Source organism: Chrysoperla carnea, chromosome 1 (genome assembly GCF_905475395.1).
Source record: "Chrysoperla carnea chromosome 1, inChrCarn1.1, whole genome shotgun sequence".
NCBI classification, from domain to species: domain Eukaryota; kingdom Metazoa; phylum Arthropoda; class Insecta; order Neuroptera; family Chrysopidae; genus Chrysoperla; species Chrysoperla carnea.
Window position 1 is genome coordinate 1,783,104 of NC_058337.1, and position 121,896 is coordinate 1,904,999.

Below are 121,896 nucleotides of genomic sequence, written 5' to 3' on the forward strand. Positions count from 1 at the left end.
ATGAATCGATTCCTAGTTTTTGAGAAAATTGCCCTTATCGTATTATTTTTGCCGATATTTTTGAAACTAAGCATCCAATCATGAAATGAATACGATTTTTGTATTTTCCAGGTTGAAATTACTCTAGGAAATGATTTTTATCCAAATCGGAGCCAAACATTTTACTCGATTTTTTAAATTTTCTGAGGCCATCCCCCCCCCCCCCCTTGATAAAATTCGAAAAATCGAAAGAACTTTTGGCGCTCCAATTTCGCTCGAACTTAGTATAAGAGGTAATTTGGACCCAAGAAATACAAAAATCGTATTCATTTGATGATTCGACTCTTAGTTTTTGAGAAAATTGCCCTAAGCGTATAATTTTTGCCGATATTTTTGAAACTAAGCATCCAATCATGAAATGAATACAATTTCTGTATTTTCTAGGTTGAAATTAGTCTAGGAAATGATTTTTATCCAAATCGGAGCCAAACATTTTACTCGATTTTTTTAATTTTCTGAGGCCATCCCCCCTTTGAAAAAATTCGAAAAATCGAAAAAACTTTTGACGTTCCAATTTCGCTCGAACTTAGTATAAGAGGTAATTTGGACCCAAGAAATACAAAAATCGTATTCATTTGATGATTCGACTCTTAGTTTTTGAGAAAATTGCCCTAATCGTATAATTTTTGCGGATATTTTTGAAACTAAGCATCCAATCTAGAAATTAATACGATTTTTGTATTTTCCAGGTTGAAATTACTCTAGGAAATGATTTTTATTCAAATCGGAGCCAAACATTTTACTCGATTTTTTTAATTTTCTGAGGCCATCCCCCCCCCTTTGATAAAATTAGTAATTTTGGCGCTCCAATTTCGCTCGAATTTAGTATATTAGGTATTTTTTGAAAATTTCCCAGCAAAGCAGGCGGATATAATGCAAGTTTTTATATAAAAATGCATCTCAGTTCCTAGATTATAATGTTTATTAATATTTCGTTTTGTTTTTATCTGAAAATATTTAAATATACTCTAACTAGAATCATTTCCGATTTATTTTAGTCACAACACTTTAAAAATAAATTAAATCTGATAAATTATAAATATTTTTGGCTACATTTCAAAATGTAACCAAAAACATATGCATTCAATGTTGTCTTGTCTTTTTTTTTTTCATTGATAAAAATCACAAATTAATATCATACAATAATTTAACAATTTTGAATAAATCTCTAAAATCTGTACAGAGTGTCACCGGTTACAGGGTTTTTTTTTTTGTATGCTCTACAACTTTATTCGGTAGGCCTTATTACGAATCGGTGGCTATTTTTGACGAGGATTACGTCTATGTTTTCTTTTATGAAAGAGCTCATTTCATCAACAGTAATACACTAACGCCGTCTATTGATATATTAGTGAACGAAATCAGTAAGTTTGATAACTACTATATCGACAATTTCAGAAATGAACGAAGCTGATGATTTTCAGATGAAAAGACAGCAATTGCTCAATATATTTTCCCTCAAAGTTTCAAAAAATTGCATTTTTAATAATTTCGATATTTTTTGGTTTATTTTTGTTGTTAATAGAACTACCAAAAATATGATGAGATAAAATCCAAGTATTGAGATTAAAAACCTCAAAACAAACCTTGAAAACCTCAACTAATTAAACGTTCATTATGTGCCACCTTGTAAATATATCTACAAATTGTTATTAATCAATTAAAATTTGTTGCTAAATATTTTTTTGGCGTCATTTCAAAATTTAATAACGAAACATATGTGAACAAATTTTACATCTTTAACGGATTTTGTTACCTCTATGCACGTAATAAGTTTGTTTAAAGTAATATTTTTCTTCTGTCGTACCATTACTTCCTCTAACTCTCGTACCATTACTTCCTCTAAACGGGCTTCTTCTCAACGGCAGATATCGAAAATATTCGATATCTCGAAACTTCATTGATCGTAGAGTGTAGAAATCGTTTCGCACTTATTTTTATTGAATGTATGGTTTTCGAGCAATTTTAAATAAAAATTTTAGTTTTTTTTATGTACATCATTTTTCCAATTTAACGTGTCAGAACATGACGTCCTCCATCAAACTCTGCCACTTTTGTTTAAGCTATTTTTTGATTGGTTAGTTACAAAAGGAGGATTTTCACGCTAGAAAGTCGAATAAAAAGGGAAAATATACAGAATTATGTCAATAGACAACATTTAATTTAACTTTGTTTTAGTTAATGCATAAAGCTTTTAAGTTTTTCAAAATTGTTCTTTTTAAATTTTTATGGCCATTTCCTAATTTTTCTAATGTCTTACGTGATTTGTTCTTTCACATTCTTTCAAATACATATAACCAAATTTTCAACGAGTTGCTATAGTTTTTGTGTACCTAAACCTGTATCTCTAGAATTATTATCAATTTACAGAAGTTGAGTGGCGTTCTCATTAAATTTTTTTTTATTTCGAAAATAGGTTGATTTCTTTTGCCACAAAACATTATGGGATGTGTGTAACCATTTAAGTAATAATTTTTCATCTAAAAACCAATTTAAAAAGAATAATATTTCATTTTTCATATATTTTCATTAAATTTTTTTCAATTTGATTATAAAATAAAATAAACACCTATTTAATTAAAAACAAAAAAACAAAAAAAACAAAAAGATTTTATAAATTAATAATTATTTATTTTTTTTTTTTTTTTTTGCTATAAAATAAATTATTAGATATTATAAATAAATATTTTAAATATTCAAGTACTTATATTAAAACATAACAAGATGGATAGTGCCCTTGGGAATCAAACCAATAAAAACTTATTCCTTTAATCCACAATTATTAGTAATCTATTATATCAGGCATCGCAATTTCAACAGACCAGAAAATAATATTACATCAACGGAGGAATTTGGAAAAAAAAGCCCAACTAAAAAGAACTGGGCATCAATACTCATATGAAAGCTAACTTTATGACTCGGTCGAAATTTTCGCACCCCCAAGTAAGCACAACCAAATATGTACTCGGTTGAACTTTAAGTAAGCACATTGCTTACAGAATTTCAATGAAAATAGTTGTGGTAAAAATTGTCTTGAAAATCACTCCTTATTCATTAAAATTGATGAATAGTTCAGAAAGTACAACAAAAAAAGAGTGCGAAGTTTGCTTTTCCTTACTACGACAGTAAATTAGAAATATTATTTAATTTGTAGGTGTTTTCTACATGGTACTTTGACTTACAAAGAGACGTATATGACTCTTCAATTTGATTGGTCAATATTATTGAAGTTATCGAATAGAATTTACTTGCACACACACTCACAGCATATTTCACATTCTTACGTGACGATTTCTACCAATTCGCTCAGCACCGGAAGCCTCGTTAAGGAACTGTCTCCCAAAAAAAAAAATCCCCTGAGAAATAATAATATATCTATACAGATTTTTAAGCGACCTTACAAGGCAAATCATATCCATAAATGAAAAATTTCTTTCCTGTCTTTTGCTACCAAGAAAAGTTACTACGTCAAGTGGAATTTTTTTAATCAGTTGAAATTTCGAATTCTATGTGCTTTAAAAAGTAAAACCAGAAATTTTGAAAAGATCCTCTCTTGACCTCTCCGACCTCTCTTCGTCAATTACAATGGCATACATTTTTTTTAATTTCGTTTTTCGAGGAAAAAACTAGAAGTTTCTACGAGTATTTTAAAAATGAGGTCAAATAACATTAATTTCAAAATTTAATATGTATATTCAAAATATTAAAATAATTATTATTTAACACCAAAATATTTAATTTGAGTATATTCTAGAATTATCCATCAAAAAATATGTTCTGAATGCTACATAAGAAAAGTTTTGAAATCAGAATTAGATAAAAACCATTTATTTGAGTGATTTTGACCGAAAAATTGGATGTATAGTTTAAAAAATCGTTTACTAAAGATGATAGTCCGAGGAGATATACAGTTATTCGTGTGTTCAGTCAAAAAGGAATATTTATTGAGTAAAATACATCACTGTGTTGCAAATGAATTGTCATAGCTATCAGTCATCGAGAATCATTTACGAGATGACGAGTTTGGAAAACACTTGATAATATTTATAAGAAGAATGTGATTGGAATGTTTGGACCTTAAATGTTATGGCTTCTATCCATTTTACCTATCCAGTTAGTCACGGAGCCAATCATAAAACGTTTTCGATTAATTAACAGACCTTTAATTGTGTGCCTTAGTTATGCTTAAAATAACCACATTTTAATTTCAGTGGCGGATTAGCCATGTAACAACAGTAGTAACTGCCATAGGCCCCGGACAAGGACCTTCCTGGTGGCGGCCCCAGGTAGATTTACAAATACTTAAAAAAGAAACAAAATCGAGAAATGGAGGAACAGTGGAAGAAAGTTGATACATTTTTAGTCAAAGAACAACCCCAGGGGCAACAGATAGATTGATGAAGGCTAAAAAGAAACAAGGACACCTGTTAATAGAATTTTCTACAGGCCTCACGCTGGCTCAATCCAACACTGTTTAATCTACGAAAAGTCTTGTAAATCAGGGTGTTCACTTTTACGTGGCTCGAAAATTTATTAATCGCGCTGGGAAGCATCGATTTAACGAATATTCAATTTTTTGTTACAATATTAGGAAGATTTCTTTTGTGATTGGATGAAAGATAACTCGGAATATTTCGAAAATTACGCATGATATCTTAATTTGGTAACCACTTTTTTCGTTGGTCTTGATAAGCTGAACTTCGTAAACACCCCACTTACAAAACTTCTCGCAGATTAAAAAGCTGTAAAGTTAATTGAAATTTATCTCCAGAACAATTTTTGAAGGCGTTTTTATCAACGATAATACTCTTTCTAATTCAGCAGAATAAGCAGTCATGTCCACTGACCATGGCACCAAGACTAAGCTGGAATAGATAGTCAAACGTAACTATTCGATATCATTCTACATGAATCGTTATGTATGATGCAGATACGTTAGTAGGCAGGGAATATTTATAGATATATTCGAGTATCGAATTATACACGAAATTTTCGAATATCATATTTGTTTTATTTACAATTATTGGTATAGTAATGAAATAAATAGGAAGGTTTGACCAACTTTAATAGCACAGTCGCTCACACCACTATCTTTTGAGTGATGAACGAGGCTTTGATGAAGCATTACTGTATAGTTTTATAATTTTTCGTCCTAAAAAACGGTGACTTTTTGCAACTATGTTCCTTATCGCACGATATTAGTTGGGAGGTAAAATCAAAAAAAAAAAAAAAAACTGACACAGTCACCAAAAACCGTCATCTAGGTAACCTGAGAAAATGCAAAAATCTGCCAACTTGTATTTTATGACAAAATATTATGTTTAATCATTTAAAAAGTTTTCAGAAGTTAAAGAAAACAGAGATTATTTAAAGCAAGTACAATGTAATTTTTATGTTATGTCATAATAAATATCCTGATCATCCTGTACTCACATATTGGGTTGACTACCAAATCAGAAGTATGTCTTTTTAAACTAAACTAATACAATTATTTCATGAAATAAAATCAAAAAGCATCTTGTAAATAAAAAAGTATGGACTGCATTTATAATGTAGCAAAGTACGAACGGAATATAGTTCCTACCGGGTCCCTCGACACCTCTCGATCTTTTTTTTAGTTTTATTCATTTAATAATGTAAAACCCCGTTTTTTTTGTCGTTTTTTCTTCTGGTATTAGGGCCCAAGGAAAAGGTTTGAAAAAAGTCACATATTTCAAAAAGTTTTAACTTTTGTAGCCTTTAATTTTCTTTGCACTACAACAAAGTATTCAAACTCTGTTAATTCTAATTGAATGCTTTTTATAGCAACCTTAATTTAGGAGGCTCTTAAATGTCACAGGTATAAATTGATAAATTAATTTTCGAGGAATTTTTGGTATTATTTAACAGATTTTTCTCTGAAAAAAAACAAACAGAAAAATCGTTTGATATTCATAATTGTTATCGAATTACCAATTATTATTTCATGGTTCTCATTGCACACAGTTCACATCCATTATAGCTTCATTAGTGCAAATAAAACGCTATAGTGACATATATGTATACAAGTATATAGGGGTGCCAAAACAGCCGAAAAACTCGAAAAATGATTTCAGAAAAAAAAAACAGTAGTAAAAAAACCTTTAAATCGATCTTGACTTTCATAGTCAAGTGATAGTGGGAAACTTTAAACTAGAAAGTTGTTCCCGATATAACTTTTGTACGAAACATTTATCGTAGCGTGATTTGTTTCGGCTAAAATTGAATTTAAAAATATTATATCAAAATATTAACCACCTACACTTTGACACCATTCTAGCCCTGTTTGGTTTGTAATCTGTGAATAATAAAATTGTTATGCCATAAACAATTAAAAATTAATTGCAATTATATCGTCATATCATAAGTGGTACACAATTACCGTATGGTTCACAAAAATAGAGGAGAGTTGCCCATTGTATACCGGTGCTTAATTGATGCCGAGTGAGGTTCCCCATAACTTATGGTTTTTATGCAAAATCTAAAGGTAAATTCATCAACCAAATCGGTAACATAGGGGAGTCAAAAAGAAGGTTTGTTAAAATACGACACTTAACTCTTCAGAGCGCTATCTTGATATTTTTCGGAACATTGCGACATTTAAATTATAATGAGATAGAAAAAGTCGTTTGGCATAATTACAAGAGACCTGGATTCGACTCCTAGTGCTTGTGTATTTTGTTTTTCTGTTTTTGAAAATTATATTTCACCTACATGTTATTCTGAACCACTCTGGTTTCAGTGGTTTCAATAAACACCAAAAGTGTATATATGTGAATTATTTGTAACATTGAAACAACATCATTTGTTAATCTGTCACAGCTACCCAGAAATTTTTAGGGAAGTGGGGATAGGGAGTAAATACGGATAAACATAAATGTATCCGAGTACAATGAAAGTTCTGAATAAAATGTAGTCGAAAAATATTTTTAACAGTTCTTTTGTACATAATTGAAATCAGTAGCTATTTATCCATCTGTGTTTATGTTCATTTTTCAATGCTCAACAAGCTATTGAGTTTCTTCCAAAAAGTACCTTAAAAAAATCGGGGAATTTTTTGTCTCTTATTAGAATAAAAATCCCTTCCAAAAAATTGTCTAGATACACCCTTTTTGTATGTCCTGGGATCGAATCTCTGCTCTCTTAAATTGAAAGGAGGATGCCATAGTCTCCAAGCCAACAGCATTACAGCATTTATTCCAAGAGGATTTATCGTACCATGTATGAATAAAATATATATCAAGGTATACTGAGTTTAGCACCAAGAGTTCACCAGAAGAGTTCATTTCCAGTTGTCCACCTGCCCATCTGTTGGTAAAATATCTGAGGCCTCTCTGTGGTATTATCAGTTAGTGTTTTTGTTATTATTTTATAAAAATTTTATTTCCTTGTTTGAATAAAAGTAACAAAATGCTTACGTGTGTGATATTTTTACTAATAATGGGAGAGAGATACTCAATAGAGGATTCAATTCAACTGATCTGGGATATGATAATATGATACACTTTGAAATATCATGTTATTTGGGCACTAAAATACCTAAACTAAAAACTAAAAACAAGGGGTGTTATATGTTTGATCGCAATGTGTGTGTGTCTGTCTGTCTGTGGCATCGTAGCGCCTAAATGGACGAATCGATTTTAATTTAACGAGGAGTGTTCTTAGCTATCAAGTACGAGTTTAGGGTTCTGTATCCGAAAAAAATTAAAAAAGTAGCGACAATCTTGAAAATTCTAGGATAATTCAAGGTAAAGGATAGATGATTTATTGCAGAGTGTTCTTATATATGTTTCCAGTGCGAGTTAAGGGTTCCGCAAACAAAAAATTTACGGTGTTTTTTAAATTTTGTAAATGTCACTCGTTCTCTAACAATTTAACAAGTTTTACTGTATCTGTACCTATTTTTGAATATGTTTGATGCATCTCTCCAAAACTATGGGTATGGGGTATGGGTATGGAGGTTAGCGGGCCATGCTCGAGCATCGGGCCTCGAAGCAATGGTTCAGAGCACCTAGCCAAATAGACCCTTGTACTCTATCCCCGCTACGATTTTCAGTGGCTATTATAACCAACTGATGTACTGAAACCCAGGATTTGCCTAGCGCTGAGTTTCCTAATTTCTTCTGGTTCGACTATGGCCGGACCAAACCATTTCCTTCGCTGCTGTATGAGCGCCGGGCAGTAACAGAGAAAGTGGATCGATGTTTCTTCTGAATTTTCTCTGCATCTGTCACACGCGGGAGATTGTCTTTTTCCAATCTGATGTTGGAACTTGTTCAGGTTATCATGCCCTGTGAGTAACTCTACGATGACTCTAATATCAGCTCTGTTTAGTTTCAAGATCTCCTCGGCTCTGTTACCGAGCGAGTTTCCTTCACCCAACAGGCTTTTGGCGATTCGCCCTCCCTCGTAGCTGATCCATGCCTTTAATTGTTGGTTTTTCATATTATCTCTTAATCTGTTAAGACCTTCTTGGTATGGCATCCTCGCAAACTTTTCTTGAGTGGGAGCCATGGTGGTTCCCAGTTTGGCTTGTCTGCTCTCTCATTACCGTTCCAACCAGAGTGTCCGGGGATCCAGGTAATATTGACTTTATTGTGGCTCGCCAGGTTGTTTAGACTGTTTCTAGACTCCTTGACGAGTCGCGATGACACTGTACAGTTATATGGAATAGACTATTAACTATAGTCTATAGATCAACTCCTATTAACCGGTGCCATAGCCCTTTTTAAAAAAAGTTTGTCCTAGCCCATATATTTTTCTCAGGTATGATAATATAATAATGCTCGAACTTTTTCATATGAGAAGCTTGTGTTATAAGCTTTAGTATTGTGTGCTATAAACCCACAAAACCATATTTTATAAACATATACAATATAGGAATGTTGTTTTTTAATAAATAAAAAGCATTTAAAATTTTATTTAAAAACACAACAACAACAACAACACAAAAACGATGAAAAAACAATTTTCTTTATCATACCCAAGAGATTCCACTTTATATATTGTTTATTTATGGATGATTCAGAAAATTGATAAAAACATATCATAATTATATGTCATTGTATTCGTTGTGTGCGTAGTCATGGTAGGGACAATAAAATCGATGCCAGCGCTTCCAGTGAAAAATTTTGGCGTTAAAGAAGGCTGTTATGACTAATTTGCAATTCTTTACATGTTAATGTTATAGAAATGTCAAATTAAAATTATTGAAAAACACGAATTAATTAAACTTAATGCATTAAAAATTGTGAAAATAAGAAATCAAATTGCACAAATATTATTTTTCAAATGTAAATTATCATAATTATTTATTTAAATTTGTGAGACAAGAATATTAAACTTTAAATGTAAGTCATAAATGCAATCCATACAATTATATATGCATCCATACAATTCTATAATTAAAGTAGTGTATCGTTACCATGGAAACAAAACTCACGCACGGAGCGAATACTTATACTTCAAAAATACAAGATTGTTTAATAGGATGTAACCACGTAAATGGGAGACATTTAGAAGGGAAAGAAACAAGACCAAAAGTTTACACTTTAACACTCGAGGCCCATTATAGGGAAGATATCAGTCGATCTAAATTTAAGTGGGCCTCGACTGTTAAAGTTACTGAGTATGTAAACTACTGGACTTGTTTCTTGCTTTTCAGATTTTATTTAACGCAGTCTATAATAAAACCCTTATACCAATTTATTAATCCTAAATTTTCCAAACAAATATTACCATATAAGTGTAGGAGACGTGCATTTTGAGAAAATACTCTTATTTACGTGGTACCATCTTACTGAGCAACCCTGTATTTTATGGGAGACAGTTGATCTTGGTTCAACGTTTGCATACCAAAGTTTTCCAAGTTTTTCAAAGCACCGTCATTCCTCAACACTTTTAATAATTAACAATTATCACTGAAAACGTGTGTTCTATGGTAAAAGATGTGTGATCCAAGGTACAATAACATAATTTGCCATCGAACATATCCGGATGCACTTAAAACTCCTATCTATTGCATATGCTTGAAGGTGTTCTCTTCAATATGTAATTACAGTTGATTCGACAACATCATTGAATGTATGTGTTTGAGACATCGAAAACCTTAGAAGCAAATCTTAGGAACCCTCTTTCTTAGTGTCCAGTTTTATTGACTCGGTTTGAATAAGAATTCTCTTAAAAGAGAAAATAAGTGTGTAAGGTTTAGTGCGTGTCTGCTACCATCCATTAATGGTACATTATGTTGCTTAATCCAAGGTACATGAGTGGGTATATTTTCCTACTGTTACTTCTCATTTGAAAATTGCAAATGAAATCTATGAGATATGAACAAAAAGACGTGAAGTTTTGAATGAAATTCTATTGATTTGCCTTGCCAAACAATCATTGAATATAATTCGATTACCTCGAATAGAATTGAATAGTTTTAAATCTATACACAATAAATATTATATTATGTAATTCTGTTACATTTATATACAGTGTTTAAACAAAATATAAAGATTATGTAACCGACAGTCATACACGGAGAAAGGTTTGTGTGGGTAATAAGAGTACAGAGGAGTACGGCCTATTTGGGACAACATATGCAGAGTTTGTAAATAACATCGATTGGGAAAAATAATGACACAAGGAAAAAGTATAATTAACGACAAGAATCAAGGAGGAAAAGCCAACAAAACAGAAAGTTCCATGCATAAAATGTTCAAGACTATGTAATTCTCAAACTACAAATTTTCAATTTCTTCAAAATAAAAAATATTTTTATATTTTTCATCAGTTTTAAGCAAAATAATACTTTTTTGTTTTGTCTTTAGACGCTTAGTTTTCTAATTAAAAATTCTTGGAAAACTAAAAATGGAATATTCATTCTTTTGAAAAATGTGTTACTTTTAAAATCTCTGAAGAAATTCGCTTAGCTAACGCAGCTCCAGCGTTACGAATTTTATTTATACTATCGACCCTAAAACAGATATTTAAGTTCTATTAGTCAATTCATAAACAGGCTTGTCGGCTAAATTTTTTTTATCCCTACATGTGAAGAATTATCACACGGGCATTGTCCGATATCACCAAAGGGATACATGTGGTTAGGTTAGATTAGAGTGGCTGTCCTGGGGTGGGACACACTTAGACCATAGAATCCGTTGTGATACCGAAAAAGAGCTGGCCCATCCCCAGCCACTACTTCATGAACCATTTGGAGCTGTTTAAGAACAGCAGACTAGCTTTGACGCCGACGGACTTTAGGTCGGAGAGGTCGTCAAAGAGAGGCTGGCTCAAGTAAGTTCATCTCCTCATGACAAGAGCTGGGCAGTGATAGAGAAGATAAGACATTCTCTCCTCCCCGTCTCCACTGTGACAGCTCCTGCAGTAGTCGTGATACACTGCCAGGCCCAGGCACTCAGCATACCTGCCGCCCAACCAATATCCTGTAATTTGTGACACAAATATTCAGATATGTCAATTCCTCTGTTACTTCAAGTCAATCCACATTTACTCTACATAAATCTGAATGAAAACAGTGTGACTGAATCAGAAATGGATAAACATTTCGAAACATTATAAACAAATATATTTATTTATTTGATTCAAGTTATTCAAACACAGCACAGTGTGCATGTGTGTGTATGGGAGCTTTATATAAATATATGAATAATACTGAAAATATGTATAACAATTTTTAAAATAAATTTCGATTTTTGCCCCAATTCCTAGATCAGTTTTTTGTATTTTTAAAATACGTATTTTCGACTACCAAGTAGTCATCATCAGTAAGAATTAGCTAGTAATGTTACTCTTTGCTAATTTGGTGGCGGTCCGTTTGGTGCAGTCCGCCACCAAATTAGCAAAGAGTAACATTACTAGCTAATTCTTACTGATGATGACTACTTGGTAGTCGAAAATACGTATTTTAAAAATACAAAAAACTGATCTAGGAATTGGGGCAAAAATCGAAATTTATTTCGACATATCCTAGAGTTCTCATTTATTATCTTCGATAATATTTATAATAACAATTTTTGTATAAATGTATGTAAATACATATACATGCATGTATGAATGGTTGCATATCAATGGACATTGTAGCCGAGCGCGTTTTGTTTGTATGGATCGATTTAACAAAACATATACGATTTCCTTTTATTTAAACAATACAATAAAACTGGACATTAAACAACAACAATAATATTAGAAAATGTATATATTTATATTCAGGGAAGGTTATAAAACAGTCTGGAGATATCTCCTCGAAAAATAATGATTTTAGATAAATTAGTTTTATCATAAGAATTTAAGGAGGCATATATTTGATTAAGTTACTCTATTTTAACACAGGCCAATCGACTAATCAAAGAAAATGAAAGAATCCGCTCGAATTTTGCTAAAAACTCATGGAATGTGTTTTTTTACTTGACAAATATCATTAGAAAAGAATAAATTTTTCATTCAATGAAACGATCAATGTTAAAGTTCACTTAAAAAATTAGTAGTTAGGCAACTTGTATGACATAAATGTTAAGTGTTTGTCAAATAATCGAAAACTATTATACATGTATAACGTACATGTCATTCAAGTTGCCTATTTATTAGCTTTGTAAGTGTTTCATAGAATTAACAATTTATTGTTTATTAACAAATAGAAACATTTGCCCCACTAATGCATGCGTTACTAATAATATTTAACACCTAAGAAACGCATTCGATGAGGTTTTAGAAAATGCGAGCGGGTCCTATCATTTTCCTTTATTTGTAACATCTTTAACTGTACTAATAATAGGTACCTGTTTCAACGTAAAATTTTCTTTTCCGATATCAAAAAAATGTAATTCCATCAGATAATTTTTAGTATTTCTGATTTCTCCATTATTTTTTATTTCTCCTGACACGAGAATTCTCGACTAGAATTTCTCGAGTATCTACAGAAATATAGAGTAGTTCATAATTTGTATATAATTGGGTTCCTAAATTCTATCAATTGATGTATGTGGCGCCCAGGTCGAAGTTTTTGAACCATTTTTCGGACTAAGGTCGATATAATATTATGATCGTTTATTGTTTAATATTCGTTATAAGTTCGATATATTCATCACAACATCCATATCCGTTTCTTCCTCTATTTGTCCGTCCGTCGGTTCGTCCGTTATTTGCGTCATGTATATGACGTTAGTCATATTTTCTAGTATCATAACTCCAAACACAATAAAAGCAAAAATAAATGCAATAAATGCTTGTATAGAAACACATCAATACAGTTAAACCTATTTAAACGTCATTATGGATGTACGAGCATCAAGGCAATTTTAAATAAAAAGTTTACTCTCGCCAGGAAAGAAATTCTCACAATTTTTGAAAGATTTGAAAAAAATATATAAAAAAAAACTGTATAGATAGGTTGAAAAATCGAGCGTGAGCAAAAAGTTTATAACCCGAGTACTGACGGGTTAGAACACATTTAATCATCAGGCCATTCTTTAACTATGCCCCAAATATTGTGACTTTTCATGAGTCCATGACTAATAAATAGATTTCGTTCATTAATATTTAGCTTATGATCAGGTTTCACTGTATTGCCTACCATCTATGTGAGAGTATTAAGAATTTGTACCTTTTTCTTCACATTTTAAAATGTTTTGAAAAAGCCATTTTATAAATTTTTCATTGACTGCGGGGACTGCTGGGAGGAATCATAAACGAAATATTTATTATAAATAGAAAATTTTTCTGATCAAAAAGAAACGAAAGGTATTTCTGTATCGAATTTTCTTCTTTGTCTATGATGTATCGAAATGAAAAATTTCATGGAATACCTTTTCTGCTTTGTATTTTGTAAAAGTACACTGTTTTAAAAAAGAAAGTACTATTTGCAAGAAATATGTTCTTTGCTCAATAAATATGCTTAACATGATAGCAAGGACAAGTCTTTTAAGAATCTTTTTTTCCAAGTATTAAAAATACTTGTTTCAAGAATTTGTCTTTCTATACCATGTACATGAAATATACCAAGGTATATTCAGTTTAGTCCCAAGTTTGTAGCGCTTAAAAATATTGATACTACCAACAAAATTTTAATATACGTGCTCATAGAATCACCTAATTAGTACATTTCCGGTTGTCTGCCTGTTTTCTGTCGTCTGTCGTCTTTCTGTCCGTCTGTCATCTCGATTACTCAAACGAAAAGATATATCAAGCTGAAAATTTTATAGCGTGCTGAGGACGTAAAAAGTAAGGTCAAGTTCGTAAATGAGCAACTTAGGTCAATTGTGTCTTGGGTCCGTATGATCCATCTTGTAAACCATTAGAGATAGAATAAAAGTTTAAGTGTAAAAAATGTTCTTTATAAAAAAATAAAAAGCTTTTGATTAAAACATTTTTTCGTAAACGTCACTTTTTACCCGTGAGAGCGCAAATTATGCGCAAATTGTATAGTATTATATGGGTATATCAGTTATATGTATATGTGTGACATGTATGTATGTGTAATGTGACAGTGTAATCAACACTGTTTATACATGGTATTTCAACAATTAACTCAGTTAATTGTGTGTTTTCACTTGTTTTGTTTTTCGTATTCAATCTTCATTGAATTTATTAAGTTGAAAATATTCCCAACAAAATTAGAAAGAATTCTTTTATAAAAAATAACGTTCTAATAAAAAATTTCTTCAATCTTTTACCAGTAACAAATTTCAGGTACCTAGTAGACCCGTTCAAGATATAATACCAAAGATTTTTTATAAAATTATATTTTTAAAAGTACGAAACCTTTCGAGTACGAAATTCTAACACTTTACCGGTTTTTTTTTAGTTTATGTAGGCCATCTTTGAATAAGAAATGACACTATCTGCAATTTTAATTAATCTATGGAAAAAATAACTATCATTATTGAAAAGCCCTCTATGATTATATGCAAATACTATTAATGTAGCGCCATCTATTTTTATAAATAAAAACTACTCATACTTATTTTTTATTATTGGTTGTTATAACGGCTACAAATCAACTGTTTAAATATTGCGGTTTATACGATACGAGTCCGCATAATTGGTTACCCTTTGAAAACCGCCTATTATGTTACAAATATCAAATTTTAAAAGTCTGGTAACTTTTCCATTGGCCGTACAATTATGATAAATAGCATATCGTTCTATTTCTCGTTCAAATAACATTAAAAAAATATCGTATAAATTATTTGTTTTAATTGAATGCCATCCTGTATTTTGTTTTACATCACAGTAGATAATCGTTGATGGAAGGAAATGAAAGATTTTTCGCAACACTAACTTTAATATCCTCAATATAATCCGACGGATACCTATAATTCTGTTCGTCTGGATGTATTTTTGTTTTTTCTATGAAACATAATAAAAATGAAATTATAAGAAAAAAATCATCTCGCAGGAGCTGCACAAGCTTAAGAAACCTTTTATGAACAAAAATAGAACCCATGTTCTAATAATCCTTATCATGGTATCAAAAAATGAACAAACTGTGTCAGCAACCTGTTCCTGAAAATCGAATTAGATCACAACGTTTTTGGTTAAAGAACTAGATCGAATATTTTGTTTATCGGATGGGGCTAGACGAAAAAAAACGACCGACACTTTTTTTTATGATATATTATCTTGAAATATAAATAGTATGCTCAAGGAAGATATGGTCTTATCATTATCGTGCCAGCTACTATCGCAGAAAGTCGTCAGGTCAAAACCAATAATAAGATAATTTATTACTTTTTGTTTTTGTTTACTTTTAATCATGTATACGATATTTATTAACATCATGGTCTCTCGATTATAATTGATGATTTTTAATATGATACATACAGTGTAAACTAAAAATTGACAAATATCTTGTCTAGTAATCTTAATTAAAGAGAATTGAAAAAAAAACACTCGAACCCGGACTTCTTGGATTCATATGAATTTGATAAAAACTGCCAAATAAAATTTGTAATAGTTTTTTGGAAATAAGTAAATTTGCACGTCTAGGGAAAGATTGCCATGTCTACTGACTTTTAAATCTCCGGGAATGGCTAGATTTTTAATTTTTCAATCAATAATATATCGGAAATTACGTTTCCGTTTGAAATTCGGTAAAGAGTTTTTTTGGTCGTCTTGATGAGCTTACTGAAGAAAGTCAGGGTATTAAGATCAATTATATTCCTCTCATTTAAAGATGGGAAATTTAATCAAAAAGTTTGCTGGATGTCACACATCGGTACTAGTACAATAACTATATTTTCATTCCAGAGGTAACTCGCCTAAAACATACATTTTTACGGGTTAAAATGTGGGTATAAATTTCGTTGATTAGTTTGTCATTACCAGCTGTGACATTTTATTTTTATATTAAATAAAATTTGTCATAAAGATTATGATTATTTCTTCTATCCATGGCAATTATTTGGAAATAAGTCTCACCTTGAAAATTATGGTTTTTTTTTTTGTGAGTAGACTGATAGGTAATCCATTTGGATGAATGTCAGGCTAAATTAATTTGATTATCTCCCTTAGTTAATTTAGAGCTTGTGGGCGTATTCAAAAATTATAACGAACCCATTAAAGAGAACCCTCCAACTACCGAAAATGCTGGAATACACATTCTCTGTGACTGAACAAGCTTCGCTCTCTCTCTCAAACGACACAATCCCTTGGAATGGATTGATCTCCACTCAAGACTGTACAAGATGGACGCCTCAGGCTTTTACAAATAGTCATGAAGAGGATGAGACTGAATACACATTCTGTGAGATGGCAATAGCGTCTCTCTCTCTTCCAAACGTTACCATTACTTGGGACGGGCCGATCTCCACTCAAGTGAAAGAAATCAAGTGTTGGGATTCTGAAGTATCTTTGAGGCAAAGGAGATATAAAAGATCTGAGTGGCTGCAGTAAAAAAGATCCTCAAAGACTTATTCCTAACTAAAATAAAGTAAAATCTAATCCACCTAACAGAAGATAAAGAACAGATATCAACGGTCATGGAATCAGGTTGATATAATTTTAAAAGGAAAAGCAATGTAATCAATTTAATAGACATACTTGGTTGGTGGTACCCACTATTTGTTTATAAAAAGAAGAAAATTGTTAACGGATTTTCTTTCTTTGGTTTTGTATCGAAGACAAAAATAAGAAGAAAATCAAGATTTACTGAGATGTGTCTTTATAAATATTAACGCATTTGTTATCATGCTTTTTATTTATACTGTTTGTATGGTGACGCCAAATTGTAAAATCTATCTTCTCCTGTTTTGACTAGTACTTTGGATCAATCGATAAAAACATTACATTCTAGCCCTGAAGTCAACTTCAGTAAGGTTAAGTGAGGTTAAAGTAGACGTCCTGAGGTGAGACACACTCAACTCAACCCCGGTCCTTACTCTGTAAATCATTTGGAACTGTTTTAGAAAATCAAGGGAGCTTTGACATGAACGGACTTCATATCGGAGAGGCCATCAAAGAAAGGCTGACTCAATTGAGTCATCTCCTCATGGTAAGAGCTTGTAAGTGGCAGAGAACATGACATATCGTTTGCCTTCTCCATCCCACCGTAACAGCTCCAGCAACAATCGTGATGCACTAGTAAGTCCAGTTGTTCAGCGTGTCTGCCATCTAGAAAGTATCCTGGAACGCCTCCGTTTGTACTCCAAAAATATCTGCTTTGTAGTACCACAAGTGTGTTTCATCTCCATCTAAGATTTGCCTCTTTTAAAATTTCCTTTCTTCTTCATGAGCAGCTTGCAGTTGGCAAAGAAAACTCTCGAATACCTATTGATGCTGTGTCCGGCAGCTTTGTGCCTTTCCTAGCATGCTCGCCGACTGCACAATTTTCTGTAATGTGCCTGTACCGCTGTTGATACGCCAGACTTACATTCGTATTTACCAACGTTTTGAGAATTTAAGACAGCTGAATCTGAAATCATTATTTTTAGGCGCGTTGATAAAAAAAACCTGCTTTCTGTCTGGTATATTAAGGATGTACGAGCGCCAGGACAATTTTGGATAAAATATACAAAATCCAGCCATCATGAAATCAACTTCATCGTAACGTTGCAGTTCTTATACCAACTCTTGTAACGATCGAATTACATTTTTGACTTCAGCATGTAATATTCATGAATTGAATCAGAAATCCTTTCGAAATTGATATATTAATGTCGGTAACGTTACGTCATGTACCTACTACATTCTTATATTTCATTTCAATTGACAATGTTTCAACCTTTCTTCGTGCAATGTAACCATTGCACCACTTACTTATGTGTGACGTCATACAACAAAAAGCTATCACCACATGAAACAAACTAGAAACACATTTCATTAGAGTTATCGACCAAATACAGCCCCCGTAGTGTACTTATCGTGTGTACTTATCGTAGTGTACTTATCGTGTGATTTATTCGACTGTAAATGAAAATAGATTTAGAAAAAATTTAAATAATTACTTTTAAAACAAGAGAAATTTACAAAATTTTAAAAACCCCCGACAAATGCGATGTATTCCTTGTAAACCGATTTTTGGAAACTTAGTTATAAAATGTTCTCAATCAAGGCATTTCGACCGTTTAAGGGCCACTGAGAAACACATCGACGAACAGATAAACACTTTAAACTTATAATACTCCCTCTTGACTCATGGACATCAAATGAGATGAAAGGATACTTAGAGAGCTATCATTTTTTGGGACAATTTTTGGGAGAGTTTTTTTGAATTATTGTTTCAAATTACATAATTATTTTACCATTTCACTTTTCAAAATGAATTGAGCCAGGTTTATTTAACCATTAATTTCCATAGTAATCATTTATATGTTAAATTATACGTCATGCCTTTTCCAAACTGAATCGATTTTGAAGCCAATTTTTTTGATTTTTTCGAGAACGGAACTCTTCAAAAGTCTCCGTTAAATTAACTTTCAAATGAAACCAAAAACCACACACACAGCGGTAAAACATATAACAACCTTTTTTTTTAAGTTCGGGGGTTAAAAATAACATCTTTGGGGGAGTTTTCCTCCGATTGTCTTTTTAACGCAACATTTTCTTAACGCAAACTAGATATTCACAAAATAAGTTAAACCAAAATACCACATAAGATTTGAAATAATGGAATTTCCAAAAAAAGGAAAGAATAGAAAAATAGATACAGAATTAAGCATATTATTATTCCTTCGACCCGCCCATATAATCAAGTTTATTATGGGTTTTTTTTTTTCTTTTTTTATATAATTCATTCCTCGTAAAAATTTATGTGTCAAATATACCTACCGTACAATCTTTAAGTGGATATTGTAAGATGTACGAAGTTAGGACCTTACTCTTAAATGTAAAAATTTTTTACTTTTTCCGTTTTACGCCGGTCAAATTCTACAATAAAATCGCAAAGCCCGATGTAAAGCTGCTTTTTTGGTATGTTATTTGGATCCCTTAGAGAAATGTGAAACTACGTTGCAAGCAAAAAAAAAAGTGCTAACTGCGTAATCCGTGAAAAACTGTAAAATTTTCGAACTTTTTTCAATTTGTGTAGTTTAATTGAAAATTATTTAAAATTTAACAAAATTGAATCCAACTTACATGAAAGGAAGTACTCTTGAAAAAGGCCTAACGAAAATATGAAAAAATCGTCTAGAATTGTGATCAAACTGAACTTATGTACCGAGTTTGAGGACAATCGGTTGAAAATTGAAGGCTCCAGCTTGGTTACAGACATAAAGACATGCCAACATACCGAAGGACGCAACATTTTTTAAAAACCACCCGAACATTCCGTTGAAACCCCGATATCGATATCGATTAAAAAAAAAACACACTTTGTTTGAAACCATTTTATAACGGACCACATAAAACGGACAAAAAGTTTTCTAGAAAATATTTTTCAAAATTTTCTAAAATAAATACAAATAGGCGGAACGCAATGTAAAGAAGCTTTTTTGAAAGAATAATTTTTGGGATCCTCTAAGGGATCCAAATAACATACCAAAAAAGCAGCTTTACATCGGGCTTTGCGATTGTAGAATTTGACTGGCGTAAAATGAAACTAAAAATAAAATTTTTTACATTTAAGAGTAAGGTCCTAACTTTGTACATCTAAGAATCCCTTAGGGGATTGTGAAACTATGGTGAAAACAAATTTTCACGTATTACCCAAAAAAACCCATGTTTAAAAGATTTGGAAGGTGATAGCTTCACATAGCATCATATACGAAATTTTATTTACTTGAATTAAGTGGAATATTGCGTTTTTTTTTTCGATGTAGAAATAAGAATACAATAATTATTGTTATTTATTTTTGTAGAAAATTCTACGATCGGAGAATTATAGAAATATCGTTTACATTTGTTTAACCACAAATCCACTGCTTAACATTTTTTTGGTTACAAAACTTAAGATGTCCAAAGAGCACACCAAAAAAGCAGCTTTACATCCCATTTTGCGATTTAAATGTACAAATTTTAATGTATATAAACTTCGAAAATTTTGAACGTCTTTGCGTAGTTTCGTTAGTTTCATATAAGAAATATGATGAAATAGGGCATTCCACTATTTTTGAAAACATACCTCAAAATACACACGCATTCTTGCCAAAAACTTAAATTAAATTTTAAACCCTTTTTAAACTGTCAAAACCGCGGGCATCGAATTTGATGACGTAATATCGGTATCATTACACGAAATAACACAAATAAGTTTGGCAGATATATTCATAGACATTTGATTATAATAAATATAAATACTTATTATCAATGGATATATATTATACCCAACTGTCTACACTGAACTAATTGATGGTCTATGACTCATACCGATATGACATCACAGCAAGGCTTGCCCACGTTTTAGGTCACGTGATATAAGTTTAAAAATTACGATTTTTAATTTTAATATTTTAAAAGAAAAATGTGCTTTTATAACTCGAAATCAGAATATTTAAGTATATTTTTAAATAAATTTTAACTTTTTTCAAATTCATGATTTATTTTTGACTAACGATAATACCCTATTAGTTAAAATGAATTAATCAAACTATTTTTAATTAGTTCTCAATCACAATCAAAAGATTAAATAGGTGAATGGCCAACCTTAATGGTAACAATCTAACCACCTAAGAATTTAACCAAACAAACTAGAATCATCAAGACTCATTAAACAAAATTAATATTCTATGTTAGAATGAAAATATGGGTATAAAGAAAAAATAAAAAAAATAAGTTGAATACTTTATAATGGTTGCATCCTTCCGTTTTACATACCTACCTTCTTACCCGAAGCTTCTTCCTTCCTAAAACATGTCTGTATAAGGCTGGCCGTGAAATACTTCACGCTCATATTACACTAATAATATTAGTCTCTTATATAACTAATACCTCAGTAATATTAGTTGCACCGAACTAAAGACTCCGTCCGTCTGTGCGTCCGGCCGTCTATCAGCGGACTGAAAACTTACAAAACAAAGTGTGTATTTCTATTGTAGCTATAACAAAAACTAATACAAGTGGTGATTTTCAAAATGACCACAAAGCAAATTTAAAAAAAAATTCCATCAACAATAATTATATACGGTAGCTTACTTATACTGCATACTTGTTATGTGTGTTGCATAAATAAACATGTTTTACATGAGATTATATTTCGATACCAAAAAAATGATCCACAAAAATTATTTATTAATTAATCATCCTTTCATACGTCTTTTGTGAAAGATTTATTTTGATTCTTTGAACGGTTTTGGAGTAATTAATTATCAAAGTTGATGATTTTACCAAAATAAGTTTTCATTTTTATGCACAGTTCTTAATTTTGGTATGATTTTAAAGCTTAAAACTTCAAGAATATTGATAATAATATTCAGTACGACATAAAATTTCAGTTTTTTTGGTAACATTTTCGTACACCATAAAAAGTACATAGTTTTATATCTTTTACAGAGTTACGGAACCTTTTATGTTCAAGTCAGACTCGCAATTGACCGATTTTTTTAATAACCACGCCTGGGCTATTTCTCAGGAAACGTGCTTGAGTTTATTTGTTTTTTTTTTTTTGCGAGAATAAAAGTATTGAACATAATTATGTGTTAAATTTTGTGCGGTGACACAAAAAACGGTGACAAACTGTACATATATACAGAGTATAATAAAAAATAAAGTGTTACATAATATTTTTAAGCTCATTAATAAACTAAAAATCATTATTTTAAATGAATTTAATAACTATGTAACTAAAATGTTATATTATTAAAACGATAAAATGTTTCTCCTTACTGGTATGTATTTAGTTACTACAGTAGAGTTTCGATAATCGAGACTCATTATAAAAACGAAGGTAACTTCATTATAAAGAAAACGAAACATGCCATTTTATTTCATTTAATTGAAATAAATACGCTTAAAGTTTATCGATAATTGTAGGTCAAAGTCATGGACACAGATTACCCTTGACAACTTTTAGCTAAAGGTTTTTTCTGTAGCTAGCGTGTTTTCTTTCAATTAAATACAATAAAGGCATATTTTTTATTTGCATTTCCTTCGAAATATAACGATTTTCGTCTTTTTAAAAACAAAACGACAGTTTTTTTTATGAGGATCAAATTTTTAACTTAAAATGTTATTCTATCTCTTACCTTTCAGGAATTTTCCATCAGTCCCCATCAAAATTTTCAACTTTTTGTTTATCATTTTTTGATTGGAAAATTACAAAACAAAATATTAAACATAAAGTAAAATGCCCTACTCTGTGTACAAAAAAAAAACTTATCACTTCGAAGTTCAGATGGATGAAAAATGTCCCAATTACAGGGACGTTTTTGATTATCAGAGCTCTACTGTACTTAAAACTTGTACCAGAAAGTTTTTATTCCCGTTCGACTATCATATTCTTACATGATGGCGTGTATTTATATTACAATTACATGACAAAAACACTTTTAAAAGGTCTTTTATATAAAACTGAACAAACTCGAACACAGTTTATTAGGTCCAACAACCGTGTCTATCTGTCTGTCTATCCATCCGACCAACCATTCAAGTAATAAAATTCAAGAGAGATATTACGATATCGTTTTATATAAGAAAATATTATAGATATTGCAAATTTTAGTATAGAATTTTTATTAGACACTGAACTTGTATTCCAAGAAAATTAGACATTTGGTTACTTAAATTTTGAAACAATCTTAAATATCGAATACAAGGGTGAAATTATGGAAAGAAAATTATATTATTTTTACCACAAAATGTCAGGAAAACCTTCGAAACAGCTCATAAATTTTTTAAGCACAGAATATCGTTTACGCAAAAGTTTTTAAATATATGCAATTTTTTTACACAAATATTTTACAAGTTGTCTAAAAATGTTCGAAAAATGAGAAATTTTTACAATCGACATAATATGCATTAAGGGGTTTAAAAATTTGTTGAGAGTTTTATACGAACAAAATTTTGGCATAGGTGTTCAAAAAATCATCTAATAAGTCCATTTCTAGCTGTCCACCCGTCATCACAATAACCCAAAAACGAAAAGAGATATCAAGCATAAATTTTTAGAGCGTTCTCAGGACGTAAAAAGCGAATTGGGTTCGTAAATGATCAACATAAACCAATTGGGTCCTTGGGACCCATTTTGTAAACCTTTAGAGATACAACAAAAGTTAAAATGTAAAAAATTGTTCCTTATAAAAATAAACAACTTTTTTGAAACATTTTTTCGTAAAAATTACTGTTTATCCGTGAGGCCACAAATTAGGACAAAATTTTAGTGTCCATAATCTCCAAAACTATACAAAATTTTCCAAAACTATAAAAGAACTTCAATGAAGAATGAATGAAACGCTACCAGCATCAGAATGTTTAATTTGTGCAGTTAGTATTTACTATTTTTCATCAATTAAAAATAAGCTATCTATACTAATAATACATAGTCTATAGTTCATACACATTTTATTATCCTTTTGTTCCCTAATTAAGATGTATGATGTATTTCGCTACAATGCCTGGACTTAGGACTTAAGTATTGTAATAGCACAATCTACAGACACTTTAATTACCTACCAATCAAAAAATGTAAATGACATGTTTTATAAAAACGTTTATTTTAGGCAAGAAAATCACGACTGAATGCCAAGTTTGTTTTAAGCTTCGTAAAAGACAATATTATTAAGCTTTTGATTGATCTTTAATTAAAGAAAAATTAAATTTCGACAATTTTGTTAATTAACAAAAAATATAGTTAAAGATACTTTTTAAACAAGCTTTTCAACAAACGTTTAATTTTGATTTTTGAGGTAGTGTTTCAGATTAACAAAGTGGGGTACCTTGAATCTTACAACATATTGTACCATTGATAGAAGGAAGTAAAAATATTATAAATTAATATTTAATGAGACACTTATTCAACTCAAGACTTTTAAATGTTTTTTTTTTCTTTTAAATTGAAAACATTTTTAGTATTTTATTAATAATAATAATAATTGTATATAATAAATATTAATAATAAAAAAAAGCCATGAAAAGCTTTAAAAACAAATTAAAAAGTTTTTCTTTTCTCTATACTTGAAAATTATTTTTTAATAATAAATATTCGAGAGGTAAAGAAATAAAAGTTAAGAGGAAAGGTAAAAATATAGGGTGTTACATAATTGCGTGGCACTATTTTAGGCGACTCACACAAAACATGTAAATGTTAATTTTAGGCAGTCTGGGAGGCTGTCGACATAAGTGATAAACAGGTATGTGTTATGAATCTATGCTTTTTTGGTACAATTTTAGGCTTACGGACCGATTTAAAAAATTTTTGCGATCCTTGAAGAGCCACCCTTTTTTTCGCGGTCCTCTGAAACCTCCTTTCAGAAGACCGCTAAAATTACGCGTCAGCCTAAAAATTTCCACCATTCTTTGTTATCAGAAAAGTAAACCTCTGGTTTTCTAGAAAAAAAGTTTTACGTAGATTGATAGAATAAACCAATTAAAGTTTAAAACTGAGTTTACTTATGCACAAACAGCTGGCGTAAGTTAATAGATCTCATACTTACCAACATCGTTTACTTATGTACCAACAGATGGCGTTTGAGCATGCTAATAGTTGATATAGTAAAACTCATAGTTATCGACTCCGTTCACTTATGCACCAACCGATGGCGTTTATGTACGCTAATTATCGATAGAGTAGATCCCATTTTTACCGACTTCAAAATGGTCACCTATTAAAACGAAAACATAGACGTATTCACGTAAAAATGATTTTTGCGTCAGTGAAAATTAATCAATTTTAAGCTGTAAATATTTGGTATTATATAAGTTATCTATTCCTTAAAATGGATTAAAAACATGATATTTAGCTTTGTAGCCCCAAAATAATTGCTAAATAAATATTTTTTGGCTGCAATAACTCAGCTTTGCTTACTTTGAGCTAGAAAATACGCTCATAAATTAGCGCTCAGCAATTTTGAAACACATTGTAAGATAATTTCAGTCACAAACTAACTTACATAAAATATATTTATTATTTTAATTATAACAAAAGAAAATCGAGATACGGTAATAAATATAATATTAGAAAGTTTCTAGGAAAATGAAAATTTTAATAATTTATTTTTAGACATACACGCTCACAATAAAAAGGTTTCTATTTATCGTAAACTTACGCTTGCAATTACCTGAACAACTACTTTCATATACAGGTGATTTTTAAGTTGAAACGGATTGAAATATTAAAAAAATTTGTTTGAAAAATTGTTCTTCATAACTTTAATAATAGTGTGATCAAATTAACTTTTTGAATTATTTAATTCTGAGTTCGGAGAAAAAAATTTAAATTAGTAGATCATAATGATACAAATTGAAGAAACTAAAATCTAACATTTTTTGATGGTCGGAAAGGGTCCAAAAAAAATGGTAAATTGGCCTAATCCGGTCTTTCGCGTCAGACACCCTCGGCTTGAGTTAAAAATAAAAAAGCGTTTAATAAGCTTAGGCGCCGTAAAAAGGCGAAAAAAATGAGCTGCGAATGAACCCGATTGGTCCATCGATGTCCCCACAAATTGCAAAAAACCATCGATTTTGCTCGAAATTTCAAAACTTCATAACTCTTGTTGTTTTAAAGATTCAAAGCTGAGATTTAAATGGATTGTAGCTTTTATGCCAACCTCTTATCTTTAGTAAAAGTTACTAAAATATTAATTTTAAATTACTATTATTTGAAATTATAACATTAAAAATAGGATGGGAGTAATGGGAGCAATTGTTAAGAGACAAAAGTTATGTAACATTATAGTATGATGCATATCATTTTATATTGTGATGCACTTACTATATTGAACTTTTGCTGCTATTTAGCTGCCTTGATGGATTATGTTTTGCTCTTTCGTATGGCAAGAGTAAAAATTTTATCGTATAATACCTTATTGTAACTGTATTTAACACATATTCTTTGCATGTGAATTTAATTGTTGCATTTGCCGTTAACAGTTTGAATAATACTAGTACTTCCATAAGTGACTGTTTCAGTAATCTTACTTCAGTAAATCTATCAACACCCAATGAATCTTATCATCACAACAGACACAGTAAATTTAACAACGTTACCGCTTGTACAATTCACTTCTGGATTTAGACTAAATATTTGGCAAAAGGTTATCTTTGTTGATTGCTTTTCCATAAACTAAATAGCCAATTACATTCTAGTATAGCAAGATTAAGCACAAATTTTCTTGCTACCCGGGTAAAAAAATTTAAATATAATTATATATAATTATACATAATTATATATAATTATATATAATTACATATAATTATATATAACTATATATAATTATATATAATAATATATAATTATGTATAATTATATGTAATTATATGTAATTATATATTATTATATATAATTACATATAATTATATATAATTACATATAACTATATATAATTATATATAATTACATATAATTATATATAAATTACATATAATTATATATAATTATATATAATTATATATAATTATATATAATTATATATAATTACATATAATTATATATAGTTATATATAATTATATGTAATTATATATAATTATATATAATTATATATAATTATACATAATTATATATAATTATATATAATTACATATAATTATATAAAATTATATATAACTTTATATAATTATATATAATTACATATAATTACATATAAATTACATATAATTATATATAATAATATATAATTATGTATAATTATACGTAATTATATATAATTATATATAATTACATATAATTATATATAATTATATGTAATTTATATATAATTACATATAACTATATATAATTATATATAATTACATATAATTATATAAAAATTACAAATAATTATATATAATTATATATAATTATATATAATTATATATAATTACATATAATTATACATAATTATATATAATTATATATAATTATATGTAATTTATATATAATTATATGTAATTATATATAATTATATATAGTTATATATAATTATATGTAATTATATATAATTATACATAATTATATATAATTATATATAATTACATATAATTATATATAATTATATAAAATTATATATAACTTTATATAATTATATATAATTACATATAATTACATATAATTACATATAATTACATATAAATTACATATAATTATATATAATAATATATAATTATGTATAATTATACGTAATTATATATAATTATATATAATTTCATATAATTATATATAATTATATGTAATTTATATATAATTATATGTAATTATATATAATTATATATAGTTATATGTAATTATATATAATTATATATAATTATATATAATTACATATAATTATATATAAATTACATATAATTATATATAATAATATATAATTATGTATAATTATATGTAATTAATCTTAATATATATATTTCTTGTGTTCGTGTGTATGTGACTGAACTCCTCCTAGACGGCTGGACCGATTTTGATGAAATTTTTTGTGTGAGTTCAAGGGGATTCGAGGATGGTTTAAATTTACAATTTGGTCCAGTACAACTGTTTTTCAGGGCTCCGTACCAAAAAAATGAAATTTCATTAAATGGTGGGAGCGCATATAAATCATATCACATTATGTATACTATGTGTACTATGTATTTTTAATAGTATTCAGGTATTGTCAATAGGCATTTATTAGAGCCATATGCGAGCGCAGCGAGCTCTACTATCAAAGGTCAGGCCAAAGGTCGAAGGTCAGGCCACTCCAATAAATAGGAGTTAAATTGGGGTTTAGCGGGATGGGTTTAGCGGACAGGCTAAACGTAGTATAGGTATTCATGAATTGGAGTTACGTTTTTACGGGAAAACGTCCGTCGGGGCCGCTAGTAATATATAATTATGTATAATTATATGTAATTATATATAATTATATATAATAACATATAATTATATATAATTATATGTAATTATATATAATTACATATAATTATATATAACATAATAATAATATATAATATAATAATATATAATTATGTATAATTATATATAATAATATATAATTATATATAATTATATGTAATTTATATATAATTATATGTAATTATATATAATTATATATATTTATATGTAATTATATATAATTATATATAATTACATATAATTATATATAAATTACATATAATTATATATAATTATATATAATTTATATATAATTATATGTAATTATATATATATGTATATATAATTATATATAATTATATATAAATTACATATAATTATATATAATTACATATAACTATATATAATTATATATAATTACATATAATTATATATAAATTATATATAATTATATATAATTAAATGTAATTATATATAATTACATATAATTATACATAATTATATATTATTATATATAATTATATGTAATTTATATATAATTATATGTAATTATATATAATTATATATAGTTATATATAATTATATATAACTATATATAATTATATAGTTATATATAATTATATATAACTATATATAATTATATGTAATTTATATATAATTATATGTAATTTATATATAATTATATGTAATTATATATAATTATATATAATAACATATAACTATATATAATTATATATAATTATATATAAATTACATATAATTATATATAATTATATGCAATTATATATAATTATATATAATTACGTATAATTATACATAATTATATATTTTTATATATAATTATATGTAATTTATATGTAATTATATGTAATTATATATAATTATATATAGTTATATATAATTATATATAATTATATGTAATTATATATAATTATATATAATTATGTATAATTATATATAATTATATGTAATTATATATAATTATGTATAATTATATATAATTATATATAATTACATATAATTATATATAATTATATATAATTATGTATAATTATATGTAATTATATATAATTATTTATAATTACATGCAACAATTTAATTCACATGCAAAGAATATGTGTTAAATACAGTTACAATAAGGTATTATACGATAAAATTTTTACTCTTGCCATACGAAAGAGCAAAACATAATCCATCAAGGCAGCTAAATAGCAGCAAAAGTTCAATATAGTAAGTGCATCACAATATAAAATGATATGCATCATACTATAATGTTACATAACTTTTGTCTCTTAACAATTGCTCCCATTACTCCCATCCTATTTTTAATGTTATAATTTAAAATAATAGTAATTTAAAATTAATATTTTAGTAACTTTTACTAAAGATAAGAGGTTGGCATAAAAGCTACAATCCATTTAAATCTCAGCTTTGAATCTTTAAAACAACAAGAGTTATGAAGTTTTGAAATTTCGAGCAAAATCGATGGTTTTTTGCAATTTGTGGGGACATCGATGGACCAATCGGGTTCATTCGCAGCTCAGTTTTTTCGCCTTTTTACGGCGCCTAAGCTTATTAAACGCTTTTTTATTTTTAACTCAAGCCGAGGGTGTCTGACGCGAAAGACCGGATTAGGCCACTTTACCATTTTTTTTGGACCCTTTCCGACCATCAAAAAATGTTAGATTTTAGTTTCTTCAATTTGTATCATAATGATCTACTAAATTCAATTTTTTTCTCCGAACTCAGAATTATCTAACAATTGACGCCATTTTTTTTTTATTTGATCACACTATAATTAGCACCTGATTTCAGGTATTTTCAGTTTAAAAAGTTTCCATCAGAAAATTATTATACATGTTATAGGTATTCGTATTCTACCTGTCCTGGGTATTTATTTTTCGAAAATCCTGTTAATTTTCCATATTAGCAAGGCAAAAATACCCTCTCATTAAAATTGTAAAAGAAATAGAAAAATTTTCAATAAACAGACGGAAATGAATCCTTGAACATTATTAGACAACTTTTAATATATTTGTGTAAGAAAATTGCCTATATTTAAAAACTGTTGTAATAAAAACTCTTTAGATACAAATATATTGCCTCTGTTGAGGGTTTATTTGACATTTTATGAGAATATGGACTCTGGAAATATTTTTTCTAAATCAAAAACTACAAAATGACGTTGAGGAATTGTTTTTTCCAGAATTTAAGTAACATAATGTCTAATTTTCTTGGAATAATTCATTCTTCTTGTATAATGAAAAAGTCTTGATTATTTTACAGTAAAAATAAAGTATATAGCATTTTCTTTTTCTCGATTTTTTTAACGGTCAATGAGCATGAACATTCATGACAACAATGTGTCATTTTTATTATGATTGTTGTGTTTAGTGATCTGTAAAAATTACTATTAAACTATTTTCAATCAATATACTATATTATACTAGCTTGATACCCGCCTGCTTCACTGGTATATATAAACTGGTATATATTAAATATATATAAACTTCAAAGTATAAACCACTGCTTTATAGTCTCCACCATTCATGATCTCACGTACTCCCTTCTATAACAATCGAAAGGATTGTTTTACACAGTTGTAATATATGCACAGTTTTCAATTTTTTTGGTGTAAAATAACCATATACCATTGAGCATATCAGAAAAGATGGCCATGATTTGTTTTACATTTACTATTTTAAATTACAGAAATCTTTAATTTATGGTTAAAAATGATGATCATAGATGGATCAGTAAAATATTAGATTAAATTAAATTTTTTTTAAAAATATATCTTTATTAATTATAACTCATGTGTTATTCTGATGTATGAGTTGTATTGTTGTATAGTTTCATTCAAATCGGGAGTTTTTGCATCAAAGCGTAACAAACAGACAAACAAACATCCTTACTTTCTCATTTATAATAAATAGGGATAGGGATATGAGTAGGAGGTGTCTGCTATTATACGACTATAGTATAGGAGACGGTATAAGGTCGAACTTCACCCACCTGACAACCAGATGAGAAATATTTTTTAACGAAATTTTATTGTTTGACAAACAGGTATATGATAGCTTGTCTCTATGCAAGCCTATATCATTATTATCATTATAGTTACCTGTATTGTCTCACCTGTTCATTCAAATTGCTAGCAAAAAACCGTTCATGGAAAAAATTTATTAACAATAATTTAATTAAAAACAGTCATGGACACTTTTCGACATAGAAAAACTATTATGGGAGTGTTTTAAAATCCATAAAATTTCATAAAAACTATGGCTCAAAAGATTATCAGATGGGTGAAGTTCGACCTTATACCGTCTCTTAGACCATAAATGTAACTAATCGCTGTATTATATCTATACGTGATAATATTTATGAAGTCAATATATGAAAAAAAAGTTGAAACTTTAAAGAAATTGTCTAGAAAGTAATAATTTTCCAGGAAACACTTTTCTTATCAATAATTTCGTTCGAAAGAATTATGATTTTTTACACATTGGAAATTGGTGAGTAAATTGTTATTCGCTCCGTGCATGAGTTTTTCTTCAGGGAGCTACCATAGTAACGACACATTACTTTATTAATATAATTGTAAATAAAATTCTATGGATTGTATAAATGGTTTACATTGAAAATTTGATAATATTTTTTAACAAATTTAAATAAGTCCACAAGTTTAATTAATTGTTATTTTTAACCGACTTCAAACAAAGAAGGAGGAGGTTATCAATTCGACTGTATTTTGTTTTTTTTATGTGTGTTACCTCATAATTTTCGACTGGGTGAACCGATTTTGATGATTTTTTATCTATTTGAAAGCTAGTGCTTCCCGTGTGGTCCCATTTCATTTTGGTGTAGTTCTGACCACGGCATCCATCACAAGAGGACGAATAATTCAATATCACGCCAACCGATTTTGAAGATTATTTTTTTAGTGACAAATTAGTTAGTGTATTTCAGATTCACTAAAAATTAGAAAATAAAAAAAAATGAAACAAAAAGAGAACCGACTTCAAATGAAAAACTTTTCCAAAACAAATTAATATGCACTAAAAAGTAAAAAATTAACGATAATATAATGTAGTTAAAATTGTTGTTATTTTTGGAGTCGGTGTCAGCCAAACTAATGTAGCAAACTGTTCTGCCAGAGTTGTTTCCTTGGTTGACACTGACACAAAAAATAACAATAATTTTACATTATATTATCGTAATTTTTTACTTTTTCAACAATATACTTATGGAATCATTATGTAAGAATATTTAAAAGGTCTTTAAAAATTTTCTTTTTACCCGACTGCTTACAGAACAATGTATTCAAAAAAAGTTGTGTATTCATTAATTTTAATTAAATATTTATATAAAATTTTATAACAATATTTATATGTTTGTTTATCATAACAATACAATAACAAGTTCTTTTTATGACTACGACCCTTTGTGATTCATACATTGAACTTGCCAGATGCTGAAATTAACTGTCTATAACTAAAAACTTAAACACATCAATAATAATTATTTTATGTGTAGCTTAGAGGTTAAATACGCGATTGGCATACAAGAGGTACTGAGTTCAAACCCCGGCCATTGCTAAAACTTTTTTTTTTCAAATACAAGTTTATAAAATTAATTATCGTAAATAATTCGGTAATTTTTACAGAAACATTCATCAGGAAATAAATTCACACGCGAAAATACAATAACGGTTCTTAGCTGTATAAATCCGGATTCCAGTGTCTGTGACCCCCAAAATTTAATTCTAGTTCCACGTTTGTTTTTAGGTAAATTAATGGTAAAATAGATCTAATTTTAAAATAAAAATAAATTTTAGCGTTTTACTTCCTATATTTTTACTTATCCATACTTGCCATCGGCTGGTGACGCACTTGTAAATAACGATTACGTTTTAGTATTTTTAATATCTGTATAATATTTCGCATGATATTCACATCTCAAAACGTATCAGAAAACGTCCTGAAATTTCTAATTTTCGGGAGGAAAACAATAAGTTTCGATTCAAAAGCTTATAACATATTTTCTATTAAATGGCTGACTGACTTGGTTGATTTGTTTAAAAAGTGAAACACATTCAAAAATGTTTATAAATATTGATTAACTTATTTATAAAAAAAAAAGAAAAATAAGAAAACTTAAATCATAATTTACTTCCTTCATATTTTTGTAACACTTTTCATTATTGGAAAATATAATAGTTTTTTTTTTTTTTTTGTTTAATCATGAAAAATTACTCGGTCAAGTATGAATGCCAAAGCGAATACGGTTCAGAATTAATCAGAATCCGTCAGCTATTAACAAAAATTTGTGTCAATGCAAGACCGAATAGATTAATAAAATAACATTTGAGGATGGCTGCTAATTTAACAGACTGAAATAATAACATAATAAAATAAAATCCAAAAATCATAAAAAATGTTAAAATTGCTCGAAAATTAAAGTGTAAAAAACAGACAAGTGAAATTTACAAAATTTAAAATCACCGAAAAATTTTCCGGGAACGAAACTCTTATTAAACTACCCATTTCCTTAAAGCCTTCTTCAAACTGAATCGATTTTGAAGATCATCACCAATTTTTTTTTTTCGGCTACGGACCCCCAAACTCGCACTTGAAACATATCTAACATTCTCCATTAAATTACCTTTCAAACGAACCAAACAAAATCAAAATCGGTTCATCCGTTTAGACGCTACGATGTCCAAAAACTTTGTATTAGTTTTAAAGAATTCTTGTTTTTCATCTACAATTCTTAAAAATAATATTTGATTTTTCTTGTAACATTATTTATCAAATTTTTTTCTGTATCCAGAATATATCTCCCATATTTTCTAGAACAACAACAATAACAAAAACTCTGGTTCTTATACAACAACACCGATTCTTTCCATTAAACATATATATATATTTCATATATGCTTTCGATATATATATTTCATTTTCGACGTTCAATTATTATTCTATTTTATCTAATAAATTAATTTAGTATGGTTACACGTAAGATATTGAAACTGAAATATAACCAAAATTTTCTTAAAGTCAGTCAAATTTTCTTGAAGTAATTTGTAGTACCCTCTAAATTTAAATAAAACAAGTGAAAACAAACAATTGACTGAGTTAATTGTTGAAATACCATGCATAGTCAGTGTTGATTTATTTATCACATTACACGTACAATCATGTGACACATACATAACTGATAATCAAGTATAGTACATATTATAAAATTTCCGCCTAATTGGCGCCCTCGCGGGTAAACAGTGATGTTTACGAAAAAAGTTGTTTAATTTTTGATAAGAAACATTTTTTATATTTAAACTTTTGTTCTATCTCTAACGGTTTACAAGATGGGTCCTACGAACCCAAGACCCAATTGACCTATGATGCTCATTTACGAACTTGACCTCACTTTTTACGTCCTGAGTACGCTGTAAAAATTTCAGCTCGATATCTTTTTTCGTTTTTGAATTATTGTGTCCACAAACGGACGGAAATGGACTAATTAGGTGATTTTATGAACACCTATGACAAAATTTTTTTCCTAGCATCAATATTTTTAAGCGTTACAAACTTGGGACTAAACTTAATATACTATGTATATTTCATATATACATGGTATAATTATAACAAAATTCATCATCAAAGTTGAAAATAAAGTACAAATAATTTCAACCACAAGTCTAAATTTGCCTTGGCGCTTGTACTACCTTTAGAAAACAAATTTAAAAAAAAAAAATATTTTCCAGTTTTCATTTCAATAAACAAACATTTCAAAACTAAATTACCAAATTTATACCAAAAATTTATTTTGTCGTGTATCGACTTTAAAGCTTTCTTAAACAAATATAAAACTTCTATTTATTATAAATTCCATATCAAATGAAAATAGGCTTATTTCAAAAGAAAAAACATATTTATAAGCCTCCAAGAAATAAATATTTTCAATTTTACTCACAAAAATTGATTTTCACGTTATCTAGAGAAGACTTTATTGGTGAACGTTATACGTTATGGTATACGTTATAGTTGTGTCAAATCTTTTATAGAAGATTTCGAAGCTATGTGGTGGAATATTCGAGATAACTTCATAAAGAATATTATTGCTTTCTAAAGTTGTATGTGTATTTGACGACAAAGCATATGTATATATATATGTCACCGTAATATTGTAAATTCCGTCAAATTGTAAAATTGTAAGACTTCCCAAAAAAAAAGCCAAAAACTAAACCAATCCGTGGTAACTCGACCCAGATCAACTAAACCCAACGCAAGTTTTAAAAAATATATGATTTTCTTCTCGTAATTTCATTTTTGAATTCGATATTTAACCCGTCACGACCAGCGTCAACTGTTCGGTAATCTTTAGTCGCTGTGATGAGAGATTTGCTCACGCGTTCTGTACAAGCGCCAAATATTTCATGCATTAAATATTATCTCATATATTTAAATCAGTAATATTGGAAACGGTTTTCCTGTAAATTAATATGCAAGGGGTTTTTGAGCCGAAAATTTTATCTAGTTAGTTTTATACGTGTTTTCAGGAAAAACTGCAACATTGACTACCAAATTTGACTCTTCCTGACATCTATTGGCGACGAAATAAAGTAGGTACATTACCAGGACATTCAAATTTGTGTCTTTAACTCAAAAAAGACCGAGTAAAGCTCGGTCATTCAGGGACTATTCTGTAACTCTTTGTAAATCATAACCTCTACATAATTTTACATAAATTTATTTTTTAATGCACTATAATTATAAATACTTTGAATACATGATTGAATGATGTTTAAGAGCGAAAATATGAGAGCAGAGATATAATCTAAATAATTAACTTCATTTTAACTAATTTTACCATATTTCTATCACAAGTTTTTTTTTTTAATTTACTGAGTACGACTTTTATCATGCGAGTGTTAACGGGTAATAGGTGTTGAGTTAGCTCAAGTTGGAGTGGGATTTTTTGTAACATTTAGTTTACAATCTGACGGAAATTGCAATATTACTTTGCCATATATGCATTTACATTTATAAAAATGTTATGCTACCTGGGAATTCCGTCATTTTATGAATTGCCGAAAAAAAATCGTGAGTAGCACTGAAAATCGAAATTTACAATATCCTATCAGGTATTTATAACAATATCGTTTTGTTGAACATTACCCCCTCCCCCGTTGTATAATCCTTGAGTATCACGAAAAGTAATTAAAGAATTAGGTAAAAAACAAAAAAACCTAATTAGGAACATGTATTATAGTTGATTTATTTTAAGATGATTCAGTATTTTGTTGAGAGAATAAATATCTTTGTTGAAAGCTTTTAAACTGCCACCTCTAACCGCTAATAAAATGCAATAAAGCTTACATATACACAGTTCGAATCCAAATATGTACATATATAAATACATATGTACAGCGTGGTCCATGATATCAAACGATGGAGAACATTAAAATAATGACAATTAGCTGGAATCCCACTAATTTTAGGTCATTTTTTTCAAATATTTGGTCAAATTTATCGTATCTTCAATAAATTTCGAAAATGCAGTATCATAATTTCTATATTTGATAGAGGTAAGGGCTAATAAAAACGAGCAATTATCATAAAATATGAAAAATTAGACCCAAAATTAATGGGTTTCAAAAAAAATCCATTCAAATACGGTAAAATTTGGATACATGATCAAAAAATTGATTTTTTGGACTTTATGACGTCATTAAAAACCAAAAAATTTAATTTTGCTCTACCACTCGCAAATTTTATCAAAATTGGATCAACCAAGTATGTAATTCTACTAATTTTGGGTCATTTTTTTCAAATACTTAGTCAAATTGATCGTATCTTCAATAAATTTCGAAAATGCAGTATCACGAATAATTACCATAAAAAATGAAAAATTTGACCCAAAATTAGTGGTTTTCAAAAAAAAAATTCATTCAAATACGATAAAATTTGGGTAGAATTTCAAAAAATTGATTTTTAGGCCGTCATAAAAATTCAAAAAATGTAAAAATTTGACAGTATGGCTTATGATAATTAATTACGAAAACCAGGGCGATATGGGTTTGCCATTACTCCGTTTCGAGAAAAAAATTTCTATCGGCAATCACGTTATCTGATTGAATTTGACATTAATCTTCGGGCTGGCAGTAACTTTAAAATAACCCAGAAGATTAAAGTCAGATTCAAGATAACGTGATTGCCGATAGAAATTTTTTTCTCGAAACGGAGTAATGGCATACCCATATAACGCTGGTTTTCGTAAATAATTATTTCAACTCAAACACGACACCGTTTGAGTTGAAATTTTTTTCATCAAATATAGTTATCCTTCGTGACCGATGAACATGATTCACCCTGTACATGTTTATAATATTATGTAAAAGGATTTTTGTTGATTTTACTTTATGTATCTACAACTGAAAATATTATTAAAAACTAAAATAATGAAAAATAACGATCTACGATCTACTTTTCTAATATTTGTGTAAATTTTTTGAAATATGGAACTATAAAAAAACCAGCTATTCACGTAAGTGCAACCCTTACACTCCACACCATCAATTTTCCAAATCATAAAAATAATCTTCCATCATCTAAAACGCTGCAATATTAATTAATTTATCATAATTTTATATAAAGCTGTCTGGCTAGAAGTGCTTTACTTTCAAGAACTCCTGAGTTCGAAACCCCGCACTTGCAAAAATATTTTTTAACTTCCCGCTAAGAAAATAGGGAAGTTATTGTTTTCACCCCGTTTTGCCAAAATCGAGTTTTCATCAGATCTCGACGTTTTAAGGTGTCAGGAAGCTTCCCTGACTACTTCCGCGAGGGTGTCTGTATGGCTGCATGTATGTATGAGTGTGTGTGTGTGTGTGTGTGGATGTATGTAAACCTCTCATAACTTTTGTCCGATTTGATCGCGGTTGGAGCCATTCGAAAGGGCTTGACCAAACTTAGATTTTGAGGCCTATTTGGACCGATTCGAACCGATGATTTCGAGAAATCTCAAAAAAACTGCAAAAAAAAATTTTTTTTTAAGTGGTTTTTTGTTTAATAACTTTTAAACGGCTGTATCAATCAATTCCAAAAACTAATCAGCTCTCAACATCAAAAAACCACGTCGATCACCACCAGTCCGGTCAAAATCGGTTGATTCGTTCGTGAGTTATCGTTGACGAAAGAAAACCCAAAAAAGCTTTTTTTCGGAATAACCTCAAAATTTTTTTTTCTATCAATTGAAACTTAAAGATTCTTCATGAAGCTTCAAAAACTGCGTCGAATGTCACCAACCGCGTGAAAATCGGTTTATTCATTCTAAACTTGAATTGAAAATTTAAAAAATAGTGTTTTATCAAACGTCTATGAAATTTTTGAGAAGATATGAGTCAATACTTAAACTATGAGTCAATACTTAAACTATGAGTCAATACTTAGACTATGAGTCAATACTAAGCGGGAAGTTACAGGGATGACCTGCAGGGTCAACCGTTTTCCAAATTTTTTTAATTACACAAATTCATGAAATTCAATATTATCGTAATTATTTCGGTAAATATTAGTTTTTTACAAAAAATTTGTCAGGGGATTAGCAAATTTTTGTTTATAGTAGTCCGGCCGTCACGTGACTAGTCAACTAGTCAACTAGATAATTTTTATGACGTAAATGTAATAAAATGTTCTAAAAATATTGTAAAAGTGACAAAATCCAAAGTTTTTTTATGGTCAGGTAGCACTTTTATCAAAACTACATACCAAAAAATTACGTTTTGAGCTGTTTTAATGTAGAATTTGACTGGCGTAAGAAGGGTATTAACCATTTTCGTATCCAGTAACACGAATTTCATTTGACTGAATCGAAGGATACGGATATAATTACAGTCAAACCTGAGTAAGTGAGAACTGGATAAGTGAGAGTAATAGCCAGGACCCGTTATTTTAAGCTCGCAAAACCTTTATTAGCGAGAAACAGAAACCTCTGTAAGAGAGAGTCGTTTTTCCCTCATGGACCTCCGTAAGTGAGACTGCTACTTATCTACACCTCTATAAGCGACAGTCGAGCTTTATTTATTTATATTATTTAGGAGGAACTATAGCTACAATAAACTACATATTTACTACATTCGTACTTGTTGTGATTTGTTATTGCTGCGTACCTTTATAAGAGAGAAGCGCTACCCGCATGTACCTGCATTAGGGTGAAACTTGGGTTAGTGAGAAACCTCTATAAGCGAGAATGAGATTGTGCTCCTTTGAATTCTCGCTTATCCAGGTTTGACTGTATATCTACTTACAGGTAAAATATACTTAGATAATATCTAAATCTAAAATGTCAAATCAATTACTATTAAGTTTAATAATAATATAATTATATTATTTATCAAACGATGAATATGATATCTACGTCATCTTAAGTACCTATTTATTTTACAATAAAATTACAGTAGATTCTCAATAATCGAGTCACAAAAACACCATGGGCTCCGATTAGGTACTGACGATTGTTTGGGAAAATTATTTGCTAATAAATAAATATTACGGCAAAAAATCTGATATTGACACCATATTATTCCGTTGTAAGCGAATATTTATAGGATTTCATTACTTAATATATATAGGATTTCAATAATAGAGTAAGTATGGGTAAAAATATTACATTCAGAACCATTTTATTTGGCAAATACTGTGTTACTATTTATGTATATTAACATGAGCTAGTTACTCCGTTACCTGATATCTGCTACGTCTCAAAATATGTAAGTAATATGAAATTATAAAATTATGTTTGAATTCGTTAATGTTAAGTGTGAGTACTTAAGTTCATTTTAAACAACCTTGATATCAGTTATCTTAAACATTAAACCGTCTAAAAGTTATCTTGTATTATATAAACTGGTTACAAGGAGTAACAAAAGTACTGGCCTCAAAGAAATTTATTTATAAGGTAAGATGTACTAGTGCCTAGAGTACAATGAATCATTCTGTAGTTTAAACACAACTTACTGGACAGTATTTCGAAATAAGGATATTTTTTTAGAATACAGTTATTTTCAGTTCGTTTTTGCTTCAACGTACCCACCTTCGTGTTCCATACATGTAATTGTTCTTTTACAAAATTCTTTAAATACACTCCTACATATCTCGGAAATTATTTCTTGAACCATTTCCCTTATAATATGATCTAAATGGCTGAGTCCCCGGACACTCTGGATGGAACGGTAATGAGAGAGCAGACAAGCTGGCCAAGCTGGGAAACACCATGGCTTCCACTCAAGAAAAGCTTGCGAGGATGCCATACCAAGAAGGTCTTAACAGATTAGGAGATAATCTGAAAAACCAACAATTAAAGGCATGGACTAGCTACGAGGGAGGGCGAATCGCCAAAAGCCTGTTGGGTGAAGGAAACTCGCTCGGTAACAGAGCCGAGGAGATCTTGAAACTAAACAGAGCTGATATTAGAGTCATCGTAGAGTTACTCACAGGGCATGATAACCTGAACAAGTTCCAACATCAGATTGGAAAAAGACAATCTCCCGCGTGTGACAGATGCGGAGAAAATTCAGAAGAAACATCGATCCACTTTCTCTGTTTCTGCCCGGCGCTCATATAGCAGCGAAGGAATTGGTTTGGTCCGGCCATAGTCGAACAAATCCTGGGTTTCAGTACATCAGTTGGTTATAATAGCCACTGAAAAGCGTAGCGGGGAAAGAGTACAAGGGTCTATTCGGCTAGGTGCTCTAAACCATTGCTTCGAGGCGCGATGCTCGAGCATGGCCCGCTAACCTCCATACCATACCATACCATACCATGTTCTAAATGGTCTACATGTCTAAACGACCATTAACATTCCTATCGAAAATTTTCAATTTGTGATCACACTGTACATTCGATGTCAAAAGTGAATAGTTGAATGTTACTATTTTCGAAAGTAGAGATTTTTATAAAGAATAACTTTTTTTCGTAAACCTTAAAATATAAAAGTTTTCCAAATGTAGCCAACTTAAGAAGACACGCTGTATATATACACGGAGAAAATATTACTAAGAATACTTAGAAGGCGAAAAAGAATTTTAGGATAATAATAAAAACACATAAAACACTGAATACAAATTATCAATTTATTAATATTAATAATTATTATTAATAATTAACATTCACAAATAAAATAAAAAATGGACAAATTACTAAATGGCAGTATTTTAAATATAATTATAATGTAAATATCGATACTTAAAATGTTTTTATTGTCTAAAAAGACTTTAAAGATTCAATCAAATCAAAGATCCAAAAATCAAATTTATTATTTATAATAATTAGTACCATGCACAAAACAAAGTTTCAGAACTACAATAATAGACTAAAATGGGGTTTCAGCAGGCGTTGAATACATAGACGGATATTAAGAAACCATAGTAATTTACAACAATACTGTTCAAATGTATGAATTAATATAAACTTTTTTATTTAAGCCTGCGCATGGCTGCCATATTCACAGCTTGACGTCGTTTGTCACTTCTCAATATTGGATTATTTCAAATGGACAAAGCTTAAAAAATTTTGTCAGACTAGAAGGGGGAAGTTTTTAATTCCAGATAATTGATTTTACGGATGTAATCGCTAGCGAACACTTTTTTTTAACGCTTAGATGTCAGCGCCACGAGTGACAAAAAATATAAACCATAATTGTTAGACTAAGCTTTTGTTTCATTGAATGAAAAGACAAAAGATGTAGCATATTTATCGGATTAAAAAAGAATTACTGAGAATTAGAACATGTTTTTAAGAATTAAAAATTGAGACTTTAGAGTGATTATTCTTCGGAACTGTGTTAAAGAATGTTCAGAAATTATTTTAGGATTTTGGTAAGCTTAAAATTTTATTTTCAGCATGGTTTTTCAGCTTTGTAACTGCTAATATCTTGAAAACATTGTGACCTTTACGAAAAAAGTACAAGAAACTTTTTGACGTAAAATGACCCAAAGAATCGAATGTAGCACGCATTTCATGTACTACGCATTTAACTGTTCACAGAACTTTGGCAACCATCGGCCACATGGAGCTTCTCATTTGTGGGAAGAAAGTCCTTCGCAGGCACTACTTTAATAAATAAAAAAAAATAAAAAACGAAAATTTTAAAATAAAAAAAAACTTTTATTTATAATAAATAAAAAATAAATGATGGAATTTTATTTATAATAATTATATAAAAGAAAACAAAAATACAAAGTGAATCATTTTAATCCACATTGGAAGAAATCTTGTAAGGGTAACTAAATTACAGAAAAAAATTTTAATTATATGAACGATAGAAACATTTATATGAACGTGTGTTTAAAAATAAATATGTATATGTGTCTTTCTTAAAAATAATTCTTAACTAAAATATTAAAATTCCTCAACGCGAAAATTTTTTTATATTGAATCAAAAAATTCTTTAATTTCTTATTTACGATAAACTTGTTTTTGAGACTGTCAAAATTATTCCATTAGGTAATGTATCTCAGTTACTCTACTTACAAAATTTCTCCTTTTATCAATTAAAACGATCCATTCTGTATGAACATTGTATTATGCACGATTAATAATTAGTTTGTTTTACAAAAAATCGTTGTGTATACAAAAACAAGAAACAAAAACAATATTTTAGTAGAATTCATGAAATTTGGAATCAATCGAGGACAAAATCGTTAAATTTTCAAACCTGTCTTTGCTAATGAGCCCATAAAGTTCAGGACTGCATAAAAAAATTTTTGAAATGCATATTTTGACACGGAATCTGTCATGTCTTCCAAAAATCATGCCATTTTTGCCAGTAATTAAAAATTAAACATTTTTTTCTGACACGACACGTTAGTTTCTAGAAACTACTAATGCTGAGGCTTCATTTCATGAATTCTACTTAAAATAGTCGACATCAGTTAAAAAAAAAGTACCACAATGAATCATCGTATACGTATTTTATTTTATTTATTGTTTGTGAAAATTCTTGTGTGAAAATTTAATTTTCGGTGTAGGTTCGGGGTACATCTTGGATCAATCATTTTATGCAAAAGCAAAAATTTTGGCTCAAGGTTTCGTGTACTAACCACTTTCTCTCCTATGCCTAAATCGTTTATTCCAACACTCGAATAGTCCTAAGACTTCTTAGGATGTCGAAAGTCGTAGAGTAGATAAAATTATGGTTATTAAACAATTTTAAGTTTTTTGCTGCAAATTTTACTCTGCTCCCTTAACGGGATTTGAATGAACAATCCCTGATTATGGTATCTTGCGCAGAGAAAAAAATAACCTGGATTAAATGACTTTTCAAAATGTATCCCGTCCCAAAGACCTTTTTTTATTTTATTTTACAAACGGCATCATATCGCACGCACTGTCTGCCATCTATCAATAATTCTCTAAACTACTATTATCATTATTATTATTAATAATTGTATCTTCGTCGTCGCTACCCAGATCATCATCGTCTGCGGCTTCTAAACCCATTTCGGATTCATCGGTAATATCAAATTGATCGCCAGCGACATATGATGCTGAGAAACCTTTACTAACAATTGAATCATCCGAACGGAAACGTACAACGAGAGCTTCACCATTTGATATGATTGTGGACGGCATCTGTGAAGTAAAAATGTTAAACATTAGAAAAATCAATAAATAAAGGTTCTTCCTTTGAGGAAAAGCACGAAAACTAATAAGTACTGACATCTATCATGGAATTATCAAAGTTTAATAAATGAAAATATAAGAAAAATCAATAAACCTGTTTCCTTTACAAATAGAGAGCCATCTAGCTAAAATGATGAGAACTTCTATTTATTCAAAAAATGGTTAATTCAGAATTCTTTCTTATCTTCAAATATACTGAGTGTAACAGAAATTTCTATAGAGATAATAACATAGAGCTGCAAAGTCGCCGACGAACGGTTGAACGTAATCGAAACAGACAGATAAAGTAGGCGCGTATAACTGGCTTCGTCTCTCTTATACGCCTACAATTTCTATCTCTTTCTCTCTCCAAAAATTCACTTGTTGCGTTTCTTATATCTATACAGTTCTATGGTATTATCTTTATGGAAATTCCGGATAACACAAATAACTTTCGTGGGAAGGAAGTGTCCTGGATTCCTTGAAGTGTTTTTAAACATACCGACATGCGCTCGGATTTTCCGATTTGAGCTCCGAACGCATTTCCTGCAAAGTCATACAAGCTGGGAAAATAAATGGTGAATAAATGGTCGCGATATTGTGTTTTCTCTTAAAAAATTTAGCGGAATATGTACTATACTTGATTATCAGTTATGTATGTGTCACATGTTTGTATGTGTTATGTGATAAAGAAATCAACACTGACTATGCATGGTATTTCAACAATTAAATCAGTCAATTGTTTGTTTTCACTTGTTTTTTACTTACTTTACTTCCACAATAACGTCCATATTTGTATCCACTCGCATCCAAACCAGCCACAATACTAACATAATCATAACTACAATTCGTAATCTCATCTTCCAATTCGAACGTGAGGAACGTTAAAATCACACTTCGTCTCGCCAACGGTTGAATCGTCCATTCGCAATCCATACGATTAGCATAATTATGATCGCCATACTTCGAATGCGAGTAGAAATGTTTAACAGTACCTGTCGCTTGTAACAAACCACCGCAGGCAGTTGAATGAATTGCACGAAAACCTTTCCGTTGCACAGACGCATCCGATTTAAAAACCATAAACATTTGATTACTTGACGCGATTATTGGATGCGGTAATTTGGAGCCACAATAACGTCCAAGTGTTCGGGATTCTGGTGAATCACCATCGTATAAAACTATATGATCATAGGCACAATCAGGATGAGGTTCCATTTCGAATTTTTCGAAATTCAACTTGATACGATGTCCTGGTGTCGTTACAAAATGCCATACACAATCTTTACGGCTTGGATAATGATCGGGGTAATTGGGTGATGTGATTTCACCATGTGGGGAAGTTACTTCAAATTTACAACCACCTTCTTTGCAATCGTGTCCATTTTCATGGAGTGTGAATCCATTGTGGCATGAACATTTGTATGAACCAATTGTGTTACTACATTCGTGTTGACAGCCGCCATTATCAATTGCGCATTCATCCATATCTGGGAAAAAATTCGGGAAAAATTTATTTCAGTACAAATAATAAAAGTTTTTTAGGTAATATAGCAGTTTCGAATCGCGAGACAGTTTAGTCAAATCAACAATCACCCTCAAGGTATACTAAGTTTAGTCCCAAGTTTGTACCGCTTAAAAATATTGATGCTACTACAAAATTTTGGTATAGCTATTTATAAAATCACTTTATTAGTCCATTTTCGGTTGTCTGTCTGTCTGTCTGTCGACCTGTCATCACGATTACTCAAAAACGAAAAGAGATATCAAGCTGAAATTTTTAGAGCGTAAAAAGTGAGGTCCAGTGCGAAAAGGAGCAACATAGGTCAATTTGGTCTTGGGTCCGTAGAACCCATCTTGTAAACCGTTAGAGATAGAACAAAAGTTAAATTGTAAAAAATGTTCCTTATAGAAAAAATAAACAACTTTTGTTTGAAACATTTTTTCGTAAACATCACCGTGAGAGCGCAAATTATACGCACATTTTATAGTATGTATTATATGGGAATATCAGTTATATATGTGTGACATATGTAATGTGATTGAGTAATCAACACTGTCTATACATGGTATTTCAACAATTAACTCAGTCAATTCTTTGTTTTCACTTGTTATTTATAAATCTTTGTCTCATTCAAACAAAAATATTCAAAAAAGATTTTGATTTGGCTTAACTGTTCCCCGTCTCGATAACTTATTAACTAATAGAGTATTCCACTATTTTTGAAAAAGTACCTCAAAATGTTTATTTTGCTAATAAAAAGCCACAAAAAATTTATTTCGGAAAAATACACACCCTTTCTTGCCAAAAACTTAAATTAAATTTTAAACCTTTTTTAAACTGTCAAAAACTCGGACATTCAATTTGATGACGTAATATGGGTATCATTATACGAAATAACACAAATAAGTTTGGCAGATATATTCATAGACATCTGATTATAATAAATATAAGTACTTATTATCTATGGATATATTATACCCAGCTGTCTACACTGAACTAACTGAAGGTCTATGGCTCATATCGATATGATATCACAGCAAGGCTTGCCCGTGTTTTAGATCACGTGATATACAGTTTAAAAATTACGATTTTTAATTTTAATATTTTAAAAGAAAAATGTTCACTAACGATAATGCCCTATTGTAGTCTAAAAAAGAGTCTTGATAAGTTATTTTCATAAAATTTGGATCATATAAGGGGGTCACAATCACATAAATGATCGACATAAAGCAAGCCATCAAATTGATATACATGTTTTTAAAACATGATATGATAGACAAATGGGCATGAACCTTTTACAAAACGTGTATTTTTACATGTTGACTCCACAAGTTGACATACATACATACCTACGGATTATCTAAACAGAGAATTAATTTATAAACCATCCCTAACTAAACTCATGTCAATCCATTTTAACTTTAAGTTTAATTACAAAACATTCTTTGTTACGTCAAAATTTATCAATTGGGTCTTTTTCGAGGCTCTTCAACAGATTTCAGATAATCAATAATTTTATTGACTGTCAAATTTGTTGTAGAGCCTTGAAAAAGACCCAGATGTAGTTGAAACGTTGTCAAATAAAAAATGGAAACTAAATACACTTGATTTGAGTCCTACATTCCAATGGGCTCTATAGCCTAAGTGTGTCCTTCGTGGACAGCCAATATAACCTAACTTAACCTAACCTAACCTAACCTAACCTAACCTACATTCCCAAAAAATCCAAAAAATTATTAACTTTCAAGAACAGAGACAACGTTATTCCCTAAAAAATAATATTAAAAAAATAATTACCCGTAAAAAATATAGCAGCAAATCCAGATTTTTGTACAGTTAAATCCGAACTAAAAATAATCCGTAATGAATTGCCTTCCGATGTAATCATGTCTGGTAAAACCGTTCCACAATACGTTCCATGTTTTTTGATAACATCATCCGCTAATTTACTTTGTACAATAACACTATCGTAATCGCATTCCTGTTGATATAAATTATTCCCTTCCAAATCGAAATGTGTAAAATTGAGTGTAATTCGAAATTGTGGTGGTGCTATTATCTCCCAAATACAATTCTTATTCTCTGGATACAGTGCTGGGAACGATGGGGATGTAATAGTTCCATTTGGTGAATCATAAATACCGCCACACGCAGCCTCACAATGTTTACCATCCGAATGAAGTTCGTAACCGATTCGACAAGCACATTCGTATGAACCTAACGTATTAATACAATCGTGTTCGCAACCATGGTTCGTTTGATTACATTCGTTGTATTCTTTCATGAATGATGCAGAAAATCCGGCTTTTTGTACGGAACCATCGGAGAAAAATTTCACAAGTAAATGATTCGATGTGGATTTTATATCGGGTGGTACTTTATATCCACAAAATTTACCAATTTGTGGACTATCTGGTTCGAAACCATCGATTACTTCCACGTAATCGTATACACAATTATCGTGATTTTCAATTTCAAATGATTGAAATCGTAACGCAACGGTGAATGTTGGTGGAACGATTAACTTCCAAACACATTCTTTGTTTTTTAGATAATCTTCGGGATAATTTGGTGATTCTAGATGACCGCCGGTTGTCACTTCTAATTCGCCACCGCAAACAGCTGCAAATAAATTAGAAAACTTTATTAAGGATGTATCTTTATAGTAAAACGGTAGATGGATGATATACAGGGTGTCCCGTAAGTACCGCACGATTTTATTGCATCAAGTAGAAAATAAAAATCTAAAACGAAAAGTTTTCATCCATTTTTTGATCCGATTCAAGGATAGTTAGCTATTAATTAAAATAGGCAGCCAATCAGAAACGTTAGATGGATAACATCTTTTCATAGATTTCTCCAAAAGTAGTTGTTGGAAATTAAAAAAAAAAACTATTTAAATTAAACTTAAAAACTTAATCACTTATTGAAAAAAAATATAAAAAAATCCGTTGAAGAAACTACCTGCTACCAAGAAACAGAAATTTTATTTTACATACCTTCATAACTGGCCGAAAATCCACGATGTTCAATTGATTTTGCTGACGTGATGTAAGTCACTAACATACGACTTCCAGTTGAAATAATTGGATCTACTAAACGTCCACTGCCACAAAATCGTCCTAAATTCGGTGATTTATGCCAATAGCCATCTTTAATCTCAATATAATCGGATCCACAATCATTACTTTTAAATATATCCAATTCAGTGATATTTAATACAATACGCTCGCCGTGCGTTGCAGTTATTCGCCATTCACATTTCTCTGATTCACCACGTGATAAATTTGGATAGTTGGGTGATGAAAATGTTCCGGAATTTTCTTGGAATGTTCGTCCACATTCTATAAGTGTTAAATCATACAATGATCCATTAAAATTTTTTAGAATTTAAAACCAATAATGGCCAAATTTTATTAAGGCGAATAAAAAAAAGAATAGTTTGGTAAGAATTTCATCGGCCTTGCTTGCTATCGAACCCTAAACATAGCAAAATAACAACAAAATCTTAAGAAAAACGCAGGGGCCTAATATTTTCAACTTTCTTTGATAACTTTTTGAAAAATCAAGGAATTGAGTTGAAATTCTGGAAAAAGGTGTAACTTATGTTCATAAAAAAGGGAGGTAAAGCCCGCTAAATAACCTCAATTTTGAGAAAAACGAAGAAATGAAATGGTTATACTTACTAGCACATTTGTATAATAAATTAGTTTGTGCGATATCGCCTTGACTTAAACGTAATCGTTGTCCAATTTCTGGTACTGGTTTACCACGTATTTTATTCTCTTGTGGTGCGATCGTATCCAAATATGATCCACGTGAGAATGTATTCTTTGCATAATGCATTATTGAATCATAATCATATGGTAAACCTAATGAATTTACTTCTTCTTCGGTTAATTTATTAAAATTGTAATCTTGACCTAAAATGACACCAAAAAAACAATTAATTTTTCTACTATGTTTGAAAAAGTACTTCAAAATGTTAATTTTCCTAATAAGAAGCCACAAAAAAAAATATATTTCGGCAAAATAAACACGCTTTCTTGTCATAAAATTAAATTAAATTATAATTCTCTCAAAAACGCTGTCAACCATTTTGGTGACATCATATTGGTAAAAACAACAATTATGTATGTAATTATTATATGTATAAATAAAATTCATGGTAACATAACCTATTACTATGAAAGCCATCAAAAAATTAGTAATTAATGCATATTATTTTGGCCTACATGATGTCACATCATGGCGGATCGTGTTTTAGGTCAAGTGGTATACAGATTAAAAATTAATTTCAATTTTAATATAATAAAACAATAATGCGCTTTTATGACTCAAAATCAGAATATTTAAGTATTTTTCTACATAAGTTGTAATTTTTATCAAATTTGAGAATTTATTTTTCACTACCGAGTCAAGTACCCAATTAATCAATTAAGTAGATAAACAAGCCTTTGTATGTCACTAACTTACTTGACCCTTTTTTGGCCTATATTTATAACCTAATTACTTAAAGTTGATTTGTTTGTAAATATGCATAATTATGACATCATACACAATGTTTAGTAAATGTGTTATATATTTATAAAACAGGTATATTTTAACAGCATTAAATCTTGAGCCAGGTGAGTTCTTTATTCTTATTTTGGTTTAAAGAGAGAAGAATTTGGAACCAAATTTCAAGATCGGATTCATTTGGCAATTTTCCTAGTAGTTTCGGAGAAAAACGATGTCTCGGATAACAAATGTTCAACGATTATTTTAGGATTTTAATAAGCTGAAAAATTTCATTTTTAGCCTCGAACGGTGAATTTTAGAAAAGCTCACAAGGGCATTTTTACGAGAAGTGGTCCAAAAATCATAGAGTTGAATTATCTCACAAATTAGGCCTCAGATTCAAATTTGGTAAAGAGCTTTTTCTTTCTTATTTTTTCAGCTTTATCAGGGATCGCTGAAATCTTCAGTCAATTAAAGAAAACTATGTATAGTACAGCCAGCAATCTTTGGCTTACGCACGGCTGTGCGATAGGATTGATTCCATTTGGAAGAAATGTTGTTGCAACGAGTCTATTAGACCTGGCCCTAGAGCTATGATAATGTATAACTAATTTCCGGGTGTAGTGAGTTATAAAGTAGGGTAGAATAGGGTAGGTGAGCGGGTATGTATGTGTGTATAAAATAGTAAAACGTGTTATGGAATTAATTTCAAGGATTTAGTTTAATTTAATTTAGGCTCTACTGTACTGTTCTGTGTTACTTACTCTATTATAATAATAAATATACTTCACGCTACCCATGCTAATTAATTGTATGTAATCTATTTATATACGTTGATATAAAATTATAACATGTTTTTGCTATGTGCGTTCATTATTCAGAAAATACAAAACGATTGAAGTTATTAAGAGTAAGTCACTTTGTGGTCAACAATTTCTCTCAAATTTGGAACAGGAAATTTTGTTCATAAGTGTGCTGTCGCTTCAAATCATTTGTTTGGTACGAAATTGACTTGTAATCTGATTGATTAAATGTGTGATTACATTTTATAATAAAACATGTAGTTATGTATTCTTTGTGTGCGTAGTCATGGTAGAGACAATAAAATCGATGCCAACGCTTCCAGGGAAAAATTTTGGAGTTAAGGAGGCTGTTATGACTAATTTGCAATTCTTTACATGTTAATGTTATAGAAATGTCAAATTCAAAATATTGAAAAACACTAATTAATTAAACTTAATTCATAAAAAATTGTGAAAATAAGAAATCAAAATGCACAAATATTATTTTTCAAATGTAAATTATCATAATTATTTATTTAAATTTGTGAGATAATAATATTAAATTTTCAATGTAAGTCATAAATACAATCCATACAATTATATATGCATCCATACAATTCTATAATTAAAGTAGTGTATCGTTACCATGGAAACGAAACTCACGCACGCAGCGAATACTTTAAAGAAGCAACTCTGGTATAATTGTGTGTTATATAGCAAAATAGACAGCCGAAGGCAAGGGGTAAAGTTATAATTCATTTTATAGTTATTTTTTATATCTATTTATCTCTTTCTTTACTATAGCTAAACAAGAAAATTGCCTGACCTGAGGCTTCTATACAGATACCTAGAACAGAACAGTTAATTTTAAGAAGTCGGAAGGTAAGGAAAATACTTTCTTGTCTCATTTTACCAGGAAATCGCGGATATCAGCTAGTATTATGTAATTCAAATCGTTACGTTCAAACATTATGTTTTATTGAACTTTTTTCTTATTAAGGTTGATCGAACATTAATGTAATTTATAGATACAAATATGAAGTTTTTACATGTTAATAATTGCTGACTCCTTTTGAAAAAATCTAACGGAGATTTTCATCAAATTAAAAGTAAATTTTCATTGCAAGTAAAAGAGCCTTTATTGCATTAAAAAGTAACAAAAGTATGGATATACAGTTGATTAACTCTAAATCTAAAAAATATTCTTAGATATTTACGTTCAATTTACATTAAATTCTTTTCTCTTAAGTAGTAGGGGAATGGTGGTAAAAAGGACATAAAAAATAAATAAATAAATAAAACTTACCATTCATAATATGTTCACGGAATATTTGTACATGATTATCACGATCAGGTCTTGTATGCTCATGCCAGAATCCAACCACATGACCCAATTCATGGACAACAATACCAAATTTATCACAATTCTTACCAATACTTATTGCTTGTGCACCATTCCCACGTTTACCCACAAATGAACAGCATCTTGAAATTAAAAAAAATTAAAAATAAATTAAACGAAATCAATGAATATTTAAATGTAATTTTAATTATTATACATGAAAAGGGATGTTCCCAATCTCCGTCTGTGAAATCAATTTTAATAATAGGGAATAAGGGAATATTCTTAAATGTTCTTTTTTTTCTTAATAAAAGCTCATTTATGTAACAAACAGCAGAGAAAAATTATTAATTTTTCGAATAACTATAAAAAAACTACCCCAATAGCTAGAACAAACTAGAAAAATTTATCGGGATTTTTCAAAATTTCTGTGTTATATGAATATGAATAGTAAACCGTTAGAGATAGAACAAAAGTTTAAATGTAAAAAATGTTCCTTATCAAAAATTAAACAACTTTTGTTTGAAACATTTTTTCGTTAACATCACTGTTTACCCGTGAGGGCGCCAATTAGGCGGAAATTTTATAATATGTACTATACTTGATTATCAGTTATGTATGTGTCACATGATTTAATGTGTAATGTGATAAAGAAATCAACACTGACTATGCATGGTATTTCAACAATTAACTCAGTCAATTGTTAGTATTCACTTGATTTAATATAAATTATGTCAAAATATTTTTCGTTTAATATTTAGTTAGTTTTTTAATTAATATTGACAGCAGATTTCTTATGATGAATGTGATTGCTATTTCCTTGTTATGTCATTTTGTTGACAGTAAACGATAAGATAATAAGTGCCTCTATATCTAATATTAATATAAAAAGGTAAAATGATGATAAAATAATAATTGAATTATTGAATATGTCAATTCAATTCAATTCAATTCAATTCCAAGTATTTTATAATAAAAGCTCTTTAAGTGACTGACTGTTTGTAGCTGGTGATGCTATTGCATTGTTTCACATTTAATTATAATTATACAGTAGAATCTCGATAAGTTAAAGTCCAAGGGAAACACAAAATATTTTAAGTTATAGAGGTTTTAAGTTATCAAGTGTCTATGTTAGGTAAAGGTTAATATAGAGGTATGTACATGTTTCTATGTCCCCTAGTTAATATAGAGGTATGTACATGTTTCTATGTAGTTACTGAGGGCCTATACAGAGATTATTTATTTAAGTTATAGAGGTTGCGTCTTTTAAGTTATAGAGGTTTTGGGCTCTGATGGGAAGGGAACATAGTATTTTTTGAGGTAACAGAGGTTTTTATGTTACCGAGGTTTAAGTTATCGAGATTCTACTGTATTATTAAAGCTTCTCTCATTCTATATACAGAGGACGATTTTATAAAAAGTTTCTATCTAATTTTTTACCACACTGAAAAAAAAATTTGCCTTATCGCCCCAAAAAACCCCTACATACTCATTTTCATGAAAATCGTTGGAGCCATTTCCAAGATCGTTGATATATATATATATATATATATATATATATATATATATATATATATATATACTCATGAAAAGTATGTAGGGGTTTTTTGCGGCGATAAGTCGATCTAACAAGGTTTCATTTTAAAAAAACGTCGTTTTATTCGTTTTTTCATGAAAAACTGAAACATACATCGCAAAATATGACTCTTCCTGACATCTATTGGTGTATATCGTAGTTAATGAAATAAAATACATTACCGGGACATTCAAATTGGTATTTGCGTGGAGACATTTAAAACGGTCTTCTATTAGTGATAAAATTTGTGTCTTTTTAAGAATACCGAGCAAAGCTCAGTCATCCAGATATTTTCAATATGAAACGGCTAACTTCGGGATGAGGTTGTCATTATTTTAATTTTTTTCTTCAATGTGGCACTAACCCGTTTAGGATAATTTCGGCAATGATTTTTACCAATTACGTGCGCCCCTTCGATATTCGAATCCGTTTTTTAATAAATATTAAATAGAAACTTATTTAAAAATCATTCTGTATTCGTGTATCCTTTTTGTTTTAGAGTGAATAATAATACATGCTTGTATCATTTAATACTAAATCAGTCATTTCAACAATATTTTATTATTGAATTTGATTTCTCAAACTTTCAAATTCATTCAACATTTTGTTATTAATTATGAATTATGATTAAAATGTTTTCATATTAATAAAATATTGAATGAATGATGGAAATTATGTCAAATTTAATTGGGTTACTGTTAAAATTTTTCTAACTGCATTGCTTCGTTTCTGCGACTTGTTAGAACGTTCTTAATTTGAAATTTTATTCATCAAAATTTTGAAAGAGATAATTTTTTTATAATATATAAAAATAAGTATTTTTTGTCCTTAGCACACTATAAAAATTTTAGCTTGAGATCTTTTTTCGTTGTTGAGTAATCTGTAATGACAGACGGGCAGACAGACGACCGGAAATGGAGTAATTACTAACTTGGGACTATACTTAGTATACCTTGATATATTTCATATACATGGTATAAAAAGTTGACGAAAAGCAAAGTTATAATGACTAAACGGAAAATATAAATCGATATTTCTAAAAAATCAGTTCGACAACTATTCTTGAAACTTTGACAAGTTAAAAATTATTATCTAAATTTTCAGAAAGCTTTTCGATTTTCTACTCATAATTATTTCAAATTTTCAAACTGTTTTCCTATGAAAGCACATAGGCAAAACACACACAGCTGGCACATGGACATCCTTAATAGCCAGTGCATAAATTTTTTCGACACACATGTAGTCATTTATAGTCGAATCTATTTATTTTATGATATAAAATTGTCTGGCTGTCAATTGAATTTCCTAGCTAGACTTTAACCAGACAAGAATTACATATTTTTTTAAATAATAAAACCGATTAAGTGTGATTCGGACTAGCACACGAAAGGTTCTCAGCAAGGTATAGCACCATGAGCTAATTTTTTTTAAAGTAATAAAATAAATACTCGTATTTATGTGCATTTTATTAAATACTTTTGTAAAAAAGATGCCATCTATGATTATAGACAAAAACTATCATTGTAAATTTATTCATACAACAATTATTGCCATCTATGATTATCCACAAACACTAGTTTTGTAATGACATCTATGAATATAAACTGAAAACTACTTATTTATTTTAATTTTTTTCGGTTTTTAATGATTATTTCATAATTCTAATTTTTTATTGAAATATCAGCTTTCGATTTATGAGATACAACCCGAAATAAACGAGCTAACAGACAGCGGAATATTAGTAATAGCGTTGCATTGGTTTCGTTGCGTTAGTTATGGTTGGTTATTCCGTTGATACGGAATCTTGATATAAAAATAATAAAATTAAAGATAAAATACATACCCACAAGGCCGTTCTGTAAATATGATATAATTGGGATGTTCATCTGGCACTCGTTCAACAAATTTTACACATGTAGAATTCTCCCAATGACGCATTGCCTGTTTAAATAACGCCTTATGGGCGCCACTAAAATTTGTATCGATCTCATACGGTATCACACCATAATCCCATATACGTTCTTTACGTGCGGTTGCTGCACGCGTTACACGCACATGCCTCTGTTCTGCAATATCATCGCCAAGAATATTTGTATTGTCCACAATTGGAAATAAACCTGTTGAAGTGAAAAAAATTTTATAAATTAGTATTGGGTTTAATAAAAATTAAAAAACACGCTTTTCTAGATAGCTGAACTAAAAAGTAGAAAATAATTTCTATAAATTCAAAAAAAGATTTGAATTTTTTGCCTCGGAAATAATCTTTTCGGGATTTTCGGGGTCACTGATTACAAATCCGTGGTTCAAAAGTGAGGTAGGTTTCAAGAACGAGTTCTAATTTTCTCATTTTTCGAGAAAGTTATAAAATCGGTAATGCCCCATCACTTTGCCAAATTTTACGATTTATTAAGTGGACTAATTGGCCTAATTTCGATTCGATGGTAAATTAAATTACAAATTATATAACCTTCATAAACTATATTTTTCGCATAACAAAGTTTCTGCTACTATACGAACAAAACCGGAAGCGGAAATAAAAAGTTTGTTTGTAATTGTTTTTTCGGTTTAAAAATAATACCCAAACTGTTTTTTTTTTTATTCTACATGAAAACATATTTTAACCTAGAAAATAAATTCTATTTAGAAATTGTTTTAAAACAATATTCGTCTTCCGGTCTGGTTTGCCATTGCCTGTCTCCAAAAAGAGACGACATATTTCATTTTGTGTACAAAACGAAATGTCAATATATTAAATTATTATAAACTATTTGATAGTGAAGTATGGTATGAATGGGAGAGGAGGGAAGGAGGACTGTAAATTAATAGTACAGTCAAAGATGTTACAAAAATTGGCTAATAAAGGAAAATGAAACAAATAGCTCGCATTTTGGTAAAACCTTATGGAATGCGTTTCTTAGCTGTCAAATATCATTAGTAAGGCTTGGGTTAGTGGCGGAAATGTTTCTATTTGTTAAAAAACAATTTTTAATTCAATGGAACGATCAATGTTAAAGTTTACTTCAAAAAATTAGTAACTAGGCAACTTGTATGACGTAAATGTTAAGTGTTTGCCAAATAATCGAAAAATATTTTAAATGCATAACGTATACGTAATTCAAGTTGCCTATTTATTAATTATGTAAGTCAATATTCACATTGATCGTTTCATTGAATTAATAATTTATTGTTTATTAACAAATAGAAACATTTGCAACACTAACTCAAGCCTTACTAATGATATTTGACACCTAAGAAACACATTTCATGAGGTTTTAGCAAAATGCAAGGGATTTTTCTTTCATTTTCCTTTATTTGTAACATCTTTAACTGTACTATAAATTATTTTATAGTAATTTAGGCTCTAAATAAATATTTAAACGTATAGCAAATAGTTTTAAGTTATAAATTTGTGTGTTTCTCTATAAAGATTGTAAATTCCATCGTACTATTATTAAAATGTGTCCTACATATTAAAATATTATGATGAATAGGATGGCCTTTCTACAAATAATTGATTGAGTTAACTGTCGAAATATCCTATAAACTCCTATAAATTCTCTTTCTTGAATAGTTTTGGAGAAACGAACACCAAATTTTTGTCTTAATCCAACAAAAATTGACAATATTTTTATAAGGAACATTTTTTACTTTTAAACTTTTGTTTTATCTGTTACGGTTTACAAAAAGTGTCCTACGGACCCAAGACCTAAGACCGAATTGACTTTCAAACTCAATTTTAACGGCCTGAGTATGCTAAAAAATCTGTTCACGGACAGACAGACGGACAGACAAGAGTAAATGAATTAGGTGATTTTATGAACACTTATACCAAAATTATGTTATGTATTATCAATATTTCTAAGCGTTACAAATTTGTAAAACAAAGAACTTAAAGTATATTTCTGCGGACGAGGGCACTTAAGCTACACCCGAGTGGCTAACATATTTCGGTACACATTGCCTGTAGAGTCGAAGAAAATAAATAAACTGTCGATCTTGTGAGCGTTAAGACGGATCGGAATGCGGTTTTTTTGATTCGATTCTTGAAGGCGTTAACAAACTTTGTGAACAAAAGTGACGAGAGAGACATGGAAATCTAGGAAAACTGGAGACTAAATATCGATGGAAATGGTGCCCAAGAGTGGGTAGTATGCACCTCGTCTCTTGGAGTTTTACGTGAATATGTAAACATATTTCGTCGAAAGTCGTTAATCGGGGATTTCGGGGCCTGGTGTCCAGGGCGAATGTATGGGATGCATTTGGGACGAAATATGTTACATATTCTCGAAAACTCCAAGAGACGAGGTGTATAATACCCACCCTAGACACCAGGTATCTTGAGGGCGATTTTCGTAGTGATATTCATATTAAGCGGCCTCGAAAATACCCAGATTAACGAGTTTCGACGAAATATGTTACATATTCTCGTAAAACTCTAAGTGGCGAGGTGTTTTTGCTATACTGCTCACGAAATCGACCATTGACCCGTTTTTAGTTCTTTATTTTTCTTTGTCTGAATGTGGGAGAAATATCTCTTTGTGTGCCATTTTCCGTATAACAACAAATAACTTAGTTCCTCTTGAATGCGGTTATGAGTTAAATTCTGGAGAAGGAAGGACATTCTGTGATACCCACCTTTCTACCTAGAAACCTAATTTCGAGAACTTGTCAAACACATACAACATATATAACATATATACACTACACACCTTTTATAAAATTCAAATTATTGTCATGTTTAGATGATGATGATGTCGGTAAAACTTTGTGAGGCGGCTTCGGAGGTCCCTCAAACCGTTCTTCAAATTCATGTACTGGTATTTCACTGTTAGTTATTTCATGACGATGAACAATTCGTCGTCCATGTCCATGACTACTCTTACTTCGTCTTCTTCTCCTCCTCCTCTGCACATCATTTATGTCATCGTCATAGCTCTCCTTATTGTTATTAATATTTGTCGTTGAATAAAGATACTTTGTTAATAGTGACCTGGTGATACGATGACTTGAATTCGTTTGTTGTAATGAAGACGATGAAGAAGATGTTGATTGGCTATTTGCCAATGAATTTATATGATCATGTGTTTTGTTACTATTACTGTTACTATTGTTCGTGCTATTTACTGACGATGGTGGTGATGCTATAGCCAGTGTTGAAGATGATGTCGATAGTTGTGCGGTGATATTCGTTTGACTGCTAGTATCATCGCCTCCTTCTGATTTCATTTCGTTGTATGTGTTACTGGTTAATCTGAAATAAATATTAGATTTTAGTTTGTTTTTTTTTGTTGGAGGATATGTTGTTTCGACAGATGAGCACTCATTCAAAACAGTAAAAACTGTTTCTATCATGTGGTAAATAAGTTTCTGAGTCAATGTGGAGCATTTTCCCTCATACGACATATATAGAGTGGTCTATAATTGACTACAGACCCAAAAATTTTCGGAACAAGCATATCAAAACAGATGGAAAAGCTCTTTATCAAATTTTGTTCGAAATACCTAGTAGGTAGGTAGGTAGCTTTACTTGGTTCTAAACATAGATATTTGACTGTTTCTGAAGAAAGGGGGGGTATTAAAAGATTGAAGCAAAAGTGAAACCCTCAGAAATATAATTTCATATATCGTACAAGAATCAAAATAGGGTCTACACATTTTACAAAATTAAATTCCTCTGGCTCCTGGCATATGAAAGACGAAGTTTTAATAATAGATAATATTTTTTTCATTTTTTCCCATAGCAATATCTTCAAAATTAGGCCTCAGATTATTTGGTAAAAAGCTTTTCCGTTTGTTTTTATATTCTTATTTAGAATGTCTTTAAGTACGCAGGCAATTATAAAACACTTTGTATATAGCAGAACAGCCATTTTCGAAATAGAGGGGAAAGGAGAGATAAAATTTGTAAAGTTGAGAAGTGAAAGGAGTCGGGAAGGAGGAAAAAGGATACCCTTGTTTGATTGATATTAGTCGGAAAGGGAAAGAAGGATATGTCTGCTAGCATTACATTTATGCGGTCGTTAGGGAACTTATTTGGCAAGGAGCCTGAACATTTTTTCATTTTTACTCATTTTATGTCCTACTTCCACTCTATTTCCTATTGCATTTAGTCGAAGTAAAACACGCTAGCTACAGAAAAATGCTTTAGCCGAAAGTTGCCAATGGGTAATAGAGGACATTCGCCTGTGTCCATGACCTACAATTACTATCGAAAGAAAAAGAACGAAAAAAAGTGACAGGAAACTGTGACTGTTTATCTGACTGTCTATCAGTTTCATTTGACTTCCTCGTCAAAGATTCTATATATGTAATATTTATTTCCAAACTTTCGAAGGATTCTTTTTTTGCAATAATAAAATGTTTTAATAGAGGTTTCACTGTAAATAGTATCATTTCATTCAAGTCCAGTCAAGGAAACATAATGGCCACTTACGTATGAAAACAAATATTATGTTTTTGGCCAATTCTAATTTAATATATTATTACAAAAAATACAGATATTTATTTGATAAGTGCATATTGTTGGTTGGTTGGGAAATGTTCTAGATGCAATCTAAATCTGCAAAATAATGGATATAGTATCAAGTGTCACTGTTGCAAATTTACACCTTATAAATATATCTATTACCCTATATTTGGGACAATTCAATAATAAAATTTAAAAAAAGACGAAAAAAATTTAAATTAAGAAATACTATTTTTAGTCGCATCAATGAATGTTTTAACCCAAGAGTCCTCAATAACAGCTCCGATTTTTATGATTTTTTTTCAAAATGATTCTTTTTTTATATTATTTGAAAACAGAAACGTTTTAGAGGGGGGTAATAATCTGAAGGGGGGATAGACAATGTCACGACTAATATATCGACGCCCAGTTTAAATATCTAATAATAGAAGTTTGAAATTTCGAGAAGATATAGATTTCATGTCGTAGGTGTCATATAAGACAGGATTTTTCGAAATTCAACCCCTAAAAAGGTGAAATAGGTGATGAAAGTTTTTATGAAAATATGTACAATCCTGTTATTGAGGACACCCTAAGGATGGTTATTTTATATATTCCTTTATCGGATTATTTAAGAATAAGCTTTTATTCATAATACAGAAAATAACATTTCACTTCATTCCAAAAATTACTGGAAAACTGGATTTTGCCTGAACTTTCTATTTGTGGGCCCAAACAAAATTTCAAAAGTACTCATCGATCTGAATGCCGCTAAGAAAGTTATGCTGAGTCAAAGGTCACAGATACGATGTTATCGGAAAAGTAGTGGTTATGAAATTTGTATATTCTCCATTTCCATTTTCGCTCTTCAATCATAATAGAATCCGCAAAAATGAAAAATACAGATACCGTTATATTGTACGGTACAACTTTTGGAATCGAATTTTCTTAAAAACCGTTTGTCTTACGAAAAAAAGTAATTGAATGTCTTTTGTAGGAAATTTCCTAATATACAAATTTGATAAGTACTATTTTTTCGATAACATTGACCGTTAATGTAATATTCACAAAAAATAGTATTTTGTGATCTCTTCTGACCTCGAGTTACTTTTGCAACGCCATACGGATCGATGGGCCTTTGGAATTTCGTTTAGAATCAAAAATACAAGCTTCATGCAAAAATCTAGCTTTCCGGGAATTTTTTCCGAAATTCAATCTTTATTTATTGTTTATTCCTTGGATTACGAACTAAAAAGTAGAAAATAATTTTTCTTATGAGTCTATTTTTTTTAATGGCTATTTTGACTTTCCCTTTTGGAATTCGACACGGAATATTGTGAGATTCATAGATAAATAGCTGTCGCTTAATTTAATTCGATCTTAGCACCTGGTAAGACTATTCAGAAAGTACAAATTGGATACAGCGATGTTTTTCCAATTTTTGCATGCGTACAAAAAGAAATTCTATCAGACCTTTTTGCTGCGATGAGCAAAAGTGGTCACATATAATAAAATTTGGCAAATTTTGCTAGTTTTCTTTGCAGATTTGGTTTCGATGCAGATTTCGATTATATTTTTTCGATTAATTTCATCGGCTAACTGTAATATTTTCGAGATCTTGAACTGTATCCATATTTTAAACATGTTGTATAAAAGACTTAAGCAAACTTACTTTCGTTTCCGAAATCGTCTTCTTCGACGCTTATGACGTTTTTTCTCTCGTTTCCCACCAGCATTACTCGTATTTTCCACCGATGAAGATGAAGATGCAAATGTTGGGATTGTGGACATAGATTGTGCTGACGTCACCTCCAAACCAATTTCTTCACTACTTTTACCATGCATCGAATCATTTTTTAACTTCTCAACATTAGATCCCTCTTCAAATGTTCGATTCACTTCATCTTGTAAATCAGATTCATTGATTTTCGTTGGTATTACATTTATATGATTTGGTACAGCGGTTGTTACATGATTATGTAACTTATTGTATTTCTTTAATCCACCATTTTGTTGTATATGTTGTAAATCACCATTTTGTAAATGATGATTTTTTTTCAAATCAATATTCTTTTTAATGCCACCATTTTGTTGTTTCTGTTCAAAATAATTTTGATGTTGTAATAAATCTGATTCGGGATCATTATAATGGGATTTTGGTTTTTTGGTTGTTGCCAGATAATCTTCTGGATGTGCTGCCTGTTTTAATTTGATTCGTAGATAATCCGTTAAACCTTCTTCTTCAACTTGAAGACCTTCACTGACCTCTTTTTTTAATTGTAGATATTCACGTTCGTAATTGATGTTTGGTAAGGCGATGTCACCTTGGAATCCACCTGTAAAAGAAAGAAATAATAATTTAGTATTTTATTTGAAATTTTTAACAGAAGATGGAGTTATACAGGGTTTTTTTTTCAAAGTTTCAAGCTAATTTTTTAGAAAATGAATGCATTGGAATATCAAAAAACGGTAAAATTCAGGTCTCCTTATAGTCAAGGGTAAAGGAAAAAGCTTCTAGTTTTATTTTCCAAGGCCGCCGTCTTTTACCTCAGAAAAATCAACTTTTATTTGTAAATTTTTTAGCTAGATTTCAATTTTCGGTACCTAATTTTACGGCTATTTAGGTATAAAAACTGTCGTTGAAAAAATGAGGCTCAAACTTATCCGAGCATATTATTAATCGAAGATAATTTCTGAACGTTTTGATAAACAGTGTGTTAACATATGCTTGAAACTCGCTACATAAATTAAATCGAGGAAAATGCTTTAAGCGAAAAATGTTAATTTCAAACATCTTATACCGGCTACGCATTCCATCTAAGTTTTCAGTTTCAAATTGACATCTGCCAGCCGGCAAATTTCGTAAAATCACGAGCGCTCTTGGTAATCTTCGGCTGGCTCATTCGCTTGTACGCCTCTCGAGAACAATCTAAGTATTCCGTTTGCTATCTTTAAGTCATGCGCCAGGCGTTTTTGCACGTATCTCAGAGAAGTTGTATGAACACTCGCCGTGTGCTTCTGCATGTCAGTAATGACGTAACCATAGACATAGAAAGTGGCGTATGTTTTCGATCTAACTTTTATTAAAATATGGGCCCTCTGACAATTATGAGTCCCAAAAGGAGAGCCTTCAAAAAATTAAAGATAGTCCTGTCTGCATGTATATCAATGTATACAGGGTGAGTCATTTTAATTTATAATAAATAGCTAATAACGTTAGTTTTCGGAAGAAATGCGCCTTAAAAATAAGTCATTATTGGATTTAATCAATAGAAAATATCGTTTAAGTTTATCGATAATTGTAAGGTCAAAGTCATAGACACGGGTTAATGTCTTCTATTGCCCTTGACAACTTTTGGCTAAAGCATTTTTCCTTAGTTAGTGTGTTTTCTTTAGATTAAATGCCACAACGGCATGTTTTTAAATCGCATTTCCTCCAAAAGCTGATGATTTTCGAAAAATTGTTTTAAATAAATAATGTTAGTTTTTTTATGAGAATCAACTTTCTAATTTAAACTGTAATTCTAACTTTTACTGTTTAGGATTTAAATTGACTATTTAAAAAACACGTTTAATTTTTGATGAGCTAACTAAAAAACAAGCTATTAGCCATTATAGATTAAAATGACCTACCCTGTATAATCCAAAAATAATGAATTAACAAATATAATATAATAATATGTATATTTAGTTAATAATTAACACAATATATTTAATAATAAACATGTATAATATAATATAAAACTAATATATTATAATCAGATTATAAATAGGCTCAATAATACTTGTATATAGATTATAAATACAATTGTTGTTATAATATATTTAGTTTATTATCATTATTATTGTTGTAAAGTTAATTATTATAAATTTTTACAGACATCATTATTATTATTTTTATTATTATATAGTTACTAATAATTATATTGTTATAATAAATAAATAAATATGGTGAGATTTTATTGTAAATATATAATTGAATATACAGGTTGTATTCTTTAAAACTGTATATACACTTCTTGTAAATAACTGTTATAACAATGAACTAGATGATACGTGCGAAATTTTCGCATCCCCAAGCAGGAACACGGTTTAATACCTCCAAAAGGCACTGTAAAGGTCGGGAGAGTAAGTTTTGTACATACAGAAAATTGAAAAAAAAAAAATTTTTTAAGGATGTATGAGCATGGTAGTGGAGGCACAAATTTAAAAATAGGTATTTCCAATTTTGATAATAAATTTATATTATTACTTGACGATATAAGACGAAAGTAAGAATACAATTTTTCGATATTTGGAGTAATTTTATTTAGCTTTCGACGTTTCGAAAACCAAGGCAGATATCGAAGAATTTTGTATTTTTTTTTCGTCTACATTCATGAAGTTATAACAAATTTCTTCATCAAAGTTGAAAATAAGGTACAATTAAGTGAAAATAAGTCTCATAAACTGTACGTCCTTAATTAAATGGTGAAGTAATTTTAATGGATAAGGTAAAAAAAATATTTTTTTTTTGACATTACGATCGTAATAAACTAAAATGAATCATCTAGTACTTGTTTTATTATAATATTATGAATTTTAAAATTCACAATCAGTGTAGTTGTAGTATATTAACGCTTGTTATGCTTAATAATGCCCTTCTGCTACGCTATATATAACATTTTAAAGTACACCACTAAAACATTATTGTTTAATAGCTAATAGCTATAAATTTTGTTATTTAAATCGAATAAATGCGTTTTATGTTCATATTTTATATATATCAATACAGGGTGTAACCATTTAAATCAGCCATTCATTTAAATTTTATTTATAAAACACTAGCTTGACATCCCTCCGCTTCAATGGGCTTAAAAGTAAAAACCACCTCTTCATAGCCTCCACCTTTTTTGATCTCACTTATCCCACTTCCATAACACTCGAAGGGATTGTTTTACACAGCTAAAATTTTCAATTTTTGTAATTGTAAAATAGTCATAATTCATTGAATATATCAGAAAAGATGGCCTTGAATTGTTTTAGATTTACTATTTTAAATTTTTACAGAAATCATTAATTTATGATTCAAAATGATGATCATAGATGGAGCAGTATAATGTCACATTAAATTTAATTTTTTTTAAATAAATCTTTATAAATTATAGCCCATGTGTTATTCTGATGTATGAGCTATATTGTTCTACAGTTTCATTCAAATCCATTCTGTGGTTTTTTCGTGAAAGCGTAACAAACAAACAAACATTTATAGGGAAATATATAAAATATATAAGGATTAGAGGTTAGAATGATTTAAATAGCCCGTTAAATTATGTATTCGTTGTGTGGGTAGGGACAATAAAATCGATGCCAGCGCTATCAGTGAAAAATTTTGGCGATAAAAGAGGCTGTTATGACTAATTTGCAATTCTTTACATGTTAATGTTATAGAAAATGTCAAATTAAAATTATTGAAAAACACAAATAAATTAAACTTAATGCATTAAAAATTGTGAAAATAACAAATAAAATTGCACAAATATTATTTTTCAAATGTAAATTATCATAATTCTTTATTTAAATTTGTGAGACAATAATATTAAATTTTAAATGTAAGTCTTAAATGCAATCCATTCAATTATATATGCATCCATACAATTCTATAATTAAAGTAGTGTATCGTTACCATGGTAACGCCTCCAATAAAACTCACACACGGTGCGAATAGAGGCAAGCATAGCCAGTATATAATCAGGATTTTAAGAAAATACTTCAGAATTTCTAAAAAAAAATTTTTTGATGCCGAAATCAGGCCTTGAAAAAGTTTATAATGAAGCGTTAAAATCGATACACCCGGTATATTATAATATAATAAATGTTATGTATTGAGTTGGTTTTTGGCTATTATTTAACAAGTACTACCTATTCCATGTAATACTAAATATATTAAATACCAAAATACTCACTTGGTATGCTAATTGGTAAGTATTTAATTCTATATGGTTTTATTTTTAAAGATTATCAGGGCTAGAGCCAATCATGGTTATGGTTGTTCTGATCCATATGTGAAGCGTTCGGGGAACGATTCGTATGATTATAAATTTTATCATAATTAAATGGATTTATTCGTATTTAGGTAATATTCCTGATTCCATCAGATCAGATATTATTAATAATGTTATTATAATAATCATATAATTATTAATATTATAAAACAAATTATTAAAAAACTAGCAGTGAACTACCCGCTTTGCTGGGCAACATCCCCACTTGCACCCCTCCCTCCACATTTCCTTGCGGGGGATAACAGTTTTGTAATGTACACGTCATGCTCTTTTATTTGATACCCCACTTAGGTATATTTGTAAATATTCGATAATTCCTTCCCACTTTCTCGCTACACCTTTCTACCCTCCGAAGGTTAAAAGTAGATAAAAACAATAGATCTTTGAAGCTGTTTGTATATCGTGTCAATATTTGAGCTTAATCGATGCACAACTTTTTTAGTTTTTGAAGCATATCCCTTTCAGCCCCTATTTCAACCCCTTACTCTACTATAATATGGATGTATTATACATAAAAACCTTCCTCTTGAATCACTCTATCAACCGCATCAAAATAAGTTGCGTAGTTTCAAAGATTTAAGCGTACATAGGGCCATAGGGACATAGGGACAGAAAAAGCGACTTTATTTTATACTATGTAGTGATGACTTATAAAAATAATTATTTTTCTACTTTTAGTACAATAAAAAGCATGTCATTTAGAGAGTAATTTTTATTTAAATTTTTACTATAATTATCTATCGATTGATCAAGTCCATCATATATAACTTGGATCATCCTGTATAAACAAATAAATGATGAAGATCATTTATTTAAGTTTTAACTTACCCTAACGTAAAACGTTAACTTTAACGTTTAACGTTAACATAACGCTTTTACACGCAATAAATAAAGAAATATTTAAATTATAATACAAAATTATAATCTTAGATAAATACTATATTAAATATATTTAACAGAAGAAATATGAACAGGGCTGGAGAAATAAGAGGGCGCTAAAAATGGTACAAGAGATAGATAGACGGCTGTGCTCTGTCCGTCAGGTTATTATCAGTTTTAAACAATAGATGCTTTATTGGCAGAACAAAAGTATATACAAGTTATACACACGCATTACTAAAAAATGAAAGACGTAACAAATTTTTTCGATCACTAGATTTTACTCTTAATACTTTTTTTCGAACGAAGCGCCTTAAAATTTCAAATGAATAATAAAGTGTATTGAATAATTTGAATTGTAAGGTAAAATTCAAAGCGTGGGGTGATTGAAATTTGTGGAAATGTCCTAATTTCATAAGAATGAATATAGAGAGCACCCCACGCTTTGAATTTTACATTACAATTAAAATAAAAACCAGTGACGGTCCGGTCCTGTAATATTTAAATAGAAGTAGTTATTGTACACTTTATCATTTTATCATTTTACGATTCAAACTTTATTATTGCGTGTAGAAATTTCGTTGTTTGTAAGCTCGCTGCTATTTTCTAGTAAAATACCAACATTGTATGAATTGCTAATATTATAACTTACTATTATATTATTATATTCATGTTGATATGATTTTACTAATAGTCTAGGACCATTTGTAGCATTTGAAAATTATTTCAATCCGAACAGTTGAAAATTTCGAAAAACAGAATGTTCGGTGAAAATTAAAAAAAAAATAATTTCAATTAAAGTTAAAAACTTATTAAATTATTGAAAAAAAAAACCTACTGTGCCCGACTAATTAAGGATGTATGAGCATGGTAGTGGGGACACAAATCTAGAAAAATATATTTTTTCAATTTTGATGATAAATTTATATTATTACTTGACAATATAAGACGAAAAGTCAGAACAAAATTTTTCGATATTTGGATTAGTGTTCATAATTATTTAGCTTTCGATATTTCGAAAACCAAGACAGATATCGAAAAATTTGATTCTTATTTTTCGTCTACATTCATGAAGTTATGACAAAATTCATCATCAAAATTGAAAATAAGGTACAAATAATTTTAACCTCAAGTTAAAACTTGCCTTGACAAAAATTTGTCTTTAAATTTACGAATTCTCAAGGGCAAGGTTATTGAAAATTTTATTTCGTTAGCAAAAATAGTGTATTTACATTTACCTTAAATTTCTAAGGACATTCTGAAGTGACTGTGAAATACTACGCTTGAGCCTAGACCATTAATCAAGATTTATTATTTGTAAACCAAAATAATTTCATTTGTTTTAAACCAACGTTTGTCGTTTTTAAAGTTATGCTTCCGTATTTATAAAATTTCTACTAAAACTATTTATTTACCGAGGTATAATAAGTTAAATTGTTTGAATGCAACATAAATTGACTTGTTATCTTTATTTAATGGTGATTGCGCTAACTATTTTTGAAAAAGTACTTCAAAATGTTGATTTTGCTAATAAAAAGCCACCAAAAATTTATTTCGGAAAAATACACACGCTTTCTTGCCAAAAACTTAACTTTTAAACCTTTTTTAAACTATCAAAAACGCGGGCATCCAATTTGATGACGTAATATGGGTATCACTATACGAAATAACACAAATAAGTTTGACAGATATATTCATAGACATCTGATTATAATATATATATAAATACTGATTATCTATGGATATATTATACCCAGCTGTCTACACTGAACTAACTGATGGTCTATGACTCATACCGCTATGACATCACAACAGGGCTTACCCGCGTTTTAGATCACGTGATATACAGTTTAAAAATTAAGATTTTTAATTTTAATAGTTTAAAATAAAAATGTGCTTTTATGACTCGAAATCAGAATATTTAAGTATATTTTTACATAAATTTTAACTTTTTTCAAATTTCATGATTTATTTTTGACTAACGATAATACCTTGTTAAAACATTAAAATAAATCTAAAAAAATGTTTTGTAAAATACTGTGATAAGTTTTTTCTAAAAGAAAAAGAGTCATAACAAGAAATAAAATAAAATCTTTTTATGTGTACAATAGTTGACTATAATATATAAGTTATCTATCTACCAGCTACCTACCTACCTACTTCGAATTCTACCTCGAATCTACTAGAATCTACATTATTACGTACACTTAAAATTCAACAAAGAAAACTTGATGACTTCCTTCAACAAATGTATGACAATCCAAATAAATACTTTAACGTTTATAAGAAAAAAAGAAAAAGTACGACATATACAAAATGTGTAATCAATCATTAGGTATAATGTGTTTTTATTATTTTATACAGGATGTGTCATAAACACAATGTTCTGATGGTACATTCAAGTGAGATAGAGATTCGATAATTTCTTGATGAATATAAGTGATATTGTAATTATTCACTGTATATATTAAATATATACAGGTATAATTAGTTTGCAACCCCTGAAAATTTGCCGCACAGGCCTATTAGATATATTGCCTTATTGTAGAATACACAACCGGTACATATTGTAAATATAGACGTTATGTGCATGAAAACTCACTGAATAAAAGGCACCTAATAATCATGATGGCTGACTGACTAAGAAAGTACATACAAATACTCTTAGAATACAATCGAATTCAAAAAAAATTAAACTATTTATCATAAAAATTAAATTGTAACACCCTTACACTGCATTCAGGAGAATTATTAGCGACAACAGTTTCATTAAATAAGGTGAAATTTACTGAAGTTCTGAGTGCAGCAATACCATATATTTAGAAAAAAAAATTTCATATAACAGGGTGATTTCGAAAAAATCAACGATTTTCCGCGTTTTTCCACAATTTTTTTGCAATTTAGTCAAAAACTATGCATTTTAGAGAAAAAAAATCACTTAAAAGTTATCAGGGATAAAATTTTCAAGAAGTCATCCACCCATGCGCACCGTGTGCGCCCATGACTTTGACCTAGAATTATAGTTTCAAGGTCAACTCACCTTGATCTTCAAATGATCTTGAGATCTCTCTTTACCTGGACTTAAAATTAATGAACATAGGCGAGTGTTTTCGTTCGAGGTAATGCAATAATGGCACATTTTTAAGTCTCATTTCCTCCGAAGGCTAACGATTTCCGTAAAAATGTTTTAAATAAAATTTGTTCCTTTATTTATGAGGATCAATTTTCTAGCCTAAAGTCTTATTCTATCTCTTACCGTTTAGAATCTAAATTGACCATTTAAGAAACCCTGAGAACTAGATCCAATTTATTGTCTGAACATGATGGCTCTAATCAAACTCTACAACTTTTGTTTGGTAAATTTTTTGATTGGTTAACTACAAAATATATATATACGAGACATATATACAGCCACGGTACACTATTTATATTTCATTTAATTATGGTTCATTATTTTATGATTTTGTATGTACTTATGATATAAAACTATCTTTAGTTCTTCAATTCACACATAAAACAAATTACTAGAAATCTTCTCTTACTTTTGTTACCATACAATAGCACCGTCAAGTTATCTGTATCTTTAACCTATTTTGTTCTACGGTCCTCTGCGTTAAGAATTAAAAAAAGCTCTTATATATCTATCTCTTTTCAAAATAAATACAAAAAAAAAAGTTGTTCTTTGAAATTTTTTTATACTTTTTATTACCAATGAAGAGAAGAAGAATCGTAAAAACTTTATGATTTAATTTTCTTAAACTTTCACCCAGTTAGAGATTGTTTTTCCTCCCGATATCGCATACAAAATAAATTTAAAACATGAGAAATGTTTTATTGTCATTTATAATTAAACATTAAATAACAGTTGCGTCTTAATAATTAAAATAGCCGATAATAATCGGGAAAAATCCAATAATCGGATCACACTCGATCAAATTATCTTTCAAAAAACAAAAATTCAAAAGCAGTTCATTCGTTTAGAAGCTAGAAGCTACAATGCCGCCGACAGACAGACAGACACGTTAAACTTCCAACACCCCCTCATGTTAGTCGCGGGCTCATAACTGAACAAGTCTTGCTTTCGAAATTATTAAACAATTTTGGCCATTTTGTTATTATTTCTGTGGGTAGTCGAGGATTTGGCCCAGAAAGAAGCTCCTGGTCCAGGAAGCCCAAAAGATTTTAATGGGAGACTCTTTCCTTGTTCAAATCAAAATTTTTGACCAGCCAAATACTTGTACGTTTTTCTTCAAACGCTTATATATCTAAAACCGTGAGGTTTGGTGAAAATTTTCAAGAGTCAAAAAATGCTAAGAGTTGTCTAAAAACTAAAATCTAATCCAATTTTTATCATGTTATATAAAGAGAATGTAGTATTCGGAAGTAGGTAGGTTACGCCCATAAAATGAGCGTAAATCGAAACAACACGAGTTTGCGTTAATTTGATTAAGTTTAGTAGGTACACTCCGAAACATTTTCCATCGGCTCCCATTAAAATTAACTAGCGTGGAGTTTTTCCTGGAACAGACTATTTTTTCGGTTAATTTTAAGGTTTCATTTTGGCATTACTATCCTTGTACTTCGTTGTTTTTCAAAAGTCTAAAACATTAAACAATAAAATTATATTTGTAATTTCATAAAATTTTTTATATCTTCAAAGAACACTTTTTATTCTCTCTCTTCTTTGTGTAAAAGATCAAGAGATGAACAACAAATGTATAGCTTTTACAAATTTTATCCCATATAACTTTCTCAAAAAAGGGATTTCTCTTTTATCCTGTACACAAGTATAAGACAACACACAAGTATAACATAAAATACTTTTAGAAGGATATAGATAAATATAATAATATTTAAACCACAAACAAGTAAATCTTATGAAAATATTAAAATCCTTAATTACACCACTAAATATGTATCATGTTGAATTAAGATTATAAATATATAACTTATATTGGTCTAAATAAATGTCTTGTCACATGTTAGCGAGATTACAAAAGTTTTTGCCTCACGTATATAAGTCATTGGTCTAATGGGTAACGTTCTCGATCTTGGTGCCAGAGGTCACGGGTTCGAATCCACGGGTTGAAGCTTTTAATTTTTTTTTTTTTTTTTTTTTAATAAAACTGTTTACAGTCCAACAAATTCACGTGAACGAATTATAAAGATTTAAATATTATGTTCCTATAGCATGTAAACAGACATGATGTTTTTAAGTCGTTTAATTTAACCCCTGTAGCAACGATACATCGAATTTTCTCAACATTTAAAGATTCTATCTATAAAGAAAACTCAAGTGGTGCTTAAAATTATAATTTTTCTTTTCTCCGCTGCCACACGGAGCTTGCTTGTTCGCTCTCTCGCTGTTTCTGTTACAAAGTGTAAGCGTTAATTAATTGTATACAATTTTCTCTCGTAAATAAATAATGAGAAACACAACCATCTTGTTTATTATTTACACTTTTAAAACGGCGTCTTTAGCGTAAAAAACTTTACATGAGCACCACAAGACTTCCTTGTAATAAAAGATATGGGGATAGTTAAGGTAGTACGAACGCAGGGTAAGTTTAGACTTGTGGTTGAAATTATTTGTAATTTATTTTCAATTTTGATGATGAATTTTTGTTATAACTTCATGAATGTAGACGAAAAATAAGAATCAAAGTTTTCGATATCTGCTTTGGTTTTCGAAATATCGAAAGCTAAATAATTAAACAAAATTTTCAATTTTCCATGTTTAGAAAAATTACTACATTACTTTTCGTCTGCGAGCGTTATCACCCTCGACCCTTTTTCGAATTAGTTTTGTATTGGCATAAATGGCGTTCTATTCCCGACTCATAGAGAAAATCCCTCTCGATCCATACACATATCAAGCTGTAACTGATGGCATCGAAAGTTTTCACAATGGTAATACTTCCTTTATAAATAATACAAGGATGTTAAAAAAGAAAATTGTTGTTCATTTAAGAAATTTTCCTTTGATCATTTAATCCTTTATAAAGGATTATTATTATAATAGACAATTAACTTGGCCACAAGAAGAAAACATATTTTCATCTTGTTTTTTATTATCTTCATTGAAAAAAGGGAATTTTCTTTTCAAAAAAGGAAAATGTAAATTAATAATACAAAAAAAAATAAATATGTTCTATAAAATTTCTCCGCATAATTTTTTTTCGAAATAGAATTTTAATTCTATGTCAATTTTAAGATAGTATGAACTCCAAGGCAACTTAAGGTTTTAGGGTTGAAATAATTTGTACCTTATTTTCAACGTTGGTAACGAATTTTGTTATAACTTCGATGAAGACGCAAAATAGGAATAAAATTTTTCGATATCTGTTTTGGTTTTCGAAATATCGAAACCTATATAATTAAACAAAATATTAATTTTCGATATTTGATAATTACTTCAGAAAAGCATTTTATACCAAGGAAGTAAAAAGACTCTTTTTATGTCAATCGTTACTAGTTTTCACTTCCAAAACAACGCTATTGATATATGACTTTATATACAACGTTCCCTGTATTTTTAATTACAAGGCTTTAAGTTTCAAAGCCCCCTTTTAATATATCGTATTACAAATTTAATATTTATAAAAAAAAATACGATTATTCATTCTTTAAACGGTTTTTGTATGCTGTATTAAACTAACCCAATCAAAATTAATTCGACCTTGACCTCAAACGAAATACTGTTTCATTTTTTTTTTTTTTTGAGACAAAGTCAAAAGTAGGTTTTGAATGAAGTACAGTCACAGATGATTTGTATATTTTTATACCATGTATTTGAAATATATCAAGGTATACTAAGTTTAGTTCCAAGTTTGTAACGCTTAAAAATATTGATGCTATGAACAAAACTTTGGTATGAGTGTTCATATAATCACCTAATTAGTCCATTTCCGGTTGTCTGCCTGTTTGTCTGACGTCTGTCGTCTGTTCGTCCGTCTGTCATCACGATTACTCAAACACGACAAGAGATATCAAGCTGAACCAGGTACCTCTGAGATCAATTCTGTCGCGATATTCGTGTTCAGCGATTCCAAAAACCTCATTCAAATTCGACTGCTCAAATTTTTCGAACTTTATTCCTTCGTTTCTTCTTTTTCGTTGCCCTATTAGCTCAGTTGGTTAAGGCGTAACCAATTTCTTCCGCGGTATGCTTAGGGTAGCGGGTTCGATTCCCGCCGTCGCAACAAAATTAATTTAATTAATAGTTTTTATGGGCAAGTGTAGTACATTTTATATGCATGAAGGAGGTGCACTCAGCCTCTGAAATTGAGGAGCTGATAAATGAAATTATCAGCGGAAAGGTGGTAAAACACATATATGCTATCACAATAGGCTCTATAGCCTAAGTGTGTCCTTCGTGGACAGCCAATATAACCTAACCTAACCTAACCTTCTTCTATGTACACAGATATCAAAACCGTATTTACGATTTACATTTTAACGTTGTATTAAATAACAATAACTTTTCCAACAGTAATAAACACAGTTTTTGGATAATGTTTTTTAGCGCGCGTACAGACGTGCAGGCGGTCGTATTGTACGTACGTAGGTAGGTAGGTATGTATATTGTTTTTAAGAAAATGTGAAACACATTAAAAAGTTTTTAATCGTTAAGTTATTTTATCCTTTACTGTTTTATCCTTATCCTTCTACAGTTACAACAGGATTTTATTAACTTCATTTGTATAAAGTGTATTGTTTCTAAATAATGTGATCCTGTGAATATTATTATTATTATCCCAGTTTTGAAAACGATGATTCACATCAGTAAGTCTTTTTATTTACAAGTTTTAAATTTCCATTTTAAATATTTTTAGCCGACTGAACAATGCCAAAGAGTGGTAGGTAATGTATTTATAAGTCTATATATGTGAATTCCTATATAACACATTAGAGATCAAATGCCTCGACCGATTTTGATAGTAGGGTATTATCGTTAGTCAAAAATAAATCATGAAATTTGAAAAAAGTTACAATTTATGTAAAAATATACTTAAATATTCTGATTTCATAAAAGCACATTTTTCTTTTATAATATTAAAATTAAAAATCGTCATTTTTAAACTGTATATCACGTGATCTAAAACGCGAGCAAGCCTAGCTGTGATGTCATAACGGTATGAGCCATAGACCTTCAGTTAGTTCAGTGTAGACAGTTAGGTATAATATATCCATAGATAATAAGTATTTATGTTTATTATAATCAGTTGTCTGTGAATATATCTGTCAAACTTATTTGTGTTATTTCGTGTAATGATACCGATATTACGTCATCAAATTGGATACCCGCGTTTTTGACAGTTTAAAAAAGATTTAAAATTTAAGTTTTTGGCAAGAAAGCGTGTGTATTTTTCCGAAATAAATTTTTTGTGGCTTTTTATTAGTAAAATCAACATTTTGAAGTATTTTTTCAAAAATAGTAGAATACTCTATTCTCATGTCAATCGATTTGCCTTAAGACTGAAAGTGCTACTGAGGATGTGGCAATAACGAAAATTCAATATGGCAACCACAATTTCTAATTTTGATGGTTCTAACCTGTATACATGGTCTCTTTTTTAAGTTGACATATACTTAAAAATCGAAAAATAACTTTTATGGATAAAAATGCTTCAAGCGAAAAACGTTGGGTATGTAGGCGCACATTTTACGCAGACATTAAACTTCACCTAGGTTTTCAAGCTTAATCAAAGACGAACACTTTAATTAAGAAAGTTACGCACAACTGCACAGTTAAAACAAAAAACGGAATGACAAATTTTATCCTAAATTGTTTTTTTGTATCAAAATTGTTATTTCGATAATTGTTTCGGCGAAATATAGGTATTCTTCGAAAAAAAATTCTGATAAATCCAATAAAAGTGGTTTCTTTTTCTATAAAGACCATTTTTGGTCAAATTGAATGAACAAACGCACAAAAAGCTAGATTTTTGCTATCAATTACTGCTTAAACTATTCGGTTTACAAAAAAAATGTTTTAAACAAAAGATGTTTCCGTATTTATAAGGAACAACTTTCTAACTTAAAGCGTTCATCTAATGTTTGTCAGTTATGAATCAGAGGGAAGTTTAAATTGAACCTGAAAACTTAGATCGAATTCGATTTCAGTATAAAATGTGTACCTTAGAAAGTAACATTTTCCGTTTGAAGCATTTTCCTCGATTATATTTATTTATCGAGTTTAAAGCATATGTCAACTTAAAACAAGTGAAAACAAACAATTGACTGAGTTAATTGTTGAAATACCACGCATAGTAAGTGTTGATTTCTTTATCACATTACACATACAAACATGTGACAGATACATAACTGTTAATCAAGTATAGTACATATTATAAAATTTCCGCCTAATTGGCTCCCTCACGGGTAAACAGTGATGTTTACGAAAAAATGTTTCAAACAAAAGTTGTTTAATTTTTGATAAGGAACATTTTTTACATTTAAACTTTTGTTCTATCTCTAACGGTTTACAAGATGAGTCCTACGGACCCAAGACCCAATTGACCTATGATGCTCATTTACGAACTTGACCTCATTTTTAACGTCCTGAGTGCGCTGTAAATTTCAGCTCGATATCTTTTTTCGTTTTTAAATTATCGTGTCCACAGACGGACGGACAACCGTAGATGGACTAATTAGGTGATTTTATGAACACCTATGACAAAATTTTTTTCCTAGCATCATTATTTTTAAGCGTTACAAACTTGGGACTAAACTTAATATTCTATGTATATGTCATATGTACATGGTATAAAAACCACCCTGTATATAATATATCAAATAATATATATATATATATATATATATATATATATATATATATATATATATATATATAGATTTTTGATATATTATAAAATATGTAAAATAAATGTTAAGAAAATTATCACAAAAAGGCTGCAGCATTAACGTTAGAAGAACAACGAACGAATAATGAACGAATATCAGACTCAGTATTGTATTTTATTTTATTCAGAAATCAAGAATACATATTTATTTATGTACGTAACGTAACGTACGTACATTATTTAAATAACATGGAATGTTTGAAAAACTTTTTGAATAAACATTATTATACGTTTTATATCAAAGATATATGTTTTATATGTTATATAAATATACAGGTTGTATGTTTGAATAGTGTATATAGACTTAAACAGTGCTAAACTCTTGTCACTTCAAACAAAATTAAGTTCATAAACTGACTCTACAGTGTAATAATAATTTAAATTTGTAATGTTAAATTCAAAGCGTGGGTGGGATGCTTTCTATTAGTGATGGGCCGAATATTGAGTGGTGAAGTTGACACAAACGCATGAGTTGTTTGTATGAAAGTAATATACTGTCTAACAAATTTCAAATATTGTTGTTTTTGAAATGCAGCATAATTTTAAACAAACTTTTTTATTGATTGGTTCTACCATTTGTAGATATTATAAAAAAATACTGATGTGATTGTCACAAATACGTGAGCAAGAGTTTTGTTAAAAAAAAAAAGAAGATATCTTCGAATCGGATTTGTCTATTGATTTTAATGTCCTAAGTCTTCAGCTTAACCAACTGCGCAACCGATACTTGTAACATATAACAAAAAATATGCTAGGCATTATAAAAATGATCAATAATTTTATTTCAAACTCACTGAAGGTTAGTAACAGCAATCTTCATGTAGTTGACACAATCACATATAGAATAGACATGATAGATATGTGATCATAACAATCAAATCCTCTATTTAAAGCAAACGTAAAAAATTTTTTCTTTTAATTGATCGATTCGCTTTATTTACACGATTATATATTCCAACTAAGTACAATTTTAATTTCCATCAATAAAATGCATGACTTTAAACAGAAATCAATCTCTTTCATAGAAGTAATGATTTTGTTTATTTAACTTCACTGATTTTGTATCCATGAACTGTACTGTTCCAATCATTAGGAAATTTTTGAAAATATTTTTACTTTATTTCAATATGAAACGGCCAACTTCTGGATGAGGTTGTCAATATTTTAATTTCCTTTTTAGTTTACGGATAATGGTTTTCGAGCTACAAATAAGTAAAAACATACATGGCAATAATTTTGCTTAAAATTTTACTCTCTTTTAAAATGTCTTGATCATTGGAAGTCATTCTCAGCCAATCTTTGATCAGGAAAAAAGTAATATTAAAATCGGCCAAAAAATACGAATTAATATAAGAATTTTAAACGGCTAATCAGATAGATATTAAATAGAGAGATCCAACAGATACTGTGACGTCATATACCTACTATGTTCGCCATAAGAACTTCATGTTAAATTCTGTTTTGCTAGAAAGAGATTCCTTGTTGGTTCAGTTTTCTTGTTTCTAACTGTACATATCATTAGTTACATAAATAAGAACAATAACTTAACAAAGATAGAAATAAAATTTACCCACCATATAATTAACACACGGTATAAAATTATGTAAATGAGTGTAGTACCATCCTCTTGCAATCTATAAAAACATTTTTGATGTTTGTATATAAAATCATCTTTTTATCCATCTATATGTAGTGCCTTCTTGTGCATCTATATACAGTCAGTGCTGGTGATGGTAGAATCCCTGCACCCCCCCACCTCCCTGCTATTATTCTTGCCTATGGTACCTTCGTAGATTATGTGTTCCTTTTCATTTTCCCCAAACAATGTTCATTAAATATCACCTTTGCTGACAATGGAAAATTTGAATAATAAATGAATGGTTACCATAAAATAGGTACCTAATATCATTTTAATATTTTGTATACAGGGTGGAACTCGTACATCAGTAGAGGTGCACATTTAACCCATCAGCATTTGCGTCAACCGTTTGGTAATCTTAAGTCGTGTGATGAGAGATTTAATAGCGCGTTCTGCACTTGCGTCAAATATTTCGCACGTTAAATATTCTTTAACTTTGTAAATCATAACCTCTACATAAATTTTTTTTTTTAATTCACTAGCTAAAATGAAAATATTAGAGCAGAGAAGTAATTAAATCCATTTTAACTAATTTCTATCACAAGTTTTATTTCAATTTACTGAGAACGACTTATATTAAACTAACAAAAGAGCACATGATTTTTGACTCACACTTTTACTCACGTGATGAGAGAAATTTTTCGTTTCCTATTTTTAGATAAAGCTCATGTTAAAAGATAAGTTTAACTCACAAAATTGTGCTGAGAGACAATTCTCAAGTTTATGCATCATCATTTTCTCTCACTTTGTTAAAAACTGAAATGCTTTACATTTCCTTTCGTATAGAAAAACTAACGATAATTGAAAATCAGTTATCGATAACAATTTTTAATAATATCCACAAATTTTAATAACATTTTAATGTATTAAATATTTTCAGATCAAACTCTATTAAATGAACCAATTTATTTAATCAATAGATACAGACCGTGTTCAAAACTATTGCCAATAGAGAATCAATGTTAAATAAATAAATAAAATATTTGATATCTGATATCTCTATCTCTATATTATAAATGCAAAAGTAAGCATGTTTGTTTGTTTGCTACGCTTTCACGCTTAATCTAGCGAATGGTTTTTAATGAAACTGTACAGCAATATAGCTCATACTTTAGAATAACACATGAGACATAATTTATAAAAATATATCAGTAAAAAAAAAATTTTTAATTAATTTAATTTGACATTACCATATATTACAGAATATTTCACGGCCATCTTTCTGATATACTCAATGAATAATAACGACTATTATACATTTAAAAAAATAGAAAACCATACATATATTTTACCTGTGTAAAACAATCCTTACCATTATTTCGAGTACAATAGAAAGGGGATAAGTGAGAGAAATCTTTATCAATCTATACTTTTAAACTTAGCGAAGCGTCCCTTTTAGTCAAGGGACTTTGAACTATCATTTATCGCAAACAAAATGAACATTCACCGTAATTGTGGAACTACTGTAACATTGATTCTCTATTAGAAATACTTTTAAACACGATCTGTATATGTATAGTTAATATTATTGAATAACCTGAATCTTTCTACATGATGCTAAAACGTAATACTATAAAATTAATTATAGAAGTATGATGACTCATCAAGAAAAATCTAGATTGTAAAATACAGTCTAAAATTGATGGTAACACTCCCAGTAATGGTAACTACCTAATATGATAATGTGCCTACCTAATTTAGGACATTGTAATAAAAAGAATGTATCCTTGTTACATAATATTGGACTACATAAAACCATCCAGGATCATTAGGACCATTAGGACCATTTTCACAGATTTATCTTTTATTTATTTTTATGAATATAAAAATATTTTTTATAATAATCATTTTTTTTTATCAATGATTTATTAGAAATAATATGTAATAATAAAATAAAAAATATAACAATATGACTTTTATATTGATTGTATAATAGGAAGGAGTGAATCTAATTGGTGTTGAGTATGGAGAAATCAATGAGATCATTTTTTTTTAATTAAGAAATATTTGATTATAAAATTTAGAACTGTAACGACGGTAGGTATATCACCGGTGGCAATAAAATCGGATCAAATTTGCCTGTGTTATCAAAAAATGGATCTTTTAAGCTTTATGACGTCATTAGAATCACAAAAATTTAATTTTGCTCTATCACATTCAAATTTTATCCAGTTTTGATAAACCAAGTATGAAATCCTACTAAATTTGGGCCATACTTTTCAAATTTATGATCAAAATTCACCTAGTTTTAATGAGTTTCAAGAATGTGGGGTCCTGGTCCTGGAATTAAGCACATTAGTGAAAGCTAGCAAAAAATTGGCATCACAGCTGAAAAGAATGACCCAAATTTAGTGGGTTTCAAAAAAAATTCCAATAAGATCGGATCAAATTTGCTTGTGTTATCAAAAAAATCGAATTTTTTAACTTGATGACGTCATCAATATCCAAAAAATTTAATTTTGCTCTATCACATTCAAATTTTATCCAATTTTGATAAACCAAGTATGAAATTCTACTAAATTTGGGTCATACTTTTCAAATTTATGATCAAAATTCACCTAGTTTTAATGAGTTTCAAGAATGTGGGGTCCTGGTTCTGGAATTAAGCACATAAGTGAAAGCTAGCAAAAAACTGGCATCACAGCTGAAAAGAATGACCCAAATTTAGTGGGTTTCAAAAAAAATTCCAATGAGATCGGATAAAATTTGCCTGCATTATCAAAAAAATCGAATTTTTGAACTTTATGACGTCATCAGAATCCAAAAAATTTAATTTTGCTCTATCAAATTCAAATTTTATCCAATTTTGATAAACCAAGTATGAAATCCTACTAAATTTGGGCCATACTTTTCAAACTTGTGATCAAAATTTACCTAGCTCTAATGAGTTTCAAGAATGTGGGCTCCTAGTCCTGGAATTAAGCATATAAGTGAAAGCTAGCAAAAAACTGGCATCACAGCTGAAAAGAATGACCCAAAGTTAGTAGGTTTCAAAAAAAATTCCAATAAGATCGGATCAAATTTGCTTGTGTTATCAAAAAAATTGTTTTTTTTTACTTAATGACGTCATCAGAATCCAAAAAATTTAATTTTGCTTTATCACATCCAAACACTATCCAATTTTGATAAACCAAGTATGTAATCCTAATAAATTTGGACCATACTTTTCAAATTTTTGATCAAAATTAACCTAGCACTAATAAATGTCAAGAATGTGGCGGCCTGGTCCTGGAATTTAGCACAAAAGTGATACCCAGCGTGAAACTGACATCATAGTTAAAAATAATGACTCATGAGTTGAAAAAATCATAATTTAAAAGTAAATTAAATTATAGAGTTCTGATGGGTTATAGAGATTCCAGTTTCTCATTTTTAGAGGTTTCAGAAGATTAAAATGATGAAACCTAGCAATTAATCTCTCTTATAGAATTAATCTCTCACTCTTTCAGATTTAACCGTCGAAAAACCTGCTCATGTTATTATGCTTAATCCTAAAATATGCTCATCAAGTTTTTCACGACCAATTCCGTATAGAATCTAGCTCTTTGAAGAAGAGAAGAATCGTATAACAATATTGAGACTACATTATGAAGACCATAACAAATATAATATTTTTGTGCCTTCAAAATAAAAAAAGAAAAATTACAAGAAAAATGTCAAATTGACAATTTTTTTTTTTATATAAATATATTGGAATTATTTTCTATTCATAAGTTTTATTATTATTTGTATTTTTTATACACGGGCTGGTAATCAAAATGGGAAGGAAGTTTATCATAAATTTTATTTAAGATTTTTTTTTTAATTAAATTTATTTACAAATATTTATTAACTAGAGTTCATTTAGTGCAGAGAGAGAGGGATGGGAAAAAGGGTATTACTGTTCTCCCAAGACTCCTCTAATTGTTTTTTTACTTAGTATATAGATAGAATGCATCATATACAGGATGATTTCTTTTAAAGTTTCCAAGTAATTTTTTCGAAAATGGATTAAAATATCAAAAAGCGGTAACGTCTGGGTGTTCTTATAAAAATATACGTTTAGTTTAATTTTTTAAGGGCTTCTTCCGGATCAAAGTTGCTATTTTTATTAACCCCCCGAACAAAAAAAAGGTGTTATAAAATAAGGTGTCTGTCTGTCTGTGGCATCATAGCGCCTAAACGTAATACCCGATTTGGATTTTTTTGTTTGGATTGAAAGTTAATTTAATGGGAAGTGTTCTTAGCTATGTTTCAAGTGCGAGTTAAGGGTTCCGTACGCGAAACAACTAAAAAATAGGCGATGATCCTCGCTAAATCGGTTCAGTTTGGAGAAGCCTCCAAGGAAAAAGGTAATTTAATGGAGAGTGTTCTTAGAAACGTTTCAAGTGTGAGTTTAGGGTTCCGTACCCAAATAATTTCTCGGAGAGAGATTCGAAAATGTATGAAAAAAAAATTTTGTAGACAAAAAATTAATTTATTTTCGATAAAAAATAAGAATCAGTAAAAAGATTTAAAAAATCTCAATTTGTGGGTAAAAAAATTTCTTGGTGGAAAATTTTAACCTAAAATTACCTGAAATCAGGTACCAAGAATTGAGGTTGACTAAAGTTGATTTTTTTTTTAGACAAAGAATCAGAATATGCTACAAAAAAATAGCTACTTCCATTTCAAACTAAGACTTTATGGAGACCCTGATTTGATCTTTTTTCATATTATAACCCGTTTTCGAAAAAATCACTTAGAAACTTTTTTAAAACTCAACCTGTATAATTTAAAAAGATAATACAGTTGGGAAAATATGATGTTTTCATGAAAATAAAGAAAGAAATATTTCGTTAATGAGCTTTTTTGTGTGTGTTACATTTTTTCGAAAAAGTAGACCAAAATGAAGCGAAAATCGATAAAGATTCTGTTTTTCACAAGAAGAATGTTTCGAATTTAATTGATAGTTCCACAGATAAGTTTACTTAAAACACAAAAACTTTTCAGATTTGCATTCCAATTATTGCCATTCCAACAACACACTCAACCCAACCCAACCCAACAACACACATTCCAATTTCTTTGCCAACCAGTGTACCTACATAGTGTTAGTATCATTATTCTATGTTTTCTGGTTGTTCGAATTTAATGTATGTAAATATGGAGGTATTTGTTAGATGACATTTTACAGATGATAGTTTCCTTTTCGCATAATTTTTTCGAACTGACAATCGTTAACAATTGTCGTTTTATCGTCATTGCGAATTCCTCTTGTTAGAAGGTCGATACATAAAGAAAGTATTGATAATCCAGTCAAACAAACGAATAGTTTTCTTATAAACTTCTTCGAATATCAATTATTATTCCAGACCACAAACTCAATTAAAGTTTTAGAAAATAAGAAAGATGAGATTTTTTCTAATGAAACATGTTTTTCAAAACTAATTTTCAATGTGATTTACTACAAATTTACTATTTACAACTAAAAGTTTAACGTCATAAGGAACACGGAATACGGAACACGCGGAATATTTAAAATGATGTAGGTTAGGTTAGGTTAGGTTATAATTGCTGTCCACGAAGGACACACTTAGGCTATAGAGCCCGCTGTGATACCATACATGTGTTTTACCACCTTTTCGCTGATAATTTCATTTATCAGCTTCTCATTTTCAGGGACTGAGTGCACCTCCTTCATGCATATACCATACCCTACACCAGCCCATCACAACTATTAATTAAATTAATTTTGTTGCGAAGGCGGGATTCGAACCCGCTTCCCTCAGGCGGAATATAATGATGTAAATGTGATCTAAATTGTTCACAGCCCTTCAAAAATATTATTCTGCAACTGCTCATAAAATCACAATATAAAAAAACCTTTGATTACTTGCCTCTTGAATCTAATTCATTTATGATTTGACGAAAGATATCTTGAAATATCTCGGGAAGTACGAGTCAGATCGAAATTTGTTAAAGACCTTTTTCGTTCGTCTTCATTACCTTAATCTCATAGTAGAGTTTTCGAGGGTCAATTAAAAACCAACTTGTATAAGGTTCTTATAACCCCAACTACCCTGTATATATGAAATATATATCAAGGAATACCAATTTTAATCCCAAGTTTGTAACGCGTCGAAAAATTATTGATACGTACAAAATTTTGTTAAAAATGTTCATAAAATCACTTAGTTTATTTCCGTCTGTCCGTTTATCCGCCCGTAATCACGATAACTCGGCAACGAAAAGAGATATCAAGTTGAAAGGCACAGATTAGGGCAAAACTTTGATGTCTTCTCCAAAAACTGTAACAGATAGAGATTTGAAAATTTGTAGATAGTTTTAACTAGAGAGTCTTGCGATAGATTTTAGAAAAAAGGTGTCTTGTTAAAAAATACTTCGAAAACTAGAACAAATTAAACGTCCGGAAGGTCGCCATGAGTGTGTTGAGTTTTTAAACTTATCGAATTTATTAACAATAACGCAAACACTGTCATTCAACATTGCCTTTACAGGGTATTTTAACAAAATTGTTGTATATTACTATGATTTCTTAATATCCATCAATTAATTCAACCCATTTTAAGACTGTTATCGTAGTTCTATTTAAATTATTCCGTTATCACGTAGCAAAATTATTTTCAAGCCCTCTTCCATTTGTTAATCCAATCCATGGATAATTAAATGTCGGAACAAAAAATCGAAGTAAACTTTTTGACTTAGAATTTTATTTTCTACCTTATGATGAAACAAGAGTATCCGTTACTCCTGGGACACCATGTATAACATATTCCAATACTTTTCAGCAGGTAATAATAATATTCGCTTACGATACAGGTGTATTCTATTGTTCAATATAATAACACACTCCCCCTCCCATTCTATAGCACATAGAAAATAAAATAAAAACACATGCTGGCTGTTAAGTAGATATGAATATTTTTTCCCATTTTCTTACCACATTTTCAATAAGTTGTTTCGTGAATCAAACAATAACAACAAAAAAATGTATACCAAATTGAAATTACATCAAAAATGTCTAGACAGTGGAAATGATACTTAATATTACGTGTGTGTAGGAATGGGTGTGCATATAATATGGGTGTGTGTGTCTAAGTATTAGACCGGTGGCTAATCCGAAGAAAAGAATCGAAATTCCCATCTACAATCCTCTAAATATTCCTTAATTTGTGAAAAAATAATGACATTGAGACGTAAGAAGAATAAACATAAAATGATTTAGTAAAAACTGAAAATTTTTATTAGCCCATCAGCACTCGCATTACCCTAGGTTTGCTTACGCGTAAATATTTATTGAATTAATTCTTTGCATATAAAAAATGATGATTTTATATAGAAAACCAGTGAAAACAAACAATTGACTGAGTTAATTGTTGAAATACCATGCATAGTCAGTGTTGATTTCTTTATCACATTACACATACAAACATGTGACACATACATAACTGATAATCAAGTATAGTACATATTATAAAATTTACGCCTAATTGGCGCCTTCACGGGTAAACAGTGATGTTTACGAAAAAATGTTTCAAACAAAAGTTGTTTAATTTTTGATAAGGAACATTTTTTACATTTAAACTTTTGTTCTATCTCTAACGGTTTACAAGATGGGTCCTACGGACCCAAGACCCAATTGACCTATGATGCTCATTTACGAACTTGACCTCACTTTTTACGTCCTGAGTACGCTGTAAAAATTTCAGCTCGATATCCTTTTTAGTTTTTGAGTTATCGTGTCCACAGACGGACGGACGGACGGACAACCGGAAATGGACTAATTAGGTGATTTTATGAACACCTATGACAAAATTTTTTTCCTAGCATCATTATTTTTAAGCGCTACAAACTTGGGACTAAACTTAAAATACTATGTATATTTCATATATGCATGGTATAATAAGAATGCTTCCAATAAAAATTATAATACACATAAATTATAAAAAAATGTATACACGAACATGCCCGAAAATTTCAAAAGGTAATATGTTTTTGCTTAAATCTTTAGACTCGTGAAGAGAGAAAGTCTCACGATTTCTGAAGAATTTTGACCAAAATATATTCTTAAAAAGGTTGAAAAAATCTGAAAAATTCATAATTCGAGAATATAGATAAAATTATATGAAGATTAGAAATATTTCTATCACATATACCAATTGAAAAATCAAAGTTATTTTATGTTTTAAATCGCTGACGGGCTAATAAGAAAGTTTTAAGAAACGTTAATATGGTTATTTGAATACTGAGTAGAACCCAAAAAGTCAGAGGTTCCATGAAATGTAGCCTTTTAGCGAAATCGAGCCTAAATTGAAAACTTTAAATTGATTTTCATCTAAAATTTCATTCAATTTTTTACATCTAAACAACGCATCGACTGGTGCGGACAGGTAATTGCTAGTTATAAATAAATATCTAGTTTTAATAGAAATCCCACAGAAAAATTTGAAGAACGAACCCTTTTTCAAACCAGATACTGGACTATAAGTACTTTTGTATTTCTAAAAATGAAATATCAAATATAAAATATGAACTTAAAAATACGTTTTCTAAAGTGGTTTCATATAAATAAATATAAAATGAAATATGCGTGTTCAACACATCATATATATACGTTCACGTTTACGCTAACTGTTAACGTTATGCTACAAACAAACAGACAAACAGACAGACGTACAGACGCATATATAAAGAAAGTAATATGAATTCTTTATAAAGAGAAAATGTAAATTAAATTATATTTATTGTAGCAATGTTTATTATTTTATCTACGCCCGTGAGAAAAGCAGTACTTTTCTCACTCAGTATGCGTTGAAAAAATAGTTCATTACCGCCCGCCCGAAGTGTGATAATGGATTAATACCCGCACTAGTCATGGTAGGGGCAATAAAAACGATGACAGCGCTTCCAGTGAACAATTTTGGCGATAAAGCAGGCTGTTATGACTAATTTGCAATTCTTTACATGTTAATGTTATAGAAAATGTCAAATTAAAATTATTGTAAAACACGAATTAATTAAACTTAATGCATTAAAAATTGTGAAAATAAGAAATCAAATTGTACAAATATTATTTTTCAAATGTAAATTATCATAATTATTTATTTAAATTTGTGAGACAATAATATTAAATTTTCAATGTAAGCCTTAAATGCAATCCATACAATTATATATGCATCCATACAATTCTATAATTAAAGTAGTGTATCGTTACCATAGAAACGCCTCCAAAAAAACTCACGCACGTTGCGAATAGTAACTGTTTTATTTTTCTCAATAATTCAAGACAAATTTAAAATAATAAGTATCGTTAATTTTCACATTTTAGATGCGTAGATAAAGTTGTATACGATATACTCAATTTTTTACGTCCTAAGCACGCTATAAAAATTGCAGCTGGATATCTCTTTACATTTTTGAGTTATCGTGATAAGACATAGGACAGACAACCGAAAATGGACTAATTAGATGATTTTATGAACACTTATACCTGAAATTTTGTTGGTAGCATCAATGTTTTTAAGCGTTACAAACTTCCTACTAAAATTATTATACCTTGATATATATTTAATATATACAGGGTATAATAAATCAAAATAAACATAGATAGCTTTTCGAAGTCAATTCTGATATTCTCTAAATAACAGAACAATATCACAAAGCTCTCCATTCAATTTTCAAGTATACAATTATTTTAAAAGCTCTTTTAAAAGCTCCTTAGAGAGATGGAGATGGAGATAATAATAATAATAATTATCCATGATTTTCATACCTACAAAATCACAAACAATACTTAAAAATAAAAGTACACAAAAAAAACAAATTTTAACAGGTGTCATGTTAATTTTAAAACTCTTACCATTCAATTCATTCCCTACGAAACAAACTCAGAACTTCAGAAAGTATATCAAGTTGGATTATTAAAAAGAAAATTTTAACAAAGCGATTACACATAAGTTTATTAAATTCCCAGTATTGATAACTATGAGTTGTAACAGTGCCAACTGTAGATAATAATTCGTTCTTATTAAAGCAGGAAGTGGGCCCGTTTTCACTATTTCCTGTTTTGAATAGCAGGTTACTTACTGACCGATATGCGATTGACTCAACCTCATCGCGAGAGCAAATATTTGCGAATAGGGTCACGAATATGATACAGCTACCGTACGGGGTTGAGTACCGTACGAAGTTGACACAAACGCATGAGTTGCTTGTATGAAAGTAATATACTATCTAACATATTTCAAAAATTGTTGTTTTGAAATGCAACATAGTTTTAAATAATCTTTTTTTGATTGGTTCTACCATTTATATATATAATAACAACATAGTGATGTGATTGTCACAACCACATAAGCAGGTTTATTATTTTTACTTTTAAAAAAAAATAGATTTTTTCGATTTGAGCCAGCGACTTATGTATTGCTTTTGATTTTAGTGTTTTAAATCCACCGTTTAAATAAACTTTTTGATCATTTTTATAATAAATACCATATTTGTATTAATATATACAACATATGAGTAGTGCAGTCGGTACAGCAGTGGACTTACGACACTAAATTCAATGGCAATACATATATCACTGGTTGAAATCCGTCTCGAAGAAATCTAATTATTTTTTAAGTAAACCAAACAAACGTGCTCATGTGATTGTGACAATCACATCACTATTTTGTTATAATATTTATAAATGGTAGAACCAATCAAAAAAAGATTGTTTAAAACTATGTTGCATTTCAAAACAACAATTTTTGAAATTTGTTAGACAGTATATTACTTTCATACAAACAACTCATGCGTTTGTGTCAACTTCACCACTCAACCCCTACGGTAGTTGTATCACATTCGTCATATTTGCTCTCTCGATAAGGTTGAGTCAACTTTCTCTGTTACTGCCCGGCGCTCATACAACAGCGAAGGAAATGGTTTGGTCCGGCCATAGTCGAAGCAGAAGACATTAGGAAACTCAGCGCTAGGCAGATCCTGGGTTTCAGTACATCAGTTGGTTATAATAGCCACTGAAAAGCGTAGCGGGGATAGAGTACAAGGGTCTATTTGGCTAAGTGCTCTGAACCATTGCTTCGAGGCCCGATGCTCGAGCATGGCCCGCTAACCTCCATACTCATACTTATACTCAAGGTTGAGTCAATCTCATATCGGTTGATGTTAAAAAAATTTTTTCAGTGCCGAAAAAGTAAAAATTTCAGTGCAGTTATGTAAATGTGTGGACCTGGGACCAAAAGAATCCTACTCAACTTGTTTATTACAATTTTGAAATATAAAATTTTCACTTCCAATAGTTTATTATTTATATTAACAATAATAAAGTATAAAAAAAAAGTATACAATTTTATAAAGAACGTTGTGAAACATAAAGAATTGAAAAGTTGATACATTTTTAGACATTTGATGCGTGTTTTACAACCAAACAGACAGACAACACAAAGAAAATGGAAAAAAACTAATAAATAATGACACACGTTATAATATGTTCTGTCTTTATAATTCATATTTTACAACAACAACAAGAAAAAAAAACACTCTATCCCATTTCAAATTCATCTTTAATATATATAGGTAACAAGTTATCATCATACTTTATTGATTTGTATTCTTTTGTGCAAAAATAAAATGAAAAAAAAAATTATTGAAACGAAATGAAACAAGCTTATGAACTGAAAAAAATATGTATTAGTAATGATAATTATTGTACTATTATTTAAAGTCATACACTTTTTATAAGTACAGTAAAACCTAATAAGAATAGGTTTTGGAGGCACAAGAGTATACAAAAAATATGATAGTCAATCATAGGAGAACTGTTTTCAGAAATGATTTCAAATAACTGTGTTTTTACTCTCTGTTATACATTTAATATACAAGATGTTTTATTATCAATAGCAGAAAATTATACCAGTAAATTAAGCTTACCAAGACAAATGGAAAAGCTTTTTACCAAATTTCGCTCTGAGGCCTAATTCGAGAGATGTGACTATAGGAGAAACAGAGAATTTGTGCATTCATAGACCAATTCACACTTTACCATATAGAGGACACTATCATAGAACAATAATTGATTGGAAATTGATTTAATTGGGTAGCGAATACTTAAAAAAAGAATTTTTTTTTCCTAATTTATAAAGACAACAAAAAAATAATACATATTTATCAAATTACTAGCTGACCCGGTGAACTTCGTATCACATGCAACTTTTTTTTTTACAACTTTTGGTTCGTGATTATGTCAACCTTTAAACTCTAATTTATTTTTGTCAATAATTAACACTGGTTGTATTATCTACGGTTAAAATGGTATTAGGTTATTAAATGAAACTTGTTGGTCATTTTAACATGTTTTATGTGTTTTATTAACACAAAAAAATATAATCAATACATAACAAAACATAATAAATATATCTATTCAATTTAAAGCTTTTTGATAAACTACGTTTTTAGTTTGGTTTTTAACTTTATAAATATATAAAGACGATGGCTTTCCTACACGTGAACACGCGACATAAAGTTGTCCATGCGAAAAGCATGGAAATTCTAAATTAATCCCGCAAACTTCCAACGGCTGGCCTTGCGATTTGTTTATGGTCATTGCAAAGGCCAGGCGCACGGGTATGTTAATAAACATACACAATATAAACAATATGGGAATAAACACAACCACACCCACACCCGAACCCACACAAACACCCACACCCACACCCACACCCACACCCACACCCACACCCACACCCACACCCACACCCACACCCACACCCACACCCACACCCACACCCACACCCACACCCACACCCACACCCACACCCACACCCACACCCACACCCACACCCACACCCACACCCGCACCCGCACCCGCACCCGCACCCGCACCCGCACCCACACCCACACCACCGCCGCCACCACCACCACCACCACCACCACCACCACCACCACCACCACCACCAATGATTTTGTTTCCGATTTCGATAAAACTAAGTTTATAAGGTAATTTTGACCCGAAAATTACAAAAATCGTGTTTATTTGACCATTAAATGAGTAATTTTCGAGATATTTTATGAATCTGACTGTAGAGCCAACATTTTCATTCCGTTCAGTCTCTGAAATTATTCCGCATTGAATCTAATTGTTCCCTAGTGCGTTTAATGGGTTTCTTTGGTCTGTGAATGAAATCTTTCCATTTTTCCCATAGTCACATCTCCCGAATTAGGCCTCGGGTTGAAATTAGGCAAAGAGCTTTTTCATTTGTCAGAATACAGTGGAGACAATTGGAAGAGGCATATCGAATTGAGTTTATTATATAAACTTTTATGGACCACCCTGTAAGAAGATTATTGGGTATCCTTAAAAAGCATAGAAAATTTATATTGAATTTTAACTGTATTTGTATATACAAGAACCAACCTAATATTTAATAAGACATGATAAATGTTAAATAAGGACTTTAAGGTATAATAATAAGGACTACTCTACTCTAGTCTATACTGTACAAATACTAAAGTAAGAATATTAAAGTACATTGTCCTCAATTCAAACAAAAACCTTTTTATAAATCATATATTTATTAGGTTTAAGTATAATACTGTTATGTACCTTAAATGTACAGTTAACATATGTTAAATGTTTTCAATCATACCAATATCATTTTAAATGAAAATTAAGGTGGTTGTCCCGAATATATTTAAATAAATAAATTACTTTAAAAGTCGGCATATTTAACATTGTTTTTATGGTAAAACGGTAAATGGATGATATGTCTTAATAAATTATTAAAAACTAAAAAAAAATCCGTTGGGCCCGACTAATTACGGATGTATGAACACATTAGTGGGGACATAAATTTAAGGATGTATGAGCATGAAAACAATGTTTGATTTAAAGGCTCAAAATTTGTTTGTAGGTAGTCTTTTACTCAAAGAATATGTGGTTAAAATTTCAGCTTAGGTATCCGTGCAAATTTTTAAGAAAAAAGTCATTAAAAATCGATATAAAATACATTGGCTCTTATGGAGGAATCTCAAAAAACGACATATTTTGGAAGTTTTTGATAATTTTCATTTGGAATGAATGAAAACAAATTTTAAAAAAACTTTTTAATAGAAAGTAAACATATTAGCAATGAATTAGAAAAGAAAAAAACTAAGTGTCACCGTCCATATAAGGGATGTAAGAGCAGGGTAGATTAAGGGTTGAAATTATTTTTATCTTATTTTCAACTTTGATGATGAATTTTGTTATAACTTCATGAATGTAGACGAAAAATAGGAATAAAATTTTTCGATATGTGTCTTGGTTTTCGAAATATCGAAAGCTAAATAATTAAACAAAATTTTCAATTTTCGATATTTTGAAAATTAAGCCAGATATCGAAAAATTTTATTCTTATTTTTCGTCTACATTCATGAAGACATAACAAACTTTAAAAAAAAATAATTTCAACCATAAGTTTAAACTTGCCTTGGCGGTCGTACTACCATTAGAATGTAAAGCAGTAAAGTTAGCAAATTATTGTAAAAGAAATACTAGCTTATAATGGCTTATTAAAAATTCATTGATTTTTCTATCAGAAAAATAATTATTATACATGTAAATAATTATTTGAGGTTATTAAACGAGCGAAGTAAATAATTATTTATTAATTTAAATATATCGTTAATCAACCCCTACAACGCAAGGGGGTATGGGAGGGGAGAGGTAAAAGAGAAGGTTTAGCCCAGCAAGGTGGGTAGTTCACAATACATGGATACCGAGCTTTGTTCGTTTTTTATTTTAAATAAAACTTAGCTAGAGCGATTTTTCGTCCCTGAAACCCCTGCATATTAAACGTGAGTTACTTTACAACGCCATCTACTAAACCTAACTTTAGTGTTTCAGTATCGGTAAGGCAGTTAGTTCCTCTTAGCTTTTTTAGAGTCACATTTTTCAGTTTGGTTCAGTTTTTCCTCAAAACAAGAATAAAACAATATTTTCTAAAAATGAAACCTAGCTAGATCGATTTTTCGCCTCAAAAACCCTCTGCATACTAATTTTCATAAAAATCATTGGAGCCGCTTGCGAGATTGATGATTTTCGATTGATTGAAGTCTTTATATATATGCTCGTTTTAAGGTGGTTGTCTGTGTACAATATTGTAAAATTAGTGTACTACATCATACAGCAGTGGTATTTAATTTTAACATGCTTTTAACTCAACTGTCCATTTATCATGTATTCTGTATGATAATAGTATGATAATAAACATCTGTAATTCTGTATATAATAGACATCTCTCTTACACTACTTATACTCTAAATATAATTGTTTCTGTTATACAAAAAATTTAAATAACTTTGAGTGACTATATCTCAAGAATGAAGCGCTCAATAGTTTTGGTTTTATTTTTAAACTCTCATGCACAAATTCATGAATGTTCAGTTAGTTTTTTGAAAATACCTTAAATCTAGTTATTTTCTAGAATTACAAAAACTTGTTAGAAACACAACAAAACGCAACCTTTTCCTATGCTCTCCATGTTAATTATCCGAACTTAAATTGTATTTAACTCGCGTGAGAGACGGTCAATCGACTTCAAATTTTTTTGGCTAGTGTATTATTATATTCCCAATAAGTATACACAAATTTAGAATTTTCTGTCGATATGCCCATAGCAAGACGTATTACTCTGATGTATGAGCTAGATTATTGTCAAGTTTATCAGATCCATTGAGTAGTTTTTATGTGAAACCGTAACAATCAAATCAAACATACATTATTACTTTCACATTTATAATATATATAGATGGAACGATTTAGCTATTATAAATATTTCTGCGAGGGGGCGATAAAAACGGATTCGCATGCAAAGAAAAAATATACATATTTATTTATTTTAATTATTTCAGTTTTTAAATCATTTTCTCACTTCTATATTCAAAACGTATTCAAATACAAAATCGTTTGATCTTTACAATAAGAATAAAAATGAATTATTATTAAATATGCAGCTTTTTAAATTCCGTTTAACATAATTTTTCTTTTACATTAAATTTTATTAATTATTAATAAAATACATTTTGCACACATATATTTATTATATTCTCATTAATTACAATTCGCATCAATTAACAAACTTAATTAATGCGTTTAAAATATTAAGTATTATATAAGTTGTAATATATGTTGTTTACAGCGTGTACCAGGAAAACTACATACAAACGTAAACATAGTAAACGGTAAATTTCTTAGATTAGGATGCTTGGAGAATATTACAATAGTATAAGAATTACATTGCAAGAAATTTAAATACGACTGGAATCTAGTATCTGAGATCGATTGCGCTTACTGCGTTTACTAGTACGTAGTCTGTCCTTCTATCCGCCTGTCTGTTCATCGATAACTCAAAAACGAAAAACAGATATTAACCTGAAATTTTTATAGCGTGGTCAGGACATAAAACTTAGTTTGAGTTCGTAAATGAACAACTGTCCTCAAGATAAATTATAAAAAATGTTTGATAAAATTTGAACATTTCATGAACATGAACATTTTTTTTTACTTTACTTCTGATTCATTCTGTATACACATATTATAATGTTTACATGGGATGTAAACATTATCTGTTTACATGGGATGTAAACATTATACACATATTATTACCTTTGTAATGTCATCACATATATACCTGTAAACACTGTAAACACATCCCTTTGGAAATTATTACTCGATGTAAATTGTATTGTATTCAAGATGACAATTTACACAAGTAAACACATACAAAATATATACAGAATGTTTTTTAATTGATACTGGAAAATTCTACTACGAGATTAAGCTCATTAAGACGAACGAAAAACATATTTACCAAATTTCAATCTGATGCGTAGTTTCCGAGATATTTCGAGATATCTTTCACCCAATCACAAAGCATTTAGAGCAAGGAAGCAAGTAATCAAATGTTATATTATATTAAGTTACAGAATAAAATTTTTGAGGCACTGTACAATTTCGATTACATTTACATCTAAGTAAATATTTCTTACTAATTTGAAGGAGGTTCAGTTTTTTAATTATGATTTGACATTTAAGGATGTATGAGTATGTCAATAATGTTTGATTTAAAGGGTCAACAATTTTTAGATAGACCTTTACGCATAGATAATGTTATTCAAATTTCTGCATAGGTTTGCATGTAAATTTTTCAGAAAAAACCGATTTAAAATGCATTACTGTTATAGAGAAATCTCAAAAAAACAGCATATTTTGAAAGATTTTGATAATTTTCACTTGGAACGAATAAATAACTTTTAATAGAAAGAAAACAGATTAGTAATGATATAGAAAAGAAAAAAACCAAGTGTCTCCATCCATATGGGGGATGCACAAACAGGCTGGATTTAGGGTTGAAATTATTTTTATCTTATTTTCAACATTGACAATGAGTTTTATTAAAACTTCATGAATGTAGACGAAAAATATGAATACAATTTTTCGATACCTACCTTGGTTTTCGAAATATCGAAAGCTTAATAATTAAAGAAAATTTTCAATATTTTGAATATTACGCCAGATATCGAAAAATTGTATTCTGTTTTTTCGTCTTACATCGTCAAGTTGTAAAATAATTCACTATCAAAATTGAAAAATATATATTTTATTTACTTGATCATACTCGCTCATGCATCGTTAATTTAAGTGACTTAATGAAAGATATTTCGGAATATCTCAGAAACTACACATCAGATCGAAATTTGGTAAATACGTTTTTCATTCGCCTCGATGAGATGAATCTGCTGGTCATGTTTTCAAGGATCAATTTAAAAACACCCTGTATACAATTTAAACATATAAGATGCTTATATTAATTTATTTATATTTACTTACACATACATTACATAGGTAATAATATAAAGGTGTTTGTTTTACTTAAATGTAAACGGAATCCTAAACCATTTTGAATTAATTATAATTACGTATGTATGTATGTGCGTGTATAAAGTGGTTTATTGTTAGTTTTGGTAAACCTAAAGACAAATAACAAGATTTATATGCACAAGCAAACTACTATAGAGTACAGTAAAACCTATGAAGATAGTAAAACTAGAATTTATATATAGTGTGTTGCATTTAAGATGAAGACACCATTATATTTTCGTTATTTAGGGGAATATCGATTTGAAATTTTGCACGGTCATACAGGGTGATGGCTTACTTTTTTTTAAGATGTTTAAACGAGATCTGAATTTTAAACTCAAGTCTACTACAAATTTACATATAGGGTCGATTATTTAAATGTTGTCTAGCGTCAGAGATGGTTATAGATGCCGGAAAAAACTTTAAAAAAAGTTGCTTAGAATAGTTTTTTATACCCCTATTTTGGACTTTACTCAAATGATGACTTCGTTTAAATATTGCAATACATATAACACTATTAAATTTTCAATTTTTCCAGTTTTTACATTCCAAGACACCACTAAATATAAAATTAAAGAATAAAATTTTATAACCAGTGTACTATGGATTGTTAAAACTGGACAAATTGATAATTTAATAGTGTTTTGTATTTAAACATTTAAATAAATTTGCAAGTAACATTTTATAATTTTTTTTTTCTCCATCGAGATCTCTAACCATATCTGACACTAGGCAAAATATTAAGAATCGACCGTATTTGTCAATTTGTAGTAGGCTAAATTTAAAGGTTAGATTTCGATTAAGTATCATAAAAAATGTGACCCATTACCCAGTATGACAGTGCAAAACATTCATCGTTATAACAAAATTCATCATCAAAGTTGAAAATAAGGTACAAATATTTTTAACCCTAAGCCAAAAATTGCCTTGACGCTAGTACTCGTTTTAGCAAAAAAAATTAACTGGAACTTTTTTAAAAAAATCATCCTGTATATTGTTATATAAATAAAATAAAATGGTGGTCATTAAATGAAGCAGCAGCTTTTATATTCCTTGAAATTTAAATTACAGATGGTTGGATTTTATTAATTAATCAAATAAATAAACATGAATAGAGTTCAGAACATCTTTATCATTGTGTCTGTGTCTGTATTGTTATTGTCTACTGAATCAGGACGAACAAGGCAGCGACGAGAATCAAGACGAAGACGAAAACTTCTACGAATATTCTAATATTCTACATGTTGAACATTGTTAAATATTTTAAAACAGATTGTATTTTTTAATACTGAATATACAGTTTTAACAGCTGTACAGTTTGGTGAGGTACATCATGTTCTGACATCAGATTGGACCTAGTTCTTCGGGTTTCTATAATACCTAATTAAGATCCTAAAAAATAAGAGATAGAATAACATTTGCTCATAAAAAAAAACTAACATTTTTTATTTAAAACGAGAGAAAACACACTCCAAACACGATCAAAAACCACCATAATTGTGTTGGTTTTTTAAACTTTTCCAAATTTATTAAAAATAATGCAAGCACAGACATCCAACACTTTCCACACAGGGTATTTCAACAATTAACTCAGTCAATTGTTCGTATTCACTCGTTTTTAACTTTCCACTTTTTATACCATGTATATATGAAATATACATAGTATATTAAGTTTAGTCCCAAGTTTGTAACGCTTAAAAATAATGATGCTAGGAAAAAAATTTTGTCATAGTTCTTCATAAAATCACCTAATTAGTCCATTTCCGTTTGTCCGTCCGTCCGTCCGTGGACACGATAACTCAAAAACAAAAAAAAAGATATCGAGCTGAAATTTTTACAGCGTACTCAGGGCGTAAAAAGTGAGGTCAAGTTCGTAAATGAACATCATAGGTCAATTGAGTCTTGGGTCCGTAGGACCCATCTTGTAAACCGTTAGAGATAGAACAAAAATTTAAATGTAAAAAATGTTCCTTATCAAAAATTAAACAACTTTTGTTTGAAACATTTTTTCGTAAACATCACTGTTTATCCGTGAGGGCATCAATTAGGCGAAAATTTTATAATATGTACTATACTTGATTATCAGTTATGTATGTGTCACATATTTGTATGTGTAATGTGATAAAGAAACCAACATTGACAATGCAAGGTATTTCAACAATTAACTCAGTCAATTGTTTGTTTTCACTTGTTGATAAATAAATTTCGTACTACAAGAAAACTGTTAATACAATTCTAAAAAAAATAGAACATGTTTTACAAATTAAAGATATCTTCTATAATTTCGAAGAATAAAATAAAATTACTTGCGTTAGTCAATCAGAGAGTTACATAATATCGACTCGGTCATATAACAATATTTCTGTGTTTGATTGACTTCATCTTACTAATCTTCCAGTCCAGTGCACCTCCTCGTCGTTTTTCCATAAAATGCATGTAAAGTGATGAAATGAATGGTATTTCTGTATTTTTTTTCTATAAGTGATTTTCTTTAAATCTTTCTAAGCATCGAAATATATCGGAAACTTATATATCGCAAAAACTGTATTCCTTTTTTTTACTCTTTTTTTCCCATGTTCAAATCGAATCCACCCTTAAAATTCAAAAGTAATTCTTAAATATTTCCATTGTTTTTGATTAGAATAATAAACTCTTCAATAATCTAATTTTGTGACAGAATCTGCCCGTATGTGTCAAGGTACTTGTGACAGGATTATCAGTTAAATAAACCATACGTGTAGCTTTTGGTATGTAGCTTTTAAAATTAACAACATTAACATAAAATTCAAAGTGATAGTTTATCTAGTTTAACATTAAACATTTTCATTATAAAACCTCATAATATGTACCTACGTTATACACGGTGATTCATTTTAAAGGAACTGTGAAAAATATACCACTTAGAAAACATTTACTTTATGTAATATGCAAATCTTTTCCGAGCAGGACTTTTTTAATATCAAGAACAATTTAGGCTTGTTGACTAAATCACTTCAGGTGAAGAGTTCTCACTCCACACGGGTAGAAAAGTGAAATTGATTTTTGAAAATCTTTAGAAGTACACAAAATTTGAACGTTTAAAATTCCTTAAGAAACAAAGAGGAAGATATCGGTTATTGAGGTCATTATCCGATATCACGATAGAGACACTCATAAAATACATATAAAACTTTGTTTTGCTTAAAAGAGATGGACAACAATCTTTGATTGCTTACAACTTCTTCGCTTTTTAATCAATTTTAATTTCACTTTCAAATTTTGTCATGTATCAAAGATTTTACGTTTTTAAGCGTAATATGGCAAATTAGACATTAGGCAACTACTGTATTACATCATTTTAGGCCGTTTTGGCTATATTTAGCAAATTGCCGAAGGAAATAGAGCAATAGCTGGAGGAAATAGAGATTTGTAGAGCTTTGTACGGATGATGGAATTTTGGAAAAATTTCTTCAAATGACCATCATTAAAATTTAACAAAATTTTGAACTTTTTTAAATAAAAAAATATTTTTTTATCAGTTTTAAGCAAAAAATTGCTCTTGTGATTATTTCTTCTAGACACTTAGTTTTCGAAATAAACATTCTTGAAAAATCAAAAATGCAATATTCGATTTTAAGAAAAAAAACGTTATTTTTTTTCCAATCTCTGAGACAATTCCATTAGCTAACGCAGCTTCGTGCGCTACAAATTGTTTTAAATCCTCTAGCCAAAACTACGGAGTTCTCGACGCACTGAACTCCAGAAAAAGAGACTTTTGTGACATATAATAATTCGCAGTCAACTATAAGCTTTGATAATTCCCAATTTCGTTGATGACCCTTTAAAATAAAACACCGTGTACTCCATCTGTATGTTATATATGTTCATCATATATTACAAACACGCACAATGGTATGTATGTTAGTGGTGTCTAATGATGGACACTACACTACAAACTTGATGTAAGCATTGCCATTACAAACGCTTCCACCATAGTTGTATGTATAATCGTAATTAACGGTATTAATTAATGTATGTATATGTGTGTGTATATGTCATTTACAATTTCCTATACGTATAACATGTTATAAATGTATGTTACTGTAAAATACAGGTGATTTTTTACCCCGACTACACTGAGGGTTATGTGTTTCAGCAGTATGTATGCATGGTATGTCCGTCTATTGTCTCATAACCTCTAAACTACTTATCATCATATCAGGCTTAATTTTCAAAATATCGAAAATTGAAAATTTTGTTTAATTATTTAGCTTTCGATATTTCGAAAACCAAGACACATATCGAAAAATTTTATTCTTATTTTTCATCTACATTCATGAAGTTATAACAAAATTCATCATCAAAGTTGAAAATAAGATAAAAATAATTTCAACCCTTAATCTACCCTGCTCTTACATCCCTTATATGGACGGTGACATTTAGTTTTTTTCTTTTCTAATTCATTGCTAATATGTTTACTTTCTATTAAAAAGTTTTTTTAAAATTTGTTTTCATTCATTCCAAATGAAAATTATCAAAAACTTCCAAAATATGTCGTTTTTTGAGATTCCTCCATAAGAGCCAATGTATTTTATATCGATTTTTAATGACTTTTTTCTTAAAAATTTGCACGGTTACCTAAGCTGAAATTTTAAGCACATATTCTTTGAGTAAAAGACTACCTACAAACAAATTTTGAGCCTTTAAATCAAACATTGTTGTCATGCTCATACATCCTTAAATTGAATATAGTGTCATGAACTAAAAACAAAAAGGTTCGTTTCCATAATACCACAAGTCACAAATGCACTTGTTGAAAGTGAACTAGTGGCTTTTTAAAAGTTGGTTTTATACTTGTGGGTAGTATACATTTAAAAAATAAGCTAGTGTAGCGCCACTTTCATATACATTGATTGTGAGCCATTCAGGCTTCCGTAAAAGATGTAAAACTGTGACAAAACTAATTAATTGCGTTCGAATTTTTTTATACATTTAAGTACGAGATTGACTGTTAAGCAAAAGTCTATGTATATCAATTATATTAGTGAGTTTTTTTCGAATAGGTTTTAAACTAAAGTTGTATATAATTATTATTAAGTAAACATCCTGTATATAATTATTATTAAGTAAATATAATATTTAATGGATAATAAAATTAACACTTTAGAATTTACACTTTACAATTTAGAACTTGAAGTATGAACCATTTCAGTTTAAATATTATATACCTTGTAATCATATTTCATTTTATTTACTTACCTAGAACCAAGGATTACTAGGATTGCCATTAACACCTGACGGTTGGGGGACCACCATACTCATACATCGTTAATTAGTGTCAGGCACAAATTTTTTAATTTAATTTAAATAGTTTATTTTTAATTTCCACCGACTAGTTTTGGAGAAATCTATGAAAACATATCAACCATCTACTCTTACTTTTGAAGTGTTTATTTATTTACATTATCTGCCAACTCCGTCTAAAATTTTTTCAGAATTGATTTAGACTTAGCCCAAATCAACCCTTTTATCCAAAATTGCCCTGGCGCTAGTACATCCTTAATACTTCTGTAAATGAAAAAAAACAGAATCCTTCGTGTGCCAATTTTACCTTCCAACTCGCAAACAAATCGAAACAAGAACGTTCGATAGGGAACAAAGTTCCAAAAACCATGGCCAAGATAATTTCTTGTTGATTCTAGCAATCCTAGTATCTTATTATGATGACAAAATTTCTATATTAGCTTGTTACTACAGCTAAGATTTTATAATGTATATTTTATATATATATATGGGTAAATATCATGGTAAAGCGAAGTAATGGTATCTACCCCCCTTCACGAGTTAGGTAATGTAAGGGTTGAAATTACCTTCCATACATTTAAGATTTCAATGAAATACTCTTTCATGTTGTAAACGATGTTTAAAACGTTGTTGTAGACGCGATACAACGACTGTGAAACGAAACGACATTTTGAATAGAATGAGAGTTCAGTTGAGAATATGTTTTATTAAATATATCCAGAATTTTAACTACACAAGTGGGTGGATGTAGGTAAATTACCCTAATTTTTATCGATTTCGATTAGCGATTTGGAATCGGTCTTGTAAAATTTTTGTAGATCAAGACGGATATAGTTCTTAATGTCTGTGTAAATTTTTGTTTCGCATTTATGTAAAACCAGAGAAACAAAGAAAAAACAACTTAAAATTTAAAAAAATCATAACGCAGGAGCCGGAATTTCGAATTCACTCAGATATTGACAAAATAACACATTTTTCTTAAAATCGATAATATTGAATTTTTAATTTTTCAAAAATTTTTATTTCGAAAACTAAGTGCTATGGCTCCCACTCAAGAAAAGCTTGCGAGGATGCCATACCAAGAAGAAGGTGTTAACTGATTAGGAGATAATCTGAAAAACCAACAATTAAAGGCATGGACCGGCTACGAGGGAGGGCGAATCGCCAAAAGCCTGTTGGGTGAAGGAAACTCGCTCGGTAACAGAGCCGAGGAGATCTTGAAACTAAACAGAGCTGATATTTGAGTCATCGTAGAGTTACTCACAGGGCATGATAACCTGAACAAATTCCAACATCAGATTGGAAAAAGACAATCTCCCGCGTGTGATAGATGCGGAGAAAATTCAGAAGAAACATCGATCCACTTTCTCTGTTACTGCCCGGCGCTCATACAGCAGCGAAGGAAATGGTTTGGTCCGGTCATAGTCAAACCAGAAGAAATTAGGAAACTCAGCGCTAGGCAGATCCTGAGTTTCAGTACAACAGTTGGTTATAATAGCCACTGGAAAGCGTAGCGGGGATAGAGTACAAGGGTCTAATTGGCTAGGTGCTCTGAACCATTGCTTCGAGGCACGTTGCTCGAGCATGGCCCGCTAACCTCCATACCTGTCCATTTTTCTCATTAATGAAATTGACCTTCCTTGATACCAAAACCCTTCTTGATACAAAATTTATTTTGTTTTGAGAATTTGATGAATAAACCTTCGACCATAATTTTAACGATAAAAGCAGCCTGCAGTCAGTATTATTATTATTATTATTATTATTAATAAGATATGATGTATGTATATTTTATTTTCTAATGCTTTGCTTTTGTTAAATATTTATGATGGTAATTTTATTTTTGATATTAATAATAAATATTTTATGGTTGGTATGTAATATTATTTTGTTCTTATATAATATTTAAAATGGCATTCGGTGAAAAGTAGGGCAGAAATAATTAATTTTAATAATAATAATAATAACTTTAAATAAAATTATGTAGAGGTTATGATTTACACTAACTAATTTGTCAATAAAAAAAGGATCATCGAAATCCGTTGGCTTGACATTGAGTTATTCGTTCTCTTGTCATGCATACTTAATGCAAATTTAAGACTTTTATTGTTTTTCTCTTGGATGCCGTTATCAGAACTGTGCCAAAATGGAATGGGATCACACGGGAAGCACCAGCTTTCAAATAGATAAAAAATTATCAAAATCGGTTCACCCGGTCGAAAGTTTTGATGTAACACACATTAAAAAAAAAAATACAGTCGAATTGATAACTTCCTCCGTTTCTGTTTGAAGTCGGTTAAAAATGATTTTATATTTTCAATTAGTTAGAATTTAACTATCAGCACAGCATCCATTTTTTTTAAATAGTATCAACCTAATGTTATGAAAACTTACATAAGCTGATTATGGTTTTATGGTTAATGAAATAGTTATAAATATTGTGTTTGCTTAATTAACAATTTTATAAGGTTTAGAGTTAGGTTTTTACATTTACTTCGATCATTTTATCGAACAAAAACTTCAAATAAACATTGATTTTAACGACTATACCTACGAAAATTATCGTCATTAGTTTGTTGAATTCATGTCCAATATTTGTTTAGGTACAATCTATATACAGGGTGCAACAGTTTAATATATTTATGGCTAATAGCTGCATTGACAAACAAAATTTCTTATTACCAGCCGAAATGAGATTATCTAAACCTCATCGCGAGATCAAATATGGCAAACGGGGCGGCGAATGTGATACAACTACCGTTCAGCGTTGAGTAGTGTAGTTGACACAAGCGCATAAGTTGTTTGTATGAAAGTAATATATTGTCTAGCAAATGTCAAATATTATTGTTTTGAAATGCATCATAGTTTTAAACAATCTTTTTTTGATTGATTCTACCAATTATGAAATATTGTAACAAAATACTAATGTGATTGACACAACCACATGAACAGGTTTAATAGGTATATTTTTTTTAAATTAGATTACTTCGAGTCGGATTTCAACCATTGACATATGGATTACAATTAATTTTAGTGTCTTCCGCTGTACCAAGTGCGGTACTGACGGTTGTTGTATATATGGTACACAAACATATTATAAAGATGATCAATAATTTTATTTCAAACTCACTGTAAGTTAGTAACAACAATCTTCCTGTAGTTGACACAATCACATATGGACTAGACATGGCAAGTATGTGTTCGTAATAAATAAGAAGTAATGATTTTGTTTATTTAACTTCAATGATTTTGTATCAATGAATTCATATTTTAAATTCAATTACATTCAATTGTAAATACAAATATTTAGCTGTACTTGTTACAATCATTAGGAAATTGTTTGAAAGTAGTTTTACTTTATTTCAATATGAAAAGGTCAACTTGGAGGATGAGGTTGTCATTATTTTAATTTTTTTTTCTCAATGTATATTTTATGCACCAAAAAATTTAAACAAAAGCTTTGCCGCTAATGTAAAAAATTTATTACAGTTTAAAATAATATGACATTGAAATTTAATGAATATATTTCCATTGTATAAATATATTTAAAATAAATGAATTAAAACTATTTTGTCGAGTCTTTTATATTAATTAAACTATTTAATTAATTAATCTATTGGGGTCATTTAGTTTTAACCTTTTGTTAGCTATAAATTCAGCTACAATATTTAATTTTGAACATCTGGTGGTAATTTTTATTTTTCAAAATATAAATTAAAAATTTTTTGTTAATTTCACGATTTCTAAAAGAAAGCATTATTTATTAGTGATCGAAAAATTTTATATAAATTATATTTTTATCAAATTTTAAACATTCCTCGTAAATTGGCCGCAAACAGACTCTTCACTGTAATTTCTATGAATCAAAAACTTGATACTAATTAATCTTATCTCTATTATATTATAAATGCCAAAGTAAGCATGTTTGTTTGTTTGTTTGTTACGTTTTCATGCTTAAACTAGCGAATGGTTTTTAATGAAACTGTGCAGCAATATAGCTGATATATCAGAATAATACATGAACTATAATTTATACAGATATATATATTTTTTTTAATACAAAAATTTAATTTAATTTGAAATTTGGCATTACCATAAATTACAGATTTCTGTAAAAGTAGTCATTTGATGTTACTATAAATTGCAGATTTCTGTAAAAATAGTCGATATAAAATATTTCACGGCCATCTTTTCTAATATACTCAATGAATAATTACTATTATACATTTAAAAAAAATAGAAAACCATACATATATTTTACCTGTATAAAACAATCCTTACCATTATTTCGAGTGTTATAGATAGGGGATAAGCGAGAGAAATCTTTATCAATCTATACTTTTTAACCCAGTGAAGCGGATGGGTATCACTCTAGTATATTAAAGCTCTAGCAAGTTTTTTCTATCCTATCCTAATCATCTTCAATATCAAATTCCATGATTAACCCATCATTTTCAAGCTTACTATATGTCTAGGTTTGACGAATAATATACTCACGGTCTAAAAATGTACCGCTTAGGAAAAAACACGATAGATAAATAAACGTACAAGCTGTTTAAACTGAAAATTTCTAGTACAAAAAAAACCGATTTAAATAAACACAACCGGATTTTTCCTCCCTCAACTTAAAAAGGTTAAGGATATCCTTAAAAAATATTGAACCCTTCATTCAAGAGAATAAACATTATTTAATAAACTGAACCGATATTACATTTCTATGCTTTATCAGCTATAAAAAAAAGATGATAACCCAAAAAAATTTATAAACACGTCACACACGACATCTATGCGCACGAAGGGCTGTTATCATTCGAAAAATGAAAAAATTTGATCGGGTTCGAGAATGTTTTTATGCATGATTTTTGATTTTAAATTTTACCTGGAGTCAAATTTCATAAAACAAATAAAGTATTCTACTATTTTTGCTAAAGTGCCTCAAAATGTTGATTTTTCTTATGTATTTTGGAAAAATACACACGCTTTCTGACCAAAAAATTAATTTTTTTAAACCTTTTTAAAACTGTCAAAAACGCGGGCATCCAATTTGATGACGTAATATGGGTATCACTATACGAAATAACACAAATAAGTTTGATATAGACATCTGATTATAATAAATATAAGTACTTATTATCTATGGATATATTATCTATGGACAGCTGGGTGTCTACACTGAACTAACTGAAGGTCTATGACTCATACCGATATGACATCACAGCCGGGCTTGGCCGCGTTTTAGGTCACGTGATATACAGTTTAAAAATTACGATTTTTAATTTTAATATTTTAAAATAAAAATGTGCTTTTATGACTTATAATGATATTTAAATATATTTTTACATAAATTTTAACTTTTTTCAAATTTCATGATTTATTATACCATGTATATATGAAATATACATGGTATATTAAGTTTAGTCCAAAGTTTGTAACGCCTAAAAATATTCGAGCTACGAAAAAAAATTTGTCATAGGTGTTCATAGAATCACCTAATTAGTCCATTTCCGGTTGTCCGTCCGTCCGTCCGTCTGTGGACACGATAACTCAAAAACGAAAAGAGATATCAAGATGAAATTTTTATAGCGTACTCAGGACCTTAAAACTGAGGTCAAGTTAGAAAAAATCAAAAGTCTCTTAACTATTGTATAGACGTTTAAAAAAATGGTGAATCAATTTTTTACTTGAAGATATTAAAGGTCTGCTTGTCGATCTTTATAGAAAAAAAAATATATCACAAAATTTTAAGCTTTATATTTTTTTTTTTTTTAATACTTTCCTTTCTTTTGTTGAACAGTGACGAAAGCTTCATAAAATTAGGGATCAAATTGAAAAGCATCATATCAGGAAAAAAATATACATAAACATTTTTTTTTTATTCAAATATAAATAACAATATGACCGACTGTGTCTGTTTAAACGCTAACGTGCAAATAATTACGGAATATCTATCTACACGTTAAAATTGTCAACAATATTACTGAATACAATATGGACTGTTAATAATTGTCCTTCACTGAAAAAAACCACCATGGCTGCCACTCAAGAAAAGCTTGCGAGGATGCCATACCAAGGAAGTCTTAACAGATTAAGAGGTAATCTGAAAAACCAACAATTAAAGGTATGGACCAGCTACGAGAGAGAGCGAATCGATAAAAGCCTGTTGGGTAAAGGAAACTCGCTCGGTAACAGAGCCGAGGAGATCTTGAAACTAAACAGAGCTGATATTAGAGTCATCGTAGAGTTACTCACAGGGCATGATAACCTGAACAAGTTCCAACATCAGATTGGAAAAAGACAATCTCCCGCGTGTGACAGATGCGGAGAAAATTCAGAAGAAACATCGATCCACTTTCGCTGTTACTGCCCGACGCTCATACAGCAGCAAAGGAAATGGTTTGGTCCGGCCATAGTCGAACTGCAAACTCAGCGCTAGGCAAATCCTGGGTTTCAGTACATCAGTTGGTTATAATAGCCATTGAAAAGCGTAGCGGGGATCGAGTACAAGGGTCTATTTGGCTAGGTGCTCTGGACCATTACTTCGAAGCGCGATGCTCGAGCATGGCCCGCTAACCTCCATACCCATACCCATACTCATGATTAAGAATCATTATGCAGTACCATCTCAATTTTTATTTGGCCACATTTCTCTTTGGAATAAGTTAGCGTGCAAATCGTTTTGCTACAAATAAATACAGCCTATTATATTAAAATATAATGTAGGTAGGTATCTGTGTAGTAGGCCTGGTAGTATATACAACATAATAGCTATTGTGAAAATGTTGATATAAAATCAATCAAAGGATGAAAATCATAATACCAATTTTCATTTTAACAATATTAGGTATAGTCAAACTAGCAGCTAGCGTAGCATAAACATTATATAACTATTACTGCTAGCATCTAGCATCAAGCATGTAGAATCTAGCATCCATTACTACCGTCAGTCAGCATTTTCTCTAGTAAGCAAGCCTTTTGTTATTATTTGTCAGTTACTAAGATATATATATATCTATCTACTCTACTCTACAAACAGTTTATTATGCGATCAAAATTAACCCATCAGCACTCGCGTTCGATTTAAAACATAAAACAAATTCGTAGTGAAGGAGCTGCGTTAGTTAAGCAAATTATCTCAAATTGAAAAAAAACATATTTATCTTAAAATCATATAAATGCTTTTTTTATTTTTCAAAAATTTTGATTTCGATATAGCTAAAAGCCTGGAGAAAAATCACAAGAGTACTTTTTTTTGCTTGGAAATGATCAAAAAATACAAAGTTTTGTACTTTAAACACTCCCACCCCTTGTTTATCTGTCGATTTTTTTTCCATTAACGAAATTGACCTTTTAAAGTACCAAAACCCTTCAAACCCATTCTTGATACCAAATTTTATTCAAATCAGACTAAATTTGCTACAGTTAGGGAGTTTACAAACTCTCTCTCTCTCTCTCTCTCTCTCTCTGCCTCTCTCTCTCTCTCTCTCCTCCCTCTCTTTCCCTCCCCCCCCACACTCTCTCCTCTCTCTCTCCTCTCTCTCTCCTCTCTCTCTCCTCTCTCTCTCCTCTTTCATATAATTTTATCTATTTTCGAATTATGAACTTTTCCAATTTTTTCAACCCAATCAACACTTTTTAAAATTTTTAAGTCCTTCAGAAATTGTGAGAATTTCTCTCATCACGAGAGTAAAAATGTAACCAAGAAAATATTAGCTTCGCAAATTTTTGGGCCTGTTCGTGTACTCTCGTTAGTTTAATATAAGGCGTACTCAGTAAATTAAAAAAAAACTTATGATAGAAATATGGTGAAATTAGTTAAAATGGATTTAATTATTTATCGATTATTTCTCTGCTTTAATATTTTCACTCTCAAACATATCGTTCAATAATCACGTAATTAAAATACTTTTAACTAACTTTAAAAAATAAATTGTTTTAAAATTATGTAGAGGTTATGAAATGGAATAATAAAAAAAGATAATTCGAAGTATTATAAGTCTTTATTTTAACTATTTCCAGATTTGAAACGCATACATTCAAACATCCTGTATTTTAACGATATAGTAGTACACATATTCCAGAAAACTACATTCATTGAATCGTTGGAGTCCCTTTTCTTCCCTAATTTCAACACCCAACACCCATCACTTTATATCAATGTGATAATATTCACTTGATTTGCGTACTATATATTTTCTTGCAAACAATATAAGGTATCAACCCTACTCATGGATGTAAATGGTCAATTGCCGGTGCTGAGTATACAACACATGCTTTACGTAAAAAAAACCGGAAAATAATGTAAAATGTTGAAAATCTATCGGATAGCAGCAAGTTTAAAAATTGTTTTTTCTACGTCTTCCTAAGACCTTTATGAACATTGAAAATCAGTAACCTAAGATAGTACGACTACCATGGCAATTTTAGACTTAGGTTTGAAATTGTTGGTACCATTATTTTTAACCGACTTCAAACAAAAACGGAGGAGGTTATCAATTCGACTGTATTTTTTTTTTTTTATGTTTGTTACTTCAGAACTTTTGACTGGGTGAACCGATTTTGATGATTCTTTATCTGTTTGAAAGCTGGTGCTTCCCGTGTGGTCCCATTTCATTTTGGTCTAATTCTGACAACGGCATCCATGAGAAAATCATAAAAGTCTTAAATTTGCATTAAGTATGAATGACAAGAGGACGAATAACTCAATATCAAGCCAACCGATTTTGATGATTCTTTTTTTAGTATCAATTAGTTAGTGTATTCACTAAAAATCACAAAATAAAAAAAACTTTTAACAAAAAGAAAACCGACTTAAAAAGAAATTTTTTTCCAAAGCAAATAAATATGCACTAAAAAGTAAAAAAATAACGATATTATAGTTTTGAAGAAATCTATGAAAACATATCATTCATCTACTGTTTTCCCATAAAACTAATGTTAAATATGCTTACTGTTGAATTCATTAATTTATTTAAATAATCGGAAAACTCCCTCTAAAATTTCCAGACTTGATTAAGACTGAGTCCAACTTTATATAAAAAAATCAAGCTTTTTAATTGGTGCTCGTACATCAAGTGTTCTGCAAAATTTCAGTGTACTGTCCAATTAACTTAAGTGTGCTCATCATAATTTGATTATTCAATAAAACCTGGTTCCCATTTCTTTCCTTTATATAAAAGTGTGTAAGTATAAAGTAAGTATTATATTTATAGTACAGTAAAAGACGCTACAAAAATCGACTAATAAAGGAAAACGAAAGAAATCGCTCGTATTTTGCTAAAACCTCATGGAATGTATTTCTTAGCTGTCAAATATCATTTGTAACGCATGAATTAGGGATCGAAATGTTTCTATTTATTAATAAACAATAAATTTTTAATTCAATGAAACGATCAATGTTAAATTCACTTAAAAAATTAGTAACTAGGCAACTTGTATAACGTAAATGTTTAGTGTTTGTCAAATAATTGAAAACTATTATACATGTATAACATTTACGTCAAACAAGTTGCCTATTTATTAATTTTGTAAGTCAATTTTAACATTAACCATTTCATTGAATTAATAATTTATTGTTTATTAACAAATAGAAACATTTGCACCACAAACTCAAGCCTTACTTATGATATTTGACATCTAAGAAAAACATTCCATAAAGGTTTTAACAAAATGCGAGCGATTTCTTTCATTTTCTTTTATTTGTAACATCTTTAATTGTACTAACATGAATACTATTAGGTTTTCATTCAATAATATCATACATATAATGTAAATATAAAATGTAATATAATCAAAGAATCTTACAATATATTGACTGCTGCATCAAAGTTTTATAAAATAAATTTAATAATATTGACATATATATTGGAAATTCCAAAAATTGTTTTATAAATACTTTATACTTTATTCTTTGTTTTAAGTAATAATAACTTGATACGAAAGACAGACGATCAAATAACTTAAATTTAAACCTGTTGAAAAATCAACCATACACATCGCTTATTCAAAAAAAAGCAAATCAGATAAGGAGAGATAATGAACAGAAGGAACTATTTATATAAAACTATTAATTGGGTGATTCCTTATGGGACTGACACTACAAGCGAAAGGAAGTCACGTTCGAGAGTGTTTTTCGTATATCTTCCGCTTTGCAAAATTTTTATGATTTTAAATTGTATCTGAGGCCAAATTACATAAAACAAATTTTTGGAAAATAGTTAAAATAAAGAACCTTAGCATTTTAGAATCAGATTTATTAGAAAAATAAACCGTGACTGACACTACCATTATTTTGGATTACAAAATAGTTGTATAGAAATTATTATTACAGGATACAAGATAGGAACTTCAAAACCATTTTTAACCCTCGAACCAAAAAAGAGGTTTTATAAGTCTGACCGCTTTGTATGTGTACATGTCTGTCTGCCTGTGGCATCGTAGTGTCTAAACGAATGAAACGATTTTGATTTTATTGCTTTCGTTTGAAAGGGTGTTTAATGGAGAGTGTTCTTTGCTATGTTTCAAGTGCGAAATAAGGGTTTCGTACCCGAAACAACTAAAAAAAATAGGCGATAATCTTCAAAATCTGTTCAGCTTGGAGAAGAATTTAAGGAAAAACGTAATTTAACGCAGAGTGTGTTCTTAGATATGTTTCAAGTACCTGTAAAATTGGTCGGGGGTTTTTTAATTTTGTATATTTCACATGTAATGATACAAAAATGTACTAAAATGCTATTTTTGAGTACAATAAATAAGTATCAAAAAGTCGCTAAGTAACACATACATCAACTTTAGACGTTTTCCCATTTTTATTTATTGGATTAACAATTGCCCACAAAAATGTCTGGCTAAAGCGAATGGTTATTTCACTTTCAGTTATAAATTTTACTATCGTTAATTAAAATTTTTTGTTTGCAATATCATTTTTTTTTCCACATGTCTGCAAAAATGTTTTGGCTACATTTATATCTACCCAAACTCAAACCACTCTAGTCGTGTAATTTAATGTAAAAATCCCCCCAAAAAAAAATAAAACAGCAACTGTAACTACTACCCAATATCAATCCCACAAGCATACACAGTATGTGATTTTCATGCATAAAATTAGATACACACATGGATAGAAATGTAAAATTGTTTTAAATGAAGTTATATATTGTACTAGAGTGATACCCATCCGCTTCGCTGGGGTTTAAAGTAAAGATTGATAAAAATTCCTCTCGCTTATCTTTCTATAACACTCGAAATAAAGGCGGGGATTGTTTTACACAGGTAAAATATATGTATGGTTTTCCATTTTTTTAAATGTATAATAGTAATTATTCATTGAGTATCTCAGAGAAGATGGCCTTGAAATAATTTATGTTGACTATTTTTACAGAAATCTGTAAAATTGGCTTAGAATCGAGTCCGATGTCAGATTACACAGATTCTTTCACGTATTCCGAAAATCGTGCACTACTTGCCAAAAAAACGGCAAACTCAGTATTAATTGTCCAATTTGTGCTCTAGGAAGAATGCTCGATCACTGATTACTGAATTTTATTTAATTGCTTCTTATTTTGCTTTGAAATTGGCGTCTGGTAAATATTTTTGGTCGCTGAATACACATCCAATGTCAGATTACACAGATTCTTTCACCTATTCTGAAAATCGTGCCATTTTTTACTGGAAAGTCCACTAATTGCCAAAAAAAACGGCAAACTAAGTATTTATTGTCCAATTTGTGCTCTAGGAAGAATGTTTGATCACTGATTACGAATCCGATGTCGAATAAGACAGATACTGCAATCGTCCAAGATTTTCACTTTTACATTTACACAGTTATATCATCAAGGTATTGGTAGTTTCTAGTTACTGGGAAAAATACTAAAATTTTCGAAATACGGGACAGAATCCGCGTAGTATAATCATTCTTGTTTAAAATGTTCAGAATTCTAGTTTAAAATTTACAAAAAAACATAATCCAATGAGTCCCGGCCGTATATCTCTTGTTCCACATAGTATTTATATAATAAGTCCTGTAGGTAGATAGCGACTGTCTAAATAGATATAAATTTTTTATAAGCACTGTCCAGGTTCATTCCAACATAACACCCGCCCAGTAGTAAGTCAGTGTTCAGTAGTCAGTAGTCAGTAACTCTCACCAGTCATACGGTGGTACCATAGTAATGAATGAATGTTTTGTATGTATGTTTTTTTTTTTTTTGTTGCTAAATATGTTTGTTTCACAATTTAATTAAACGTTTAAATTTTAGAAAAGCTTTCATACACATACATATATAAACAGGGTATTTCTGAAAATCTTTACAGGGTAGTTACGATAATATAAAAGCCGGGTGGGTATTCTAATCCTGCAATGCATGACGGGAAATATGCCCAGCGTTTGACATATTAACTGTCAACTAAATACTTCAGTGCATTTACGGATTGGCCCAAAAGTTTTGACACTAGATTTTTTTATTTATTCATTCTATAAGGGATTGTTTGGAGACCTTAAATCTGATTTTGCGTATTCGGGTAATCAACCCTTTCGCTGCCATTTTGGAAATTGACTTTTTTTACGTTTTGGCCTATATCTTGCGTTCTTTTCATTCAAATTTGATGATTTTGATGTCGTTGGACTTGACAAAGTACACGCTACGATTGATAGCAGAAAGTTATTTGTGTTCTAAGTCAAAATTTTTTTCGTAACTTCAGTGTTCGAGGGGTGTACGGTTTCCTAACACACCGGGTACATAAAGCAGTGTATGTATATTTTATACACACTGATTATGCGAGCAGCTTTTTCGGTAGGTAGAGGTAGATATACAAGCAAGCTTTGCTGATGTTATGCTTTTTTTTTTATTTACATTATATTATGTAAGCGTTGCAATTAATTACTGACACTTTACATACACACAAAACTTTACAACCAACCCAGCCCAGCCCATTTTAAATTGTAATATGTGTGTTCTGGTGTTTGTTATATGCACGGATCGTTTTGACTTTGACTTTGAGTAGATAATTATATTTTTAAGGTTATTCGGACATTACCTACACTGTAATCTAAAATACAATATAGCCAGCTATTGGAAGTTAAGGGGTTTCTGGACAAGCTAGAAAGATGCGGTTTTCAGAATTCAACGCGGAATCGCTTTAAAAACACGAGGAAAATGTTAGAAAGGTAGGATTCTTACCAATTGACCCGAAATGAAATCAAATTCACAGAATAACCCCATGCACTAACAGAATCTAGAATCTAGAAGTTTTAATATTTATATTTTTTTATATTTTAATAGATAGAAGGTGGAACAACTGCTTTATCTCCACAATTTACCAGATGGATTCTTTTTCATTTGATTGAATGAAACAAAAATGTACTCAATTAAAACCCCCAATTATCCCCTGTTCACCCTAAAATGTTGATGATAAACAACTGTTGAAAATTTCAAAGATACAAAATCATTAAAATTTATCATTTTAAAATTTTATACCAAACACCATCTATGAACAGAATAATCAAAAATTACCAAAGATCAGAATCAATTACTTAATTATATAGTTTTAATTATTATTACATAGATGTCGCTTTTTTGTTACACTATTTTTCTGATGCGATAAGCAACTTTAGTTTAAAAAAATTCAAATGTTTATCTATACCTTGCTTATATATTCGAGCAATCTTAAGTGGAATGATGATCCTTGTTCTTACTTACGATTTAAAATTAAGAAAAGCGAAAACAGACCTTAATATGTAAAACAATAAACTTTTTTTGTGTGTTTAATGGTTCTTGTATAGTTTAAAATCTTGTATCCAAATTAATTAATTAATACATCTTTATACAGTTCCACATTTACGTCTTAAGGTAATTCTATCGACTTACAACTAAAAATAGTTTTGCATTCGTTGAAGCGTTGACAAATTTACTGAAAGGTTAGGTACGGTTAGTTTATATTGGCTGTCCACGAAAGTCAGACTTAGGCTATAGAGCCCATTGTGATACCATACCATATGTTTTATAACCTTTCCCGCTGACAATTTCATTTATCAGCTCCTCAATTATTTTCAGAGGCTGAGTGCACGTCTTTCATGCATATACCATGCATTACACCAGCCTATCACAACTATTAATAAAAAAATTTTTCAGTGACGGCGGGAATCGAACCCGCTACCTTAGGCTACCGCGAACGGAATTGATTACGCCTCAACCAATTGGGCGACAAGTTTACTGTAGTTTAGAACTATATGTTTTCTGGTTCTAAGATATAACCTAGTCTTTGATAACGTAAGAAATACCTTAAGTATAAAATGATAAAACATTCTTAAACTGTCTGTGCATGTTATAATGAAATCTATTGAACTTTGATAACAAAACAAAAAACAAAAAACAATATTTCACTCAAAAACTTTCTTCCAAAACTAATAATGTTCAAGATTTTCTCCGCAACAAAATTTGAATATTTCTCGATACACACAAAAAAATTAAACATGATTTTAACCTGTATATATATGACCTTAATATCTCGACACCAAACCGTTAAATGAAAAGTTTTGTCAAACAAAACTCATTTTCAAGCTTATCGTGCTGACTCTTCTGGATAAAAAAAGACTCACGGTCTTAAAATGTACCGCTTAGGAAACACAGGCCAGAGAAATAATTATAAAATTTAATTTTTTTTCTTATTATGTAATTTGTATATCATATCTGTAATAAATTTGCCTATAAATAAAAATAAACTTAATTACTATTGATATTTTGTATATCTATGTTATTTCTTTTGCCTGCTTTTAGCCACGGGTATCGCATTGTGAAATTTTTATGGGTCGAGCTGGTATATCAATAAAATATGAAACTTGTTGGTTGTCTGACTGATTCACTGACTGATCGATCAACACTCAGCTGAAACCGCTGGGTTTAGAAGCATGAAATTTTGCACAAACGTTCCTTGAATGACATTAGTGTGTACAAAGAAAGGAATTTTTGGAAATTCATTCCCTGAAGAGTTAAAGTGAAGGTTGGAATTTTATATGAAATTGGGACAATTTTGAAGAAATGTAAAAATTGTGCTCAAAGTTTAAAACAAAAAGTTTACTGTCTCAGTTTTTTATTCCATTCTTTGAGAGAGCGTAGTGTTATTTTCCAAGAGGGAGGAAGTAAAATTGATGTTTAGGGAGCGGGCTAATTGAGAACAAATGAATTAAAAGGTAACATGTAAAGGTAATGTGTAGTTTAGAGAAGGGATAAGTGAGATTAAGGAAGGTTCTTTAAATGAATCAATGATTCACAAAAAGAATCATTTATGAAATCTATTGAAATGAATCATTATCACGAGCGAAGTTGTATACTCAAAAGCTAATTCAATTAAAACTTTGATTCATGTATATGGAGTTCGCCATGTATGGAGACATTGACATCAATTTTTTTTGTTATTGAATGTGATATAACACCCCCAAACATCACCCCCTATTTCCATTTAAATAATTCAATAACATTTTACCCTTGTGTGTGTCTATGTCCATTTTATAAACTAATAATATATCACATTGCAATAGTGAGCGGTATGTTTATAGCATGTCCAAAACAAAAGCGATTTTTGTATGCAGGCTCAACTGGGAAAAAAATTAATTTAATAACAACCTCATCCCGAAGTTGACCGTTCCATATTGAAATAAAATACTTTTAAACAATTAACTATCGATTAGAACAAGTACAGCTAAATATTTGTATTAACAATAGAATGGGATTGAATTTAAAATATGATTTCATTGATACAAAATCATTGAAGTTAAATAAACAAAATCATTACTTCTATGAAAGAAATTGATTTTAGTTTAAAGTCAGGCATTTAATTGATGACAAAGTTGTTTAATTTTTTATAAAATTTTTTACATTTAAACTTTTGTTCTATCTCTAACGGTTTACAAGATGGGTCCTACGGACCCAAGACCCAATTGACCTATGATGCTCATTTACGAACTTGACCTTACTTTTTACGTCCTGAGTACGCTGTTAAAATTTCAGCTCGATATCTTTTTTCATTTTTGAGTTATCTTGTCCACAGACGGGCGGACGGACAACCAGAAATGGACTAATTAGGTGATTTTATGAACACCTATGACAAAATTTTTTTTCTGGCATCATTATTTTTAAGCGTTACAAACTTGGGACTAAACTTAATATACTATGTATATTTCATATATACATATGGTATAATGAACCTGTTCATGTGGTTGCGACAATCACATCGGTATTTTGTTAAAATATTTATAAGTGGTAGAACCAATCAAAAAAAGATTGTTTAGAACTATTTTGCATTTCTAAACAAAAATATTTGAAATTTTATAGACAGTATGTTACTTTCATACAAACAACTCATGCGTTTGTGTCAACTTCACTACTCAATCCTAGTTGATTCAACCCTTCACCATTCAACCCCCGGTAGTTGTATCACATTCGTTTCACCATTCGCCATATTTGATCTCGCGATGAGGTTGAGACAACCTTATATCGGTTGATATTATATTTTTTCTTCAATACAGTGATGTCATAGATGACCTACACTATATTATTTTTATAAATCTTTTGTATATTCATATTTGTGTCGTATTAAATGACACAAATGCAAGGGTGGAAATTATGAAAACGTAGAAAATTAATAAAAGCGTATGTATTTCTTTTGTTGTTTCTATCAAAATAAAAAAGCCGTACTTTCTCCTGTGGCGTTATTAATAAAAAAAACACACAATACAAATATAGACATGGCTTTTAGTTTCCTACGGTTCTATTAATTTTATGTCAATACTATACAAAAATTTGCTCAAACAAGTAAAAAGGACAATGCAGAAAATCAGCTTAAAAATAGATAATAGTTTAAAAAACTAAAAAACACACTTTTGTAACTAGCTGAACTAAATGGTGGTCAATAATTTCTTTAAATTCAAAAAAAAATCATTTTATCGTTAAAAAGCGTGGGGTGATAAATTTCAAGTATTGTAAATATTTTATAGACAGATATTGGTAAAAGTAAAGTCTTTATAAAATATCTGAAAAAGCACCCGACGCTTTTTTTACCAAATTGTTTTCTACCTTTTAGTTCAGCTAGTTACAAAAGGGTTTTTTTTTTTGTTTTGAACTATCCAATAATGTTAATTATCAAATCAATCTCTTAACTAATCAAAATTCAAATTAGACGAAAAAACAATAACACATTTTATGGAATTATAAGTTTACTTTGTTTCAGAATCAGGCGTAGACATTCATAAATCAAAAAATAAATTTTACGCAAGAGAATTATAAAAAAATAGTAATAATTTTATTCAAAATTTTATGCTCAAAATGAGATAACAACTCTGGACTTTTTTTTTGTTAGTATTTAATTCTTATTGCGCAAAAATTAAGTATTCTAAATATCCAGTTTAAATTACAAATAAACCAAACTAATCCAGTTCAAATGAATTGTAAAAATATTCATAAAGGTAACCTTTGTATAACACGATATAAAAATAAATAAATAAATAAAAACATCATTTGAGTTTTTCATACAACATGTTCGACTTATGTGTATTACAAGTTGCATACTATAATTAAACTATCGTTTATGCTTCGTAATTATTTGAATGCAATTTTTTTTTTATTTTTGTAGATATTTGTGGACTTTTTGAATAGCAAAATTTTGAATTAAAATATAAATAATTAATTCAATTACAAATTGGATGTTTTTAGATTTTTCAAAAATCTCTATTAGGTCAAAAGCTATTGCAAAAAAAAAAATAATAATGGTGGCGAACCGCATTAGTTACAAAGGTTACTTTTCGCGCTCATTCTTCTTTACATTATTATTCTTCTCATCTGCTAAAGCTAGTGAGTTTTTTGACAGTTCCTTTTCTAAAGAAGACTTTACCTAATAAGAATAAATCATAAGTTTACAGTTCTGCAATTGATATTGATTCTAGTGTCTTGAGTACACTACGGTACCGGCTGTGCTACTGATGGTTGTACATATTTACACATATATGCAATATATTATAAAAATGACCAATAAGTTTATTTGAAACTCACCGTAAGCTAGTAACAATAATCTTTATGTAGTTGACACAATCACATATAGACTAGACACGACAGCTATGTGTTTGTAATAACCAAATCCTATATTTAAAGCAAACGCAAAGAAATTTTCTTTTAATTCATCGATTCGCTTTATTTACACGATTTTATTTTCCAACTAAGCACAATTTTATTTATTATCAATAAAATGCATGACTTTAAACTAAAATCAATCTCATTCATAGAAGTAATGATTTTGTTTATTTAACTTCAATGATTTTGTATCAATGAATTCATATTTTCAATTCAATCCCATTCTATTGTAAATACAAATATTTAGCTGTACTTGTTCCAATCGTTTAGAAAATTGTTTTGAAAGTATTTTTATTTTATTTCAATATGACACGACCAACCTCGGGATGAGGTTGTCATTATTTTAATTTTTGTTTCAGTGTCCAATTTGAAAATTATAGTTAATTATATTTTAAATCGAGCGTGAACAAAATGCTCACAACGCGAGTGCGAAAAATTTTTATACCATATTAGCGACCAATGTGGAACATTGATTTTTAATTTCAGTGTTATACATGTATCCCCCTGTATTTGATGTTAGTAAATAAATAATTAAATAAATGAAAAAAGAATTAAGGATGTATGAGCATGGAGTGGGGGCACAAATTTAAAAATAGATATTTTCAATTTTGATGATAAATTTATATTATTACTTGACGATATAAGACGAAAAGTAAGAATAAAATTTTTCGATATCTGGCTTAATTTTCAAAATATCGAAAATTGAAAATTTTGTTTAATTATTTAGCTTTCGATATTTCGAAAACCAAGACACATATCGAAAAATTTTATTCTTATTTTTCGTCTACATTCATGAAGGTATAACAAAATTCATCATCAAAGTTGAAAATAAGATAAAAATAATTTCAACCCTTAATCTACCCTGCTCTTTCATCCCTTATATGGACGGTGACACTTAGTTTTTTTCTTTTCTAATTCATTGCTAATATGTTTACTTTCTATTAAAAAGTTTTTTTTAAATTTGTTTTCATTCATTCCAAATGAAAATTATCAAAAACTTCCAAAATATGTCGTTTTTTGAGATTCCTCCATAAGAGCCAATGTATTTTATATCGATTTTTAATGACTTTTTTCTTAAAAATTTGCACCGATACCTAAGCTGAAATTTTAACCACATATTCTTTGAGTAAAAGACTACCTACAAACAAATTTTGAGCCTTTAAATCAAACATTGTTGTCATGCTCATACATCCTTAATATTTGATGTTAGTAAATAAATGAAAAAAAAAAATTAAAATATCAATTACCTGCTTTACATATATCTACATCTAAATCATTTGAGATCTTTGTCGAATACGTATTATGTAATAAATCCTCAATTGTAACCGAACTTCTAATTCCACCAACATAATCACTTTGTTTATCCAAAATTACTTGTCCCCGATTATTATTATTAAAATGGCTGCTGCTCTGATAATCGTCCTTCTCAACACAAAACACACCAATTATGATTAAAACAACAACTACACAAATCGTTTTTAAAAAATACGTGAATAACATTTTGACACGAAAAAGTAAAACAGGAATTTTTTAACAAAAATAGTTTTTTTTTTCTCTCTCAAATCCAAAACATCTTCTCAAAATCAAAATAAATATTCACTCAGAATTTATAACAAACAAAATGTAATTTTTAAAAATCTTTTATTCTTTAATAAAAACATTTTTTTTTTATTTTTTAAATACAAAAAGAAATCGTTTTGTGAATCGAATTTTTTACATTTTGGATTTATTCAAATAAAAATTATTAGAAAAAAGTTATGGAATGATTTTTTTTTTATTTTATCATAATAATAAAAAGTTCACTGTTCTCTCGGCTGTTTGAATTTTAAATAATAATAATTATTTTATTTATTAATTTTATCAACAATTTATTAAAGATTATTTTTAAAAGTTATGTCAAAGATCATAGCATGTTCCACCAGCAAACAGCCTCCAAAT

The 121,896-nt window shown here is 29.6% G+C and overlaps 1 protein-coding gene across 1 annotated transcript; it reads right to left on the reverse strand.

Moving 5' to 3' along the window:
* Window positions 1-42,912: 42,912 nt before the first annotated feature.
* On the reverse strand, window positions 42,913-121,505 carry LOC123290459 (tolloid-like protein 1). Its single transcript, XM_044870661.1, has 10 exons — window positions 121,206-121,505; window positions 61,923-62,586; window positions 58,515-59,056; window positions 55,649-55,922; window positions 52,194-52,372; window positions 49,292-49,528; window positions 48,605-48,949; window positions 47,403-48,227; window positions 44,870-45,591; window positions 42,913-44,071 (listed from the first exon to the last, which is right to left on the reverse strand). The coding sequence occupies exons 1-10, from the start codon at window positions 121,456-121,458 to the stop codon at window positions 43,841-43,843; spliced, it is 4,272 nt and encodes a 1,423-aa protein (XP_044726596.1). The 5' UTR covers window positions 121,459-121,505; the 3' UTR covers window positions 42,913-43,840.
* Window positions 121,506-121,896: the final 391 nt, after the last annotated feature.

Excerpts from the sequence above, each read along its gene's own strand:
- LOC123290459 (XM_044870661.1), bottom strand. The coding sequence starts at position 121,458 with ATGTTATTCACGTATTTTTTAAAAACGATTTGTGTAGTTGTTGTTTTA. Across the intron at positions 55,923-58,514 it reads TAATTTGAATTTTATAAAAG|GTTTATTTCCAATTGTGGAC; the intron begins GTGTGTAGTGTA and ends TCACTTCAACAG. Across the intron at positions 48,950-49,291 it reads TTTATTATACAAATGTGCTA|AATGTGGACGAACATTCCAA; the intron begins GTAAGTATAACC and ends TAACACTTATAG.